General features: G+C 40.3%; 1 pseudogene; it reads left to right on the top strand.

The window, feature by feature from the left end:
- Window positions 1-13,754: 13,754 nt before the first annotated feature.
- Window positions 13,755-14,350, top strand: LOC132217342 (high mobility group protein B3-like; annotated as a pseudogene).
- The last annotated feature ends 129,829 nt before the right edge of the window (window positions 14,351-144,179 follow it).

The following is a 144,179-nucleotide window of genomic DNA, read 5'->3' as shown; positions in this document are numbered from 1 at the left end:
TCGTTTTTCTCCAAATATCCTTGCCTCAGGTGCTATTAATGCGGGGGGGGGGGGGGGGTGTCTTATCCACATCTGTTAGGGTTCAGGAATCTGGAGAAAAGGCTGTGATGCAAATTATTAAAGAGGCTTGAGAAGAAATATGAATTTGGAAGGAATTTTGGGGGAGCCAGAGGAGACTTAGTTCTAGTAACTAAGTTCTTTGAATCTCCAGGCCCAAGGCTTTCTATTCCCACATTTTGTCCTATAGCAAAGCAGATATACATATCAAAGGTAAGGTTTGGTAAACAGTAAGTATTATCAGGCTGGGGGAACTGCCCTCAGCTGGCTGGCAGCAGGCAATAACATGTAGATCTTCAGCCCTGCTTCAGCCCCAAGGTTCATCAACCTTTTGATGAACTTCTTGCATTTATGATCTGCTGGCATTAGCCTCTAGCAAGTAGGTAAAACTTGGACAGTAGGGTCCACACTCAAATGAAAATTAGAGCTCCTAAAATCAGTAAATCATCCAAAAGGATTTTCCAATTTACAAGTAGATGAAGTAAATGAAGAGATGAGTATTGTTCTTGGGGAGAATCTTGGACCATAACACATCCAGCAATGTTCCTGAGCCCTGCATGGTGATCACTGGAGGGCTGTGGCTCCTGTGGAGTAAATCCTCAACTTTCATCTCTTTCTTTATATTCTCCTTCATTTATCCTCTTTATAAATTAAAAAAATAATTATGTTCCTGGGTTGTCAACATTTCTTTAGATCTGGGTATTAATTCTTTATGATACTACATGAAATGAAACTCAAGGATAAACATCAATCTATGGACTTTGCTTGGAAGTCTTCCATGAAGTAAAAAACCACCCCTGCTTTCCTTTAAGTTCGGCCTCATTATGTTCCTGACTGCTAAGAAAGACAAAAGGGAACCACCTCTTCACAAAACAAGCACATGTTAAACAAGGAACTACCACTTCACAAAATAACCACATGCCTACATACAGCACATCTTCTTGCACGCTATTGCAAAGAATGACTTTACGTTCAATTTATTTTTCACCAAGCGTCTCATTTAAGGATGATGTTAACTTAATTATGATCCCTCCTTAGTATTATTTTTTATCCAAGATCAATGAGTAACCTACTGGCACAGCTGTTCATATTTTAAATGTAAGTCAATGGAGAAAGCACTATAATTCTTATATGAGAGGGCCTTATAGACAATCATCTGGTAGAAAGAGGAGGGAAAAGTAGAGGCAGGTCAGTGTTCGGGGTATCACTTAGCATTGTTTTTAGTTAGTTATTCAAATATTATTGAAAATAGATTAATGGTCCATATCAAAGAATAATGGCCTGATGGTGACAAAAGTGGGATGGGAAATGCCTGCCCAATCCCAGTTCAGATGTGACCATTACCAGGCCATACAGCTATATGAGAAGGGAGAATAAAAACATGAGCCATCTTTGCCAAATGATAATCAATGAGTTTTCTTGGACTGATCAAATAACTGAGGTCTCAGGACAAACTGCCACCCTGAAATCTGGAGAAAAACAGATGAATACAGCAAATCACAGCTAAGAACAGCCTGATTAGAACAGAAGCTGTTGGATCCATAAATGGGTAGAAACACTTAAATGGTAATTTTGATGAATTGCTTGAGGCTAAGTGTGGTCTAGCATGAGAGTGAGAAACTTCTAGGGGCAGCAGTTCTAGGTGGGGTGCCACACTTTTGTGGATTTTACTTGAAGGTACTCAGTTATGGATGATGAAGAACTATAAAAAACCATTCATATTTTAAGAAAAAAGTAAAACTTAAAATATGACTAGAGCATTCTCCATGACAAATTCATGCTCCCTAAGGGAAAAGACTACCAGAACCTTATCTGAGGTGAGGGAATAGGCATTATTCAACTTCAGCCTTCTATAAGCCTTTCTATCTCACTTAAGAAGGAAAAAAGCGGGGAAAACACTTGTGAAGGTTACACCCAATCTCTTTAACAAATGCTGAACTTCAAAATATAAGGTAAGTCCTGGGTATAAAAAAAATGCTGCTGAGCAAGTAGATATTCATATGCAAAAAAAAAAAAATGAAGCTGCTAGCCCTAGCAAGTTTGGCTTAGTAGATAGAACTTGGACTTGTAGACTAAAGGGTCCCAGGTTTGATTCCAGTCAAGGGCACATGCCTCAGTTGCAGCCTCGATCCCAGACCCTGGTTGGGGCTTATGTGGGAGGCAATCAATTGATGTGTCTCTCTCACATCGATGTTTCTTTCTCTTTGCCTCTCCCCCTCCCTTCTACTCTCTCTAAAAATCAGTGGAAAAATATTTTCAGGCCCAGCCAGCATGGTTCAGTGGTTGGGCATCAACCTGCGAACTAGGAGGTCATGGTTCAAATCCTGGCCAGGGCACATGGCTAGGTTGCGGTCTTGATCTTCCAGTGTGGGAAGTGCAGGAGGTAGCTGATCAATGATTGTCTCTCATTATTGATGTTTCTATCTCTCTCTCCCTCTCCCTTTCTCCCTGAAATCAATAAAAATATATTTTAAAAGTATATCCTCAGGTGAGGATTAAACAAACAAATAAAAAAGAAGTTGCTAGCTAGAGACCTATGCCTTTCATAAAGTAACTCAACTTGATCATAGATCTAAATGTAAAATGGAATACCACAAAACTTCTAGAATAAATCATAGAAGAAAACCTGCATGAACTTGGGTTTGGCAATGTTTTTAGAAGTGACACCTAAAGCATAATCCATGCAAGAAAAAACACTATAAATTAGACATTATAAAAATTTTAAAAGTTTCACTCTTCAAAAGTCACTGATAAGAGTATCAAAAGTCAAGACACAGACTGGAAAATAATATTTGTAAACCGTATATATGAAAAAGGATTTGTATCAAAGTATATAAAGAATTCTTAAAATACAATAGGAAAACAAAAATTTAAAAATGGGAAAAATAGCTAGACATTTTGGCAAAAATATGCAAATGAAAAACAAGCACATGAAAAGATGTTCAACATCATTTGTCATTAGGGAATTGCAAACTAAACAACAGTGAGACACCATTACACATCTATTAGAATGACTAAAATCCTAAAAAATATATAATAAAACAAAACAGACATTACCAAATGCTGGTAACAATTCAGAGCAATGGGATCTCTCAGCCATTGATAGTAGGGATGCAAAATGTTACAGCTACTTTGAAAGACAGTTTGACAATTTTTTTTTACAAAACTAAACATACTCTTCCTAAGTATGTAATCCAACAATAACACTGCTAGGTATTTATCCAGTTGATCTAAATACTTATGCTCATGCAAAACCCTACATGCAGATACCTATAGCAGCTTTATTAATGTTAGGTTAAAAACTGGAAGCAATTAAGATGTCCTTGAATGGGTGAATGGATAAACAAACTGGTTATGTTCATATAATGGTTATTATTTAGTGATTTTTAAAAGTGAGCTATCAAATCATAGACATGGAAAAACCTTAAATGTATATTGCTAAATGAAAGAACCCAATCTAAAAGGCTACATAATGTGTGATTCCAATTATATAACACTAGAGGCCCGGTGCATGAAATTCGTGCACGGGTAGGGTCCCTAGGCTTGGCCAGCGATCAGGGCTGATCGGGGTCTTCCGGCTGCCGGCCAGGGCCTCCCTTCCCTGGCTGCCGGCCAGGGCCTCCCTTCATTCCACACTGTCCCCTGGTGGTTAGCACATGTCATAGCGAGCAATCAGTCTCCCGGTCGAACTCCCATGGGACAATTTGCATATTAGGCTTCTATATATATAGATTCTGAAAAAAAACAACACCCAAACCTATTTATAAAATGATCAGTGGCTGGTAGAGGTTGGGGGAAGGGAGATGAATGAACAGGTGAGATACAGGGGACTTTTAATGCAATAAAATTATTCTGTTTAGTATTGTAATGGTGGTTACAACACATTATGACCTTTCCAAAATCCATAGAACTTCACAACACAAAAAGTAAAACCTAATGTATGTAGTTAAACAAATTATTTAGGATGTTGAAGGATCCAAGGGAGGATTGCCAACTGAGAAGAGAATCTAACTGTATTACAAATGTATGAAACAGCCTAACGGAAGGAATCAGAGGGAAAGGTGCTGACCTATGTAACTTTGAAATGAGTGGAATCTATAAGATTAAAGGCAAAAGGAACCGAAAACAAGAAACTGTGCTGTAGTTTATAAAGTTGTCTCCTGTAGTGTACAAATTAATAATTCTGATACTGCTATACATATATACTGGAGTTGGGCAATTAAGTAAATGAATAGTGGAAGATGGAAATCAGGTTTCTCACTGTCGGAAAGAGAATTTACAAGTAAGAAAGAGGAGGGGGCTAAAATGATCCTTCCGGTAATAAATTAGAGTTAGAGACATCTCTATGAACTCATGTCTAGCTTAACATTAATAGAGGTAGTTAAACATAGTTTTATGAAGAGGATTTACACATATACATATGGGTGTAACAGTTTAATATATGCACTAATATTTCCTTGCTCTGTCAACCAAGAGAGAATAGAATAAATGATTCTATTATTTCTATTGAGAATAGAAGCAAAAGCACACCTAGCACTCAGATCTTGGTTTCCAATATCAGTTTCCAACAAAAAGAGCGAGGGCTCCTTTGGATAAATAGCTTATTTTAGGACTTGGGCGGCAATATGGAAGGTGAATGGGAGTATGTTGTAATGCTATAAAATGCTCAAACCCCCCAAACACAGTGATGGGGGTAGGTCAAGGTAGACAAGAGCCAACTGAAAGTGTCCCCAATGGCCAAAGCCATGACAACCCAAGCAAGAAAATAAAGCAGCATTGTATTATGACCCAAAGGATAAAATAATAGCCATAAGTCAATATTTATAAAAGTGATGATTGAATAAATAAATGGAGAAGAAAACACAAATCTTCTGTTAAAAAGTGTTCCAAATAATTTATGTAAACATTCTTTCTTCAAGGGGTGTAGCATAACTCCCCACTCCTTAAATGTGGCCCGTGCATAGCGATTTCTTTCCAAAGAGTACAGCAAGAAATAAAGGAAAGGCAATAACTTTCTAGTAGAGAAACCTAACAAATACTGCCTGAGCCAGGTGATCAAGGTTGACAACAGTAATATGCTGCTATGATGTATCCTTGATTTTCATGTGACGAAAAATGGACTTTACCATTGTGATCTTCTTTTAAATAACCATAAATCCAGTCTCATGGTAAGAAAATTATATTACTATAATTTTTTAGACACCGTACAAAGCACCTGTTATCAAGGTCATCAATACAAGGAAAATCCCAGAAACTGCCACAACCACCAGAAGCCTAAAGATACTTGACAACTACGTATATTATGATGTCCCAGATGGGCTCCTGGAACAGAAATAGGACATCAGATAAAACTTAATAAAATCTCAATAAACTATGAATATAGTTGATAATAGTGTACCTGCATTAGTTTATTAATTATAACAAATGTATCACATCAATGTAAATCAGGAGAAACTGATACGAGGCATATGGGGATTCTGAATTATCTTTCCAATTTTTCTGTAATTCTAACACTGTTCTAAAAAAAGTCTATCAAAAATTTTCATGGTGCCCTAACTGGTTTGGCTCAGTGTCGAGGGCATTGGTCTGCAGACTGAAGGGTCCCGGGTTCGATTCCGGTCAAGGACATGTACTTTGGTTGCAGGCACATCCCCATTTGGGGGTGTGCAGGAGGCAGCTGATCAATGGATGTTTCTCTCTCATTGATGTTTCTAACTCTCTATTCCTCTCCCTTCCTCTCTGTAAAATTAATAAAATATATTTAAAAAATTTTTTTCATGGCAATTTACCATATTATTGGACTAAAAAAGAAAAGCATACACTTATCTACAAAAGATGTAGAAAAACAGTTTGACAAAATCCAATAACCTCCCTTGTAAAACCTCTTAGAAAAGTAGAAATATAAGAGGATTTCCTCAACCTAATGAAGAGCAACAAGGAAAATCCTCTTCCTAAACTAATATTTAACACTAAAAAATAAAATATTTTTTCTAAGATCAGAAATAAGGCCATAATGACTATTCTTACCATTTCTGTTCAACACTGTTCTCAAGGTTCTAGATAGTTTATTAAGGCAAGAAAATAAATAAAATACATCTAGATTGGCACAAAACCTGTAGATATGTCTTCATTCATAGACTACCTGATCATCCAAAGAAAAAATCCTAGAGATTTTATAAATATGCTACTATAACTAATACATAAGTTTAGCATGTTTGTAGGATATAAAATTAATATACAGAAACTAATATATTTCTATATACTGGTGATAAACAACTGAAAATTGAAATAAAAAATACAATACTGTTTGTAATAACATATAAGGTATTAAATATTTATGGATAAATTTGGCAAATGATGTGTATACTACAAACTACCAAACATTGTTGAGAGGAATTAATGAAAATAAAAGAATATTCTCTAAATTGATATACCTATTCAATGTAACTGCAAACGAAATCCATCTGGATTTTTTGTAGAAATTGACAAGCAGTTTTCTAAAATTTATATAAAAATGAAATAGATGTAGAATAACCAAAATAACATTGAAAGAGATGACCAAACTTGGAGGACTTGTACTACCTGACTTCAAGACTCATTTTAAAACTACAGTGGTCAAGATAATATGGTATTAGTGTAAAGATAGGTGATAATTCATTGGAATAGAATAGAATGTTCAGATAAAGACATACACATGTGTTCAATTTATTTTTTATAAATTTGCCAAATTTGTAAATCTTTTAAAACAAACTGTTATATAATCTTTTATAACAAAGTGTAACTGAACAAGTGGATATGCATATGCAAAAAAGTCCTTAAATATAATACATAAAATTAACTTGAAGTTGATCATGGTCCTAAGTATAAGAGCCAAAATGTAAAAACTTGAGAAGAAAACATAAGAGAAAACAATCTTACTTACCCATGTTCTTGTCTAAAATTTCTTAAATATTACACAACATTTAATACTATAAATCAGGGGTGTGTTAATTTAATGTTCGACCAAATATAGCAGGCTAATTTTTAAGTTGATAAAACTTTATATGGCCTATGAATGATGTTATAAATATCCAAATGGCCTCTGGCAGAAAAAAGTTCTCCACCCCTCCTTTAAATGGACTTCTAATAACATAGATAAGAAAATGTAAAGCAAACCACGACTGGGAAAACATTTAAAAACACATATCCAAACATCATTTGTATCTAATATATATGAAGACTCTTACCACTCAAAAAGAAGACAATCAAGAAGTGCATTCTATAATGGGCAAAAGATTTGCTCAGACACTTCATCAGAGAGGATATACGGTACAGGTGACAAATAAACATATGGAAGTTGCTGTCAGCATTATCAAGTAGGGAAATACAAGTTAAAACTAAAAGGAGATACCAGTATACTGCTACTAGATTGTTTAAAATTAAAACCATTGACCGACCAGAATAACCACACGTTTCATACCCTAGGAGTATAAACTGATACAAGCATTTTAGAAAAGGTTTTGTTTGTGTGTTTTTTTAAAGTAAATTATATGACCTGGCCATTCTATTTTAGATATTTATCTAAGAGAAATGAAAGCATATTTTCATAGAAAACTTGTTCATAAATGTTCATAGCTTTATTGTAATAGCCCAAACCTGGAAATAACCTAAATTCCCATCAGCAAGTAGATAATTAAATTGAGATATAACTATACAATAATACTGCTTGTCAATAAAAAGAAATGGCCTGGCCCGTGTGGCTCAGCAATTGAGCATCAGCCCAGGAACCAAGACGTTGCAAGTTCGATTTCCAGTCAGGGCACATACCCGGGTTGTGGGCTCCATTCCCAGTAGGGGGTGTGCAGGAGGCAGGCAATCAATGATATTCCCCCCTTATTGATGTTTCTATCTCTCTATCCCTCTCCCTTCCTCTCTCTCTAAAAATCAATTTAAAAACAAGAGGTTAAAAAAATACATGAAGTGGCATGTTACAACATGGGTGAATCTCAAAATAAATACACTGAGTGAAAAATATGAGTGTGCATACTTCATAACTGTTTATATAAAAGTTTGGAAAAATAAAAATAATCCACAGTGGTAGAAATAAGATCACTGGTTGCCAGTGGGGGTCAGGTGGGGTTTGGAAGGGTGAGAAGAAGGGCTTACAAAGAGGCAGGAGGAATATTTTGGGCATGTGGATGTGTCATCTTGATTGTGGTGATAGTTTCAAGGAGATACACATTTGTCCAAACATCAAATTGTACACTTTATATGTGCAGTTTTATGTCAATTAGTCCTTAGCAAAGCTTTAAAGAAAAAAATAGAGATATGTTTTCTTTATCTCTGTATAGACTTGTTATCAATTTGAATTGCTATTACTTATTAGCTCATATTTCCCTTTTATAGACTCTAAGCTCCTGAAGTAAGGAATTCATTCTAGTTTTGTTCCAAGTGTCTAACATTGGGATTATTTAATGTAAATACAACGAACAACATGCAAGAAGAGTATGAATTGATCAATGAGTACGTAATACTGACCATGTGGTATGCACTAGGTAGGGTCTTTAGAAAAGTTATTCAAGTCTTATTTGAGATGGTAATATCTTGGAAATGAAAAGAAAAAAAAGTAGATTTGTTAATAAATCTGGAAATGTACACTAGAGTGGAATTAGCAAAAGGAACCATGCACTAATTTGAAAAACTTGACCATAACAATATTTTAATTCTTAATGTTAGCAAATTTTTTCTTGGCACAGTTGACCCAGCTTGATATGTATGTATCTTAGATTAAGTAAACCAACATGAAATAAGACCCCACTTCTGATGTCACAACTTGAGGGAGGTGGGTGTGGGTGCAAGTTCCTCTGCCTGGGACTTGACCCCTTTGGACCCTGGGAATTGGGAGAACATATGAGTGGCCATAGGTAGGTGGGACATGCTTTATTGTGAACAAAGCAAGCAACAACCTGCTGGTCAGTGGCACCTTATATACTCACTCAAACAAAAGAGGCCTCGTGCCAATTAGTGACATCTGTACTACATTAACATAAGTAGGTTTTATAAGGGTGCATCTGAACAGTAGGTATAGTATAGTGCTACTACTGAGTCATTGCCCTTGTGCATGCATAGGTCAAAGGGGCCTTTAACATAGTAATACTGCTGTGTCATGGCCTGCGTGCATGTGTATAGCAAGTGGGCCTTTAACCTCTGCTGTACTCTGGTCAGGGCCCCCACAGTGGGCTCTTGAGAATCAGGCTGAATGGGGCTGGGCAAGATAAGCGGACTCCTAGGAGATTTCGTCTGGAGTAGGAACATACTCATTTGAGTCTTGGAGTTTTCCTCTTTGTTCAGTGGCTAATGAATAGGCCTTTTCATTGTTTAAGATCCTAGAGTTCAGCATCTGATAAGTTGGTTGATGTGGTTGCATTAAGAAAGCTTCGGATAACCTCCCTTTTGACCCCCACCTCTAACTCTCTCTACATGCACATTAATTTCTTTAGGTACCTGTCAGAAACACAAGCATTGTACTGTGTGCTCTGGGGAATACGTGGAGGTACTGTGCTGAAGGGATTAATAATCTAATTAGAGAGAGAAAATATCACAACATGGTAATAGTAGCCAAACCACCAGGAAGTGGTAGATACCAAAAAAGTAGGAAAGACAAAGTTCATAGGTAGGATTTACTTTTCAGGAAAACTTCAGAAAAAGGGTAGTATTTTAGATCAATAATATAGGATTACAATAGGCTGAGGGGTGAACAAAGAATGCCGAGAGGTGAGGTGACAAGATTTAGAAGGGGAAATAGGATGGAAAAGAAAAGAAAATTAACGAAAGTAAACAATCTAAGGAATAAAATTGAACCTTGCCTTTAGGCAAACATTAAAACAGCATCTAGTAGTTTTAAAAGGAAAGAACAATTTAAAAAACCCAACTCAATTTTTGTTCTTCAAACCAGCTTATATACATATATAGTGATTTTTTTAATTCATAAGTTATATCTTGAATACTGGTGTCACAGTTCTCTAAAATTTAATTGGTGATGCATAATCCTGAGAGTAGAGATGATGATTCTAAAAAACTAAGTTCACTAATTGAATTCAATATGAGAGGGCTTTTAGTGAATCTATTTGGGAAATGGCTTAATCAGGTGATTGAAAATAACAGTTTATACTAAAGTTACATATGTATGTATATACTAGGGATGTGTTTGTCAACTATGCAGACAAAGGGCTATTAATCAGATTGACTAGTTGATATTTGCCTATGCTGCAACTGATCGTATACAATAATCTAATTCAAAGAAGTCTAATGCTAGTATACAATAAATTATAAAAAATTAACCACTTGAGATGTCTGAATCAGCTCAGGGAGTTTAAGCCTATCCAACATGCAGTTCCCAAATCCTCAGCTGAAGGTAGTTGACCATGTGGAATAAACTGACTCCCAAGAAAGGATGGACAGCTCCATAACAATTTTAATATCAAAATTAACATTACCCTTCTGAAATTGTCTTCCTGTAGCTATAACTCCTTGAAATAGAATGCCACTTTTATAATGACAACAAGATTTGAGGGAGGGGGCATTCTGACACTACAGTAACCTAAAAATAGAAACAAAATTGAACACTGGTAAAGGAAACTGTTTGCATTTCACAAGGAATTCTACATTTCCCATGGATCCACTAAGCACAGGAAACATCTTCAGAAAACACCTCTCTTTTTTAGTACAAGGGATGTAAATTATACCAAATCAAATGGAGTGCAAATGACAAAGTCACTTAAAAGTACTTCTGTGATTAAATAGTTTCCATTCAAACTATATTGTGACTGCTTTTAATAACTGACACCTTGAGTGAAAAGTGTTTTATTTTTATAGAACTTTTATGCAAAGAAAGCATGCTTTTGCACCTCACTCTAGAGAATACTAGAATAAGACCACACTTGTATATGAGAGAATTTATATAGTTGTAGAGCAAGAAGTGATCTTAGAGATCATCTAGTTCAAACACCTTGTTTTACAAATGAGGTGACCGGCTTAAAGGTCAGAGTGAGATTGATGTTTAAGGAAGATTAGTCTGGCAGCACTGAGATGACATTGTGGTGGGGTCTCAGAGGCTGGTCTGGGTAGGCCTGGGTCAGCCTGGCTTATTTTATCCCATGGTTGGAAGTACATGACATCAGAAGGATGACTGTGAATTAGAGCTCAAGTTAAGACAAAAAGGGCAGAGTCTGGCATCAATTCCAGAGGAGCAATGGAAAAAGATGCCATTGCTGAGATAAGAACATTCTGGGAAACAGACTTGAAGGCTCAAAAAGGAATTGGATGAAGACCAATACCTACAAAGCAAGAATGCCAAGGACACAATGTTTTATGAGATTTGTCTCTGATGTGGAAGAAAACTTGGCATCCAGCTGGAGGTTCAGGCTTAGACTACAAATAATAATGCAAAAAAATTGAAAAAAATTGAGTAATAATATTGGTTTCTTATAACACCTGATAAACTCTCATTGGATTTTCTTTTTTATTTTGAATTCATAGAAAGCACTCCCTGTTGTTGTTATTTTCCTTCCTGTAGTATTTTTGGTTACCGCTTTCTGAGGCCTTGAAACAAGTGAAAAGGGGGTTTATGGGCTTAGAAGTAGACAAAGTGAGATTTGATTCCTGGCTTTGATGCTGGCCAGGCAAATGACTTTGGACAGATTACAAAGCTTCCTTGAGCTTAAGTTTTTTTCATCTGAAAAATGGAGATGACAGTACCCTCTAATTCAAAGGGATGTTTTGAGAACAATTTATCTAAACTTCCCAGCACAGAATATGCTTTCAATAGTGTTTTCTATAATGCTATATTTGTTTTACAAAATTATATATTTTGAAGAATATTTCCTAGTTTTGCTCTTCCTTAGGATAGCTTTACTTATCCACTAAGTGCTAACCTTATAATTTAATTCTCAGAGAGATACCATTGTCTATAAGTTCTGGGACCTATTATTTTATCCCTCTAAGTACATGGCTGCAAGTTACAGAGTGATCAGTATAACCCGAGGGTTTGAGATATGTATTATTCTTTCATCATCATAGCTCTTAGTTATTTAAATCCAATAACTAATATGTACTTGATAACCAGATGCTCAGAGAATGGAAGAAACAAGCCAAGAAGGAAGATTCAAGGGGCTATCTCCCTATGAAAAGTACTAGAGATTCTTAACTCCCCATGTAATGAAATAGCTAATCCCACAATCAGGGACATTTATTCCTTTCCTAGTAAACCAAAGGTTAAAGGGGATTATGATAGTATCTTCACTGCAGCCCCATAGTATTGTGAAAACAGAGAAAAATTAAGGAGAAGGTTATTATTTTTTATTATCCTAGAAGTTCAATACACCTTTCACTGGATTCACAAACTTTGTTTTGCTGTCTCTTTTTTCTTAAGTTTTCAGACATGCAATCTGAAGGAATATTGACAGTCTAAATGGAAATAACTGTCTTTGTGGAAATAATAAAATAATTGGACTATCTGAACCTAGAGAGATGATTTAAATAACACTAGAGGCCCGGTGCACAAAAATTTGTGCACTGGGGGGATCCCTCAGGCCAATCTGTGCCCTCTTACAGTCCAGGAGTCCTCGGGGGATGTCCACCTGCTGGCTTAGGCCCACTCCCGGGGGGATCAGGCCTAAGCTGGCAGTCAGACATCCCTGTGGCAGCCCGGGAGCCCTCAGGGGAGAGGCTCCCGCCACTGACACTGCACTGGACAGCCATGAGCCGGCGTCTGACTGAGCAGCACTCCCTCTGTGGAAGTGCACTGACCACCAGGGGGAAGCTCCTGCGTTGAGTATTTGGCCCCTGGTGGTCAGTGCGCGTCACAGGACTGGTCATTCCCAGTCCTTTGCCGTTAGGGTCAATTTGCATATTACCCTTTTATTATCTAGGATTTCAATTATAAAATAATTAGGCCTATAAATTGCTCACTATGATAATGTGCAATGATTACTAGACTTCTGGTTTTCATAGGCTAGTCCATTTCTTTAAAATTAGGAGGTTGATATAAGGTTTGTTTGTTTTTGTTATTTGTCTCTTGGACTTATCATCTCTTCATCTAGATGACCACTAATTGTTGGTTTCATGTTTGGGAACTGGTATGGTAGTAACTTAAACTTTGAATTAAGCTTTGGTAATAAATAGAAGTATTTTTAATGCAGCTTGACCCATTTGGGCATCTTTAGACTTTATTCTAGAGTAGGCTGAAACTGAGAGGGGCCACTTTCGGTAGGCTACATTGACTGAGATGACAGTATTCTGGGATCAAAGAAATTCTGGGTTAGAATCAAGCAAGATAATATCTGCATGATTGTTTTTGTATGGTCATGCTTAGAGAATTGAGACCAACTCTGTGGGCTTAGAGAAGTCATATTACCTCTTTGAATCTAATTTTTATCATATAGAATATTTTTAAAAAGTCCTCTCACAGATAAAATTTAAAAAGTGGAAAATACAAAGCTCTGAGGAGTGAACAAAATTTCAGCAGATTCTGAAGAGATGCTGGCATTTGGATGAAGGAAATGACATGGCGTCATGGTATTAGTTTCCCATTTCTTACTGCTTTTAGCTCAAGGGTAGGATACAGTCAGCACACATGGGGCAGCTAAAACTTCCCTAGAAACCTTCCCTATTTTGGCATAAAGAACCAATCACAGAAACTAATGAACAATGCTGTCAGGATGGCTATAGGTGATCTCAAGAAACTAAAGGGCAAGATGTCTGCTTTTGCCTTCTTTGTGCAGATGAACAGAGAGGAACATAAGAAGAAAATAAAAAGATATTCCTGTCAGTTTTGCAGAATTTTCCAAGACATGCTCTGAGGGGTGGAAGACAATGTCTGTGAAAAAGAAGTCTAAATTTGATGAAATGGCAAAGGCAAAGAAAGTATGCTGTGGTGTGGAAATGAAGGATTATGGACCAACAAAGGGAGGCAAGAAGGGCCTAAAGCCGCCCAAAGGCCACCATCTGGATTCTTCCTGTTCTGTTTGGAATGCCGCCTCACGATCAAATCCCCAAACCCTGGCATCTCTATTGGAGATGTGGCAAAGAAGCTGAGAAAGATAAGGAATAATGAATGATAGTGAAAAGCAGCCTTACTTGCAACAATAAAGCTGCAAGGCTAAAGGGGAAGTTTAGAAGGATGTTGCTGACTGTAAGTCCAAAGGAAAGTTTGATGGTACAGTGTCCTGCTAATGTTGCCTGGAAAAAGGTGGAAGAGGAAGACAAGGAGGAGGAGGAGGAGGAGGGAGAAACCTGTTTAATCTGTATCTTGTAATACCTTAGAGTAGGGGAAAGCCATAATTAACAGCTCTTACTTGAAAAGTGTTTGCTGCCCTCATTGGGATTCATTACACAATTGGAACAGGATCATATTTGGCCTCTCACAGTGTTCTAGAAATTGTCAGTTTACATGGATGTCAGGAGCACCCTGAAACTATATCAAAGTTAAACATATTTCCAAACATTTTTTAAATGAAAAGGCTCTCATGTTCTCTTCCCTCTGTACAGTTTTTCTATTATTGTGACAAAGCATTTAAAGATTTTTCTGACATTTTCTTTTTTAATCTGTAAGGTGGTGTTAACTATATGGTTATTGGCTGGAAATCCTGAGTTATCAGCTGTACATATCTATCATTTGTAAAAAGAACGAGACAACCGAGACAAGCTCTTCATGCTCTTTGCTTGGCGTTGAGGCTGTGGGGAAGAGGCCTTTTGGAGGGGCCATTGCTCAGGCATGCACTGTGAGGCTGGACCTGTGAACACTGCTGTGAGCATCCACTGAAGTTTCAGGTTGTCTGGTCTTTGTATATAGTGACATAGCATCCTGCTGCCTTTCTTAGCTTTGGAAAAGGGGAGTCAGCTGGCATGAGAAGTATTTGGATCTCTTTTAGTTAAGCAATAATTTAAATTGTTTTTAAACAAATTGTAGAACTCTTCATTGCCAACAAAGTGAAGAACCATTGCATAAATGAAAGTTCAAGAACCTTCTGTACTAAAATACAATTTGCAATGTTTTGTGGGTTGTTTTTTGTTTTGATATGTTTAGAATGTTGAGATGTTTTGGAAGTTAAATAAACAGTATTACATTTAAAATACAAAGAACAAATCAGTCACTAGAAGGAGGGTAGGAAGATCCCAGAAAAAAAGAGAGCCAGAGATGGCAAGCAGCATGTTCTATGTATATATTCTATGTAAATCTCTAACTGACTCCTGCACCATACATGCACAGGACATACTGCAAGCCCAGCTACCAATCAAATAACTGAATTGGTATTTGACTTGCTGCCCAAGAGGGAGTTTTCAGTTTGAGGCAAGCCAACTTGCCCACTAAAATAACAACAAAACAATCAGTAATCTTTGCAAGAACACAGCATAACCCAGAGTCTCCACAATAGCCTCATAATATACATAATACAATCTATTTAAAAATCTAAACCATTTGATCCATTCTCAAGGAAAAGGAAAACCAGTGGAGAAATACCATGATAACAAATAAATAATCCACATGTTAAAATTCATACCCAAGGATTTTGAAGCAGTTATTATAACTGTGCTCAATGACATAAAAATACATGCGAATGAAGAATGAAGAAATGTAAAATAAAGGTGCTCATTTTTTTTTTTTTTTAGTCTGCAACTATTTATTTAATGCTGCCTATGAAGAGACACAGTTCTTGCCTTCGTAGAGTTTGTAGCCTAATGGTAAAATAATTGATGGGGTACAATGTCACTTTGGCTGTATTGTTTGTTCTAAAAATCTATGATTCCAAAAGTAGGAAATGGAGGAGAATCCCTAATAAATGCCCATGAATCCAGATACCACTAACTTGTACAACAAGGATCCAATTGAACTAAGGCCAGAGATAGTTCATTTGACTTCATAATTTTTTATAGGCAGTGGCCACAAAGGCAACTAAGTCAGGTTCTGATACCTAATGACAAATAATAATAATAATAATAAGCAATAATTATAACAGTAATAGCTTAACAGTTTACAAAATAACCTGCACTTTTGTTATTAAATCAGTTACCCTGTAAAATATGGGGCAAGTATTGACTGAGGGCCCGTTTGCAAATAAAAGCAGGAGGATTATATCCACATGGAATTTTTCTTTTCAAAGACAAAAACTGACTAAATAAAATTCCAGGCATTCACCCAAATCTTTACTTCTAGTAAACTCTCGGTAGCAATCTAAATGTTATAGGAGGAAAGAAGATTTACCTGACATGAAAACAATAAACATTTGGGACTATCAAAGCACGCTGGCAACGAACTGTCTTTCCCAGAAACCTATCTTAAGAATGAGTTGCTAGGTGATAATTAGAGTGTGAAATGCACCCAGCTTCACATTTCAATGCTCCTTCCCAATTATAAGGGCATTAGAGTGAAAGTGTAGCCATATAATTGTATGAAGAATAGATCTAATTTTCTCAATGTCACTGCAATATCACCTTTTGGGACTAACAGCACTGAATGATTACGCATATCATTGGGTAATTGTATCCTTATCCATTCCACACTGGGAGCTGACTTTTAAAAGTGGACATGCAATTAGATTATAAATGAACACACATCAGCCAGCCCTCAGAAGATAGCAGTATGTCAGCATTAACCGAGCTGCATTTTTAACTACTGTCAGTGACAGTGTTTGTGGCTTGTCAACACTCAGCCATGATGAACACAGTCAGGGATTATGAGCTTGGCCTTTAATAATAAAAACAAAAGTGACTGGGAAATGCTCAAATCAGGGAGAGTGGCCTTCCCAAGCTGATTGCTTGGCTGCCTGTTGGATGTAACTATTAGCTAGTTTGTTTAGAGAATCAAGATAGGGCATCAAGAGCAGATGCCCACCACTGCTGCTAGATGCTAGTCTTTGAGAGCTGCATAGAAAATGTGTATTTCTAGAAATGAGCTTATCATTCTATCTCAGAGGCTCAAAAACAGACAATCCCTGGGAAAAAAAGGATATTCGTGGTGCCAATTAATCATAGCATATATTGCTGGAAAGATTTTAGGTCATGAGTGGAAATTTATATAACCATCTGCATTTAAATAACAGTTTCTGAAAATAAAATGTACTGAAGAAGGTGAAGTTGAGGCTCTAAGTTATAGCTTTGAGAGTTCCTGAATACTACTGAACTCTCTAATGCACAATCATAAATTTTAATAAGTACAATTACTTGGTGTGCAGTTGAAGTCTCATTATCATACTAACCAAAAGAAAATTTGTGAATCAGTCTGATCCTTGGATCTGATTGAGAGCAATCTTTGGACATTTAAATGAGAGTATTTTTTTCAGGGAACAAAAATAATTTTGATTTTCCTGTCCTAACAACATGGTAGTTAACCACACTCCCCTTCATTCTGATGGAATGGAAATATCTGTCAATAACTCCATTATGGTTACCACAGTTATTAGTGCACCATTCCTGCCTAAGCCTGTAGTATTTCTTTTAGGTTTTTGTGAAGGCCCACTGTACTTTATTTATTGTTTCAAACATCAACAGGTGGATGGACTGCGGATGGGTGCTTTGAGTCATTGCGTTAGAGTGTCTTTCCCCTCCAAGAGCAGCATGGCCCATGGTCCTGGTTGCAGTCCTAGGGTGTGTAGGACGGTAATCTCCTATTACCCTGGCTGCAGTGGGTTAGGTCACGGAAAGGCATCAGAGGGCAGTATCTGGGGGGAGAATTGCAAATTAACTGCAAAGAGATCATCTACCACAATCACCAGTCTGAAAGTCCTGGTAGAACAGACACATGGAAATATGCAATAATGTATACAAAAGTGGGGAAACCAAATGACTGTCGGAAAATTTGAAGCAGAAGGTAGGAAGCAGAGCCTAAGAAACTCCTGAGGTGGAAAGAATAGGTTAAGCCCTTACTTGACTTCTGAATTTCCCTCCTTGACTTTTTACCCTGATTTAGCATTCAATTACCTGGTTTACAGTTGGTTACATCAATGATGGTCTTATCTAATAGATAATGCATGTCTTGAAAAATATTGTTACTAATATTTCTATAGCCATGGGTTAGGGTCTCCAATATTTGGAAAGTCTTCTTTTTAAGTCAGACAGTGGTTTACTGACTACTGCACCTAAAACGGGACTTAAATCCCTTACCATGGACTATGATATGAGCCATTCCTATTTTTTATTTAATTTTATCTCAACCTGACATCTACCTTGTTTAATATACATTAGTTAAAGGCCTGGCGGGGTGGAGGGGTGGAGTGGGGTGACTGGGGGAAATAGGAGGACATCTGTAATACTTTCAACACTAAAGATAAATTTGAAAAATAAAATAGCTTTTTTTCAGCTTCCTGAATGCCTCAAGTTCTTTGTAAACAGACTTCCTTTTGCCTGGCATCCCTTTCCTTCCTTTCCTCCTATGATCGGGCTTGTCTTGTTTGTTTTGTATGTTTTTTAACCTGTCAGTTCTCAGTTTAAATGATACCTCTTCAGAAAGGTTTCCAGGCTATGCAATGTGCAGTACATCCTCTGTGTTACTCTTTCATAGCACCCAGCTTTTAGCCTTGTAGGATCAATCTTCCCTGTTTGCCCAGGAATCAGAAGTTTCCTGGAATTCAGGTCTTTCAGTACTGAAACCAGGACATTGTTAGGCAAAATCTACTTGACGCACTTACTTAGTTTAAGCTGTATTCTTGTTCATGTACTTGTGGAATAGCCATCTCCCCCATTAAGTATTAAGGTCCATGGAGGCAGAGGCCATGTCCGTTTTGTTCACCCTGGGGAACCCCACACTGTGACACTTAGTAGGCATTCAATAAATATTAAATGAATGAATAAATAAATCAATGAAAAAGAATCTTGATTTCAGGACAAAAAAATACATTTGGAGTCAGCTACACAAAGTTGAGGTTGTGAGGTGTGGAGAATTCTATAAGGCGCTAGACAGCCACAGATGCTTTGTTCTTACATATACGTGGTGGGAAGGGGCTACCTGGCCAGGAGAGAAAGCAGTGAACAGAGGACAGGATCATGTCAGAGAAACCAAAGGAGTTATTCAAGAATGAGGTTGCTTCTAGATTTTTTTTTTTTTTTTTTTGCTTTTATTATCCCAAGGTCTAGGTATCATGCATGTTAAGGTCATTCTTCTGGGCACCGATTGATAGTTTACAAAAAAGCCACACAGGCCAAATAAAATATCTAGATGGAGAAAGTTTTCTTCAGAAAGAAAGATTTAACAATTGTGTCAAATCACGCAGTGATTTATAAAAGAGGCTGAAGACAAATGAGTTAAAGAGGGGAAAACCAGTTTGTTCATCATCCAACAATCTGGCTATAATATAATGCAGCAATTTTCAACCTTTTCTATCTCATAGCACACATAAACTAATTACTAAAATTCTGCAGCACACCAAAAATAATGTTATATGTTTTGTTGATCTAACAAAAAATAATTATTATTTTGATTCATTCACACCTGACAGCTATTGTTGCCTTAGCTATTGTCATATCTTAATTTGACAACCTAAGGGAAAAGAGGTCAGTGCCCCTGACTAAATAGTCAGATATTGCATGTTTTAAAATTTCTTGCAGCACATTGGTTGAAAATTGCTGATATAATATATAAGTGGCAGTAAGGAAAGTCATGAACACCTTGACATTTGCTCCACCAAGAAACATGCCCTGTATGCAAAACTTATGTGGGAGAAAAACTTGGATTAGAATAGGAAGAGAGAGGGCTGGAGATAAAATGCAAGCTCTAAATTTATAGCAACATCAACCCAATCTAATCTATGATTATTTCTTCAGCAGAGAACTAGGCCCTCATCAGAGTAGTTGCTGGCTCTAAGCAACCTTAGACAACCCCTAGACCATTGCTCTCCAAAGCGCAGTCACTGGAAAACCCTTCCACAAAATGTCCTTAAAAAGCATACCATTGTCAAAACCATTTGGACAATGTTGCATAGAATTTAAAGATTCATAGTGCATATGTGATAAAGATGGCATTTTGAGAGATTTAATTTTTTTCTTTTCCTATAGCTTCACATTTGAATCAGGCCTTGAATTCATTAATTCAGGGGTGGTTGTGAGGGTAGAAAGCAAAAAAAAAACCCAGAAAGGGAGGAAGGTTTGGAGTTATTGTCAAAATGCAAAAGGAGACAAATTTCTCTGTGAATTCCCTGGGGCTTGAGGAGGGGGTGAAAGGTGACAGTGTTGGTGAATACAGTTAGAGGGACCTGAAGTCTTGCAAGAAAGAGAACTCTGTCCTAGAGATAAAGTTGTGATGCTTAAGACTCCAGGAGGGGATGGGTAGGCAGGTGGGAATAAACAGTCTTGCCAAGGTTCCTGTGTTACAAGCATGGCACGCACAGAAATATCAAAGAGCTGATCATTTAGATTAGAGAAAGGCAAACTACACAGCCTGCAAGCCAAATACAGTCTATCATCTGTTTTTTATATAATCCACAAGCTAAGATCAGGTTTTACATTTTAAAATGGTTTTAAAGAAGAAATTTTAAAAACATATTATATATTGTGTGTGACTACCTTTGCACTTAAATGCTAAAGCTGAATCATAGCAGAGTTGAGTAGTTACAACAGAGTCTGAATGACCTGCAAAGCCTAAAACATTTTCTCTTTCCTTTTATAGAAAAAGCTTGCTTATCCCTAATATGGACAGTCCCAGAAACAATATTTCCACCTACAAAGATTTCAGAACCAAGACCCCCAACATGACTGTAGAGAAGATTCTCATCAGTTTGGCAGGATGGATTCTAGAAAATAAAATTTTATTGTACAACAGGGTTTGTGACCGATTCATAGCCATTATACATTTAAGATGGTAAAGGCTCTGGGATGTCCTCTTGCCAATAAACATATTTAATGTTTTCCAAAGTTATCCAATTATGAACTTTTTGTTAGACCCATTCGTATCAGATGAAAAAAAGTAGTATTATCCAAAGAACACACCTTGACAAATGCTATTATCGTCTAAACTCATTTTATTAGGGGAAAGGCTTAGAATCAAAGCTGGTAACTTGGACAAGATCACACAACTGGAAAATAGCAGAACTGCAACCCTGTATGTTTAACTCCTCCAGTATAATGTTAAACCTCTACCAACCATTTTTTTAATCAGTAAAAGAAAATATAGTCAAACAAACAGATAGTTGACAGATGCAATAGGGATTTCTGGGCTGATTTGACTGAGTTTTGGACTGGCAAGTCGGTAAAAGCTGTGTGATTTTCATGGGATGCATCAAAACTCACAAGCAGCAGGGTTTAGAGTAATTCCGCATTTTACAATTTTTAAAAAATATTTTGAAAAAATGGATCAACCGATCCAATGTAAAACAATGTTCTGATAAGACACTGGTTTGAATTTTGATGGGATTGACCATCTGTTCAAACTGTCAGGCCCTTTCAGGTTGTATGTAGAGGACAGTCCAAAATAATTTCTAAGAGTCAACACAGAACTTTTTTAAAGTGAAGGAAAAATTAAATTTTCTCCATCAGGCAGGAAAGGTATGGATCTGGTCCATCTCTGCCTTCAAAGCTGTTCCTTTGCTGAAATTGACAAATTGGTTACTTTCATCAGTTTCAGCCTCTGTCAATTTCAGCAGAATGGAATGGCCACACAAACACATCAATTTCAGCTCTAGAAGTCGGTCTATTTTGAAACTGACAGGAGCTAAAATGAAGGACAGCCAAAGTGTCTGGGTCTCTGGAGGCTTTGGGCAGGAGCTGATATTGAGTGACCTCTTCGGCAGGCCTGACTTCCAGGACCCTGACTGATCCTGCTGGCTTGATGTATTGGCTTCATACCAAGTCACTATGCCTAGGATTCTGCAATGAAAGTGTTCCAAAGGGGCCACACATCAGTCAACCATACAGAGTGTGATAGTTTCAGAATTTGGCATGAGTGTTCTGGGGCCACAACTTAAAAGGCAATGAAATCATGTAACTTTCTGAGGTTCTTTTATGATCAGTAAATTTTAGATAGTGTTGTCTGTGCTACTAAATAATAATAATAATGATACCACTAATAATAGCCAACATATAGTGAGCATAGTATTTTCTATGCATTATCCCATTTAATCTTTGATCAACGCTATTTGACAATTTTAGAAGAGAAAACTAATGAACAGAGAAGTGAAGGAACTTAACCAATGTTACATGGTTAATAAATCCTAACTCACAGATACACTATCCTGTAAGGGTTAAATTAACTAATCCTGTTAAATGTTAAATAACATTAAATCATTCTGGAAACTATTAGGTGCTGTACACTTTGGTGTTATTTTCAATGGTCATCATAGTTCCCAAAGGATTTATTGTATCCACTGTTTTCTTTCACATTAAAAATATCACTGCCTTGTAGATCCTGCATAGTAAGTATACTCAGACCTGGTTTAAGGAGGGATGTGAATAAAAGAGTGATCTGATCCAAGTTGAATGTCCCACTCTGTCAAACACAGACCCACAAGATATCCAAGGATAATTTTAAGCTCTCTGGGTATAGCCTCTAAATAGGCAAATTTTTGCTCTGGTCTGGCTGAAATATTCCCATCTCCATTTTGTCTTCATGAAATGAATTTTGAGACCAAGGGTGTGCATACCTCCTTTCAATAAGATACATAATTATCAACATAGATGTATTTTCATCATCCTCCCTCTTTCTCATCATTTTTATTTAGTGTAAAGTTTGTTTGGTCATCTCAATGAATTTAAAGCTTTTATAGAAGCTTCTAAAGAAGACATATGAAATAGAAGGTGCTAAATTTAATTTCTCATCTTTTGGGTCCTCTCTTGGCCTCCTTCCTTCTTTTCATCCCACATTATTTATCTCCCTTCTTTCTCCCTTTTTTTCTTTCCACAAGTATTTACTGAACTCTTACTAGGTGCGTAGTATTTTGCTAAGTGCTAAGGCAAGAAATATCCAGTTCCTTTCCTTGTGTTTTTTAGAACTTAGTGAGGGTTGACAGACATTAAATGAAAATTATTTATAAATGCCAACATGATAAGGATGCAGAAAAAAATACAGAATATTTTGAAATCCACCAACATGTCCCTTACCTAAAGCAGGGCATGAGGAAGAATTGAACTGAATCCTTAAGATAGTTATTGCTCCTTTGTTGTGTATATAATTCCTAAGGTAATAACCTAAGTGTCATCCCACAGTCATTTCCTTCCTTTGATGACCGCAGAACGAGTGGGATAACTAGCTTTGGCTTTCCAATTCAGTCATGAAAATGGATAGGAAAAAACCCCAGTCTATTTCTTAATCTAGTTGTCTTAACAGCCAACGCTAATAAACAATTGGCCAATTCAATTAGTTTATGAGACTAAGATCTGGAAAGAGCTTATCTTATCAATTGTAGAAATGCAATTTTAAGCTTTCTGCTTCTACTTCACTCTCATTTAGAGTTTCACAGGTGGCTGTGTTACTGATTTGGAGCACCAACAAATTCAGGCTTGGAAAGGGAAAGGAAAGGAAAGGAAAAAATAGCAACAAAAAAAATGAAAGGGGAGGGAGTGGGGGAGAAGAGGGAGGAAGGAAAGAGGGAGCCTGACGTAGGACAAAACTGCAGAACATCAGTGTTTTCTGTGCCTAATGTGCTATATCTGCCTAACTGACCCACCGATTCAGATTGCCTCATCATAATTTGGCATTTTTTTATCTGCAAGCAGCAGGGTGAGTGTCCTCTCACAGCCTCCCTGAGACTCATTTGTTTGAGAGCTAATTTGTTACCTTGAGAATTCTCTTCATCAGTGTGCCCTTCCATCCCCCACACTGAGAGCCTGTGGCCCTTGGCCACCTTGATGTATCCAAAGCATCTGTATTCAAATAACTTATTCATGGACTGAAATCACTAATCCCAGTTTGGAGTGAAGAAATGTTAACTTGGGCACTCACACACTGTTAAGCTGAGGCATGGCAGGGAGGGTCACTCCCAGCTGTCCTTCTCCATACAACTTTTGGAATCGTATACTGTAAACCATTTTATCCAAGAGCCACGGGTAGCAGTCTGTGTGGATGTATTGGGAATCAGCTAATGGACAGAAAGTACCTGCTCCGACACATTAATTCCCTTCCCTGTCAGCCTGCATCATTGTAGAGCATGCATGATGGGAAGCGAGGTCCCATCACACCAGGGCACCTGCTGCTTTTCCATCTGCTGAGCGCAGTAGCTCCTTTGATTGACCATTTTTCAGCCTAATGGCTTATTCCTTTTCTCTTTGTAAAGTTTTTACATTTGTTATTGTGATTTTAATAGTCATTTAAAAAATTTTCTCATCTCTGTTTGGCACACCAAGGATGTTGACAAAGGAGTAACATAAATAATATTCTAAACCATACTCAAATTGAGATCACCTCAAGGGCTGCGTTTCAGTGTTTAGTCTGATAAAGTTGTCATGGCAATAATGTCCCCTGAGGATAAAAGTGCCATGTGCATGGGTGATTAAAGGAAATAGCTCAGATGGTACACAAACTGGCAAATATTGAACCTACAAACTATTATACTGGCCATATTTTTATTTTGCCTTTTCTCTCTCTTTTTTTTTTTAAATAGTCTGATGAATCACATTTCTCTCTCCTTCACTGTTTTTCATTTGAGGATTTATATAAAACCTTAAAATAGATATTGGCAGTGCTCCCAAACTGGCCTTTGGATTCTGCCTAAAGCTGTGGATTTGGCTGGCTTAGTCAAAGCAGCAGATCATTATTACATATTGAACATCTGTCAAAAATAGCACTAACAATTATCAGATACATTCTCTCATGAAGATTTGGATGTGAGTAGTTGAGAACTTTCTATAAATCTAAGTCAATAGGGCTTTGTATTTTTACTCAAGACAAGAAACAAAATTAAAACTACCTTTAATAAATCTGAAAATAAAATGATAGGCATGCTATGCTGTATCTGTATTAAAAGTAGGATAGTTTGTGTCTGCGTTGTGTTTTTTTTTTTTGCTTAGTCTTTTCACCTTTTTTACTCAGCCCTCAACAGCCCTCCCCAGACAGCTGTCAATCTGTTCTCTGTATCTATGAGTCTGTTTCTATTTTGTTTAATTTATTTTATTAGATTCCATATATGTGAAATCATATGGCATTTGTCTTACAGAAAACAGTGTGGTGTTTACCAGAGGTAAAGGGAGCACAGGGAGGTAGAAGAGCGTATACGGGGTATAAATGGTGATGGAAGGAGACTTGACTTTGGGTGATGAACACGATATACTGTACAAATAATGTATTAGAATTGTACACTTGAAACCTAGATAATTTTACTAACCAATGTTGCCCCAATAAATTCAATAAAATTTAATAAATGAAAAAAATAAAATTAGGATAGATTGAAATTATTGTTTTCTGAGGGGTCAGAGCCAACCCACCTTCCTAAGTCTCAGGTCAATGGGAGAGAAGAATGGGTGCTTTAGGGTAAAAATGTGAGCCCTGATGTCACCTAGAATCTGGAATTTTTTCTTTTTGATAAATTATCTGCAGGAGGGAATGTTTTATATATGACACTTAATTCTTTGGTGGAGTGAAACACCAGGAAACTGCAATATATGATAGCAAGGTCTCATAGGCTGTGGGATTGGAAGATAAACAGCACACAAACTTTGAGGAGAACAAGTGTGGGAAAGCACTTCAGAAAACACTTATTTGTATAGATATATGTTAAAGATCAAAAAACTCTGAGCTACTAACCACACCCCAGGGGGGGCAATCTACATCTATGAGTCTATCTAAGCCAGCCGTGGGCAAACTACGGCTTGCGGGCCGGATCCAGCCCGTTTAAAATGAATAAAACTATTGAAGAAAAAGACCATACCCTTTTATGTAATGATGTTTATTTTGAATTTATATTAGTTCACACAAACACTCCATCCATGCTTTTGTTCCAGCCCTCCGGTCCAGTTTAAGAACCCATTGTGGCCCTCAAGTCAAAAAGTTTGCCCACCCCTGAAAGCCATGTGGCAACAAAGACCAATAAAGTGTCAGGCATTGTTATCAGGGCTTAGAAGTAAGCTGGACTATAGCACCCATAGAGATGGACAAAGCAGTAGCAATCTGCAGCTACACAGCTCTCTATAGTTCTAGACCTTAAAACTAGAGAATGTCTGAAAGAGGGATGTTAAAATGGTCAAAGAGAAGGAGAAATCTCAGTATGAGCAAGGGGAGAATTCTTCATTTTACAAGTGTTTACTCTTTACCAGCTTAGTTTTTAGACATTGGGCTAGATACTATAGAAGAAGCAGAAAGAAATACGATTTTATACTAATCCTTAAGGGGTTTAAAAAAGCCATGCCCACCAGCCAATCAGAGCGACTATATGCAAATTAACCCAACCAAGATGGCGGCCAGCAGCCACGGAGAAGGAGCAAGCAGGAGGCTTGGTTGCTCAATCTTTCCGCCTGCCCAGGCTGGCTGTGGCCTCCGATAAAGGCAACAAAGTTTCAATTATAGAAGATAAATAAATCCCAGATACCTGCTTCCAGCCAGCCTCCACTGGGAGCTTGGGTGGCTGGGGGCCATGGCCAGCCTGCAAACAGCAGCTGGCCAGGTACCCCAGTGGAAACCCCCACCCTGAAGGGGCTGTGGCCAGCCTACAAATTGCAATCAGCTCCTCACCCAGGCTGGACACACCCTCATAGGGTGAGGGACCCCGCTGGGGGGCTTGGCAGCCTGCAACCAAACAGCCCCTCACCCAGACTAGCCAGGCACCCCAGCAGGACCCCCAACACTAAAGGGGGTGTGGCCAGCCTGCAAACAGCCATAAGCCCCTCACCCAGGCTGGACACACCCTCATGGGGTGAGGGTCCCTGCTGGGGGTCTTGGCCAGCCTGAAAACAGCCATCAGCCCCTCACCCAGGCTGGCCAGGCACCCCAGCAGGACCCCTCTCCCTATAGGGGGTGTGGCCAACCTGAAAACGACCCTCAGCCTCTCATGCAGGCTGGCTGGGCACTCCAGCAGAGACCCCCGCCCTGAAGAGGGTGTGGCCAGTCTTAAAATGGCCCTCAGCCCCTCACCCAGGCTGGCCAGGCACCCCAGCGGGACCCCTACCCTGATCCGGGACACCCTTCAAGGCAAACCAGCCAGCCCCCACCCATGCACCAGGCATATAATAAAAGGGTAGTATGCAAATTGACCCTAACAGCATAACAACTGGGAATGACTGGTCACTATGACACACATTGACCACCAGCAGGCAGACGCTCAATGCAGGAGCTGCCCCTTGGTGGTCAGTGCGCTCCCACAGGGGGAGCTCTGCTCAGCCACAAGCCAGGCTGATGGCTGCCAGCACAGCAGTGATGGCAAAGCCTCTCCCACCTCCTCAGCAGCGCTAAGGATGTCCGACTGCAGCTTAGGCCTGGTCCCCGCTGGCAAGTGGACATCCCCTGAGGGCTCCTGGGCTGCCAGGGGGATGTCTGACTGCCAGCTTAGGCCCGATCTCCCAGGGAGCAGGCCTAAGCCAGCAGGTGGATATCCCCCGAGGGGTCCCAGAGTGCGAGAGGGCACAGGCCAGGCTGAGGGACCCCTCCAAGTGCACAAATTTTTGTGCACCGGATCATATATATATATATATATATATATATATATATATATATATATTCATATATTTCAATAATGCAAGAGAATAAATGAAGAATCAGGCATGTAGAAGTGCTATGTGTGCTGAGTGAACTCCAAGCTTCTGGGAGTGGAGGTGCCAATGTTAAGGAATGATCATGTAGGTGTCCACAATCTAAGCAAAGTCTGCCCTTGACTAGAGGCAGGAAGGTAGGCTCAGTGGTTAAGTAAAAATATTAACAGTGTGGAAGCCCAAGCCCAAGAAAGATATAACCAAAATTCATAAAGACAAATGGAACAGGTTGAGCTCAAACTTTTTCTCAAAAGAAGAAATGGAGAAGTGCTAGAAACAGGGTCTTCTTTGAGCAATACATTAACATTCTCCCTCCAAAATAGAAGGAATGAAGGGGTGGGGGAAAGAAGGTATGATGGGGTAAGGAGAAAGGAAGGAAGGAGAAAAGTTCTGTTTTCCAAAGTAATCTTAAGAAACTGGTTGCTCTAAGTTGGCATGGGTTGATTTTGTTGTACTTCACAATACTATAAAAGTGTTTGCATAAATTCACAGATGGCAGCTCTACATGGATTCCTGAGAGAATCCAAAGGACAGAGAGGCAGGATGTTCTCATGTAAAAAACATCCTGAGTTTTTGTTTCTCACCAATTAATTGTCATCATTTAGGCTAAAATAAACTCATAAAAATAAAAATTCAAATAAATAAATAGATACATAGGTATAGATAGATAAATAAATAACTAGCACTAGATTGTGAGTCAGAAGATTTAGGATGGATTTGCCTTTGTCAGAACTATTTTGTATAACTTTGGACAAGTTTCATTACCTTGGTTTTCTCATTTGCAAAAAAAAGAACATACCAATTTCAGAGGATGGTTAGAGTACAGGAGACAATGGATATGAAAGACTTAATAAACTTCATATTAGTAAACGTACACATTCCTTGAGATGATGTTAGAAAAGAATTTATTTTCCCATTAAACTATTCTCTTTCTCCTACCTCATTAATCTCTCTTAAATTTATAAACAGTGCTTTTGGTGAAAAGTAGAGGGCACACAAAATGGATAATAAAGGTGTTATACCTGATCATAGTGCACTACTGCCCTTCCTCTTAATTGTTATATTTATACATACACACACACACTAGGGGCCCAGTGCACAAGTTTGTGCACCTTGAGAGGAACTGTGGGTTGTGAGGCTGTGGTGGGCACAGGGGAGTGTCTTGGCCCATCCTTTGCACCCCCGCCCAGCCCCTCCTGCCGTGGCCCCCTGGTTCCCTGTCTGCCGCAGCCCAGCTCCCGCTGCCGCTCCCACACGCTGACAGCGTCCGCCCTACTCGCACCCACTGATGGTGTGGAGTGATTGGGGTTGGCACCAGCAGTGGGTGTGAGTGGCGGCTGCTGCCTCAATCACCCCTCAGGAGCAGGGGAGGTGGATAAGCCCTGAGGGGTGATCAGGCCAGTGCCTGCAGCAGGTGCAAGTGCCCAGCAGGACCATGGCACATGAGAGCAAATAATTTTTAGTAACCGCTAGAGGCTTGTCCCAATGATAGCAACGAGCTCCCCACCTTGGTCTGGCACCCCTGCTGACCTGCTCCACCATCCCACTGCAGCCGATACCCACCATGTTCCGTGCACACTCCCTGGTGGTCAGTGCACATCATAGCGATCGGTTGTTTGGTTGTTCTGCCGTTTGATCTATTTGCATATTAGGGTTTTATAGATACATATAATTTATTGGGGTGACATTGGTTAGTAAGATTGTGTATATTTCAAGTGTACATTTCCATGATATGTGATCTATACATTGCATTGTGTGCCCACCACCCAAAGTCAAATAATCTTCCATCACCATATATTTGGTATTCCTCCTTTTGACTCTATGTTTCAGTGAAAGTTCAGGCCATATGCAGTGACTCAATGCCTGGCAGAAGTCAGAGCCCTCAGGCTCAATGCTGTATATGGCAGCAGGCATGCTTGTATGCTACAAGGAGACTTGCATAGATTAGCAAGGCAATACAGAGTATTTTCCTTCTAGTCTTGCTCATATTTAAAAGCAACTTAGACTACATATAACATTTTGACAGGGTTATAGATTATACTAAAATTGGGGAAAAACAAATTAAATTAAAAATTCTAAACTACAGAGACTAGAATTATCTCTAGTTGTGACCCCACTGTAGTACTGTGATGGAGAGCTTCTCCTTTGTCAGCTCCAGGCTGTTTCAGATACAGTGACATGCGTGACAGCAAATGACTCCACAGCTCTGCCTTTCTTGGGTGGCAGAACAGTTCAAGGTTGCTAAGGTGCTTCTTACTGGGCCCAGGGTCATCTACACTGATGCACTTATGCCCCTAACTATTTAAAAGATGATGGCAAAGAACTCACCCTCTCCTTATGGCTACTCTTATATGTTCTTAGACTAAAGGATATGCAAAAGAGGAGAAGGTATATTTTTTCCATAAAGATCTTAATTTCTCTAGGTGTGAAGCTGTGTATGGAAGTGGTTAAGTTGGTCAGGTTTCAGTATTCTGAAATAGGTGACTCAACCATCCAATGTTCCATCAAATCAAAAGTTTTTTCTGGCTGTCTAAAGAGATCTTATACCAGTTCATTGATTTTTCCCTGTTTAAGATGACAGACACTTTGTGTTTTGTTAGCTGAGTATCACTAAAGTCCAGTGCCTGGGAAAGGAGTTGACTATCAGTAATTTAATGTACTACTCAGCCATGGCCAAGACCCTTCAGTCTGAGTGGGTATAACTGAACTCCAAAGTGAGTGGTCAACGTATTTGGGGGAAGTATTTTTGTTCTTTCTTAACAACCTACAGAACAATTAACTCAGGAGATTACCCTAAATATATTTATCCAAATAATAGTCAGGTCCTGCTATCAGCGAGGCAAAATAAAGGAGAGGGAAGGGCAGCTGCTCAGAGCTAACTTTGATAGGTTAAAGTGCTGCTTTCTGCCTTCTGCTGAAGAGGGCAGGTAGTTCAGTTAATAGGCATTTTTGCAAAAGTCTTAATAAGGGTCTCTGTATGCATTCTGAATATAATCCATATTCTCCCACACATTTCCCTTGTTCTACCATCCTTTGAGCTGTTCTCCGGTGGGTCTTCACTCCCTAAACAAGTTAAGGCTATGTCCCCACACTTGTCTTCATTCTGTTTCTAGTAATAGAATAAATAGGGTATAACTGACAATTAAAGGCTAACCTAGAATTCAATTACATCTTGGAGGATGAATCCTCAGAATCTCAAAAATTCCCTTGGTGAATGAAGGAATGCCAATCTATGGCAAGAAAGGTAGGCACCTAAAGGTTGTCTGGACTGGAAATTGTGGGTAGATGGGTGTAATTGAATGCTTACAGGTTGATAGCCAAATTTAGGTACAAAAAGTACTTTGAAAATAGCTTAGAAGCATGTGAAAAGATGCTCCTTCCTCCCTTCCATGTTCTCTAAAAAATTAATGGCAAAAAATATATTTGGGTGAGGATTAATAGCAACAAAAAATTTTAATGATAAAGAAAAAATCTTAAAGGCATCTAGAAAAAAATAAATGTAACTTACAAAGAAATCCTGATCAGGCTATCAGTGTAATAATATAGGCCAGGAGAGAATAGAATGACATATTCAAAGTGTTAAAAGAAAATTTTCAGCCAAAAATACTTTATTTGGCAAAGTTATCCTACATAATAAAAGGCTAATATGCAAATTGACCAAATGACCGGTCACTATGACGTGCACTGACCACCAAGGGGCAGACGCTCAATGCAGGACCTGCCCCCTGGTCATCAGTGTGATCCCAGAGGGGGAGCACCTCTCAGCCAGAAGACAGGCTCATGGCTGGTGAGCACAGTGGCAGGAGCCTTTCCCGCCTCCACGGCAGTACTAAGGATGTCCACCTGCTGACTTAGGGAGCGGGCCTAAGCCATCATTCAGACATCCCCTGAGGGCTCCCAGACTGTGAGAGGGCACAGGCCGGACTGAGGGACACCCCTGAATGCACAAATTTCGTGCACTGGGCCTCCAGTCTTCATATATGAAGTAGAAATAAAGGCTTTCCCAGACAAACAAAAGCTGAGGGATTTCACTACCGCTAGACTTACCTTGCAAGAAATGCTGAAAGGGGTGCTTCAAGCTGAAATGAAAAGATGCTAATCAATGGCATGAAAACATACAAAAGTACACAACACACTGGTAAAGGTAAAAAGTAGTCAGAATTACAATACTGTAACTCTATATTAGGATGGTATGTTAACAAATCAACTATAGTATAAAGGTTAAAGGAAAAGAGCAGTAAAAATAATGACAGCCACTATAAATTGTTAATAAATACACAACATAAAAGAGGTAAATTGTGACGTTGATAATATAAAAGGGAGGAGTGAAAGGGTGAATCTTTTCTAGGTGATCAAAGATAAGTTGCTCTCAGCCTAAAATGGATTGTTTTATCTATAAGATATTTTATGTAAGTCCCATGGTAGCCACAAAGTAAAACCCTAGAGTAGATATATAAAAGAGAAAGGAAGAGGAAACAGAGTATTCCACCATGGAAATAACCAATTTATAAAGGTAGGAAGAAACAGAAAAATACAATGGAAATACAAAACAACCAGAAAGTAATAAGATGGCATACTAAGTCTTTAAATACCAATGGTTACTCTAAATGTAAACTGATCAAATGGCAGAGAGTAACTGTATGGATTAAAACAGACAGGAATTTCAGAGGGAAGGTGGGGTGGGTGAAGAGTAATTAACTGGAGTGGGATTTATATACATACTAGAGGTCCAGTGCATAAAATTTTTGCAATGGGGGGGGGTGGTCCCTCAGCCCAGCCTGCACCCTATCCAATCTGGGACCCCTCAGGGGATGTTCGACTGCCTCTTGCAATCTGAGACTGCTGGCTCCTAACTGTTTGCCTGCCTGCCTGCTTGATCACCCCTAACTCCTCTGTCTGCCTGCCTGCCTGCCTGCCTGATAACCCCTAACTGCATCCCTACCATCCTGATTACCTCTAACTGCTCCCCTGCTGGCCTGATTGCCCCTAACAATCTCTGCCTTGTTTCACACCTGGGACCCAGGATTCCCTCCTCCAGCCGGCCGCAGGCACCCAGGACCCAGGCCAGCTTCATCCAGGCCAGCCACAGGGGACCATGGGTGGGTGGCTTGTCCCTCTCCTGGTATGCGACCTGGCTGGTCCCCATTCCTCTTTCGTGAGCTCATTTGTACCTGACTGGTCCCTAATTTCTCTCTTGCAAGCTCATTTGTGCCTGACTGGTCCCCATTCCTCTCTCCCCAGTGTTGAGTGTCTGAGCAGTTTCAGCATGAGGGCATGAGGGTGTGAGGGTGTGATGACCATTTGCATGTTAGCTCTTTATTATATAGGATATGCATAGCCCATGGACACAGATGATGTGGTGAAGTCCTGAGATGGACAGGGGTGGGGTGGAGTGGGTCAATGGGAAAAAACACACACACAAAAGGGACTTCTGTAATACTTTCAACAATAAAGATAAATTTAAAAACAACAACAACTAAACATGATACAGCTAAATGCTGCCAACAAGAGACCCACTTCAGCTATAAGGGCACACATAGACTCAAAGTGAAGGGATGGAAAAAGACATTCCATCCAAGAAGAAACCAAAAGAAAGTAGGCATAGCTATACTTATATTGGACAAAAAGACTTAAAACCAAGAACATTAACAAGAGACAAGGGAAGTCATTATCCTATTATATAAAAACCCACGGTCCATAATGTCCAACTGAAGGCTCAAACGAACACTGGAAGTCAGTCCTGCAGTCAGTGTTGGGTTGCTGTGGTGATCCAGCACTGACTGCTGCTGCTGCAGGCGCAGCCGTGCCTCTGTTTCTCTCCGGGCCTCCGTGGGCGCTGCTGATAAGCCCTGACTCTCTCTGATCAGGCCCGGAGATAGGCCCAGAGATGCTGACTGGAATAGAAACTGACCAATCAGAACCAAATCTGGGTGAACTGTGAGGACCCAATGGCTGCCTGGGAGGTGGGGCTGTTGACACTGACTGGCATAGAAACCAGCCAATCAGAACGAAATCTGTGTGAACTGTGAGGAGTCAATGGCTGCCTAGGAGTCAGAGCTTTTGACGCTGACTAGCATAGAAACTGACCAATCAGAACCAAATTGGCCAGAAGGAGAGGGTAATTGGGGGTGAGATCAGGCCATCAGGGGAGGGCAGTTAGAGGTGATCAGGCAGGCAGGCAGAGAGGTTAGGGGTGATCAAGCAGGCAGGCAGAGGGGTTAGGGGCAATCAGGTAAGCAGGCAGGTAAGTGGTTAGGAGCCAGCAGTCTCAGATTGTGAGACAGATGTCCGACTGCTGGTTTAGGCCTGATCCAAGGATCAGGGCTAAATTGGCAGTCAGACATCCCCCAAGGGGTCCCCGATTGGAGAGGGTACAGGCTGGGCTGAGGGAATCCCCCCTCCCCCTGTGCACAAATTTCGTGCACCGGGCCACTAGTATAGTGATAAAGGGGTAGATCCATCAAGAAGATATAACAATCATAAATATATACTCACTCAATTTTATAGCACCTAACTATATTAATTGAATACTGACAGATATAAGGAAGAAATAGATTTTACAATAATAGTAGAGGATTTCAATACCCCACTTTCAACAAAAATAGATCATCCAGACAGAAAATCAATGAGTAAATGGTGGATCTGAACCATGCATTAGACCAAATCGACCTAATAGATGTCTATAGAGCATTCCATCGACAGAAGCAAAATACATTTTTCTCAGGTGCACATGGAGCATTCTCAAGGACCGATCATATGATAGGACACAAAACAAGTGTTAGCAAAATTGAGAACATTGAACTCATACTAAGTATGTTTTCCAAGTACAATGGCAAGAAACTAAAAATAATAAAATAACATGAAGAAAGTTTGAAAATCTATGAATATGTGGAATCTGAAAAATGGACTGCTGAACAACTAACATGTGAAGAATAAATAAAAAGGGAAATCAAAGAATATCCCTAAACAATGAAAATAAAAACACAACATATAGAAACCTACGGGGTGCTATAAAAGCAGTTCTGATAGGGGAATTTATAGCAATAAAATACACATATTAAGAAATTAGAAAGATTACATAATAAATTGAACTGTATACCTCAAGGAATTAAACAAATAGCAAATTAAGCTTAGAGTTAGCAGAAGGAAGTAAATAATAAAGATCAGAGTAGAAATAAATGAAATAGAATCCAGGAAAAACAACAGATATAAATAAAACTGAGATGTTTTATAAAAAGATAAAATTGACAAACCTTTAGTGAGACTAGGAAGAAGGAGAGAAGATTTAAATAAAACCAGAAAAGAGAAATGATGGCTGACACTACATAAACACATAGGATCATAAGAAACTACTATGAACAATTATATACCAACACATTAGGAAACCTAGAAGAAAGGGTAATTTCTTAGAACCTACCAAAACTGAATCAGGAACAAATAGAAAGTCTGAACAGACCAATAATAAGTAAGGAGATTGAATCAGTAAACAAATACCTTCCCACATAGTGAACCCCAGAACCTGATGGCTTCACTGGCAAACATTTAAAAAAGCATCAATGCCAATCCTTCTCAAACTCCTCTAAAAAACTGAAGAGGTAGAAATACTTCCAAATGCATTCCATGAGGACAGCATTACCCTTATACTAAGCCAGATAAGAACACTACAAGAAAAGAAAACTATGAACCAATATCCCTGATAACCATATATGCAAAAACCCACAACAAAATACTAGGAAACTTAATTAAAGAACAAATTAGAAAGATTATATACCATTACCAAGTAGAATTTGTCCCTGAGATGCAGGATTGTTCAACATACACAAGTCAATAAATGTGATACACCACAATAGAAGATAAAAATTATATGATCATTTCAAAGATGCAGAAGACGTATTTGGCAAAATATAAATTTTTTTCCACAATAAAAACCCTCAATAGATTGGGTATATAGGAAACATACTTCAACACAAGAAAGACCATATATGACATGTCCACAATTAACATTACCAGTATATTCAATGGAGAAGAAATAAAAGTTTTCCTCTAAGATTAGAAACAAGAGTTGCAACTCTCACCACTCTTACTCAATATAGTACTAGAAGTCCTAGCTAGAACAATAAGGAAAGACAAAGAAATAAAAGACATCCAACCAGAAAGGAAGATGTAAAATTTTCATTAATTGCAGATGACATTACCGTATCTATTGTAAGTCCCAAAGACTCAACTGAAAAACTGTTGGATCTAATCAGTGAATTCAGTAGAGTTGCAGGATATAAAGTCAATACTCAGAACCCAGTTGCATTTCTATGTACTAACAATGAAATAGACATAAAACTATCCCATTCACAATAGCATCAAAACCAATAAAATACGTAGGAATAAATTTAACAAAGAAAATGAAATTTTATACAATGACAACTACAAGCCTTTGTGTCTTCCTCTATTTCAGCAAACAAATGGAAGGACATCTCATGTTCATGGACTGAAAGAGATGATATTATAAAATATCCATGTTATCAAAAGCCATCTATACAGTCAGTGGAATTTATATAAAAATTCCAATAGCATTTTTCACAGAATTAGAAGAAAAATCCTAAATATTGTATGGAACTACAAAAGACCCTGAATAGTCAATGAAATTACTAGAAAGAAGAAAAAACTGAAGGCATCACACTTCCTTATTTCAAACTATACTACAAAGCTATGGGACTTAAAACAGTTTTTTACTGGCATAAAAATGGAACAAAATAGAGAGCCCAGAGTTAAACCCTTGTATAGATGATCAACTAATGTTTGATAAAGGAACAAAGAGTATTCAATGGGAACTGGATAGTTTCTTTAGGCAAATGATGTTAGGAAAATGAAATAAGCACATGCTGAAAAATGAAATTAGACCTTATATATCTCACACAAATTATATAAAAATGAATTAAAGACTTAAACATAAGACCTGATACTATAAAACTTCTAAAAAGAAAAAGCTCCAGCATTTGTTTTGGCAATGGTTTCTTTGGATATGAGACCAAAAAGCACAAATAACAAAATAAAAAAATCAGCAAGTGGGAATACAACAAACTTAAAAGCTTCCACACTGCAAAAGAAACAGCAACATAAAAAGGCAACCTACAGAATGGGAGAAAAACATTTACAAAACATGTATCAGATAAGGGGTTAATATTCAAAATTTATTTTAAAAAATTACATAACTCAATGGCAAAAAAAATAAAAGCAATCCAATTAAAAAATGATCAGAGGAACTAAATAGACATTTTTGCAAATAAGTCATCAAAATGGCCAACAGGTACATAAAAATGTGCTCAGCATCACTAATCATCATGGAAATAAATGCAAATCAAACCCACAATGAGATATCACCTCACTTGTAAGAAAGGCTATCTTCAAGGAGACAAGAGATAAACATTGGAGAGGATGTGGAGAAAAAGGAACAGTTATGCACTGTGGGTGGGGTTGTAAACTGTTTCAGCCACTATGAAAAACAGTGGAAGTTCTTAAAAAAATTAAAATAGAAATACAGAAATAAAAATAGATCCATACTATACAGCAATTCTACTTCTGGGTATATATCCAAACAAAATGAAAACAGGTTATTGAAAAGATGTATGCACTCACATGTTTATTGGAGCATTATTCATAATAGCCTAGATATGAAAAAAAACTTAAGTTCTGATGAATGGATAAAGAAGATGTGATATATACAAAATCACATCATAATGGAGTGGAATATATAAATACATATAATGGAATATCATTCAGCCATGAGAAAAAGAGAAATCATGTAACACAGATAGACCTTGAGAACATATGCTAAGTGAGATAAGTCAGAGAAAGGCAAACATTGTATAATATCCCTTTATATGGAATCTGAAAAAGTAAACTCAAAGAGAGTGGAATGGCCGTTTCCCAGGGTTGGGGGTCTAGGAGAATGGGAGATATGTTTAAAGTATATACGTGCAATTAGTAGATAAAAGTTATGGAGATCTGAAACACAGTAGAGTGGTTTATAGATAATGAAACTATTGTAAACAATAAACTTGCTAAAAGCTAGATCTTAATTGTTCCTGCCACTAGAATAAATAATACTTATGTGATGTGATAGAAGTGTTAGCTAATGGTTCATTGGCAACTCTATTGAAATATAAAGTTATCAAATCAATGCCGCATACCTCAAACATACAAAATTTTATTCTGCCAATTATATCTCAATAAAATACCCTAAAATGGTTTAAAACATAAACACACACACACAGACATATATATGTATACATACATATGTATATATGACTACACACACATATATCTATCTATACTAATAAAAAGGTAATATGAAAATTGTCGTGACACCCTCACGCCGTAATGACTGATCAACAGAAGGCTGCATGTGCAGCGGGTGTGGGTAGGCAGGGTTGCATGCATGGTGAGGCCAGGAAATGTGAGGATGCATTCCCTGCCCAGCACCGGCCGGGGACATGATGCTGTTATTGTTTATTTATTAATAAATTTATATATTGTTTTCATATACATTTTACTAATTTTCTTTTATCTCTGACACTTCTATTATAGAGAAAGGGTAAATAGCAATATTAAAATATTTCCTCTAATTAATTAATTAATTAATTCCCTTTTAAGGTGCACGAATTTCGTGCACCGGGCCACTAATATATAAATAAGCCTAAGTGACTGGCCAACCGGTAGCTATGACACTCAAGATGGTAATGGAAACCACAGGCATGGAAACATGGAACAGACTGATGAATCTCAGAGGGAAGGAAAGAGGGAGGAGGGTGGGAAAAGATTACCCAGCTATCTTATATGCATACTAGAGGCCCAGTTCGTGCACTGTGGGGTCCCTTGGCCTGGCCTGAAGGTATTGGACCAAAACTGGCTCTCTGACATCCCCTGAGAGGTCCTGAATTGCGAGAGGGCACAGACCATTCCAAGGGACCCCACTGGTGCACAAATCCATGCACCGAGCCTCTAGTATATGTATAAACACATATTTTGTATTTATATGCATGTATATTCTTAACTATATACGGTTAAATTTTGCATGAATGATTAGTTTTATTTCCTCTTTTGTTTTTCTTTCTGTACATTTGGTGGTTGTATTTTCCATATCCATTCTTTTAGTAGCTACCCCAGATATTTTAACATGGATACTTAAAAAGTCTAACGTTAGTCCATACCTTTACCTTCTTTTCAACTAAAGATACATCAGAATGCTTCACATCTAATCATTCTTCTCTAAAATTATATGCTACTAGTGGCCCAGTGCACGAATTTGTGCACATTGAAAGGAAATTAATTAGAAGAAATATTTTAATATCACTATTCGCCCTTTCTCTATAATAAAAGTGTCAACCAAATTCACAATCAACAATTACAGATAAAAACACATGTGTGCAATTGGTGCCAGTGAGAACTTTATATGTATCACACATGCGTGAGTAAACTTAGCCCTTTATATCTATCTATCTATCTATCTATCTATCTATCTATCTATCTATCTATCTATCATCTATCTATACCTATATTTATAGATAGATAGATATAGGTAGATATAGATAGATAGATAGATAGATAATAAACTTGCTTAATTAGACCTGCTTTCTGATTTAGCTAAACTTTTTCCAGCCCAGTGAAGCACCCCAACTTCTCTTTCAGGTAATTGTCAGCAACACAGCAGTAAATATCAACACTAAGCAGATTATTATTGTAAATCATGCAGGGAGAACAAAGGGTAAAATATTTAACTGCAGCAGTGTTTGACTATATTCTACACAGTGAGGAAACCTGAAGTCATTTTCAAGGTCCACAGTTTATTACTTCTTTTCAGTTAGGTCAAGTTTCTAAGTCTTCTAAATCTCCGTTTTCTAGCTAAAGAAAAGAAAATAGGATTCCACTGCGTCTCCTATCTACCTACTCCAGGACTTCTGTGAGAATCAAATGAAATAAGGCACGGGAAAACACTTCACAGACATTTGGTTACAGTGTAAAGTGTTTCTATCTGGCTGTAAAGCATGTCGTGTTCCTGGGCTGAAGAAACTGCAAGGAGGCTAGTTGTCGTGAGGGAGAGGAAGCCAGGCGTTGCTACATGACATCATTACCTGGTGCCCACAGCAATCCCTTTTTGACGCTGGGCTGGGCTGTGGGCTGTATTTTACGGCATGGGATCTCAGCAGCGTCAGCTGTAATTTGGTGGGCTGTTGCTCCAGGGTGGTGGGCGGGGCCTGTGTCCCACTTCTGGGAAGCCAAGTGTTGCTTTGTGGGTGCCAGGTTCGAGGTGCCATTTCTCTGTGCATTACAGCAGCTCCTGCATTGAGCGTCTGCCCCCTGGTGGTCAGTGTGCATCATAGTGATCCCTTGAATGGAGGGAAGGACACTTAGCATATAAGCATATACAGATTACTGTCTAGTATTTGTCTTTATCTTTTTTCTTAACTAGACATAATTGATATTTTGTACAGTAATCATTTGTTTAGATTTACCTACATTTTTACAGAAATTTTTCTGCATCTGTGACTTCCCATTTGATATTCTACTTGAAACTCATTATTGAGAATTTTTAATAAGAATTGGTTGGTGGTAAATTCTGGTATCTTGTTTCCTTTTTGCCTAAATATGTTATTTTCCCCCTCCTCTTGTGAAAGACAATTACACCATCATTTCATTGTAAATTAACAGTTATTTTTTTCCTTAGCATTTAAAATTATCATTTGTTGTCTTCTGGTTTTCATTATTGTTATAGAAAAACCAATTAACTAGTGTGTTTATAATGCCTTTGTAGAAACATCTTACTTCCTATGTACTTTACAGATCTTCTCTTTACCTTTAATGTTTTGAATTTTCATTATAAATTATACCTAGGTGGGAATTTATTTTTATTTATACTGCCTGACATTTATTGGACTTGTCAAATAAGAGGATTAGTATGTTGTTGTTTTTTAACATCTGGAAATTTGGGGCCATTATCTCTTGAACTATTGCTTCTAACACATTCCCTTTATTTCCTTCTGAAAACCCAATTAGACATATGTTAGAACTTCTCTATCTTCAGCGTCCCTTATAGCCCCTTCATAGTTTGTCCTTTTAACACTGTACTGCTTTCTGTATAACAGGGGTCCTAAAACTGCGCCCCGCGGGCCACATGCAAATACAAATATTGTATTTGTTCCGTTTTGTTTTTTTATTTCAAAATAAGATATGTGCAGTGTGCATAGGAATTTGTTCATAGTTTTTTTTTAAACTATAGTCTGGCCCTCCAATGGTCTGAGGGACAGTGAACTGGCCCCCAATTTAAAAAGTTTGAGGACCCCTGCTGTATAAGTCTTTTGGATCTACATTCATTTCACTGATATATTTCTCAGTCATATCTAATCAGTAGCCCATCCATTGAATATTTTATTTATGATATATTTAATTTTCAATTTAATATTTTTATTTAATTAACATTTTAAATCAAATTTTTATTTCTGGAAAATCTATTTGGTTCTAATTACATCTGTTGTGTTACTTTCTTTTTTCCTTTTGTATTATTTATTTATTTTATTTTAAAAAATTTATCTTTATTGTTGAAAGTATTACAGATGTCCCATTTCCCTCCCTCCCCCAATTAACCCTCTCCACCCCCCACCCCCAGACCTACAAACTACTGTCTGTGTTGATTTTTATAATTTTTTCCTTGCCCCTATTTTTAAGCCTCTCTTTAATTTCTTTAGCTATGTTAACCATAGCTCTGTCTGATGATATCTGAATTCTTTGCAACATTGATATTGTTGCTAGTTTTTCTGGATGGCAATTCCTCATGGTATTTTTGTTACTTGACTGCATGAGATTATTCCTTGGAACTTTATTTGTTGGTATTATCTGAAGAGTGGTTTGAAGTTGAGTCCCTACAGATAGGAGATGTCTTTGCTCTTGATATTGGTTGAGATCCTAATAATCTGCTATTCAAATAACATTCTTTTTCAGCTTGAGGTTTTTCTGACCATCAACCTGTGGGGAAACTGGTTTGTCGTTATATGTTCTCAAGGGAGATTTATTTACCCTCTACCTTGCGGTTTGTTTGTTCTGCACAGTGAGTTTATTTCTTTTATTTGTACATTGAGAATGTTGGCCTTTGGGCTCCCAGCTTAATGTTGGCATCTCCCATTAGATGTTCGTCCTTATGTGGGCTAGATTTTATTTCCTGTCTCTCATGAAGGGTGACCCTGAGCAACTATTACATCAGAAGCTCAGGCTCCCAGGATTTTGCAAATGCCAGGAAAACAAATGCTGGGCCACACACTGGCTTTCCTGGCAATGACTGATTCACCTATTTTTTGTTATCCAAAATTCTTAAAAACAAAAGAAACCTAGCATTTTTATCATTTTCAGTGGGAAAGTTATTGAGAAAGTCTAATGTGCCATACTGCCAGGATCAAAAGTCAAATCAGAAGTCAGCGTTTCTTATAAATCACCCAATGTTGTATCAAAAGTATTCCACGTAAAATTTGTAAGCATTATTGTAACAGCAAGTGGAGATACTTAACCATTCCCTCAGAGTTAGACGTTAAGGTATCTCCAGCATTTTACTATTATTTTTATAAAGTGCTATTATAACATTTTTAATAACAATGTTTATATGTTTAAAGTTATTTTCATAGGATATATTGCCAGTGTAGCATTGCTGGACTAAAGGGATGCATATTTTTAAGATTGTTGACATACTTCACAAAAATGCTGTTCAAAAGGGTTGTAGCCATTTACATTTTCAGTAACAAAAATTATTTGGTGTTATTGTTAATAGTTTATATTTGCCAATTTTATAAGGCACTTTTCTTCTAAAATAAAAATATGCTTATGGTCTTAAGAGCTATTTGTGATAACTTTTTTTTAATGCTTAAAAACTTGTTTCCTAAGATTGCATATTTATACATATAATTATATTATTGGAAGTAAAGACAGAAAGGATAATCTCCTGATAAAAGTTTTTAACTCTCAACTATTTGGTTCTTATCTCTTTACTTCTTTCCTCACCCCCATCTTCCCTCCCCTCTGGTGTTTAGGGAAATTTTTAAACATATGTCCTATCTCGAGAATGCCTTCTTCTGGAGGTGCCCAGAGCCACCCAGGGTGTCCACACCCAGATCAATCCTGGTGAACTTCTCCCTTTTATCCACTCCACCCTGTAGAAAGAAAACACATATCTTAAAAATGTGAAAATTCTATTTTGATCCTTTTTTTCGTCTCTATGGTCAAATACTTTGTGTATGTAGATGACAGCCTGAGAGAGAGAAGACTGAGAAATCAATATTTTGATTGTTTTTTTCCGACAGTAAGCACACTTTTTCCTACTTAGAATAATTTTCACGCGCAGCCTGTACAACACACCGCCTTGAGGGCATCTTCTGTGGCAGTGGCAGAAGGAGGAGGTGGCCTTAATGCCTTCAGCTCCACCAGCATTTCTACAGCCTCAGCTTCCAGGGGACCTGCTTCCTCTCCACATCACCTGAACTGACCCCCCCCCCCCCACAGCCTCAGGGCTTTGTTTCCAGGTCAGGTGCCTCTCGCCTCCTATCTCCCCAGGCCACTGGAGGCCTCTCCAGCAAAGCCCCATAGGTGCCTGTCTCCTAGAGCTCTCCAGGGAACCCAGGTCTGAAAGCTTTTCAACTTCTTTGTTTCCATGGAGTAGCTGGTTTCCAATCAGCTGCTGCCTGCCTGGGTTTGCCTTCTATGTGTCCCAAGTGGGACCATCAGGCTCATGAATGATTCTTACACAAGGCCACAGGGTCTCTTAGCATCACTCTTTGAAATAATTGTTGTTTTCTATTCAAATTCATTTTAGATTATCCTGGAGGTAGTTCTTTTTAGCCTGTAAAAGACTGACTTAAAATAGTGACAACAATTAGCCAATCATTCTATTTTAAAGGTCAGGTTTGACTGATTTTACCCGGAAGGATATCTGCATCTTCAGAGGGAAATTGTTTGTAGTTTGAGCTGTTTACAAGTGTTCAACTTTTTTTCTGACAGTCAATTGCTCCTTACCCACAGTCACTGGCCATCTCTTTAAGCTCTGTTAGTTCAGGATGAAGGAGATTGTTTCAGTTCACTCCCTCTGAGACTAAGGGAGGTGCTGCCAAGTCTGGGTTCATCTTCAGGTGATGTGATTGGGCATGTGGGTCCCATGCCCACCCTATGACTAGACAATTTAGGAGTGCAGGCATTGGTCTCCAGGCTTCCCAGCTTAACTCCCAACTCTACACTTTCAGCCTTTATATTTCTAATTCATCTCTCCATATTTCTAGCCAATCAGACATCCTATCAGTTTTTTGAAGAGGGGAATAGAAGTTTGTTTTTTAAGAAGGCTTAGAACACAGAAGAAAAAGGTAATTCAAATTCCTGACATGCTTTACAACATGCTTCCTATAGTATAAGGCACAAATACTCAATTTAGCCAGAAACCATTAGTGAAGCCCATTAGTGAGGGGCTTTTAGCTGGACAGAGAGCTGAGCTAAAGTTGCAACTCTGCCACTTCTTTGCTGTATGGCCAGTTCTGTTTCTCCATCTGTAAAATGAAATGGTGACTGCCAGGATCCCTACACTATTCCCATCTACAAAAGTATGGTCACTGTTATATACTAGTATGTTAGCGAATTATTTTCTTAAGGATGTCTAATACCAAAAACACTTTAAGATATTTTTTCTTGTAAAGGTCATTAGAATATTATTTAGCATTCTAAAGGTGCTTCTTATCTTCTTACTCATTGGAGAAATTTTCAGTTAAAATTAACATTGTCCTTTTGGCATTAAGGAAAAGGCCTTAAAGTTATAGTTTCTTTCTATTTTTTCAAGAGCAAGAAAAATTCCAATAGAATATTCTGAAGAAAAGTGATCTAGGTTCAAATTGGGAAATTGAAGAGGGAAAGATAACTTGTTAAAAGGATTTGCCTCTGGGAAGTCAAAGGAAAGCATTTGAGGAATATAAACACAGGGTGGGGAAAAATAGGTTTATAGTTGTTCATATGGAAAATAATACAGAGAGATCCAAGATGGCTGCCAATGGGACAACAGGCTGCAAGATAGTGTATGAATGAGAGAATGAAAGAAGAGTGCATGGACATGCAGGGAATGTCTGTATTTCTGAGTGAGGGACAGTTATATTGCATGGGACTGTTGGGGACTGGAGGACCAGGCTTCCCTGGCCGGGCAGCCTCAACTGCTGCTAAAATTTCTCCCGGAGTGGTTGGCTCTGCCATAGAGACGGCAACATGTTGAAGGAGAGACTGGCTGTGATCAGCAGCCCAACCTTACCTTCAACCGGGGAGACCTTGGATACCTCCTGGGACCCCACAACCACAATGCCCAGGAACCAGCTTCCTCAGCTGCAAAACCATGAAAACTGGGACTCCAGGCTCCCCAACTGCGGGTGCCTAAAAAGTCTGTCAAGGGGGAGACAAAGCAGTGCCAAATACGTGACAGGCCCTGTTCCTTCTCACAGAGCAAATAGAAGTAACAGCTGAATCGAAAAACACTCACCTGGAATAGGCAAATTAAACACAGCTGGTGAGGCAATCCATGGACAGAAAGGTCAGATATTGCCTAGAGAAAGATTCATCTGGGTGTTTTTTGTTTGGGTGCTTGTTGTTTCATTTTTTTTTTTAATTAGTTGTTGTTTGTATTCATCTCTGGGGGTTTGTTATTTGCATTGTTTGGATTAGTTGTTTTATTGGAGTTTTCTCCCCAAATACATATAATTTTCCCTCTTCTTTTTTCTCTTACATTTTTTTTCCTTTTCTCAATATCATTTTTACACTCTTTTCTATTCCCCAATACTATTTTCTCTGGTGGTCACATTTATTTGGAGTTACTAGTATCGTGAATACCTTTGTGTTTGGTGCCCTGTACGTTGTGTCTTGTCATGTTGTATTTTGTGCCTTTAAGTCAACGCAGGAGAAAGAGAGCTACATAACCAGACTGGGAGAGGAGCAAAAATGGAGAGACAAAGAAATAGCCCCTATATCAGTGGTTCTCAACCTGTGGGTTGTGACCCCTTTCACAGGGGTCGCCTAAGACCATTGGAAAACACATATATAATTACATATTATTTTTGTGATTAATCACTATGCTTTAATTATGTTCAATTTGTAACAATGAAATTGGGGGTCACCACAACATGAGGAACTGTATTAAAAGGTCGTGGCATTAGGAAGGTTGAGAACCACTGCCCTATATGAAAGAAAAGGATGAATCACCAGAAAGAAAGTAAACGAAATGAAGGCAAGCAATATGTCAGAGAAAGAATTCAGAACAATGGTCATAAGGATGCTGAAAAGGATGGGAGACAAATTCAACAATATGTGTAAGAACCAATAGGGAATGAAGAAGAACCCCAAAGAAATGAAAAATGACATCGCTGCAACAAAGAACTCAATAGAAAGCATCAATACTAGACTAGAAGAAGTGGAGGACTGCATCAGTGAGCTAGAAGACAAGGTAGGAAAAAATACCAAAGCAGCGAAGCAACTAGAAAAAAACTTAAAAAATAGAAGATCCTAAGGGAACTTTGGGCCAACATGAAATGAAACAACATCCAAATAATAAGGGTGCCAGAAGGAGAGGAAACTGAGCAAGGAATAGAAAACCTGTTTGAAGAAATAATGACAGAAAACTTCCCTGATGTTGGGAAGAGAAAAATCACAAGTCCAAGAAGCTCACAGAGTCCTAAACAAGATAAATCCCAAAAGACCGACACCAAGACACATTATAATTAAATTGGCAAACACCAACAACAAAGTAAGAATCATAAAGGCTGCCAGGAAGAGACAGAAAGTTACCTACAAGGGATTTCCCATCAGACTATCGACTGATTTCTCAACAGAAACACATCAGGCCAGAAGGGAATGGAATGAAATATACAAAGTTATGCAAAGCAAGGGACTGAATCAAAAAAACACACCAAAAAAACAAAAAACAAAAAATCTATACGCAGCAAGGCTATCATGCAAAATTGAAGGTGAAGTCAGGAGCTTCACAGACAAAAAGGGACTAAGGGAGTTTATTACCACCAAACCAGCAATGCAAGAAATGCTAAAGGGACTGCTGTAAAAAGAAGAAATAGGAAGGGAAGAGGGAACACAGGCATAAAAAATAAAAATGGTGACAAACAAGTACCTATCAATAATAACTTTAAATGGAAATGGATTAAATGCCTCAATCAAAATACATAGGGTAGGTTAATGGATAAGAAAACATGACCCATATATCTGCTGTCTACAAGAGACCCACCTCAGAACAAAGGACTCACACAGACTGATGGTGAAGGGATGGAAAAAAATATTTTCAGATGAATGGAAAAGAAAAAAAAGCTGGGGTAGCAATACTTATATCTGACAAATTAGACCTCAAAGTGAAGGACATAACAAGAGATAAGGAATTCTAGTTCATAATACTAAAGGGATAGGTACAACAAGAGGATATAACTCTGGTAAACATATATTCACCCAATACAGGGGCACCCAAATACATAAAAAAAATTTCTGGAAGTTATCAAGGGAGAGATTGACAACAATACAGTCATAGTAGGAGACGTTAATACCCCATTGAAACTACTAGAAAAATCCTCTAAACAAAAAACCAGCAAAGAAAAAGCAATCCTAAATGACTCACTAGATCAGATGGAATAAATTGACATCTTCAGAACATTTCACCCCAAAGCCATAGAATATACATTCTTCTCAAGTGCACATGGGACATTTTCAAAGATAGACCACATATTGGGACACAGCCAAAGTCTTTTCAAATTTAAGAAAATAGAATTCAGATCAAGCATCTTCTCAGATCATAATGGCAGAAAATTAGAAATCAACTACGATAAAAACAATAAAATAAAAGTCAAACACCTGGAGGCTAAATAGCATGCCATTAAAAAAAAATGCTTGGATTACCAAAAAGATTAAAGAAGAAATAAAAAGCATCATGGCAACAAATGACAATGAAAACACAATAATCTAAAATCTATGGGACACAGTGAAAGCATTCTTGAAAGGGAAGTTCATTGCTCTACAGGCCTACCTCAAAAAAAAGAAAGAAAGAAAGAAAGAAAAAATAGTAATAAATTTTCTAACCCTACAATTCAGAAAGTTAGAAAGAGAGCAACAAGAAAAGTCCAGTGGAAGCAGAAAGAAGGAAATAATAAAGATTAGAGCAGAAATAAATGACATAGAGACAAAACAAACAAACAAAAAAACAGTACAAAAGATCAATAAAACCAAAGGCTGGTTCTTTGAAAGGATAAACAAGATTGATGAACCTCTAGCCAGGCTCACCAAGAAGCAAAGAGAGAGGACCCACATAAACAAAATCATAAATGAAAAAGGTGAAGTAACAACCAATCCCACAGAAATACAAAGGATTATGAAAAAATACTATGAACAACTCTATTCCAACAAATTGGACAACCTAGAAGAAATAGACATATTCTTAGAAAAATACAAGCTCCCAAAACTCAATCAGGAAGAATAAAAAAAAACCTGAATAGGCCAATAACTATCAAAGAAATTAAAGCAGTAATCAAAAATCTTCTAGCAAACAAAAGCCCTGGTCTGGACGGTTTTACAGAGGAGTTCTACCAAACATTCAAAGAACCAAAACCTATCTTCCTTAGACTATTCCAAAAAATTCAAGAGGAAGGCACACTTCAAAGCTCTTTCTATGAAGCCAGCATTACCCTAATCCCAAAATCAGATAAAGCACCACAAAGAAAAAGAATTACAGGCCAATATACTTGATGAACATAGAAGATAAAATCTTCAACAAAATTCTAGTAAATCAAATTCAGCATTACATTAGAAAGATCATACACCATGGCCAAGTGGGATTTATTCCAGGGATTCAAGGATGGTACAATATTTGCAAATCAATAAATGTGATACATCACATAAACAAATTGAGGGACAAAAATCACATAATCATATCAATTGATGCAGAAAAAGCATTTGACAAAATCCAACAGCCTTTCTTGATAAAAACACTCAGCAAAGTGGGAATAGAGGGATCATACCTCAACATAATAAAAGTCTTATGTGACAAACCTATAGCCAACATCATACTCAATGGGCAAAACCCTGTAAGAACAGGAACAAGACAGGGATTCCCACTTTCACCACTCCTGTTTGACATAGTACTGGAAGTGCTAGCCATAGCAATCAGACAAGAAGAATAAATAAAAGGCATCCAAATTGCAAAAGAAGTAAAATTGTCATTATTTGCAGATGACATGATATTGTACATAGAAAACCCCAAAGACCCCATCAAAAACTACTAGACTTAATAAATGAATTTGGCAATGTAGCAGGATAGAAAATTAACACCCAGAAATATATGGCTTTTTTATACATGAACTAGAGGCCCGGTGCACAAAATTTGTGCAGGGGAGGGAGGGTCCTCTCAGCCCAGCCTGCACCCTCTCCAATCCGGGACCCCTCAGGGGATGTCCAACTGCTGGTTTAGCCCCAATCCCAGAGATCAGGCCTAAACTGGCAGTCAGACATCCCTCTCATAATCCTGGAACACTGGCTCCTAATCTCTCACCTGCCTGCCTGCCTGATAGCCCCTAACTGCCCTCACCTGCCTGCCTGGTCACCCCACGCAGCCTGCTGTTCAGTCGTCTGGTCTTCCCTTGCTAACACCCCGGCCGGCCTGGTTGCCCCACACAGCCTGTTTGTTCAGTCATTTATTTGTCCCTCATTAACCCCCCTGCTGGCTGGTCACCCCATGCAGCCTGTTTGTTCAGTCATTTGGTCGGCCCTCACTAACATCCCTGCCAGCCTGGTTGTAGGCAGCCATCTTCTGAGGGCATGACAGTCAATTTTCATATTACCTCTTTATTATATAGGATTATTATATAGGATAATGAACTCACAGAAGGAGAAACTAAAATAAACAATCCCATTTACCATTGTACCAAAAAAATTACGATACCTAGGAAGAAACTTAACTAAGAAGATAAAAGACCTGTACTCGGAAAACTACAGGACATTGGAAAAAGAGATAGAGGAAGACATAAACAAATGGAAAAACATACTGTGTTCATGGATTGGTAGAATCAACATCATTAAAATGTCCATAATTTTCAAAGCAATTTATAAATTAATACAATCTGTATTAAACTACCAATGGCATATTTCACAGACCTAGAAGGAACTCTCCAAAAATTCATCTGGAATAAAAAGAGACCTCGAATAGCCACAGCAATCCTGAGAAAGAACAAAGTTGGAGGTATCACAATGCCAGAAATCAATCAATATTATAAAGCCACTGTTCTCAAAACTGTATGGTACTGGCACAAGAACAGACATATAGACCAATGGAATAGAACAGAGAACCCAGAAATTGACCCAAGCCAGTATGTTCAATTAATACAGTGGGGGCTTGACTTACGAGTGTCCTGACTAACGAGTTTTTTGAGATACCAGCTGTCTCTTGGCCGATTTTTTGCATTGAGTTGATAGAGTAATTTGAGTTAACAAGCTCCTTAACGAGCTTGGTCTCGGAACAAATTAAACTCGTAAGTCAAGGCCCCACTGTATTTGACAAAGGAGGCAAGTGCATACAATGGAGTCAAGACAGTCTCTTCAATAAATGGTGCTGGGAAAATGGATCAGATACATGAAAAAAAAAAAAGAAACTACACCATACACATACACAGTTTACAACATACACATAAACTCAAAATGGTTAAAGAACTTAAATGTAAGATGAGAAACCATAAAATTCTTAGAAGAATCCATAGGCAGAAAAATATCAGACATATATCGTAGCAATATCTTTACCGATACAGCTCCTAGGGCAATGGAAACTAAGGACAAAATGAACAAATGGGACTACATAAAGAAAAAAGCTTCTGCACAGCAAAAGTAACCATCAATAAAACAATGAGAAAGCCCACTGAATGGGAGAACATATTTGCCAATGCTATCTCAGATAAGGGTTTAATCTTCAAAATTTACAGGGAACTCATACAACTTAACAAAAGGAAGATAAAAAATCCAATCAAAAAATGTGCAAAGGATCTTAATTGACACTTTTCAAAAGAGAACATACAGAAAGCCCAGAGACATATGAAAACATGTTCAAAGTCACTAATCATCCAAGAGGTGCAAATCAAAACAACAATGAGGTACCATCTCACACATGTCAGAATGGCTATCATCAACAAATCAACAAACGAAAAGTGCTCATGAGGATGTGGAGAAAAAGGAACTCTCTTGCACTGCTGGTGGGAATGCAGCCTGTTGCAGCCACTGTGGAAAACAGTATGGCATTTCCTCAAAAAGTTAAAAATGGAACTCCCATTTGACCCAGTAATCCCACTTCTTGGAATATATACCAAGAAACCAGAAACACCAATCAGAAAGGATATATGCACCCCTATGTTCATAGCTTCACAATTTACAATAGCTAAGATTTGGAAACAGCCTAAGTGCCCATCAGTAGATGAGTGGATTAGAAAACTGTGGTACATCTACACAGTGAAATACTACCCTCCTATAAAAAAGAAGGAACTTTAACCATTTGCAACAGCATGATGGAACGGGATAGCATTATGCTAAGCGAAATAAGCCGGTCAGAGAAAGATAAATATCACATGATCTCACTCATATGTGGAATATAATGAACAACATAAACTGATGAATAAAAATAGAAGCATAGACAAGGTAACACTGAACAGACCGTCCAAACTCAGAGAGAGGGTTGGGGAGGGGTGATTAGAGAGCAACCATAGGACTTGTATGCATGCATATTACCATAACTAATGGACAGACATTGGGTTGGTAGTGGCTTGTCCTGGGGGGCAGGAGTGGCTGGGGGGGGGGTCAATTGGGGAAAATGTAGATATATGTAATACTTTAAACAATAAAAAGGGAAAAAGTAAGGTCATTTTGAAAGGGCGAGGACTACGCCCTCCATCTTACCCTGGGTCCTCCATTTTTGGGCAGAGCCATGTGCTCGGCAAGGCTTCTTCCCAGAAGCCCAAGCCTCTGCTAGCCACACCCAGGATTTCTCTGGACTAACCAATGATAATCAAGGGAAGTGCACGCCATCAATATGACCACATCCTGTGTAACGAGACACCGACTTAAGCCTGGCCAATCGGCGGGGCCCACAGTCCCCTCTCCTGCCCTTACTCCACCCCCCTATAAAACTCCTCTTCACATCGGGCTAGGTCTCTCTCTCTGCCACCTGCGCTGTGTCAGTAAGGAGGGTAGGGGACCCAGACCCAGGTTTGAATAAAAGACTCTGCTTTTGCATCAGACTCGCTGGCTCCCTGGTGGGCTCTTGGGAATCTTGAAATCTGGGCATAACATTTGGTGGCTCACACGGGGTTCCCAAGACCATCGAGGGACCCCAGATCCGAAGAGTCTGACTGACCGCGGTAGTTGTCTGTGTCGTGTGTTCTGTTCTGTGCAAGCTCGTTTCTGGAATCTGTAAGTGCCTGAGGGGTCTAGGTGGACGCACCGCTGAAGGACCACAGGCGGGGGAGAGTTGGAAGACGTTCTGCTCCCCAGGAGGGATGAGTATGCCCCTCCCGAGGGATGAGTATGCCCCTCATGAGGGATGTAGTTTCCCCTCACGGATTTGAGACGAGGCGGGTCGCTCCCACCGGTTTGGCGTAAGGCCATCGTCTAGTTGCTTCCATGAAGTTGGAAGGCTGTATTTTTGGGCCCTGTTTAGTTTTCTGTGTTTATACTGGATGGACGTTATGGGATGGACTCAGACTGCACCTTTGGGTATTGTGATTGATCATTTCAAGGAGATTGGGGGAGGCTTTAGAGCTCCCTCGGGAGTTGGGAAGTTGTTATTGTTTAAACTCTGAATGAATGTCTGGTGAAAGTGTGCAAGTGTGGAGGGAGGGGGACTGCCCTCTCCCCTCCTTTGTGTGGCGGTCGGGCGGCCGTCTGAGTGAAGATCTGTGAAAACAGGTCACCCCCTCCCCAAGTAAATGCGTCTGGGATTTCTGTGCACGTGTAAGGAGAAAAGCTGGCTTAAAACTAATGTGGGCACCATCTGATTTTGGATAGAGTTTTGAGCTGGAATCTACTTACAAATGTGCAGGATGGAGCCCAAGACTGATCATTCACCCAGGGAAAAAAGATGCTAGCTAAATTCTAGCAGCAGGATTGGCATTTCCATAATAAAGAACAGTTTTTCCAAAGGGGGGAAGTAACAAAACAAAACTGGTCCTTTGTTAATTAAGAAAGCTTTTCTTAATGGAGGAAGAGCTAGCCTCCCTTCCCCCAACAAAACAAACAGGTGGGCGGAAATTTCCCGCCAGTGGCAACTTCTGGAGACTGGTTTGCTTCCCAGTTTCTCATCCTTGGGAGAAAGAATGTAACTAATTTGCATTTTAATGGTTACCTGTTTCCAGTCAAAGGCAGCCCAAGGCTTTGGGAGTTTGCTAAATTGAACAAATGCTAAAATGTCTTGCATTTTTGAAGTTTATTCTTAAAAATGTTACTGATTAAGAATAACTAAATGCCTTTGCTTATTGGTCTGATTGAGAAGGGAGGATTGATTTTGTGACCTCAACTGGAGATTTTTGATGCAAGGACCAGTTTAAACAGCAAAGGCCCCTCCCTCTGATTTAGTCAGGGGTGGAGCTTTAAGGCAGAGTTTTGCTGCAGAAATGTGGATTGGGCAGGAAGTGTGCTTGCCTCTCGGATTTATTTTTAAGCTAATCTCTTAAATCTAGAAAACCCTGCTTTCCTTAAACTAAGGACAATTAAAGGTTATGTCAAAGTCTTTAAAAGGGACTGATAGCAGTAATCCAATTTCTAAAGTAAAGTACGATTATTTCAGGTAGAAACTGGTTTCTGTAAATTGATCTGTCTTTATTGCTTAAATATGTATCTTTGTTGTTTAAAATTGTTTAACTGGTGAAATTTCTGTGTCTCTTATATATTGCTAATCACCTAAAAATTAAGGCTAAGAGTTCTAGCTACCTGGAAAGCATGGCCTTGGTGTGATAAGAAGAAAAAGAAATGTTAAATGGATGGTAGACCAATGAGCTAGGACTGGTCACTGATGGTGGATTGTGAGAAAGGCTGGACGTGGCCTAACTTCTCCTTCCCTGGTACCCCTGAAACGTCAGAGGGTACTTCTGGCCTTGGTTTTCCAATGTGTTTAGTCTGTCTATTTTGTTGTTTCGCCAAAATCCTCTTGAAGGACATTGAATGGTTCTTTCCTTCCTCTTTAACTTTTGGGGGATTGTGTGTGAATGGATTATCTCTAAGGGACTTGTCCTGTATCTGGAGGAATGGCTTCTAGATGGTATTCACCATCTCTTAGACTTCCGGAGGGAAGTCAAAACTCGGACTGGCTAAGGGTTCGAATCTAGCCTATCTTTGAAAAAGGTAGAAAAGAAGCATTCCTAGGCAGTTTTCTACTGCCTCTGTTCAGGGACTTGTTCTGTATCTCGACACAACTGAAACTGATTTGTTGGTATTTTGTGGTATAAATGTGGCATGCACCTCAAAGTTCTTAATGGGGAATGTATCTAGTTATCGTGTCTATTTAGTCTTGATTTCCTTGTTCAATATGAGTACCGTTTCTATCTGGATGAGACATAGGTCAAGAATCCTGTCCTGGGATGTAGGAAAGGGAGGCCCCCACATCTGTTGCTGTCAGGCCCCCATCAGGGGACTTAGGCAGTGTTCCTGTTATCTGCTCAAGATCCCAAGACTGTAAAGGTACTTGTTCACTGAAAGGGTGTAAGTGTAAATGTTTATTTGATGTTTGTATGTCTACTTGGGTATAATTATTTGTTCATGTAAGTGTGGAAGTCTGTGGGAAAAACACCACATGCTTGATTTCTTTGAGGCTGAGTGCTCTGACAGAAAGCAAAGCGCCCCGAGCGGCTTTCCCCAAGAGCATTTGCTCTGTCAGAGGTGGAATTGGCCAGCCTAACTAGTAAACATCTCTGTCTGTTTGTCTGCTGGAAACTTTGATTTGCTATGTGATATTCTGTGCTGGGTTGGGATTTTGGAATTCTGGGGTAGATTTAAAAGGTATTTGTGGCTTTTCTAGTCTGATTGGGACATTTAAGGGTGGGGCTCACAGTTCCTCAGGGCAGAGATTTCATGGGCCCTTCCCCCTGCCTGTGCTGAATTAAATAATACAGGCCAGTGTCATTTGGCTTGCTGGTTAAAGGAAGACAATGGGCCTTAGAATCTGTAAAGGTGGGCGGGAATGAAGCGGGTCAAAGGTACTGAAAGGGTTTGGTACCTGTTGCTGCTAACAAAGGAGGGGCTGATACCCTCTTCTAGTGCACTCCCTTGAAAGAGGCCTGGTTGCTGCTCTGCCACAAAGGGAACTGGTAGAAAGGCAAGAAAGCAGAGCGCTGTAACTAATAAACAGGGTTACCTAGAAGCCATCAGGACTTTGAAGTTCTCCAAGAGAGGAGGAATCTGACTCGGAAACTGGCAGGGACTGGGTGGCTCTCCTATCATGTTTGGCAGGCCACCCCCTATAAAACCCTTTTCTTTAATTATCTCTTTCCTTGAGAGGGCTCCAGAGGGCACACGAGGACATTTGGCCGCGCCTCCATGCCATCTATGAGACCGGCCCAACCCCAACTCCTCATTAGCACAGACCAGGAGATTGGGTCTACGTCAGAAGGCACTGCCGGGAGACCCTAGAGCCATGTTGGAAGGGTCCCTACACTGTGGAGCTGACGACCCCCACCGCTCTCAAGGTAGACGGCGTCGCGACCTGGGTCCATCACACTCACGTCTGGTCAACGGACCCATCCATGATCCGGGAAGACTTCGTCACCAAATGGAGCGTCGATTGAGATCAATGCAACCTGCTCAAGCTCAAGCTACGGCGTGCTCGACCTGCTTGATGCTAGTAACGTTGCTCGCGATCACTCCTGCCACCAGGAGCCCCCACAATACTGTGTAATACACTTAGATGATGCCTGCATCTTCATGGACATGGCTCCAAAGAGACAAGGACAATTTATAGGATCACATGTTTAGTAGCAGAAGATTTGGCTGCCTGAAGTGACCATGATGCCAATATTATGTTTCATTGTATTGATATGTTATATTAACCTTTGATTCTTTTGCAGGTTTGAATGTATATTGGCTGTCCTGGAAGGGGACTGTGTGGGGTGACCCCCAAAAGTAAAGGGTGTCTAGCTGCCAAGAGGGCAGGTGCCCAACTGGGCAAGGAAGGGTGCCCATCATGTTTTGGTCACTGTTGAGAGACAGTTGACAGTTGGCAGCCTGTAATACTGTCTTGCAGGCCTGAGTCACCATGCCCATGCCAGGGGTAGTAAAGCTGGAAAAAGCCTGTTTAGAATAGAAGCTCTGAGGCATGGTTATGCATAGAAAGAAGGTTTTATGCCAACAGTTACTGTTTTGTTTTAAATCCATGAAAAGGAATTAGCAAGGAAAGTCAGAAAATCTTAGAGCAGATCAGTATGTTTTTCTCCTTATGTAATTCCTCCGAAATCTGGCAATGCTAAATAAGTCATGGCAATTCATTTCTTTGCATATATTCAATAAGACTGGTTCCTAATAGTGGTTTTATTAACGGAAAACTTTGACTGGAGTATCATGTTTTAAAGAGCCCTGTCTGAGCTCTAAAGACTTGAAGCCAATAAGAATGCCACGAAGAAAGCCTGGTATCCTGCTTGGGAGCCCTGAAGATGGCTGACGCTGGAGCGTCAGGCCCATGCCCTACCATCACTGGCGGTTGGTAAGAGTAGAAGGGGAGCAGTAAAGATGCCTCTACATCCCTGCAGAACCCCCACACACTCTGGGCCGCAATGATTAGGAGGGCTACTGAGATGGGCCTTAAAGCCTGGAGCGTGGGCTCAGGTGGAGTTGCTACAGGTGAGGGATTCACCTAACTCAGCAGATACTTCAGGCAGGCCTGATGGCAGCTGGATGGCTTGGCTTCCTGGCCCTATGGGGCACATTAAGATTCCAGCAAAGGTAGTCAGTTACCATTCTTGTTGTGTTTATGCAAACATCAGGACAGTAGATAAATTAACCTTGATTTGGCTTTTTGATAGCCATGGAGGAATTTTAAGAAGAAAAATCCTATTTCAATAGAAGTTGTTAAAGCTAAAATGGTTTCTTTCCCTTCCACCGGACCATTTGTTAAGCTTATAGGGATAGTTCAGTTGATAGTTCTGTGTGCCCAGTATGGGCCTCTAGCAATGGTGGAATAGAAATGCAGTCCATCTCATGATTGAGCCGGAAGTTCCAAGACAAAGGGGGGAATGAAAGGGCGAGGACTACGCCCTCCATCTTACCCTGGGTCCTCCATTTTTGGGCAGAGCCATGTGCTCGGCAAGGCTTCTTCCCAGAAGCCCAAGCCTCTGCTAGCCACACCCAGGATTTCTCTGGACTAACCAACAATAATCAAGGGAAGTGCACGCCATCAATATGACCACATCCTGTGTAACGAGACACCGACTTAAGCCTGGCCAATCGGCGGGGCCCACAGTCCCCTCTCCTGCCCTTACTCCACCCCCCTATAAAACTCCTCTTCACGTCGGGCTAGGTCTCTCTCTGCCACCTGCTGCTGTGTCAGTAAGGAGGGTAGGGGACCCAGACCCGGGTTTGAATAAAAGACTCTTTGCTTTTGCATCGGACTCGCTGGCTCCCTGGTGGGCTCTTGGGAATCTTGAAATCTGGGCATAACAATTTTACTCCGCTGATTAAAACTCTCCAAGAATTCCTGTCCCACTTCAAGTAAAAGTCAAGGCCTTTACAATGATCTACAAAATCCCATGACCTGGTTGCTACTTAATTCTCTTGCTCATGGCCCTCAGTTTTGCTGCAGGCTACAGGCATTAACTCTCCTTAGGTGCTTTACTTTCCCTGTTCCCTCTGCTTAGATCTATTCCCAGCATTTCCTCGCCCCGATCCCCAGACCCCAGCCCCTACACCTGCATGCTCTCTCCTCTTCATGCATCACCATTAGAGCGAGGCTGCCCCATCATCACACTATTTGAAGTGAAGCCCCTTCTCTTCCAACTCCCTCCTTCCAGGTTCCATTTTTCACCTCCTAATGCACCATATAATTTCATAATTCATTTGTTTTGTGTTTGTCCTTGCATAGAAGCTCCCTGAAGGCAGAGATTTGGTTCATTTGATTAACTAATGACTCCCCCGCTCCTGGAACCATGTCTGGAGCATAGCATAGTAGGAACTCACTGAGTATTTGTTGATTTAATAAGGGAGAAAATTTTAAAGCCCATGATGGATTTTAGAAGATGATTTTTTTAAAAAACCTTGTCAGAGAAACTAATTTCTTTTGTGAAACAAAATAAAACTTCGAAGGGGATTTCACTTAAAATCAAAGGTAAAATAAAAGATGTTGATTAACAGAGATAATATAAGCAACAATAGAAACGGGTGTTTGTAAATAAAGCATTTCTGAAATGATGGAGGCCTAAGATCAGACACCAACTTCATTTTCTCCATGTTTGGAAAGCCCAGGCAGAAAGTTGCCCTTCTCTGGTTTAAATGATGCCCACTCTAGGTCTTGCCCTCTCTCTGAGAGTGAGGGATTGGCCAAGGATCGACAATTGAAATTCTGGTTCCCCTGAAAGAACAGCAAAACCTTCCACATGTCATGAGTACTGTACGATTTCCAATAAATGGAGTTGTACAAAATCACATAGGAGATAAGGAGTACACACCTCTGGGTTTTGCCAACCCTGAATTTCTGCTCTGAAAGCTGTTCAGTCTGCACGCCTTCTCTCTGCCTCCTTCCACATATAAGACCACGTTTCCTACCTCACATCTTGGTTCCCAGGAGAGACTGCATGCTGGGAGCAAAGATCAACAGTAATTAATACAAATTCGAGAAGTCCTGTCAGAAGGCTGAATAGGGCTTTGGTATTCAGAAGGCTGAATATCTTCATGTTATTACCTGTTGCTGACTGAATGGCTGAAGGCAACCCCCCTAAACTGATAATCCTTTTATTGTTTACTAAACATCACCTTTGATATGTCTGTTTGCATTCCTAAAAGGCGATTGTGTATTCTAGTAAATAAAAAGGAGATGGGAGCAGAGATTCAGCAAAGCTTAGTCACTTGAACTAAGTTCACATCTGACTTCCCCCATAATTTCCAAAATTATATTTCTTGTCTTGTGTATTAATTTGCATGTCAGCCCTTACTCCAGGCCTTTGAACCCAGGACACGTGGGTCGTGGCTTCACAACTGCGTGCTCAGTTTGCTGACACAGCTTCCAAGTCCATGTCTCGGTTTCCAGGAAATGCTAAAAACAAAACAAAACACTGCTGCTCCTGGGAGACTTTTTTTTTTTCTTTGAAGATCTCAACTCACGAGATAATTAGCTCCTAAATATGAATCCATGTGCATTTGCAAAAGTGCTGTCAGGTTCAGAGAAATAAAGACTTGATTAGGTCGTTATCACTGAGATAGAACACCAGGGAGCTCTCACCTGCTGGTTGTATTGGTGATAAGGAGACCCAAGACTCCTCAGGTTTGCTCACTAACCTGCTCTGCTTCCTTGATTTTAAAAACATGAAAAACATGTGGAGCTTGCAGAAAACCCTGGAGTCATGGGTTGATTTCCTCTATGTTACTTATTTTACTTTGATTGAGCTTTTGGCATTTCTCCCTTTATTCTGAGTAGCTCTGTGGAGTGTGATCTAACAGCCCACAATCCCTTTGTATACTTTGTGACCAAGGCACTTTGCTTGTAATCTAGGCCACTGCTTTTCACTCTTCAAATTAAAGAGACTCGGTATGGTTCCCAGGCTCTGAGATATAAAAGAGGAACTGAGGAAGCAGAAATAAAGACAAGAAAGAACAAAACTATGTTAATGAAATCCCGTGACAACTTACTTGCATTTAGAGATCATGCACATTTGTTTTCTTGATGAAAGGTTTTTTTTTTTTCAACTGTTCAGAAAATGCTAATAAGACAAGTTTCAAGAAATTGACAGTAATGGAAAATTTGAATGTTACAATGATATCTAAAGGGAAAGAAATGGTTTCAGTCATCTTAATCTTGCTGGAGAGGAGAAAAAATTGTGAGCAGAGAAAGACAGCTGGCAATTGAAGCCTTGGGATTCCTAAACCTTCTCTTTTGTGCTCCCAAATGAACAAGGTTTAAGCTGCCTTCAAGAGAAAGTCAATCTAAAGTCTACGATGACTTTTCAAAATGAAGCCTTAGGGAGCTTTCAAAACTACAAGCTTCAGCTCTGCAAGGTCACTTTCCAAAGTGAAGATTCCTTTTAGGGTAATGATTGTGGGCTAAGAAAAGGAAGGAGGGTGGTGGCATGGCTAGGTTGGAGTTCTAAAGGTATCATGGAATCTGCAGCTGTACAAACGCTACTGTCCGCCCTCCACAGACCACAGGGAGGCACTCTGCCCAGCCAGGGGCCAAGCCCTCTGCAGGCTTGTTTTGCAGAACCACCTGCTAAAAGCATAACACTTGTTCATTGGTAGTTAGTTGGCTGATCTTCATTGAAAGTTAAAGCTGGCCACCGGGGAGATTGCATAGCCTTCGGACATTGTCAGCCAGAGCAAAGCTCAACGGTCCCAGCACTCTTAGAAAATATCCCACATTTATTCTGAATTCCATTGAATTTTCTACCTCTTGGTTTAGTTTTGATACATGCTCTTTGCTTACAGGCTGTCTTGCTATTGTTACCAGTTTCACAAATGTATTTTGAATTCCTGGTTACACTGTGAGATTCTGAGGGGAAGCTTTCAGACTCCAGGTTCTCTGCATCTGCCCTGGCATTTGAGAGGGGAGTGTGAGAGAGGAGCAGTGACCAGGGACTGCACTGGAGCCTGAGTGGGCAGGATGAGCATGGGTATCTATCTGCAAGCTGGGAAGTGAGTGGAGGACAAACTGGGCTAGCAATTCTGAGGACCAGGTTGGCAGGGAAGGTGACATAGGAAGCCCGAGCAAGTCCAAGTTCAGAAGCAAATTTAAAGTTGCAATAGAAACAAGGGAAGGTGACAGAGGGACATACAGAATCATGCCAGATGTGTGTCACAGCTGCCTATATCTTAGTCCTCTCCAAGGAGAATGTCCACATGTTACTGAAAAGGGTGGGGGTATAGGGGGCAGCAAAGAGGCATTGAGAGGCTCTTTCTATTAGCATCCATCTCTGTGCTCCTGTTGGTATCAATGTCCCAGAATGCTGGCTCCATTACTTACTTACAGAGTGACCTTGGCACATTCCTTAACCTCTTCCTTTTTATTTCTAAAAATTAAACAATGAAACACGAATCAAAATAAGGATAAAATGATGTCATTAAGTTAATGTTGTAAGGGCTTATTTCTTTCCTCCTCCATTTTACATGCTCAGAATAATTAGTAAATACGTGTTTAGAAACAGTAAGTTGATTTTGAGAGTAGAGTTTGGTAGCCTTGGAGCCAGAATGCCTGGCCTCAAACATTCTTAATAACTAGCTTTAGACAAGATAGAGTCTCTGCGATTTATTTTTTTCAGGATGAAAAAAATAATAGTATATCCTTGATAAAGTTATGGTAAAGATGAAATTATATAATTATCTGAAAATGTTAAAGATGGTGATGATAATGATGGTGATGATGAAGATGGTAGTTTTCCCCACCCTCAGGCTTGCTGAGTATCTTATATAATAAAGAGCTAATATGCAAATGGTCATCACGCCCTCATGCCATCACACCATAACAGCTCAGACACTCAACACTGGGGAGAGAGGAATGGGGACCAGCCAGGCACAAATGAGCTTGTGAGAGAGGAATGGGGACCAGTCAGGCTGCGGTCTGGGAGAGGGACAAGCGGCCCGCCCTGCGGTCCCGGATGCCTGCAGCTGCTGCAGGCCTGGGTGAAACTGGCCTGGGTCCTGGATGCCTGTGGCTGGCCAGAGGATGGGAAGCCCAGGTCCCAGGTGCCTGTGACTGGCCAGAGGAGAGAATCCTGGATCCTGGGTGCAGGGTAAGGCAGAGGCAGTTAGGGGTGATCAGGCAGGCAGGCAAGTGAGCAGTTAGCGATCCTGGATTGCGAAAGGCAGTTGGAAATCCCCCAAGGGGTCCTGGATTGGAGAGGGTAGAGGCTGGGCTGAGGGACCCCTCCCCCTGTGCATGAATTTTGTGCACTGAATCTCTAATATATATCTCCTATATAATAAAAGCCTGATATGCTAAGTGTCAATCGTTTGACCAATCGCTATGATGCACACTGACCACCAGGGGTCAGATGCTCCAACTGGTAGGTTATCTTGCTGCTGGGGTTCAGCCGATTGGGACTGGGCAAGACAGACCAACACACCCTGGAGCCCTCCCGTGGTCCCTCCCTAGCCCTGACCATGCACCAGTGGGGTTCCTTGGCCTGGCCTGTGTCATCTCACAATCCGGGACCCCTCAGGGGATGTTGGAGAGCTGGTTTTGGCCCAATCTCTGCAGGCCAGGCCTAGGGACCCCATAGGTACATGAATCCATGCATTGGGCCTCTAGTATATATAGAATCTCTCTCTCTCCTTCCATACACATTTGTATTGCTCAAGTCCAGATATTATACATCCCTTTTCCAAACTATGAAATGCACTCTATTTTTATGGGGGAAAAAGTGAGAATAAGAAAGGAAGTTTAAAACAAATGTCATTCGATTTTACAGATGATGTGTTGGTAATGTTACCTGGGGGGATGTTGCCAAGGTAGGAAGCCCACACTGTGGAGTGTAGTAATTCCTCCATAATGGCTTTATGGCGGAACTGTATGCTGATGGATTCTGTAAAATCCACACAATTTGCATTCCATAAAATCTACATAAGCACAAAGAACATGCAATCTACTAGTAAAATCCCATGGGATGGAAGTTAAGATCTCAGAATCCCTACTAGTACTCTGGCTTGGACCCCCACAGGCACCTTCCAGAAGCCTCCAGGATCCTCTAGGCTAGGGCACTGATCTCAGGTCTGCAGTCTTGCCCATCTGCCTTCTAACGCATCTTCTTTGTGGAAGAACATTCTGGAGGAGTGTTTGCAGACTGAAAAGTGCTGTCTGCGATGATGGCCATTTTGAGCAACAGTGTACATTTATTCCATGTGTAGCTCTTTCTGCAGCAGGGTCTCCCTGCCGGTTATGGCAGCGCATTAAATCTCCTTTCTGAGAGCTCAGCTGCCAGCTCTGGAGGAGGCTCTTTCATTTCTGAAGTTGGAGGACATTCATCCAAACAATAGTCACTTTTAAGGTCTGGGCAGAGGGACATTATAAACACTCATGCTATTCTCAGCAAGGACATACCTGGCCCGGGTGGTAGAAGGGAAGCCTGGAGGGCTGGTCAGACAGAGTGGAACTCTGATCTCTACCTGTAACATTTTCCAACAGGTGGTCATGTAGAATTAGGATAAAAAGGAGGGTGAGTAAAGATAAGGAACAGGAAATTTTATATTGTGTATGTCTCTTGAAATGTATCTACAGTGTTGGGGGGAAATGTATCACACATTCTAAGAATGCTAAATGTGGACTATTGTTTTCCTCCAAAATGGGAGTTTTAAATGTGTCATCCACAGACCTTTAGGAAAACTATGACATTTGAGGGGAAGCTGTCTCTGTTTACTTAGGGAGGAGGATGTGGTTTAGAACACAGACTTCAGAAACAGATGCCTGGGTTGGAATCCCAGCTTTTTTATTTGCTGGACAAATTACCCAACTTTTCTGAGGCTCACTTTTCCCATCTGTAAAGTGGAGATAACAGTAGTACCTACCTAATGGAATTACCAGAACTAATGATATAATACCTGTGGAATTTTTATAACAGTGCTTGCCCATACAGTTAGCATTAATACTAGTAAGTAGTAGCTGTCATAATTCTTATTTTTCTTTTTATTATTATTTTTAGTTATATTTATAGCCACATAAAGTTCAGACTCGCTGCTCTAGTGCTTGATGGAAAAAAAAGTTAATGATGAATTTCTGTAACATCATCAATTAGCAGTTTAACAAACTAGCATGGTAGTGATGGATGAGGCAAAAACAGCATACATTTACACAGTCATTTAGAGTTTGCAAAGTCCTTTTGTATATATTTTCCTTAAATTGATTATCACTGTCACTGGGAGATGGAGAGTATTACCCACATTTTATGGATGAGATTATTTGGTTCTGGGAGGGGTAAGTGACTTGCCCAAGGTTGCATAGGGAGTGAACTGCAAAGGGCCTAGGTCTGTTCAATTCCTACGCTGATGTGCTTTCCTTTATATTATGCTGCCTTCTGCATGCAAGAGATAAACATTCTGATAATTAGACTATAGGCTGCATATTATAAGTAGTGTAACAAATTTATCAGGGAAAAGCTGAGGGATTTAAAAACAACACTTCGGTCCCTGAAGCAGTATCAAGTGAACCTGCACGTGACCACCAGTCAATCACTGCTCACGTTCCCTCTCCAATCCCTCATTAGCTGTAGATTCCAGAGAATGCTCTGTGCTGAGCCAACTGAACATGGATTGCTATCTGGAGAGCTTTTAGAAATGTATGGTTAGAGATAGCATTCAAAAATTCATCAAAAATAGGGAACAAGATGACAGACAGAAAATTCAAAGGGTTTATTTATGTCTTTATAACCTAAGTATTCAGCATTATTAGGCCTCAAACAGATTGCATGGCCCAGCCCCCAACTTGACCTTCAAGGTAGTTATAGGACCTGATACTGCCTGAGGGATTTACTCATTATTCTCCCAAGCCCCACCATATTTCCTCTTTGCTATTTTGCTTATAGTGAGCTGTCCAGGATATGTATGCTCCAGGCCACTGACTGTTTAAATGCTAACCATCTTTCAGATTCACCTCAAATTTTATCTCCCCAGATAGAGCCCACATTTACTTATAATAGCTGACTTGAACTCCTAGAGAAATTATTTTTAAAAGTTTTATTGATTTATTTAGAGAGAGAGAGGAAGGGGGAAAGAGAGAGAAACAGTTATTTGTTATTGCACTTAACTAATGCATTCATTGGTTGCTTCTTGTATGTGCCCTGAATGGGGATTGAACCAGCAACCTTGGCTCATCCTGATGATGCTCTAACCAACTGAGCTACCTGACCAGAGCCAAAAATTTATTTTTAAAATTACTTAATTTGCCTTTAGCTTTAAGTGCCACATATTTTCTCTTTTCTTCCTTCCTTTCTTTCTTTTTTTTTTACATATACATATACCCTAAACTTCTCAAAGAACCATTTTTTAATTTTCTTGAGGGCCAGGAACACACTCATCATTCCTTTGTATTCCTTACAGAATCTAAATTATGCCCTACAGCTTCAAGGAGCACTGCAGACACTCAATTATCAATTGATTACATTAAAAGATCAATTTATGCATGCGTATCAGGAATGTGCCTGATTAAAATTGGAAAAACAAAACCAGAGAATACATAAGTCAGCAAATTTTTAAAAATAAAAACAAGTTTTAAAAAAGTTCCTATAATGGGCTATCCTATATAATAAAAACCTAAAATGCTAAGTGTCCGGTCATCTGGTTGTCCGTTCAACCAATTAAAACATAATATGCTAATGATATGCTAAGGTTGTTCAACTGCTTGCTATGACATGAACTGACCACCAGGGGGCAGACAGTCAACCAGTTGCTATGTTGTGCACTGACCACCAGGGTGGCAGACACTCCGACTGGTTGGTTAGCTTTCTGCTGGGGTCCAGCCGATTGGGACTGAGCAGACATGCTGGACATGCCCTGGAGCCCTCCCGCAGTCCCTCCCCAGCCCTGATCGTGCACCTTTGGGATCCCTTGGTCTGGTCTGCACCTTCTCGCAATCCGGGACCCCTTGGGGGATGTCGGAGAGCCAGTTTGGCCCAAGCAGCCCCCTGGTGGTCAGTGTACTCCCACAGGGGGAGCGCTGCTCAACCAGAAGCTGGGCTCACAGCTGGCAAGCACAGCAGCGGTAGTGGAAGCCTCTCTCACCTCCACAGACATGCTAAGGATGTCCAGCTGATGGCTTAGGCCTGTTCCCTGTGGGGAGAGGGCCTGAGCCATCAGTTGGACATCCCCTGAGAGCTCCCAGACTATGAGAGGGTGCAGGCCGGGCTGAGGGACCTCCCCCGACCCCAAGTGCACAAATATCTTGCACTAGGCCTCTAGTCTATATATAAAAGCCTAAGTAACCACTGTGACTGAACAACCGGAATGGCCAGAACAACCAGAATGACCAATCAACCACTTGCTATGATGTGCACTGACTACCAAGGGGCAGATGCTTAATGCAGGAGCTACCCCCTGGTGGTCAGTGAGCTCCCACAGCCAACCTCCCACGGCTGGCCAACCTCCCATGGTCCCTCCCCTGGCCAGTCCCTCCCCCTGGCTGACCAGCCAACTTCCCATGGCCAACCAACCTCCCATGGTCCCTCCCCTTCCCTCCCCCAGCTGGCTAACCAACCTCCCACAGTCCCTCCCCCCAGCTGGCCAACCTCCCACAATCCCTCCCTCTATCTTCCGCTGGCTGGCAGGCCTCCATTGGCCTGGCCCAGATTGGGACTGGGCGAGATGGGCCTGATTGGCCCTGATCACTGGCCAGGCCTAGAAACCCCACCTGTGCCTGAATTCATGCACGGGGCCTCTAGTATATAAGGCCCGGTGCATGAAATTTATGCATGAGTATGATCCATAGCAGCTGCTGGCTGCTAGCCAGGTACTCCCTCCCTTCCCTTGGCTGCCTGCTGCTGTTGCTGCCGCTGCCACTGCCGCTGCTAGCGGGGACCTCTCTCCCTTTCCCCTGGTCGAGGGGACAATTTGCATACTACACTTTTATTATATAAGATATACATTTTTTTACCCTCTCAAAGTTTTACAACTTCTGCTGGCACCAAAGATCTGAATTCTGGCTCTTTTTTGAGGACCTATAGGTTCCCAGGATATAAAAGGGGTATATGAGATCTTGTTTGGTGCTGTTATCTGATAGAATAACACCAACAAAAAAAATAAACTCATCTGTAACCCCTATATCATGGCTATCTTAAAAAATGAAGCTAAAGGAAAGGGCCAAAAAAGAAATGTGCTTGTCACTCTTACAACTCTTTCAAATTCCTCTTCTGAAAAATAATTTCTGATGGATAGGTTATGGTGAGAAAGGACAGTAGGGAAGTTGCTAATTGTGGGGAGGGAAAATCCCATCCATCACAGCTTTACCTAGTCAGTGAGGGAAAGAGGTATCCTGTGGAGACCCCTTGGCCCCTCCTAGAGAGGAACTGATAGAAGATGAGTTTTCCTATGCTGGGGGGGGAGGGGATGGAGGTGAGATTATGCATTAATGGATTCTTAATAGTGAAGAAAACTGGACCTAAGCAATGACTCCTTTGGGCTGGGTGAGAGAAACTTTGCTTATGTAGGTCATTGGAACCCTGACCAGACATCTCCGACATCAGCACAAGTCATACCCCCAGAACTGGATCTAGGGTTTCAAGTTATCTGAAGTTAGTTTATCCTTTTTCTTCCATTAGATTGTATCCACTTCATAGACAGGGTTTCTATTTTCTATGCTTCAGTTTGCCTTGCCTCCTGGACCACTGAGTGTGTGTGTGTGTGTGTGTGTGTGTGTAAACACATAATACCATTATTTTAATTAGCATATATGTACTAGTATAATCCCTTACAAGTTTATTGCTGAAAGCTAGTTCTGTGGTTGAGAATGAATGTGAATGTTGTTGTGTAGTGGTAGTGGTGATGGAGGAGTTTGGTGTTTAAAATGCAATGCCTTGAGTGGTAAGGAAAAGAACATATTATTTCAGAGTTAGATGCTTATGTTGAAACTGCAAAGCCAAAAAAACAGCAACATGACTACTGTGCCCCGGCAGTCCTTGTGCCCTACACAAGTCTTTTACACACTGTGAGTCGCAACTCATGAAATCAATTTAGAGGGCTACATCAGGGTTCGAAAGAATAAATATAATAGCATATTCATTTAAAAGGTATATTTAAAATGAAATAGAACATACAATATCAGAATATATTGTATACTTAAAGAGTTCTATTCTATAAAATTTTGTTTATATAAAAGTATGTTCTTATTCATGATAAAAAATGCATTTCTTAATGTGAATCATGATCCAAGTGTTTAAACCCACTTAAAGTGTTGTGAGGCATTTCTTAATTTAATTGGATAAAAGAAGACAAGGAATATGCATTAACGGATTATGAATGCCTACTTTTTGCCTGATATAAAAATATTTTTCAAAGACACAAAACTAGGTGAAAGAGGAGGAGTTGTCTTCTGAGAAAAAAGGTGGACATGCAATCACTGCCCTGGAGAAGCTGTAGGCCAATAGGGGAAACAGATAAATAAATAAGCACTAACCCTACGGGGTATAGCCATTACTGGGTTGCTTATCAGAGTAAAGTATTGAAAACAACTTGAATGACCCACAAATAGAAGCTTAGATAAATAAATTAGAGTACGTATTTACGAACACATCCAACCCATTGCCTATGAAGGTATGGCTCTCCATTTACTGGCTTGAAAAGATGGGTGTGACATATTACTGATTTTTAAAAATGTAGGTCACAAAAATAGTATAGGGGCGAGTGATCCTATTTATATAAAATTGTGATTATATATATCTGTGTGTTTGTGAAGAAACAGATGACTGTCTGGTAGGGTATTTGCCAAAATATTAAAGATATCTCTACAAGTGGAGTTTCAGTGCATTTTTTGTTCTTCATTTCTTTTATTTAAATTTAAGACCTTATCAATTTTATAATTATGCATACATATGTGTTTTAAAAACAAAAGAATATTATAATGAAATATACACAAACACACACACACAGAGAAATATATTATGAAATGAGTTTTGAAGGAGAAGATATGTTAGGCCCTAATGAGGAAGGGTACCAGGTTGGAGCAACTGCACAAACAAGTGAGTGGGGCTGTGAGAGAGTGGGACAAAGTCTGCATATCGTTGGCTGGGATTCAGTGGTAAGAGATAATAGTCCAAGGATAGATTGAGAAAAGAGTTTGTAAGCTAAAAGGAGGTTGAATAAATCAGAGCTTGGTGGAAAACCACCAAAGGATTTTAAGCAGAGGAGTTTCAGCAGATGCTGTTTATGTCCTGCCCCTTTCCTACTGCTTCTCCCTTCCCTACGTGCTGATGTCTTCCTTTGAAAGCATCTGCAATCAGCCAAGAGCCGCCTTGGGCTGCAAGAGCATGCCTGACCCACATACTGAGCAGGTAAAAAGTACCGGGAAAGTAACCTCCAGGAAGCAGCCCTCAGCCAAAGATGCCCGAATGAACTGGTGGATAAGTGACCCAGCTTTCTTGCCCTTTGAGCAGTGGTTCTCAACCTCCCTAATGCCGCGACCCTTTAATACAGTTCCTCATGTTGTGGTGACCCCAACCATAAAATTATTTTCGTTGCTACTTCATAACTGTAATTTTGCTACTGTTATGAATCGTCATGTAAATATCTGATATGCAGGATATATTTTCATTGTTACAAATTGAATGTAATTAAAGCATAGTGATTAATCACAAAAACAATATGTAATTATATATGTGTTTTCCGATGGTCTTAAGTGACCCCTGTGAAAGAGTCGTTCGACCCCCAAAGGGGTCGCGACCCACAGGTTGAGAACTGCTGCCCTTGAGAGAAACAACTGAAATGTGTTCTAATACAGTCTCCCACGTATCTCCGGTGGAACTGAGCCCCAATGCCCATGACAGTAATTTGCTACCAATGCACCCCCCTTTGGTTTTCTTTATTTCCCTGGCTCACATTCCTACTCTTATGTTGGTACTTTCTGGAATTACCTCCCAAATGAAATATTCCTACTCAAATCCTTTTCTCAGAGGCAGCTTCTGGGGGAATACCAACCTGAAGGACCGGCTTGTGGTATATAAACATCAAAACAGTGAGTAGTTGCCTCTGTGTGGTGGAATTTTAAGTGGTTTTTCTGTTTCACTTTTAATCTTTGCTTTCTAAAAAGTCAACAATTTGTTTCCATTACTCTTGTAATGAGGGCAAAGCCAATAGTTATTTTTAAACAAAAAAAAATTTTGTTTTACATCATAGAGCCCACTGAATGAGATATAATGAAAATAAAAACTTACACCATAGCAGTAGGAACAAAGACGGAGACTTAGATTTGAGAATTCTAGAGAGAGAAGGGGGAAAGAAGAGCCAAAAGAGGTCAAGAACCCACATGCTTTGGGGATCCTTCAGCAAATACTAATGACATAAAAGAAGAAACATGTTACTGGGACTTCAGTTTGGACACATTGAGTTCAAGTTCTTTTAAGTGATTGAGGGGGAATGTTTAGTATAAATTAGAAATATGAGTCTGGATAGAAAGTTGAGTGAGAGATGTAGAATTGGATGTTACAGGTATGCATGTGATAAAATAATCATTGAGGTGTTTAAGATCGCCATGGGAAGTCTACAGAGCGAGAAAGAAGCAACATGAGACATCTATGTCTGTGTTCTGAGAAAAAGATGAAGAATCGTTACTGAAGGCTGGGAAGAAATGGTCAGAGCTGTGGGAAAAGAAGCAGGAGTCAGAGGAGGCATGAAAGTTACCGGTGAAGTGGAAGCATTCTTGTCTGTCAGATGGTTTAGCAAAGGCAAGTGCAGGTGGACTGACCTGCCCCAAACTGCCTCGCTGTCTTCACTTCCCCGTCATCGCTGGTCCTGCTCCACATAGGCTTGGTGCCTCTTGACTTACCTTGGGTGGGTAATTCCAAGAGCAGAGCAAGGGATTTGTATCGGTCTATTTTCATGCTACCATTTAAAAAAGATTTTTTGGTTGAATTACTAAAAAGTAAGAACAACAAGCATCCTGAGACTCAGATCGTCTCTAAGTCATGTTCAAGCAATGGAGCCATGAGGCCAGTGGGCTGAGGAGACTCTGTTGCCTTTGTTGTGTCAGCGCACGTAAGAACATCCAAACCCAAACAGCCAATGAGGCTTTCCAAAATGAGGCAACTGCTTACGCTATAGCCAACCAAGTGATGGCCTTGCGTTGGCTCCAGGTCTTCTCTATTAAAAACCTCTGCCTTACTCCCCAGCCTCTGTCAGTGGAGCACTCCTACCGCTTTCAGTTTGGAGCTGCTTGATTCCAGTGGAGGAACATTATAATGTGCCTCAGTTTATCTTTAACTGAGGAAGGAATAATACTTCTGCTAAAAAAACGAATATTTAAGAAGCTGTATTTTAAAAAATCTCGCATCACAATGTTTCTACATCAAAACAGTTAAATCCAAAAGGGCTTCATCTACATGAAAGGAACCCTTCCAAACTTCGAATCTTCCGCCCCCAGAGAGCCTCAGGGCTCTCTCTCTGCAGATGGTCTCAGTCTATAACCACCAGGAGAGCTCACCCCAGGAGCTCCGGATCCTGTGCTCCTTTTATGGGAAATCCTAACTTGAGCCTTGCCTGGCTCACAAATGGGACTGAGTCACAGCTCATGTTGGGAATAATGGCAGCCTCTGGGTCTCCGTGGGGAAGTCTGAGAGGTGAAGATCTGGATCCGGGCTCTCCCCTGACTGGAAGTAGACATTGCTCTGAATATTTGAGACTTGCCAGTTCTTGGAGGTGTATGTTTACTCCAATAGAGTTTTAAAACTATGAAACCAGAGGAAACATTTCTGAATTTGTATAACTCGAGTGAGCACAGAAAATGATTTTACTTAGGCCCCTGAGAAAAATAAATCATTGCAAAAATTGGAAGGAACCAGGGCTTTTCAAAATTTGAAGTTGCCTCTAATGACTTAACTCAGCGGGAGGGAAAATGAAGTCTTTCTGTCACCTACAGGTTGTTCAGCCAGGGCAGGTAGAAAAGCCCACACAGGGAAAACAAAGTCTGAAGTTCATGGAAAGTGATGGTTTTTTCCTTAAATGAAGCTGCCGCTGAAATTAGGAGGTCCACTGGAGGCAATGATGGCAAGAGTTTTTGAAGAAGGCATCAGAGAAGAGTGATAGAGAAGCAGATTGCAGCTGTCTGTAGGGCACCAACCTAACAGACCTGGCGTGAAGAGAAGCTAATTCCCCAAGACTTCAGTGCCTGTCCATTTGGAAGTTAAACAAACAAACAAACAAACAAAAAGGCAGGGAAAATAGAGACAGTCCAATATGGTGTATAGCTTGAGCTCTGGCCAGAGGACGTTTAGCCAACTCCAACTTCCTTGTTAAAACCCAGAGAAGTTTCTCCCTTGCACCTCACATCCACCTGCACTTTCTTGCCCAGGTAAGGTTGAGTCTTCAGTGTCTGCCTGCCACCCCCTGGTTTGTGAAGTAGGGTGTTTTCTAAGGAAATCCTTTTAGGAGTAAACAGTGTGGGGAGTAGATAAAAATGCACCACTTTCCCTCTCATTCTTTCTTCCTATGTTTAAAATAACCACACTGCTCTTTTTCTTTTTAAGGATTTACTGTGAAGCACTATAGAAAAAACAGCTAGGGAGTAACAAAAATAACTACACCGGTAAAGTTAATCTTCAAGAAATATTCAAATCCTTATTGCCTTCATCCTTGGTCTGAAATGAAAAGCAGAGGGAGCTAGCTAGCTCTGAGCCACCAGATACATGCTAAACGTTACTTTAAGAATTAGTTTAATTAAACCCTACCTGCTAGAAAGATGGTTCCCATCCAGTGTTCTGCACCATCGCATCCAATGATTATTGACCTCATGTCCACAAATAAAGTGGCCTTAGCTGATGTTTGTTAGCTGCTTGGGACCTTATGCTTTGCCAGGGTTGCAAGGCAAGGATCCAGGCATGTTCTGGGGTAAAGCTGAAGTTTAGAACACTGTCTAGAATAGTGGTTCTCAACCTTCCTAATGCCGCGACCCTTTAATACAGTTCCTCATGTTGTGGTGACCCCAACCATAAAATTATTTTCGTTGCTACTTCATAACTGTAATTTTGCTACTGTTATGAATCGTAATGTAAATATCTGATATGCAGGATGTATTTTCATCGTTCCAAATTGAACATAATTAAAGCATAGTGATTAATCACAAAAACAATATGTAATTATAATTGTGTTTTCTGATGGTCTTAGGCAACCCCTGTGAAAGGGTTGTTTGACCCCCCCAAAAGGGTCGCGACCCACAGGTTGAGAACCGCTGGTCTAGAATGTGAAGATGGGCCAGGGGAGGAGGCAGGAAGCAAATCTGTTCACCTATAGAAACAGGGAGTCTACGTGTGTAATACATATTCTGTGAGTGTGTGTGTGTGTGTGTGTGTGTGTGTGTGTGTGTGTGTGTGTGTGAGAACAGAAAAGAAAGGAAACTGCAGTTTTTCCATTTCCCTTTCCCTGGACTTTCTCTTAGCCTGAGATCACTTGTGGGGCCACCTGCAACTGTCTGTGACTATCTCATCCAATGTTCCACAAACTCTGACCTATGCATGTGTCCAACTGCTATACCCTTTGGATTCTCAAAAATATCATAACCCTACATTCCTGTTTTAGTACACATGAAGTGACTTGCTGGTGCTGTGACTTTTGATCTTCCCTGCTGTGAGGAAAGTTCTGTAGATTCACAAGTGATAAGTCATTAGCAATAACTAGCACTTACCAAATACCACACATTCTGTTAAGAGTTTTGTCTTTAAACAGAGGCCTGATGCACGAAATTCGTGCAAGGGTAGACCCTCACAGCCCTGGCTTCATCTGAAAGGTTGTCCGGAAGGTCATCAGATGATCATTCTGCTGTTTGGCCATTTGGTCGATTTGCATATCATGCTTTTATTATAATCCAATGAGGTAGGTTTTGTCATTATCTCCATAAGATTAAGTGCCAGGAGGCACCTAATAATTGGCCAAAATAAGATTTATATATAGGAAGCCTGAACCCACAGCTGTGTTCTTCAACACAACACTACATGCATGCCTTTTCCATGTGACTCCCAGAGTTTTTTCTCCTGAGTTTTAGTTTGCTCCAAAATGTCTAGAACTTCCCTACCCCTTCCACTCAGGACCTTCTGACTCCATCCCTGGCTCTGTTTGCTGCATTCTTCTTAATTTTCTTGTAACGTATTCACTGCATGGCTATTTTTCTTGGCTTCATCTTATATTGTTCTAAGTCAATATCTCAGTCAAATACAATATATTGCAACATTAAAAAGTGCCTTCACAGCCATTATGTCATTTTTTCCATCTGTAAAATGGGATATAGATACTATGAGGATTAAAAGATGAAATATATGTAATAGCACAGTGCCTAGCACAATATGAGTGCTAATTTTGTTATTTGCTTACTAGAATAGCCCACAGGTAATATTATACTTGTGTGGATGTGAAAAATGGAGCATAAGTGGCTAAGTAACTTGGCATAAGGAAATACTAATGGTATGTGGGAGCTGGTAGAGCTTGTACCTTAATCTTTATCCTCCACTCCCTCCAGGTGAGCTCCTTGCAGACCTCCATCAATTTCCCATGTTGTGGGCTGTCCCACTGCCTTTCTGTTTATGGTCTGGGATTCTCAGAAATCCCAGTATATTCTCATTTACTTTGAAGTGCATATATGATTTGTATTCCATTTCAGATGGTCAAAGTCTCAGGTTTACCCTGAGATCATTCAGGGCTGTCAGACTTGGGAGTGGGGTAGCAGAGAGAGAAGATGTTACTGATCTAAGTCCATGTGCTCAATGCTTGGAAAGACCCAAACTCAAAATGTCAGAATTTGGAGTAAGGAAAGGTTTATTGATTGAGAAGGTGCCAAATGAGAAGCTAGAATCCCTAATTCATTTTAAGTAGGTACAGAAAGTACAGAGTTCAGGATTCTTTTATGTCAAGGGAAGGGACAATGGGAGGCGCCATTTAAAAAACACACACACACACACACACACACACACACACCTCAAGCCCCCAAGTAGAATTCCTCTTAATTATTAGCATGACTAAAGCTTGAAGAACATGGGGACAATGCAGACTTGACCAAGATGAAGTCAGAGAGACCCAGCATTTCACTGTTGTAGAGATGGTGTTCCTGGGATGGTATGTCAGTGTCAAAGGACGTCAGAAGAGGGCGACAAAGATCCTAAACGCAGAGAACACTTGAGGTTGTTCAATTGATCGTGTGGTTCACTTGGTTGATAGAGGAAGCCAGACACCTGGGAGCGGGGGAATCCTGTTGCATAGGAAGTAAAAATGTAACAGGGTAAGTGAAAAGGTTATAGCAGCTCTGTGCCATGATCAGATTGGCTTGGCAGCTTAGCCAGGATCAGATTTAGCCATGTAGGGCATAAGCAGACACCCCATTCTAGCATCAGGGACAAGCTGTAATGAACAAGAATTGTAGGGTAGAAGCATCGTGGACAAGAGCAGAACAGAGCCCTGCTTCCATCCTCTGGAGTATACCCTTGGAGATCTAATTGATCTTATCCACATTTTGCTTCCCATGGTTTTAGTTATCTATGGTCAACTGCACTACAAAAGTATTAAATGGAAAACTACAGAAATAAACAATTTATAAGTTATAAATTGCATGCTGTTCTGAGTAGCATGATGAAATCTCATGGCATCCCACTCCATCCTGTCTAGGATGTGAATCATCCCTGTGTCCAATGGATCCACACTTTACATGCTACCTGCCCTTTAGTCACTTAGCAGCCGTCTTGGTTAGCAGATTGACTGTAATGGTACTGCAGTGCTTGAGTTCAAGTGACCCATATTTTACTTAATAATAGCCCCAAAGCGTAAGAGTAGTGATGCTGGAAATTCAGATATGCCAAAGAGACGTAGTAAATTGCTTCCTGTAAGTGAAAAGGTATGCATGTATAAGAAAAAACCCCAGCATATACAGGGTTTGGTACTGTCTGCAATTTCGGGCATCCACTAGGGGTCTTGGAATATATCTCTTGCAGATAAGAGGGGACTACTGTGATGCTTGTTTCTAGAAAGGGCTTGGAATAGTTGTGTTTGTCCTCAGAGAGCCTTTGTTTTTAACCTTAAAAATAACTGGCAACATTTCCATGCATGGAAGAAAAAGTGATGTTGCCTTAGATTCTCTAAGGTTTAGAGATTATCTTTTAAAAAAGATGAAGCGAAGCAAATTGCTTTCTTATTTACATTAATGCTGCCACCCATACACCCAACAGTATCTTAAATGTAAGGGGAACTCAGAATAATAGAGTAAAACTCTGATGCAATGCCTGATTAAAAATGCAAATTCAAATTTGCCAGTGATTTTCGTCTAGCTAAGCAGCATAAACACAGGGAAGGCAAAAAAGGCCACTTGAGGTTGGATAGATAATTGAAATGATCATGTGTGCTGCACAAGGCGAGAAACGTGGAGTCTGGCCTCTAAAGAATAAGGAGAGATGGGTAAGCCCTGGTGGGTCAGAGAAAGGATGCCTAGCAGGGCTAGGCTATGTTCCTCCAGATTGAGTCAGGGATGCTTGGAGGAAATGCAATCAGCACATTCTAATTCAACACTCACTACGTGCAAGGTGTCATGCTATGAATTTCCAGGGCAATAAAGGAGAGGAGATAACCTTGCGATGTAACAATCAAACATGCAAAAAGTTAAGCTAGAAAACACACACACCTGGGAGAAAAGAAAATGGCGGCATGTTAAACGCAAAAAAAAGGTACACAAGAGAAGCGTCAGGAGACTTCCCATGGATGTGGGGTGGTCAGGAAAGTCTTTGGGGGAAGGGTAGTGTTTATATTGAGTAGAACAGAAATGAAGGGTGGGAAAGACCATGGCTGAGGTGAGAAAAAAATCTCTTTTATAGAATAAAAACAGTATAGGGGCAGCATTCATGGAGACAACAGTATCAAAGAGCACGGTTGTGTCACTTGTTGGCTTAACTCCATTTGTCTGCCCCACTCCGAGCCTTCACCTCTGGCCTGTCCAGGGAGCAGGGGGCACTGGCTGAGGGTCACAGGTGTGCTTGCCGCTTCGAGTGTATGAAGCTGGAGGGGGCTTCCCTGAGTTGGTCCGAGACTGTACTCCTGGGGTGGAGGGGCGGTGCCTAGTGAGGAGGAGCCATTTATCTTCTCTGTGGGTTACCACTGAAGATCCAGTGCAAAATACCTAATGAGCTGAAGGGCTGAGCAAATACAGAGATACTGGGTGGGGCCTGAGGATGAGGTCCAGGAACTGGTCTATGGGGGCCTGCTGGGGACAGCTTCTTAAGAGAGATTCAAAAATTACCTACAACATACAAATATGTCACTTAATATTTTCCATAATGTGACCCAGTGTTTAGTTCCCAACACTTTTGCATCTTACTGTCTAACCAAGGAACTCGTAATATTCATTGGAGTCACCAGGGAAGGTTATTAAAAGTGTAAATAACTAGTCCTACCTTCAGAGATTCTTATTTAGATGGGACCCAGGGAACATTTTTCCAGCTAGGATTGGGAGCCACTGGTTTAGCCAAAATGGGATTCTCTTTCTCCTTTAAATTTGCTCCAAAGTTTCCCTCCTCTGTTCTGTTCTTTTGCTTTTCATTACGTTAGCAATGAACTTCTGTTACGGGTGTTCTCCTTCAATATTTCTGTTGAAATCCCTATTAAAAATAACAATAAAGGTAGTAAATGCCCCGTTCATCTTACTGGTCTGATCTACTTCCTTGGGCTCTTGGATCATTCAGGCAGGGTCTATGATGATCTGGAATTGGTTTTGATGCTCCAAGGGTTGATGTGAGCACGGTGCGAAAGGACGCCAGGAGAGGGCAGCAGAGAGCTGGGAAGCCCTTTGATAACAGGGCAAAGGGAGCCGGCTGAATGGGAGAATCCAAAGCAGGTGGAGAAGGAGGAAAAATTTGGTCCTTTATGAGGTGCAAGGCATGCCAGTCTGCGCTCCATAAATAAACCAAAGACCAGAGTCATTACTCTGACCAGAAACTGAAATCAATAGGCGGTGTAATAGGGAGTGGCAGTTTTAAAACAGGAAGAGATGAAATAGGCTCTGAGATATTGTAGGGAGCCTACAAAGGCAAGCCAGCTTGCAGAGTGATGGTGGACCCATGACTGCTTGTGAGACCCACGGCCCTAGTGAGTGTAGGCACTTGTACCAGTAAACTCAGATCAAGAGAAAGAGCCTTTAGTTAAGGGCTGAGCAAGTCAACCTAGGGATGCATATGAACAGTTCTAGAGAAGAAAATTTTAGGCTAAGGTTCCAGGGAAATGGTGAAGTCCTGACATGTCGGAAGGGCATGAGAAATCCCTGCCAGGTCAGTGCCTGTGCCACAAGGAAGACTCTTTAGAAGGCTAGGACAGGTCCTAGAGGTGTTATGTGGAGAGAGGCACACAGGAAGTACTTCCTACACCAGGACTAGGGAGGATGAGCTGGGGCACCTTTTCTACAGAGGGTATTTCAAAGTAGGTTCTGGAAGGGTTTCAGAATTTCCAGAGGTTTGGGTATTGGTAGTGCCAATTAGAATCTACCTCAGGCCCCGATGTGCAGGATGCTCTTCAGCACCTTATTACTTACAGTGTGGTCGGCATACCGGCAGCATTGCCATCACTTGGGAGCTTATTAGAATTTAGAATTCCAGGTCCCACCTCAGACCTTCAGAATCAGAATTTTAATTTTAATAAGATCCCCAGGTGATTCCTATGCATATTACAGTTTGAGAAATACCAGTCTCGCAGCAGGTCCAGATATGGCTGGGTGGCATTGATGTCTAGAGAAGATTAATAAGGGCATCCTGAAATAAGAAAGCCAGGGAGATTAGCTGCATTTGAATAATAATAATAATAATAATAATAATGATAAGAAGAAGAAGAAGAAGAAGAAGAAGAAGAAGAAGAAGAAGAAGAAGAAGAATAGGTGCACCTGTTACCCATATGGAAACTTGGTACTTTCTATTGGCTTATTGTTGTTAAAGCCTATTAGATTACTTGTAGTTACATGCAATATCAACAAACCGATATCTTTTTCAGAGGCATGGTAGTAGGGAAAACTGTGTCCTATTGCAGTCTCAAAGAGGGTGTGAATCAAAGTTGGAGGTACTGCGTGAGATGAGCAGGGGTATCTTGGAAGGTTTTCATATGTATGGCCCAGGGTGTGCATGTTCAGAAACAACATTTTTATTCTTTAGGCTGGCTAAAAATAGACTCTTAGGCAAGGAACCATTAATACTAATAATACAAGGGAGTTTTTATTAGCTTCTTACTGCGGCTATAACAAATTACCACAAATTTAGTGGCCTAAAATAACACAAATGTATTCTCTTACAGTTCTGGAGACCAGAGGTCCAAAATCAGTTTCACTGGGCCAACGTCAAGGTTTTGGCTGGACTTCTTTCTGGATGATCCAGGGGAGAATCCTTCCTCATCTCTCCAGCTTCCAGAGGCTGCTGTGGGCATTTACCTCCCTCAGGGCCTTTGCCTCCATCTTTGAAGCCAGCAGCACAGCGTCTTGCTTCCGTCATCACACTGCCTCCCTCTCTAAGTACACCTGTGATTACAGTTAGGTCCCACCTGGATAATGAAAGCTAATCTCCACATCACAATGTCCTTAGCTTACTCACATCTGCAAAGCACTCTTCATGTAAGGTAACATTCACAGGTTCTAGGGATCAGGGCCAGATATTTTGGGGGGCCATTATTCAGCCTGCCACAGTGTTAAATCAGAATGTACACTAATTGAGAAAGAACATAAAATATGCTTTTCCATTGAGTAGAGCAGCCTGACCTCTTTCTTGGCACGGGAAAGTGAAATCAGTGTCAGAAAGTGACGTGGAGAAGAGAAGGGGTGCACAAAGAGGTGGTTATGTTGTCCAAGGCAGAGTGAGCCTGTGGAAACATCTCGGGCCCGCGGCCCTCCTTTTATAACCGGGCTGTTCACAGGAACCAGAGCCCCAGCCCCCTCCGCTCTGGCATATCTTACACGGTCATCATTGGCTCGTAGACTTCCCTGTTCTGCACTGCTCCCCTCCTTCAGTTGGTTAATTCTTCCTTCGACTGTACATATTATAGATGAAGCTTCAGGTTTGGGGGCTCATGGGCCATTTAAGAGTAACCTCCTCACTCTTTCAAGGAAGATGGCAGCTTGGGCAGAAAAACAGGTAAAATGTGGATGGCATAACCTTAGAAGGTTTTGGAGCTTGAAGATAACTTAGAAGTGACCTAGCCCAATCCTTCCCTCACTGATGTCAGTAAGTCCCAGAAAGAGAGCGACATGTCCAGGGCCACACTTTATGTGGTCAGTGGAGATTCATAGAGCAGCCTCCACGTTGGAAGGGTTACAAAGAGGAACTGGATGTGAAAGAAGGAAAGAAAGGATGGTGACCATGGATCTAACTGGCAAGAGGTCCTAATATGTCCACTGGAAATAAGACATTGGGAACTTATGAATTCAAACTCTAATGCTCTGTAGGTTATGGATGAGTCTGGTGCTATTACTCTGTCATCAATCATGTAGAAATAATAGCATTTGTTTCCCAGTACAAATCAAAAAAACAAAACCCGGCTCTCCTTTTTGAAAACTAGAATAAAGTTGCTTACCTCCCCAGAGGCAAGCTCTCTCATGGTTAGATAGCAACCTGCTGTCAGCCCAGCCCTCTGGGAAGCAGCAGAGTAGCCATAAGCCCCCCCCCCCCCCCACTCTCATGGGCATCCTACAGGGACAGGTATTGGATCAGATGGGTGTGATTGCCACAGCATTGAGGATCAGGGTGGAGGAAGCTCTTCCTTCACAGGAAGCACCGTGTGGCTGAGCTGGAAGGAGAACTGAATTGAGTGTCCCCAACGGGGGTTGGGCCTGAACAAATAATGCCATTGACTCTCTCCATATGCACCCATACATATCTTTTACTGTACACCTGTCAGCCCGGAGTTTGTTGCTCTATGTCAAACACATTCAAAATCTTTTCTGCAGCTCTGAGAATAATATGCTTGGGTACAGTATGATCAGGGTGGCAGAAAGCTGTGAAGCTCTGAGTCATCTTTCTCATGTTAATTAAAGTCATAATTGAGTGATCTTAGGCTTAAATGAGGAGCATACATATATTTCAAGATACGCTTGATATAAAGGGACTCCTTAGAATTTCTTTTTTTCTGAGGAACTCAAAAGAGATTAAAGTCTCCTTAGAGTAACAACAAGGACATCTAGGTAGACTAATAAAAAGTACATCTAAATATGAAAATGAAAATTCTTCATCCATTTTAGAAAATGAAAATGCAGGCTTTCCATGTTTCCTTTTGGGGACACTGTTGGCTAGCTAGCCTGCTTTGTATTTCTACTGTGACTGGAAGGGTCTCTCTCAAGTGTTACAAGATTGGCAACAGGTCTCCTCAGCACAGATGACAAAGGTGACGATGGCTCCGGAGGCTTGCACACCTGGATCAGCCTCTCAGAGGCGCTGGGGCAGAATGGCTCTCTGTAGCCCCTTGATCCTCACGTGACGGCCCTGCACACAGTCCCTCCAGTCTGGTTCTATGCTCACCACCCTACCTCATGCCTGGCTTGTGCCAACTCATGGTGGCCCCATCCTAGGTAACCCTGTCTCCTGAGTGGTGAACAGCTCAGATCTCCTCTCCTCAATCTATTATCGTGTCACACACTCTGTGACTGGCTCCTCTCAGGCTCTTCTGCTTTCACCTTAACTGCCTGTTTTATAGGTCAGGCTGAGTAAAGTTTGCTAATCTATCATATCTCTGCCTTCCAGCTATCAGAACCCCAATTGTCCTCAAGGTCATGTGGTTTTCTCTAAGAGAAGGCTCAAGAGTAAAACAGCACAGACGAAGAAAGCTCAGGATATTATCAATGAGCATAAAGGCAAAGAAGTTAGCTGGAGGATCATACATCAAAATATGAATAGCAGTTATTGCTGAGTTTTGATTTTTTTCTGTGATTCTGTATATTTTTCAAATTTATTTTTATCGCAAACAATGACTCAGAAAAAAAATGATACTTGTTGTGAGTGAGAATAATTGTGCTTCTCCTTTTAACTAGGAGAGAGAGTGTGAAGAGACAAACCACGGGACCTCTTGGACATTGCAATGGGCCAGAGTCAGGTTTGGCAAACAACGAAAATAAATTGCTCAGATGCCATTTTGAATAAAACATAAAATCAAACTAAATTTGATATGGTAAATAAGATGCCCTAAGGCCAGCCCTACTTAGGTTTCTTTACATGACTTCACATAGCCATGGCTAAATGGACCCTCCATCACCCTCCAGACAAATTACTAGTACATTTGATTAAGGGCTTCCTTAAAAGCTCTTCTTTTACAGTGAGTTGGAAATGACCACTAACCTCCATTGACTGATGCTGTGGGGTCACCCATGAATTGATTAGGTGGTACTGCATTATGCCTTTGGGATGCTAGGTCTGTGGGGCCCCTGGAGCCCTGGATCCATAAATCAATGGGCAGAGGTTGTGATTACAATATTCTGTTACTATTTCTGTGCTATAGCCCCTTTATGTGATGTAGTCACCATGTTATCTCATTCCAAATTGGCATATTCTCTGCTCTTCTGTTTTTTTCTTTGCACTTTTGAAAGGCATCTTGCTCATGGTTGTTTGCTCAAGCTGAGGCCATTATCCCCCCTGTGTTTCATGTCAGCGGGTTTTATTATAGTTTTATGCCTATAGAATAAGATGGCAGGAGTGGGTGTGCAATGGCCAAAAGGCCGATGGGTTGAACCATTAGAAATGTCAATTAAAAAGAGGGAACTAAATGCCAAGTGAAGTCTGTGACTGATGCCCAGAATTTGTTTTTGAACAATATTGAAAACATACTATGTATTATAAACGGAATGGTGTTGATTTCAGAATAATTTTTTTTTCAGCAATGAGTAATATGCACATATATTATATATTAAATTATAATACGAATATTTTGATGAATATATATAATATTGAATACACACACATATGTATGTGTATTTATTAGTATATATTTATATACTAATAAAAGGATAATTAGATGGGTCGATGGCCATTTTCTGGACGCCCAACTTCCTTCCAGACAAAGCCATGGTGGTGGTGGCCGAGGCAGAGGCAGTTGGGGGCAACCAGGCTGGCAGGGGATGGCTGCTGGGGATGACCAGGCTGGCAGGGGAGGGCAGTTGGGGGCATTAGGCAGGCAGGCAGGTGAGTGGCTAGGAGCCAGTGGTCCTGGATTGCAAGAGGGATGTCCGACTGCTGGTTTAGGCCTGATCCCTGTGGGTGCAGGCCAGGCTGAGGGACCCCCCCTCCCCCATGCACAACTTTTGTGCACTGGGCCTCTAATATATATATATATATATATATATATATATATATATATATATATATTCAACCTAACAGGCTTTAGAATAAAGATGATAACTCTTTTGGTATGTATATTTTAGTTCAGATTTAGCCTTCCCTCTCCCCTAGGTCTCTCACTCTAGCTAGTATCACACACAGCCCAGGAAGAGAGACTAGGAAATGAGGAAAGAAACTGAGGGTCCCACCAGTAAAGCTCATAGAAACAGAAGTTCCAACTAAGTAATCCCAAAGGAAGATGGTTAAAGGAAAGACTAACCACCCAATAAATGTGGTCTTCTGGGAAGAGGATGGAATTTAATTTTACTTCATTAGAAGATAGTTCTCTTGGTGGGCATAGTGGTTAAATACGCAGGCTCCGCAGCCTCGTGCCTGTGCTTGGATCTCGGCTCCCCTACAACTAGCGTATGACCTTGGACAAGTTACTCAAACACTCTACTTAACATCAGTAAACTGGGTTGGTTAAAGTAGTACTTGACTCATATTATTAGAAGTCGATAATATAATAAATGCTAAGAACAGTGCCTGGTTCCTAGTAAGTATTAAATAAATACTCGATTTTATTATTTTTGTGCCCTTTATCTTTAACTGACATTTTGCCAAAACTTTCTTAAGGAAGGTTAGGTATTGGTATTAGAAATTTTGTCTGAAGATTGATGTTTTTTTTTTTTCTCATTTGTCCTAGCTTTGTATCTGGTATCCAGATGCTGCACTGCATTTTCAGGTTTCTTTTAAGAATTAAGGTATTCTGGCTGGCTAGCATCTTTTCCAAACACCCAGCCCTTGCTATTAGAATAACAACAGCCATAGCAAGTATTCAGAGCACATTTTATGTGCTAGGCAGGGTTCTAAGTGCTTTACATAGATTGATGTATTTGTTCCTCATAACAACCCTATAGCATTACCCCATTTGACTGGCAAAGGACTTGAAGTTCACGAAGGCTGACGTATTTTGTGAGAAACCATCCAACCAGGAAATGGCAGATTCAGTGATGGCGCCTGGCAGGTGGCAGGAGTGAAGCCCAAACTCCTCATCCTGACATTCAAGGCCTCCAGGTTGTCCCCAGCCTCCTTTCCCAAGCGTATCTTTAATCCTCTCCCTCAGGTTAGACAAAGAAACCAAACCTAGTCTTCACTTACAGCTCAAACATTTCCAGTTGCTTCTGTGCCCACGCTCTTTGTTTTTTTTTGTGTTTTTTTCTTAATGTATTTGTTCTCCATTTGTGAATGTCAACATTACACAGCTCCTTTCCCACGTTTTGACTTCTCTGGAAAGTGATCAACCTTTCTATGATATTTCTTGGGGAAATTATATTTTTGGAATTATTTTATGGTCCTGGGTGGACCTCACTTCAGCTTCTAGCTGTGCTACCTAGTAATTATTTGACCTGAGACAAGTTATTTAACTTTTTTAGGATTGTTTCCATATCTCTCAAGTGAGGCTGATACAACCCATCTCAGGATTGTTACAAAGAATAGATAAGGTAAGGTATGAAGTTCTGACACTTTTTATATTAAAAATCTTGAGGCTCTGATTCAGTAATTGAGAAAGAGGAAAGAAGGTGAGGAACCTCTCTTATGTTAAGAGTTATAGAGTTAGAGTCATGATCAGCCAGTGGCTCAGTTTGTTAGAGCAACGTCCCATGCACAAAAAAGGTTGTGGGTTCAATTCCAGTCAGGGCCCATGCCTAGGTTGCAGGTTCAGGCGGCTATGGGAAGCAACCAAGCTGTTTTCCTCTCACACTGGTGTTTATCTCTCTGTGATATCAATAATAATGATACCACTTTATGACAAATAAAAACAGACTGGAAAGGATAGTACATATTCTGAAACCTATTTAGTCTTCACAGGATGCATTAAAGAGTGTGGAGATTTCCTCCTTTTCTCTCTCTTCCTTCATAGAATTTGAGGGACCAGAGAGGCGTTCAGCTTCTTCGGCAAAGGGCCCTTGGAGGAACTTATTAGGAGCTGAGAGGACACAGAGGAAGTAAGTCCAAGTGCCAGAATGTCAGAGACTGTGGCTTCATGGGCAAAGTCCATTGTTGTATTTAAAATATTTCTTTAATATTACAAATTATAATATATATACTATACACACACACACACACACACACACACACACACATATATATATATCTACACTAATAAAAGAGAAAAATGGTAATTGGCGTACGACGATACCCTTTTCATTGGCTAATCAAGGCTATATGCAAATTAACTGCCAACTAAGATTGGCAGTTAACTGCCAACAAGATGGCGGTTAATTTGCATATGTAGGCACAATGCAGGGAGGCGAAAGGGAAAGCAGGAAGAAGCCCCCTGCCACTGACAGTGATCGGAAACCCAGGGGGGAGCTAAGATCATGGCCCCCCAGCCATGATCAGAGAATCAGGCGCCTTTGCCGCCCTGGCCAGTGATAGCAGGAAGTAGGGGTGGAGCCAGCGATGGGAGCTGGGCACGGTCGAAGCTGGCAGTCCCAGGAGCTAGGGGTCCCTTGCCTGGGCCTAAAGCGGAGCCCACGATCGCAGGGCTGCTGCAGCTGCGGGTCCCCGCTGCCCGGGCCGGACGCCTAGGCCAGAGGTGTTAGGCCTGGGCAGGGGTGGAGCCTGCAACCGCGGGGAGCTGGGGTTCCCCTGCCCAGGCCTGACACCTCTGCCGGAGGCCTCAGGCCTGGTCAAGAGGCCAATCCGGTGATTGGTGATCGGATGGTGATGAGGGTCAACTCCTCTGGCCGAGGCATCAGGCCTGGGTGGGGGCCAGAGCCAGTGATCGGGGGGAGATGGGGGTCCCCTGTCCAAGCCTGACACCTCTGGCGGAGGCGTCAGGCCTGGGCAAGGGGCCGATCAGGTGATCAGAGGGTGATGGGGGTCTACGCCTCTGGCCAAGGCGTCAGGCCTGGGCAAGGGGCCGATCCTGCGATTGGAGGGTGATGGGGGTCAACGCCTGAGGGCTCCCAGTATGTGAGAGGGGGCAGGCTGGGTTGAGGGACACTCCCCCCACACACACACCCAGTGCACGAACTTCGTGCACCGGGCCCCTAGTATATATATATAATCAGTGATTATAAGAATTGCATATATGCATACTTACATGTATGTTAATTTTAGTTTTATAATAGTGCCTCGAGTATGCTAATTTATTAATGTCAGCTTAAATACTTAAAGTGAGTCTGCAAGGTAGATCTTATTTTAGTTTGTGATCTAGAAACTATAGCTGAGGGTGTTTAAGCGACTTAATCAAGCTGGCTTAAGTGGCAGAGTCCTAAGGCAAACACACTCTTCTGCGATCTCTCTGATTAAAACAAACACACCAACCAAAAAACCACAACCGTGCACTGTGCACAACACTGAGCCATCCAAAAAGGTTTAAGTGGTGCGAGCACACTTTATAAATGCCATGTGTACCAGGCAATTTTGTGAGTCTTATTACTCAATATTTTAGGTTTAACGATATTCATGTGGATCAGAATATTATCAGTTTGTAAATTGTCTAAATTTTGTGTGCTGACTGAACTCTTCGCTTTAATTTGTGTTTTCCTGGGAACCTAGTTCCCGCCCATGCTGAAGTCTCCAGGCTGCTCTTTTTCTGTTACTGAAGCACCGGGTCTTAAGAGCACCTCGTGATGGCAACACCCAAGGTCAGGTGCTGTTTTCAGTTGGGCTTTTGAAACTTTGGAAAACAGTAAGCACAACCATGGCCAAAACAATAATAAATGATGCACTAGTCGGCCCTTGTGGCAGGCAGTGCTGAATCTTAAGGACTGAGATTGAGGGCCCGGGAGTCCTGCCCCGGAGATGGGCGTTGTGCTAGCTCAGCAGTCTCAGGCTGGCGCTGGAAGAAAATGTCCATAAATCTGGAGCCAGTCGTGGTGAAAGGGCCCCAGAGGGGAGGGCCAGCATCAGGGAAAAAAGCTGAATGAAGTGAAGAAGCTAGAGGAAAGCAAAGTCTCCGGGGAGAGTAAGAAACGGTGTGGGGCCAAGAGGTTATACAGCTACGTCTGCAAACAGCCACGGACACACCACAGCTCCTTCGTGTCCTCAGATTGGCAGGACAATAACATGCACCTCTGCGTGAACTGTAGGTTTTCCTGGCTTGATTTTCCACATCTTAGTCAAATAATGTTGTAAGGAGATACACCCCCTTTATACATGTGCCTCTGATACGAATATATGCTATATATTCTTAATTGAATAATGCATCCTTTTTAGAATTTGTATTATTAATTTTAATGTTTTTCTTTGATTAAAAAAAAATCCTTCATCTTCATTATACTGAATGCAATCTCTCTCAAAAACATGTATCCATTTATGCTTTCAATTTACTTTGTGCTATTTTTCAAAAAGTCAGGTCAAGACCCAGTTTCTAAAGCAATCGCCATAGTGCTTTATTGTTCACCAGTAACTTATATGGTTAAGGAATCCAACAGGAATTTTTTTGTTGTTCTTTCTATAGCATCTTCTTTGCCAATATCTCATTCTCTGTGGTGTACAGTTCACACATCTTGAATAAAATTTCATACAAGAAACTGATGTTATACTTTAGAAAATGGCAGCTCCATTTCAACAACCACATAATTTCTTAGAATTTGTGCTTTCTTATTGTGAACTTCAATCATCTAAACATAAAAAGCTATTCAAACACTTAAATATAGCATCTACCTGAGATTAATAAGGCACCATGATTTCCTTTCAAACTTCTTTTAAAAAATCCAAATAATTCCTCAAAAAATAAAAGGACTGAAAAGTTGATACTGAAATTAACAGGTTACGGAACAAGCCACTTTGGTGGGAACATTATGGAAGTTACCAAGATAAGATAAGAGAAAAGAAGACAAAGATTGTGACACAGCCATCGATCCCATTGACTGTTAGAATGCCAATAAAGAGCAATTCAGTTCCAAGCACATGAAGTAAAAATCTTTTTAAATCTTCAATTTACTGTTTGCCCACATGCCTTGCAGCAGATTTAGGAAGGAAAATAAGCACTTAGAGGGGAAGGAAATGGACAATGAAAATGGACTTCTTATTAAGTTAAGTGGCATTCATTTAGCATGAATGCTAATGGCTCTAGGACATGTGGAATCAGGAAAGACTATGATCTCTCACTTGTTAAATCTTACGTGCTAAAGTAATACTGATTTGGAAAACATGAGAATATTCCCACAGTGGAAAAGGCAAGTGCCATGATGTGTGGACTGAAATTAAGTATAAGACTCAAGTACATATTAATGTTTTCTTCAATTTCAGACATTGTCTTAAGCCATCTATATATATCAAACCCTAATATGCAAATAGACCAAACAGCAGAACAACTGAACAACCAAATAACCAGTTGCAATGACGTGTGCTGACCACCAGGGGCATGTGCCAAACATGGCAGGTGTCGGCACTAGGTGGCAGAGTGCGGAACATGGCAGGCATTGGCCGCGGTGGGATGGTGGAGCAGGTGAGCAGGGGTGCCAGACCAAGATGGGGTGCTGGTCGTTGTCATTGGGCAAGCCTCTGATGGTACTGAAAATTCTTTGCTCCCACGTGCTGCAATCCCACTGGGCACTCACACCTGCTGCTGGTGCTGGCCCTGCTTGCACCCACTACCAGTACACACTGCCAGCATCTGGCGCCCGCCTCAATCGCTCAGTGCTGGCAGCAGATGTGAGCGGCGGCTGCCAGCCCCAATCACCCCTGAGGGCTTCTCTACCTCCCCCTGCTCCTGAGGGGTGATTGGGGCAGCAGCTGCCGCTTGCACCTGCGGATGGCACTGTCCCCAATTGCTCCATGCCATCAGCAGGTATGAGCCGGTCTGGTGCCATCAGTGCATGGGAATGGCAGTGGCAGGAGTGGGTCTCCCGGAAGACAGGGGACCGGGGCCTGTGCGGGAGAGGCCAGGTGGGGGCATGGAGGCTGGGCTGAGACCTACCCCTGTGCCCACTGCAGTCTCGTGGCCCACAGTTCCTTTCAAGGTGCACGAATTCATGCACTGGGCCCCTAGTACTATATAATAAACTCAAACGTCTAAAAATTGAAATATATTAAAATTTATGCAAACTAGGTAACAGTTATAGAGCCATAAATTGTTAGTGCTTAGAATTGCCCTTTGTGAAGATAATTTATTAGTTGGAGTAATTCTATTATGTTCCTATGGGGAAAAAAACACACGGACTGTTGACATAGGAAAAGGTTAAGTATTAAACATGTACATACCATTGAATGTAACTTTTAATCCTGGCTTCAGAATGTATTGTTCTAAGTGAAATAGATTAGATAAAGTGGTCTTAAATGATAACATCCTTTATTAATCATGAATGAAGTGAGCAGATATATATTTAATATTAATAACTATAAATCCAATCATGTATAGAATATTCAATTGGGAAAATGTCTATTAAATTTATTTGCTTTTCATTCATTTATTCATGAATTAATTTCTTTCCTTTTCAATTTTTTAAAATAAATATTTCTAGTAGCTTATAAGACTATCGTATATAATAAAAGGCTAATATGCAAATCGACCAAAACATGGAACAACCAGTCACTATGATGCACAATGACCACTAGGGAGCAGAGGTTCAACGCAGAAGCTGCCCCCTGGTGGTCAGTGCACTCCCAAAAGGGGAGCACCGCTCAGCCAGAAGCCGGACTCACAACTGGCGAGTGCAGTGGCAGTGGTGGGAGCCTCTCCTGCCTCTGCGTCAGCTCTAAGGATGTCCTACTGCAGGCTTAGGCCCAGAAAGCGAGCTTAAGCCTTCAGTTGGACATCTCCCAAGGGCTCCTGGACTGCAAAAAAGCACAGGCCAGGCTGAGGAACCCCTCCCCATGTGCACAAATTTTGTGCACAGGGCCTCTAGAATATCATAAATTAGAAAAACATAATTAATTGCCCATTAAAAGACCAGGAAAATATGGAACAGGGAGAAAAATGTTTCTAAAAATAAATTTTAAAAAGTGACTTAGAGCTTCCAAGTGGCAGAGTAAAAGGAATGGAAATTTGTTTGATTATATAATTTTTATTTTTAAGGAAATACGTTATATGAGTTTCTAAGGAAAAACATATTTTTCCTTGTACTTTGCTCTAAATTGTATTTCTCAAGTGCATCTTCTCAAATGGTCATTGAGTCATGTATGGTTAAATATCATTAGGAATATAAACATGGCAATTCAATACCAACTTAGATAGCATCCAGTGATTTGATTTCTGTGTTTTATACATATCACTGTGGCCACTCCTCCCTAGTGACACTCATCACTTGTCCTATTTCTCCCACTTTTAGAGGATGATGTCAAGTACTCTCCCACTTTCTCTCTCTCCTCTAACGTTTCCCTAAAAATGTGTTTTTTCCCGAAAGGTTATATCACAAAACATAAAATGCACACTAACTTTTCAAATGACATCAGAGTTGTGATATCACTTCCTGGCTGTAAAAAGGTGCTTTTACAATAAAATTAATAAATTTTCACACTATTAATAGCAGGTTCCTAGATGGAGAGGGAAGCTTTAGGTCAGCTGGTTGGCAGTTAGAAAGGAAAGCTGGATGTGAAGTGGAGGAAACAAAGAGAAACAAGAGTCCATGACGACAAACTGGAACGCACATCTGCCTCTCTTCATTTCTAGCCTCAGTGATGCTGGTGACGTACAGAAGAAGCCAGTGTCTTGTAGCACAGTGTGACACGTGTCTGGACCAGGACTTGGAAAAGCTAAGGGAGAAGATCTGGAGAGATTAAAGTGTTGTGGGTGCTGTCCTCATCAACAAATGAGCCAGTAGACAAATGAAAGTTGTGCATGAGTGGCCATAATGCCTAGAGTTCTGCACTAGCCCTCAGAACAGAAAAATTATTGTTTCTTCACTTCTCCTTTCCAAATCTTGTAAAGATTATACCAGGTAAAAGTCAATCCTTGTGTAAATTTTTTTAATGCAAGTAAGTGGCCAATCCTAACCCAGAAATAGACAAGGAAGAAAAGTCTGAAACCTTAGTTCCAGCTCAGTAAATTGATATAGCACAAAGCCATCACTGTCCACTCCTTGTCATTATGGCATCCAGATGCACCTCTTTTATTCATACTTAACTTCCTTACTAGTCTTTGTATAAAATCCTATATAATAAAAGCCTAGGTGGCTTCATGCCCTGGTGTGACATCCTGGCGCAACATCATCGCAAGATGGCTGCCACAAGATGGCCACATGCACAGCGGAAGAGAGGGCCAACGGCCGCTCACGCAGTGAGGCCTGGGGGTCCTGTGGTCTGTGCAGCGCAGAGGAGGCCAGGCCCGGTCTCCGCTGCCTCACACAGAAGAGGTGGGTCCCGGCAGAGGAAGCGGGTATGGCAGGGGAGGGCTGTGGGGGACAATCAGGCCAGCAGGAGAGGGCAGTTGAGGATGATCAGGCCAGCAAGGGAGGGAAGTTGGGGCCAATCAGGCCTGCAGGGGAGGGAAATTGGGGGCAATTGGGCCAGCAGGGGAGGGCAGTTGGGGGCGATCAGGCCAGCAGGGGAGCAGTTAGGCGTCAATCAGGCCAGCAGGGGAATGGGTGATCAGGCTGGCAGGCACAAGTGGTTAGGGGCAATCAGGCAGGCAGGCAGGCGAGTGGTTAGGAGCCAGTGGTCCCGAATTTTGAGAGGGATCCTAGTTGGAGAGGGTGCAGGCGGGTTGAGGGACACCCCCCAACCCCTCACCAGGCATCTAGTAATATATAAAGTCCCTCTATATTTGGGGGATGTTCATTCCTCTTCTAGCTGAGCATGCTTGCATTCAATTACTGAGATCTAAGGTTAACTATTCTTAACATATCTTAAGGGAAATGGAAAAAGGGAAGATAATGAATATATCTGCATTTATTTATATCAAAATAAAGAAAGCATTAATAACAATTACAGTTCTTATTTCTATCACTGATCACATGTCATAGTTGGTATTTAAAGCTGTCTTCTTCCACTATCTATTTTTTACTTCTTTTTGTTTCAGCAAGCACCTCTGCTGATACTGGTTCTTTGTCTGATAAGATGTCCCAAAACTTAATTCCAAAGTGGTATGAGCCAGTCATAGTCCAACTTTCATTAGATTGTAGTTTTACATTAACTTTTGTCATAGGACATGGAATTATTAATATGTTTCTTGGGGTATTGCCTGTATTCCAATATTCATTCATATTCCATTGTGGGACAGCAACTCATTTTGTCCCATTGGAACCTAAGATCAATCATTACAGGTGAAAGATAACTCCCTCCTTTGCCAGTTGATTCATGGGCCTGAGGAGACCGAGCTGACTTGGCGGCAGTGTCAACTTCTAGTTTTAATAAAACCATGGCTGTGCCCCCTGGCAGAAGCATTCTTCCTTTAGGAAATAAATCCTATGGACTAGCAGACCCCAAATTGTGAATTTTTGGTGAAATTATTTTTGCTAGCTCAATACTAGGAAAAATGAGTACAACTTCATTTTTATCCTTGATTTTGAGAGATATATAATAAGATAGATTTCTATATGTTAATCTGTAAGATGTATTTTTATTTATGCATGTAATTGATAGAGGTACAATTTATATAGTATAATAAAATGCATAGCCGAAACCGGTTTGGCTCAGTGGATAGAGCGTCGGCCTGCGGACTGAAAGGTCCCAGGTTCGATACTGGTCAAGGGCATGTACCTGGGTTGCGGGCACATCCCTGGTAGGAGATGTGCAGGAGGCAGCTGATCGATGTTTCTCTCTCATCAATGTTTCTAGTTCTCTATCTCTCTCCCTTCCTCTCTGTAAAAAATCAATAAAATTTAAAAAATTAAAAAAATAAATAAAATAAAATAAAATGCATAGATCTAACCTGAACATTTTGATGAGTTTTCACAAATTCATGCACTGTGTATCAACTCCTACAGTCAAGATATAGAATATTTTTCCATCACTTTCCCTCAATCTCTGGCCCCAGAAAACTGCAGACTTATTTTATATCAAGATAGATTATTTTTGTATTTTCTATACTTTCATAAAAAATGGATCATGAAATTTTTCACATAGGAATATTTTTTTCTTTTAAAAGATTCATTTATCCATCCTGTTTTATGTATTAGGAGTTCATTTTTCTTTTGACTATTATTCTGTTGTATACATATATCACATTTTGTTTATCAATCCCTCAGTTTAATGACATTTATTTAGTTTCTTGGTTTTGGCTATTATAAAAAAGTTGCTAGGAATATGCTTATAACTTTATTTGAGCAGACATGTTTTTATTTCTCTTCAGTAAATATCCAGGAGTAGATTTTCTGGGTAATATAGTTAGTGAACATTTAACTTTATAAGAAATTGCCAGTTTCTTTATAAGAAACTTAAAAAAAATAGTTTATTATTTTACATATCTATCAAAGTTGTATGAGTATTCTAGTTGCTCCCTATCTTTACTAACACTTAGTATTATCACTCTTTTTAGTTTTATCCATTTTATTATGTTGACTGTGGTCTTTCATTGTGGTTTAAATTTGCATTTCTCTTATCACTAATGAGGTTGAACATTTTTTTGTGCTTATTGTCCATTTGAATATCTTGTGAACTGTCTGTTCAAATATTTTTACCTATAGTTAATTTTTATTTTCTTATTGAGTTGAAAAAACTCATTATATATTTTGGATACCAGTCTATTAGTATATATATTAATATTTATATAACTACATAAATGCTTTCATAAATTTACAAATGGACATAAAATAAATTTATATGTTTATATAGCTATAACTATAATATACATATTTATTTGTTTTATATGTCATTATCATTATATAAATGAACCAATATGTGCATTGATTCATTTTTCTATATTTGGCTTGCCTTTCAATTTTTTAACCATGATATTTAAAGAGCAAAATTTTTAAAATTTTGATGAAGTTAAATTTACCAAGTTTTTGTTAATGATATTTTGGATTTAATTGAAATAATCTGCTTATAGTAGAATTCATTCACAAATTTGACACTGTAATCTCTTCTAGAAAGGTTAGTTTTGGTATTTATTTATTTATTTAATTTTATTGATTGATTTTAGAGAGAGAGAGAAACATGGACTTGCTGTTACACTTATTTATGTATTTGTTGGTTGATTCTTGTATGTGTCCTGACTGAGATAAAACCTGCAACCTTGGTGTATTGGACAGTGCTCTAACCAACTTAGCTACCTGTCCAAGGACAACAAATATTAGTTTTATGTTTAATTCTATTTTCAGATAATTTGTTTATGGTATGAGGTAAGGATTGATGTTATTTTTTTCCTCATAAAGATATCCAGTTGCTTCAACACCATTTATTAAAAAGATTCTCCTCTTTTTATTCTGTCTAATATTAATGTTTGCCACTTCAATATTCTTATTTTGGCTATAGACACTTGTTTTTATCCTTTTATCTTCAACTTGTGTTTTAGCATTTAAAATATATTTACTATAGACAGAATGTAGTTGGTCTTGCTCTTTGAGTTAGTCTGATAATATCTACCTTTTAACTGAAATATTTAGTCCAACAAAATTTTTAAAATAACATCTATAATTGCATCAATAATATAAAATACTTGGAATAAATTTAACAAAATACAACAAAAACTATAAAACCATTAAGAGAAAAATGAAAATACTGAAATAAATGGAAAGATGTACCATACACATATACATGACATGTTCAACTGAAAGTAAACAATTTCAAAAAGAAAGATTCTTAACTGTATAAGCTGATTTTTCACTGTCATGCACAACAACAAAACAGTAGATTTGAAATCTAAATCTAGGTATGTCAGACTGCCATGCCTATATCATTTCCAGTACATGGTGTTACCTATTTTTGCCTACTTATCATGATTAAGTATTGCCTAATTTTCCAAGAACTTCTGGCTTGTTGAGCTGAGAGAGAATCATTCATTAGTCATATAACTTGAATCAGTTAGTGCTGGTCCAATTCATTGACCTTAGCCTGGTGGCTTCCTAATAATATGAGCTCCTAGCCAAATAGGAGATGGGAAATGATCATCCCAAATCTACCTTGTCTCCACTTTAAACTGCTTATATCAGATTTCAGAAAGAGTTCAGGAAGTCTTCTTTGAATCATGTAATAAGAAAATTAAGAAATATAAACTAGTGTACATGAGAGCTTTGGAAACTTGAGGGATATCTGTTAACTTCATCACATTCGTTAAATCCATCACTCGCAGTCTATTTCCACATAGAGTTACCGTATAGATTTCCCCTGAGACATTCCAGCAGGCTTGTTTAATGAATCAAGATGGCAGAGGAGCTGAGAAAATGATCTCCCACTGTGAAGCTAATCTTGGAGGGAAATAACCTAACAACAGTACAAACAACAGCTTTAAAAAGCAGAAGAAAACTAGCTTCAGGAAAAAAGAAGAAAGGGATACAAGGTGTGCCAAAATGGGAGTGAGGAGACACTTCCGTTTTGGCAAGTCTCTTATCTAAAGGCAATTTATGATTACTTGGCAGCTTTAAGAAACTTCAGACTGATGAAAGTGTAGTAGGATTGCACATTCTTCAGGCTAACCCCTATCATGAAACGATGGGAGTAAAATGAATGGTCAAGTGAAAAGAGTATGATCATATTTTTTATGGAAATAAAGATTATTTATGTTTTTATTTATTAATTCTATGAATACTATTTGACAGCCTACTAAAAACTATCTTGGCAAAATATTGAGGGTAAATAATGATTCAAAGAATGTTCTGTTTACGGAAAGAAAGAAATAAGTTATTTATAAAGTAAAGACTATGTCATGTTATGCCAAGTTCTACAGTGGTAAACAACAACCCTCAAGTCTATTTGGCTTTTTACAGGACATTCTAATTACTTGCACACATTGCCTGCTGTAGGTCTGAGGGCCTCCAGAAGGCAACTATCCTCCATATGTTGGTTCATTGTTCCAGCTAATTCAATCTATGACAGTGTCACATCAAACAGGTGATTTCAGGATCATCATGCAAGAGGAAAAGAGACCCAGAGATTAGAGCTTCATAATTAAATATTGGGTATTAGTGAAAAGTGCTGGCTCCTACAGTGTGCTATATGATAGAGGTTTAGTCAAAGGACTCTGAGTCACTAGTTAGTAACAAAGGATAAAGTGGCTGCTGCTTGTATTTTCCTTTATTTGTGGAATGGAAAAATACAGTGGTAAATCCTGACATATACAGGGTAGGGGGAAATTAGGTTTACAGTTATTCGTAGGAAAGTAACACAAAAATTAATAAATAATAGTGTAAGAATAAACTGTTTCGTGTACTCACAACTGTAAAACTACTTCTGCCCACGCTGCATTGTAAAGGGAAAATATAGGGTTCATTAACTAAGGGTCTTTCTGTGCACTTTAATCTCTAATCCAGACAATAAAAATATGAAATTTTATAAAGTCCCCTGTTAAATGCAAAATAAATAGAAGATATGATTCTGGCTCTTAATATTACAATATAATGGGGATGGGATTTAAGCCAAAAGAATTGCAGTAAAAGCTGATCAATCTGATAACCTATGAACTGGAATCTTTATTACTTCCCTACACATATAGAACAATGAAAATGATAACCTTGAGACTCTGCAAAACCCTAAAGTGTTTTCAGAATCGTTAAAGGAAGATTAAAGTATTTTTAGTATAGTTTAGGTTTGAGGCTATTACTAAATTTTATTATGACACAATTGTCTTCATGCACAATATATATGACACATCTCTAGTTACTTGAGCCTGTGATGAGCTAGAGTACCCCATTCTCTGATCATTAATAAACAAAATTAGAGAAACAGATAAACATTTGCTTCTAGCATCATCTGTACAGACTGATATATGCATACTGAGCAATCATGGTGATTTGTAATGGGAGTGAGATGGAAGTGGGTTAAGTAGGGCATTTATATAAAAAGGCTATCTGAAGAAGAAAAGTATATTTGCAGGAGAGGCTAGAGGAATTTTGTTGCATAGGGAGATAAATGCAGGAGGGAGCACCTCAGGAAAAAAATGAGGTAGTTTAGAAACAGATGTGAAGCTTGGTCACATTAATTGTGTCTGCGTGGCTAGAGAGAAGTATATAATAGAAAGTATCAGGGAGGAAGTTTTTGTAATAATCCGTAGTCTTAAAGCTTACAACCAGGAGATGTGTAAGCTTGTGTGTGCGCGCGTGCGCATGACTCAAAGTGAAAATTCAAATCCATTTGTGTTCTCAGAAGGCAGGTTTGGAGATACAACTCCTGGACTTGTTAGGATAAGGAGAAGCTGCCAAGATAGTTGGTGCCGGAGTACAGACATGGATGCCCATGAACTGTGAGAATAGAAAGTGAACCCTAAATACTACAGGAAGAATTAGTAGATTGGGTGGGTATTCCCTAGGACTTTACATAAATGGGTGTGAATTTCTGTCTGAATTTCTCTTTGTTCTCTATTTTGGTGATCATATTCATTGCAATAATGTCAATTAGAAACCATCTTCATCCTTATAATTCTTATCTAGAAATAGAAAAGCATCACATAGTGATAAAGTGTATGTACTCAATAAATGTTAGCTGTTATTGGATGTCTGCTAATATCTCTTGTTATGAGCCAACGTTTGTATATACATCTGTATTTTGGCATTTTTATTTGCGTGCCCCAAAGAAAACTCCAGCTCAATAGGTCCAGGAGTATCCTTTCCCTACCCTGGCCCACTCCTGTACTGTGTTCCCTTCTAATTCAGCCTACTGGAAGTATCTCCATCATGTTCATAATGTCTCTCAACATTTTTTGCCACATAGTACATGACTGAGTCACATATCAGTATGTGACTATTTCATATGAGTAGAGACTAGATAGGAGCAAATTTTGAAGAAAAAAAAAACTATTTCAAAAAGTTAAAAAAAAAAACAACTTCAAATAAAAGTCCAGCTGGTTAAACTAAAGCCATTGAAGAGAAGCTTAATTGAGGAATATTTTGAGTAGGACTCCAAGGACCTGAGTTTTGAGTATGACTCCAAGGTCATACACATAGGGAGAAGTATTATTAGGAATTGTAGGGAAAAGAATGTGAGCATGAGGACCAGGTCTAAATTGTTGACATTACTTGATAGCTGTTTTACCTGGTAAATGGTTTTTATTAACAAAGCACAAATCATCAAGAAGACTGTAGAAAAGGCATTTTTTTTCAACAATCAGTTCTTCATTGCTTCTGCGCTTTTCTACACTTCATCAATTTTGTCCTCTTTCTCAAAAAAAAATAAAAAATTAAAAAAAATAACACAACACTGTGGCAAAAAAGATAAAACTTTGCATCATGGAAACTCAGTGTCCTCTCAACTTATATTACTCTTAAAAATAAGGTGTAATGTCCTCTAGAAATATTCCTGAAGGATACATGTTAGCATCATTTTATAGGAGAAAAGAAGGGCACACTTTGATAGATGGATAATAAAAGCATAGGGAGAGAAGATATTTCAGATAAAAGAAATGACAGATAAAGAGGATTAGTGAAGGGTCAAAACAATATATGAAGACATCAACATTTCTTGCACCATCATTCAAAAAAAAATGTCAACAAGCAAAAGACTCACTGGCAATAATACAACAAAAATGGGTAATTTCAGTGAAGAAAGTAGTTTAACTGAGCTCAACATGGCTATTAACACTTATTTACTGGTCTCAGTGGAATAAAATACGCAAGACAAGAGCTTGAAGTGAATAAAATTGTATCCAATTTACAATCAAATGAAAAGATAGTGAGATCAGAGCCAAAAATATTTCTCAATTAAGCTTCTCTTCAATGGCTTTAGTTTAACCAGCTGGAATTTTATTTAAGGTTTTTTTTGTTTTGTTTTGTTTTTTTTAAACTACTCTTATTGAACCTTTTGAAAAGCAGGATTTCCTTTTAAATGGGTAATCTATTTCTTTTTATAAAGGAAAGTCAGCAATAACTGGAATTCTGCACACATGGAAACACAATAAAATTGACACAAAGACATGGAAGACACAGTTTCTATTCTCAGCGACATGACTTTCTATGAAGAAGAAATATATGGCAAATGGGATATAGGGACATATAGTCCATGAACATGCTGCTCCCTGGAGTTGGCTGAGTTTTTAATTCAAATGAACATTATTATTTGCTGGTCAACTTAGATGATAAGTACTAATTAAGGTTCTATGCTCAATATAACATCATGATTTTGAGGATGATTCCTTAAAAAAAAGTGCAACTTAAGGTCAAAATGTTTCAATTAAGTAATTATATTGCACCTACTAATATGTACAGTGTAATTTAGTAAAATTTCCATTCCTAAATATATAAAAATCATTTAAATTTCTGGAACTTGAAGAGGTAATCTTTTATCATCTGGAAAATTCTCTTTCATTATGACACTGAATTAATTGAATGTTACTATACTTGGAAACATTTCATCTTTCATTTTGCTTTCAAGATAAAATCACAATATAAATATATATGATGTTGCTGTGTTAGAACATTCAATATGAGGGGACAGTTTAATAGATTAAATGTCTGATTTTTTACAACTAATCAAATGTAATGTTTTATTTTTACACGTGCAAATGAAGCTGAAAAACTGTGAAATATGCAGCTAGTCCAACCCAATCAACAGCTATGTGAATCCCAACCACTAGCAAGTTTAAATGTTTTAAATGTCATAGACTAGAGAGATTTATAGTCTCTGATCTCACTGAGATGGTCCTAGAAGGAGAGAAAATGAGATAAACTCAGATATCTAACACAAGCCAGAGTAAACTAGGCAGCGAAGCAGGGGGAGAGTTTCATTTAATTGGAGAAAATGAGCACTGGCTCCATAGAGAATATGATATTTAAGAAGGCCCCCCCCCCAAAAAAAATAGAATCAATTTATAAAGGTATAAGGTAGTGGGGACATTTTAGGGACCACAAAAGCACAAGCATATGGTAAAGAGTGAGATGGATTTTGGGAAAAGGCTGAGTAATACAGTCCTAAACAAAGGATACTGAATAGCGAAACTGGCAGGTAAGCTTGCATTAGATTGACCTAAGGATCTGAAAGCTGGACTAAGGCTTTTGTACACCTTTCATGTAAAACATGCTTTTTTTTGCCAATGCCACCTGCTCTAAACCAGGGGCTATCTCAAAGTCACTTTTGAGTACGAATGGCCTGGATCTTAGAGATTCAGCAAATGCATGGGGATCTGTCTGACTAGGTTTTCTTGAGTACCTCGTCTTCTTAAATGCATGTGAGTAAATTATTTCTTTCCTTGATGATTTATGTGCTCGAGTGTCACTCTTTACAACTGTGTATGAATGCAAATGTTTTACAACAGCTTACTGAAATATAACTCACTTACCATAAAATTCACCCTTTTAAATTGTACAAGTTAGTGGTTCTTAGTAGATTTATAGAACTGTGCTACAGTCACAACTATCTAATTTTAGAACATTTTTTTTCACCACCCCCAATAAACCCCATACCCATTAGCTACCACTTCCCTATTCTTTCTACCTCCAGCCCCTGAAAATTACTAATCTAATATCCTATCTTTATGGCTTTGCCAATTCTGGAAATTTCATATAAATAGAATTATACAATATATGGCTGCATTGGTTAGGGTTCTCCAGAAAAACAGAACCAATAGGATGTATACACTGAGTGGCCAGATTATCATGACCACCTGACGTTTGTAGGCAAATTAGCCGTACACTGCATCGTATGGGATATGGAAGCCGAAGGCCTGTTCAAACACCTTTGCTGTCTGCAGTTACCAAGATAAAACGTCTCCAATTCGCACAGGAACACAAGGATTGGACAGTCGAGCGTTGGAAAAAAAGTCATGTGTCTGATGAGTCACGTTTCCAGTTGCATCATGCAGATGGCAGAGTGAGAATTTGGCGGCAACAGTATGAAAGTATGCACCCCACATGCATGAGTACAACCCTTCAAGCTGGTGGGGGCAGTGTTATGGTTTGGGGCATGTTTTCCTGGCATGATTTGGGCCCTTTAATTCATGTGGAACAAAGTCTGAATAGCACAATATACCTAAGTATCATTGCTGATCAACTTTATCTTATCATGTTGATGGCGTATCCCAATGGAAATGGCTTCTTCCAACAAGACAATGTGCCATGCCATGGTGCTTGTCTTGTGCAGGAGTGGTTTCAAGAACATGAGGGAGACTTTACCTTGCTTAGGTGGCCCCCACAATCACCAGATCTCAATCCAATTGAGCATTTGTGGGACTAAGTTAAAAGAGCCATTAGGCAGCTGGTTCCACAAGCATCAGATCTCACAGAACTGGACAGTGCTATTCATCAGGCATGGTGTCAGATTCCTCGCATCACCTTTCATCATCTCGTGGAGTCAATGCCCAGAAGAATCGCTGCAGTATTGAAGGCAAAATGTAGCCCAATGAAGTACTGATGGGGTGGTCATAATAATCTGGCCACTCAGTGTATATAGTTATATATAAGATAAAATTTATTATAGGAATTGACTCACCTAGTTATAAAAGAAAAAATATCCCACAGTCTGACATCTGCAAGAAAGCCAGTAGCATAATTCAGTCCAGGACTAAAGGCCTGAGATCTGGGGGGTGGCGGGGCGTGGAGCCAATGGTGTTATTCCCAGAGTTTGCCCAAGAACCAAGAGCACCAGTGTCTAAGGGCAGGATAATATATCACAGCTCACAAAGAAAGAAATTTCCCTCCTTTTCTTTTTGTTTTATTAGAGTTCCCAATGGACTGGATGATGCCCACCCATATTGGTGAGGGCATATCTCTTCATTTAGTCTACTGAATCAAATACTAATCTGTTCCATAAACACCCTCACTGACACACACAGACAATGTTTTTACCAGATATCTGGGCATCCCTTACGTCATTCACGTTGACAGATAAAAATTAACCATCACAGTTAATTTTGTGTCTGCCTTCTTCACAATATAATGTTTTTAACATTCATCCATGTTGTAACATTTACCAGTACTTCAGCCCTCTTCACATTGAATAATATCTCATTGACTAGATATACCATATTTTGTATATCCATCCATCAGGTGATGGACATTTGAATTGTTTTCACCTTTTACCTGTCATGAATAATGCTGTTGAGACTATTTAGTCACACATTTTTGTTTGGATGTGTTTCATTTCTTTTGGGTTTATATCTAGGAATTGCTGTGTCATGGTGACTCTATCTTAGCATATTGAAGAACTTTCCACTGTTTTTGAAAGTCCCACCAATAATGTATACCTGAGGATTTAATTTTCTTCATATCTTTATCAACATTTGTTATTGTTGGTTGTTTTTTATTTTATCCTAGTGCACATAAAGTGATGCTTATTGTAGTTGATTTGCATTTCTCCAATGACTAATGATACTGAGTATTATTTCATGTACTTATTTTTGCCATTTTTTATATTCTTTTGGTAAACGTCTTTTCAAATTACTTGCTTATTAAAAAAAAACTTGGTTATTTGTCATTTTTATAAGGACATTTATTTGTTTTGGTTGTTTTAATTTTTCAATTACAGTTTACATTCAATATTGTTCTGTATTAGTTTCATATGTACAGCCTATGAAGTACAATTATGTACTTTACAGGGTGGAATCACTCCCCGGTATTTCATGTACCTACCTGGCCCCATTCATAGTTACTATTATATTATTGACTATACTAGAGGCCCAATGCACAAAATTCATGCAAGAGTAGGCCTTCCTTCCCCCAGCTGCTTGTTCCGACTTCCCTCTGGCACCTGGGACCCAGGCTTCCCTTGCAGCCCTGGCTTTGTCCAGAAGGATGTCTGCTCTAATAAGCATATTACGCTTTTATTATTATAGATTTCCTATGCTGTAATTTATATCTCTGTGACTATTCTGTAACTAACAATTTATGCCTCTTAATCCCTTCATCTTTTTCACCCAACACCCCTCTCCTCTGTCACTGTCATCTGTACTCTATATCTATGAGTCTATTTCTATTTTGTTTGCTTGTTTATTTTGTTCTTTAGATTCCATATATAAATGAAAGTATCTGGTATTTGTCTTTCTCTATTTGATTTATTTCACCTAGGTCCATCCATGCTCACAAAAGGTAAGATTTATCTTTTTATTTTTTAATTGTATGAGTCTTTTATATGTCCTAAATATAAGACTCTTATCAGATATATATTTGCAAATATTTCTCCTAATTCTGTGCATTATATTTTCACTTTCTCTGTGGTGTCCTTTGAAACAAAAGTTTTACATTTTGATGAAATCCAACTTTGTTTTTCATTAGTCACTTAGGATTTGATATCATAGCTAAGAAATCATTGCCTAAACTAAGGTAACAAAGATTTAGGTTTTCTTCTGAGAGTTTTATAGTTTTAATTTTTATAATTAGTTCTATGATCCACTTTTACTTAAGTTTTATATATAGAGGTGGGATCCAAGTTCATTCTTTTACATGTTGATATCTAGTTTACCCAGAACCATTTGTTGAATATTCTTTTCTCATTGACTTGTCTTGGCACCACAAATACAAATGTGCTGCCTACCATATATGTTTGAATACATAATTACCCTGTACTTTCATAAAGTATTAAATATACTATTTTCCAAGTGGATGTTTAAGGAAACATGGATGGATTAATTTCTTAGATGCAAATTTGGCAGCCTCAGTAACATAAGAAATTGACATAAAAATTTGGCCTTGTCACAAATTAAGAGGATCCCAGTTGAAATCCTGCCTGCTGATTTCAGAAACTGCTTCTTAGAGAATCTAACTAAAAATCTCCAATAAGGAGAGATGGCCCCTCAGTAAGGAGTCTAACCCGAGGTAGAGCACAACTGGGAGCCTATGCTCTTCGTGGACAGTATGACTCAGAAGACAGAGAAGAGAAAGGGGCCTTCCAAACTCACTAATGAGAGTGGAGTGAATGAGGGGATATAGGGAGACCAGGATTGTGATGCTAACACACAGTAATATCTATTACAAAACAAACAAACAAACAAAAATAATAAGAGGTGAGAAATAAACTTTTTTCTCCAAGCCATGTACTAAATACAGGCTATGGTGCAGGTCTTAATTCTTTCCTGCCCAGTTCTCCACCTCACCTTCCCCAGTTACTCAGTGAGGAGAATTTAATACTCATCTTATTGACTTATGACTTTAAGATGAGGGTTTACCACATACACACTATAACCGCGTCTTTGTTGTGATGCCTTTCATACAGTCAGTCATCACAGGTGATGAATTTTTCATTTCTACCCAAAGACCAACTGACTCAAGCAAAGAATAGCTTTATTAGGAAACTTTCTTTTCTTTTTTCTCCACCCTGTAGACAAAAAGACTATTATTGGTGTCTTTTTAGTCTAAATATAAATTTTGAATAGAAATTGATGGCAATTCTATTTTGGACCAATAAATTCATTTCTAGGTCCTACAAAATGTCCCAATGACATTTTTGGCTCTACTTTAATATGAATCCAAAGGGTATTGATCATGAACATTTTCAAGCTGTTTCTTTATATGGTCTGATGAAAATGACTTGGGAGCCAGAAAATATTAATTGAATTTCCATTTCTATAATCAACTCCATGTTTGATCTTGGATGAAACTCTTAATTTCCCTGAACCTATTTTCTCCATCTGTAGAATGGGAATAACAATCATAGTGGATATTTACTTCATTACTTAGTTTCCCATATATAATTTTTAAAAAGTTTCTCTCACTAATGAGGATACAATTAAATGTCTTGTATGGATAAGAGTTGGCAAATAAAAGTTTCATAGCAATGCAAGTGTCAATGGCATGGCTCACTTTTAGGACCATGAACATTTCTGAAAATTTGGTATAAAGTATAATACATCATATTCTTTTTCATTTTCAAAATGACAATTTCCACATTAAAAACTGTTGACTTTAGCACACAATAGCACTCGTTAAATTATGTTACAGTAACATGGTTTTTTCATAAACCATATGTGTCTTTTTTAAATTTTCAGTTTAACCAGTTTTCTAATAATTTCTAGGTCACAGCAGACTTTTGTTGCATGTGGTTTGGTGTTTCAGAGGACAGAGGACTACTCAAGCCCTCATAATAACAAGCTCATTATTATACATTTCTACACTATAAGACCCAGATAAAACAGACACATTCAGAAGTGGTTTTAGAAACTCTAAATACTTTTTTGTGCAAAAATATTCATTTCATGTTTTCTTTAAGTAGCAAGCTCATCATTTCAACTACTTTAAAAATCCCAAGTTTTCACAACTTTTAAAGAACACATCTGTTACAAGAACAAGGCGCATCCTGCTCTCATGTCACAAAAGGAAAACAGTGTTTCAGATTTCTGCTGGGTCCTGGGAGCAGGAGGGTTGCTTTAGATGTAATATGTGGCTTTACTCATCTCAAGGAAATGTTCATTATAAAGATACCCAGTCTGTAAAAGAAAGGCTCTTGGTTATTGCCTAGATCATACTGCAGCATTTACCTATTGAATCCAAAGAGGTTTATTTCAGCTTCACTTTCATTTTATGATATTCAGGGACTGGGCATATAATTGAGTTCGACCATTCTGCGTATTACTTCAATTGCGTTAGTAGATAGATGTTTAGGTTAACCTTGGCTTTGCTGAAAAATAAAATGGCCACTCTAAGGGACTGCCTCCTCTCACAAAATGGTTCACACTGTAGGTGAAGGTCAAGTGAAGGCTAGGTTGCCCATTCAGTAGTCATCCTACCTAATAAAAGACAAAAAGGGTAATTAACCATACCTCCGCTACACTTCCCATTGGCTAATCAGTGAGATATGCAAATTAACTGCCAACAAAGATGGCGTCCGGCAGCCACACAGCTGAAGCGAACATGAGGCTTGCTTGCTCCAGTGATGGAGGAAGCCAAGGTTCCCCGCCTGCCACAGCCCAACTCTGAGCTCTGGAAGCAACAAATTTTCAATTATAGAAGCTAAACAAACCCCAGATACCTGCTTTCAGCCAGCCTCGGCCTCAGAGCTGGGAGTGCCAGTGATGGCAACAGAGTTTCAATTATAGAAGGTAAATAAATCCCAGAATAAGAAAAAAAGAAGAAAAGGAGAGGTTGGGAGCTTCAGTTGCAGGCCAGCCTGAAAACAGCCCTCAGCCCCTAACCCAGACTGGCCAGGCACCCCAGTGGGGACTCCCACCCTGAAGGGGGTATGGCCAGCCTGAAAATAGCCATCAGCCCCTCATCCAGGCTGGCCAGGCACACAAGTAGGACCCCCACACTGATCCAGGACACCCTTCAGGGCAAACCAGCTGGCCCCCACCCATGCACCAGGCCTCTATCCTATATAGTAAAAGGGTAATATGCAAACTGACCCTAACAGCAGAAGGACTGGGAATGACTGGTCACTATGACACACACTGACCACCAGGGGGCAGACGCTCAATGCAAGAGCTGCCCTCTGGTGGTCAGTGCACTCCCACAGGGGGAGCTCTGCTCAGCCACAAGCCAGGCTGATGGCTGCCAGTACAGCGGTGGTGGTGGGAGCCTCTCCTGCCTCCTCAGCAGCGCTAAGGATGTCCGACTGCAGCTTAGGTCTGCTTCCCACTGGCAAGTGGACATCCCCCGAGGGCTGCTGGGCTGCCAGAGAGATGTCTGATTGCCAGCTTAGGCCCAATCCCCCGGGGAGCAGGCCTAAGCCAGCAGGTGGTCATCTCCCGAGGGGTCCCAGACTGCGAGAGGGCACAGGCCGGGCTGAGGGACCCATCCCCAAGTGCACAATTTTTTGTGCACCGGGCCTCTAGTTATCAAATATAAAGACAGACTCATGGGTGCTCTCCTTAGATATTTTTATTTATCTGCTTGGGGACATGACTGAGGAATTTCAATTTAAAAAGGAAAAATAAAACTTTGTAGGTCATTCTAACGTCTCTAGCCATGCATGAGAATTACTACCTTACAGATTCCCAAAGGCCTCTATGAATTCAGGGTTAATATTACTTATATGATTGTCACCCATAATTCAGTGATGGCAAACCTATGACATGTGTGTCAGAGGTGACACGCGAACTCATTTTTTTGGTTGATTTTTCTTTGTTAAATGGCATTTAAATATATAAAATAAATATCAAAAATATAAGTCTTTGTTTTACTATGGTTGCAAATATCAAAAAATTTCTATATGTGACACAGCACCAGAGTTAAGTTAGGCTTTTTCAAAATGCTGACACGCTGAGCTCAAAAGGTTAGCCATCACTGCTATAGTTCCAGCACAAATTTTTGAATCCTTAGTCCAGACTTTATGTGGGCTCATTTCTTATTCATGGCACTTGGATGCAGCTGGGGGTTTTGTGCTATAAACACCCAATTCTTTATATCCCCCATTTACACCCTAACATGGAATAATTTGAGAATTGGGCCTGTTTCTCAAAGTGCTTAGGTCATTTATTCATTTACTCCTTCAAAATCTGTTGAGTATATAGTATGTACCCAGCAGGCACATTTTTTATAGACATGATTGCACAAAGGGTAGGACCCCAACCATAGCAAATCTCCCTGAGGAGGGGGCATCAAATGGAGATTCTAAAGTGGGTGAGGGGGAACAGGCAAAATAAAACAAAAAACACTGTGTAGGAAAAGATGAAGTTTTATTGACTCTTCATCCTCTTTAACCTGTCACAGTTTTGCACCACTTTAGTTTGTCCAAATTTAAAAATTAGTATTGTGTCTCTTATTTTTTAAAATATAGAATATTACTCTGATTATTGGGGATTACTATAAATTCCTAATTTAAAGCTCTTAGGAAATGTGAATATTAAGCAGGCATTTGAAAGGCTGCTCTTAAAAACCCCACCAGATTGAAAAGCTCTGACTCTACTGTTATGCTCTGCTGTGTCCTGTACATAGTAATAATATAGGGCATTCATTGAAGATTATTTTCAACCTGGGCCATATAAAATATATTTTGTTGATTTCAGAAAGGAAGAGAGAGGGAGAGAGAGATAGAAACATCAATGTTGAGTGAGAATCACTGATAGGCTGCCTCCTGCATGCCCCTCACTGAGGATCGAGCCCACAATCCAGTCATGTGCCCGGACCGGGAATCGAACTGTGATCTCCTGGTTGATGCTCAACCACTGAGCCACAATAGCTGGACCATTCTTTGATAAGTTCAAATAGCATGCTCTCATAATAATCTTATTCTATAATATTGTCTCTGTCATAATGGGACATTGTTCCCATTAACCATGTCACTGGCTGTAATGGCAATGGCAGTGATTGAGATCTGTGAATCTGCTGACCTCTGACCTGGAATGGGATTCTTGTTAGGTTAAATTAACTAATGCATCGACAAAGCTACCCATGATCCAGACTTCTTGGTAGCTTTTTCAACATCAACATCGGAGCTGAAGCTGCACTGCCCTGGCAGCAGGTGGCCCTGAGGAAGGTCTCAGATCCTTGCCTTCCGGTAGCTGTGCCCTTGCGGAATTGAATGGCACTGCCATTATTCTGTGGATAATGAGATGAGATGTGCTTATCACAGCAATTTACTGAAAACAAAAAAGCCACACATTAGCAAACTAAATTTATAATCAAAGGAAAAAAGAGAAGAAAGCATTTGCATAAAGAGCACCAAAATCTCGAGGGACCAATCCTTAGAGGACAGAGGCATCAGGATTCAAACATGATGAGTAATTTTCCTAGGCCACACAGCACCAAATATATCATCTGACACAGATCTTCTTTTGATTTCCACTTAGGTTTAATGGTTGAATAATCATGGCTCATAAGTTTATCTTTAATAAGTCACAGCAGACAGTTTATTAGCAGATTCTTCAGGCGGCAGGGTTGTCATTTGTTGTTATAGTGATTGTCTCTTTTAAATATCACAGCTGTTGGTATTTTTATTTATTTATTCATGATTTGACTCCTGCCTCTCCCAAATCTCTGACGCTCAAAGGCAGGCTATTCTCCGTTTCTCTTTGAATTGTGAAAGGCGGCTGTGACAGCCTCTCGCCCGGGCCCTGGAGTGTCACACCGGGTCCTGTGGAGCTGAACAAAAAGCCACGTCTTCCTGAATCTGGCAGAGCCCTTTATGAGAGCCGAGCCTTCTGGAGGGGGGCTTTCTCTGCCAGTGCGTGGCGGGCATGAAGGGAATCCTATGAGGGGCTCAGGGCCAGTCAAGACCCTTCTTCATGTGTCTCTTGGCCAGGAGAGTGGAACCACTAGGAGAAATGCAAATGCCCAGGCCTCCACTGTCCTGTGCAAAATTGGCTGCCAGTGTGAATAAACATAGGAGGCACTGTGAGCTGCAGTTCACATATGCAGCGGAAGAGAAAGCTTGCTCATAACACATAGCATCTTTCATTGGGTTGTGGACTTGGACTGAACAGAAGACATTATTTCATTTGTCTGCAGAAAGGCCCTGTGAGGCAGAGTGTATAGATAAAGAGACACGATTTAGTAAAGATAAAAACTGGGGCCTCACATTTTCAGCATGACCTGGAATTAGGCGTGAAACTAGAGGAGGCTGCCGCTGCTAGAAAGCTGGTTTGGGGAATGTCAACGTGCTCCAAATACCAAAATGCTCCCCTCTCCCCCGAGAAAATATGCCATGGTCCCCATGTCCCCTGAGTAAATAAAACAATGTCCCCACCTGATGGATAGGAGGTGAAAAAAGTCTGATATGCTACAATGTAAGCCCATAATGTGTATGACCTGAACAGAGGGCACAGGAAGTATATATATAATCTTGGTTAATTTCCCATGAGCAGGCTTGGATCCCTGGGAGGCCTGTGAAAGCAGAGAGAAGAAAAATGTAAGAAGAATGAGGAAGGGAAATAGAAGGATCATCTCACTCATTTCTTGATTATTGGAAGCACAGGTTTTGTGCTATTGTTTCTTGCCCAGTTCAGCAAAAAGGAGACTCAAAAGACCTCTGTGCCCCTGTGGCTTTGGGAAAGGGGGTACCACAATCTGCATAGGCATCCACCTCCTTTTACTACTAGCAGCAGATTTACTTAGTTTTGGGCTTCCCTGCCTTCCCTGCTTTTGTGAAGTAACAGTAAAAGCAAACATGCAATAATATCTCAAAGAAGTTAATGGTACGTACTGAGGATTATGAAGCACTTTAATTTTTATTGTTGCTTTGCTAATATCTTTATCAATATAATGAGAACCAGAGAAACTGGTATCCACTAGAAAGCAGAGACAGAGCCAGGACTCAGCACTGGGAGCCTTTACACCTGCCAGGCTCCTAATGTGCTCCCAATGTCAGGTTGAAACCTGATAAAGACGTTCCTTAAAATAGGTGAGAAGCCCCTCATTGTATGGTGAAAAGGCAATTGCTGTATCAGCATTATCAAGCCTCACATTTGTGTGGCTTAGTAGTTCTCCAACTCTGTCCTTAAGGAACCCTGGGAGTCTGCAACCTGGGTGCCAATGCTCCAACAATTAATCATTATCAACATAATAGAAATGTAATGGACATAATGCTAATGTGGCAGATATGATTTTGTTTTATTTCAAGATTCTTTACCCATGTTTATCAAGCCTTTGACACTGATGGTGTTTGCTTAATAATGAATGTTGGCCAATATCCATTTAAAATATTTGTTTAATCTATCATAAAATCCCATTGACTCTACTTTGATATATCCAGCATTTGACTAATATTCATCATGAACATACCCACTATTTTGATCTGAGCCACCAAAGATTATGGCAATCACCTCCTAACAGGTCTTTCTGCTTCTGCCTTTGTCATTACATAGTCTATTCTCCACACAGCGGCCAGGGTGAGCCTTTGAAAATGTAGGCCAGGCGATGTGACTCTTGCTCAAAAGTCAGCAGTGGCTCCCCATTTCACTACAGAGCAAAGCACCAATCTGCACAATGCCTTGCAAGCCCTACAGGGCCTGGCCAGCCCTGACTTAGCCTACCCCTCTTCTCATTCACACTGTTCCAGGCACATTGGCCTCCTGGTTGCTCTTTTTCTTTTTAGATTTTATTTTATTGTTTAAAGTATTACAAATAGTAGTGCATATGTCTTTTTTTTTATCCCCATTGACCTTCCCCCGGCTCCCCCTAACCCCCCCCCCCCCCGCACATGCCCTCACCCTCCACCCCAGTGTCTTGCGTCCATTGGTTATGCTTATATGCATGCATACAAGTCCTTCAGTTGATCTCTTACCCCCCCACCCTCCAACGCTCCCCAGCCTTCCCGCTGTAGTTTGACAGTCTGTTTGATGCTTCTCGGCCTCTATATCTATTTTTTGTTCGTCAGTTTATAATATTCTTTATATTCCACAAATGAGTGAGATCATGTGGTATTTTTTTTTTTTTTCACTGACTGGCTTATTTCACTTAGCACAATGCCAGGCAAACTTGCATCTTAGGTCCAGTGCCCTATTTTTCTGCTTTGAATGCTTTGCCCCTAAGTTATCTGCTTGTCTGAAATCATTACTTTCAACTTTTTGCTCAAATCTCACTTTTTCAGTGCAACCACCCTGCCCAGTACGACAACCTGTTTACCTTTCCAACTCCCATTCCCTCTTACCCCGCTCTTTTTGCCATGACATCTATTACCTTCTAGCAGTTTAACCCATTAGAATTAGAATGTCAGTAACATGAGAACAGGAACCGTGGTCTTTTATTGTATTTCATGACTTCTATTAAGTGTTCTGAAAATGGTTGTTAAATAAATAAATGTACATTATGTGCCAACTTACTATATTCTGAAGATACAAGAATTAAGACATACGGGCTTTCTAATAGGTCAGTGGGGAAGACATGCAGTTAATAAGTAGATACAGGAAATAGAAGAGAACAAAACAGCAAGGGAGGAATAATGGCAAAACGTATCAAGGAATGATTGCCCTGAGTTGAACAGCTTCGTGTATGTGCGTGTTTGTGTGTTGCATGTACTTATAGTGTGTCTCGCTTTGCCTTACATTGTTATATTTTCTTCAATGAAAATGGTTCCTCTAATGCCATCCAACACATCAGTGTTCACTGTGATCTCCAAGAAGCACTATCACTGTCAGGTGCTCCAACACGTGAGGCCATTTAGGATCCGCTATTTGACTGTGTAGTGATTTTCAAAGGGTGCTCACATACATTTTTCTCAGATAATCCTCAGAACAATTTTCAAAATGCAGGTCTTATGTGTCATCTTCTTCAATATGTTCTCCCTGTGTTGCCTTTCAAGCTTTAAGCAATGTATTTTAAGGTAATTTTGCAAAATAAGATGCCTACAGATTCTGAGATTCCTATATGTTGCTGTTACCCTGTGTTCATTTTTTCACTCTTTTTTTTTCCAGTTGCAGTTCACCATTATGGGTCTTTCTCTCAGAGTAAGATTAAATTATACAGTAATTGCTAGGAATGAAAAAAAATACATCTTATCAGAAACTTCTGTTTTCTTACTGTGCAGTCAGCTGGACCATTGGATCATCGTCACTTTCAATTCTGTGGACATTTATCCTGTAGTAATTACTGGTATGTATAAGGCATGGCATAAGAAGTTACAGGAGATACAAAGATGGATAAACCAATATCCTTATTTAATAGTTGAATATAGTTGAAGAGGGGTGTCAATGGTCTCAGCACTAATGGAATATACCATTCTATTATGCCTGCAAGTTTCCTGTATGTGTATGTATATAATTTCTAAATAAACTTTCCATTTTAGAATAGATTTACAGAAAAGTAGTGAAAACAGTAAAAGACTTTTGATACACCCCACACCCACTTTTTCCCATACCACATTATATTTAGCCATCATGATTCTTTAGGCTCCTCTTAGTTTTTTCAGTTTCTCAGACATCCTTGTTTTTGATGACTTTGACAGTTTTGAGGCGTTCTAGTCAGGTATTTTGAAGAATTTCCCTCAACTGGGATTTGTATAATGTTTTCCTCTTGATTAGGCTGAGGCTATGGGTTTTGAGAAAGAAGACCAAAGAGGTAAAGTCATCATATTATATCAAGAGTATGTGCTATCAATGTCACTTATCACTGTTGATTCTGATCTTGATCACCTGACCGAAGTAGTATTTGTCATGTTTCTTCACTGTAATCCCTGTGATTTTTATGTACCCTTTAGCTTGACCAGCTCAGGATTGTGCAGAATTTCCCTTGGACTTTCTGTTTTAGGTCTAGCCTCTCAACCCTTGAACCAGCTCGACTTTCTCACATTTCCAATATTTTCTATACATCTTTTGTATTTTTTAAAATACATTTTTATTGATTTCAGAGATGAAGGGAGAGGCAGAGAGAGATATAAACATCAATGATGAGAGAGAATCATTGATCAGATGCCTGCATGTCCCACACTAGGGACCAAGCCTGCACCCCGGATATGTGCCAGGCATGTGCCCTGACCGAGAATCGAACCATGACCTCCTGGTGCAGAGGTTGACACTCAACCACTGAGCAACACCAGCTGGGCTCTTTTTAATTTTTCTTTGTGGGCCACATATTTGTTCAATGTCACCAACTCTGGGTCTGAAGGGTGCTTTTGTTTATTGTTTTTAATTAGGAACTTATGTTCGTTATAAAATTCAATACCGTAGTTTAATAGCAACCAGGTTAAGGAATACAAAAAAAGGTAAAGATTAACTTTATGGATTTACAAATTTTAGAATAAGAGTAGCTTGATTTTAAGTTAAAGATGTAATACATATGTATTGTTTAAAAATTTGGAAAACAGAACTTTAGAAAAAAAAAGAAACAAAAACCACCTGTAATTATCAATAATCACTGCTATTGACTTATTTACCTGAATCATTTTTCTATATTTCTGTATGTTTATCCATTTATCTATATATCTGCACTATCATTTTATTTTTTGGAATGATCTTATATAAGTACTAGTGGCCCAGTGCACGAAATTTATGCCCATTAAAAGGGGATTAATTAGAGGAAATATTTTAATATTGCTATTTGCCCTTTTTCTATAATAGAAGTGTCAGAGATGGAAGAAAATTAGCAAAATGTATATGAAAATCTTCCTCCTGTCAGAGTCTGGGGCACACCACAGGACCCAGAGTCAAATCCCGCCCACCCATGTATGCCTCAAAATCACGCAAGACCCAGACCTGGCCGGCCTCCCCCATTGGGCTAGATCCAGACCCGGCCAGTCCCACCCTTGTCAAGTAGTTTTTTGATGGAGTCTTTGGGGTTTTCTATGTATAGTATCATGTCATCTGTGAATAAGGACAGTTTTACTCCTTATTTTCTAATTTGGATGCCTTTTATTTTTTCTTCTTGTCTGATTGCTATGGCTAGTACTTCCAGTACTATATCAAACAGGAGTGGTGAAAGTGGGCAGCACTGTCTTGTTCCCATTCTTAGGGGAAATGAGTTTATTTTTTTCCCATTGAGTATGATGTTGGCTGTAAATTTGTCATAGAAGGCTTTTATTATGTTGAGATATGATCCCTCTATTCCCACTTTGCTGAGAGTTTTTATCAAGAGAGGGTGTTGGATTTTGTCAAATGCTTTTATTGCATCAATTAATATGATTATGTGATTTTTGTCTATCAATTATTTTATGTGATGTATCACATTTATTGATTTGTGGATATTGTACCATCCTTGCATTCATGGAATAAATCTCACTTGGTCATGGTGTATGATCTTTCCAATGTAATACTGCATCCTGTTTGATATTATTTTTGAGGATTATAGCATCTATGTTCATCAAGGATATTGGCCTGTATTTCTCTTTTTTTGTGGTGTCTTTATCTGGTTTTGAAATTAGGGAAATGCTGGCTTCATAGAAAGAGCTTGGAAGTGTGCCTTCCTCTTGCATTTTTTTGGAATAGTCTGAGGAGGATAGGTATTAGTTCTTCTTTGAATGCTTGCTAGAACTCCCCTGTAAAGCCATCCAGACCAGGGCTATTTTTTTTTTTTTCTGTAAGATTTTTGATCACTGCTTCAATTTCTTTGGTAGTTATCAGACTATTCAGGTTTTTTGACTCTTCCTGATTGAGTTTTGGGAGCTTGTATTTTCTAAGAATATATCCATTTCGTCTAGGTTGTCCAATTTGTTGGAATAGAGTTGTTGATAGTATTTTTTCATAATTGTTTGTATTTCTGTGGGATTGGTTGTTATTTCACCTCTTTCATTTCTGAATTTGTTTATTTGGGTCCTCTCTCTTTGCTTCTTGGTGAGATTGGCTAGAGGTTCATCAATCTCGTTTATTCTTTCAAAGAACCAGCTCTTGGTTTGGTTGATCTTTTGTGTTTTTTGTTTTGTTTTGTTTTGTTTTGTTTTGTTTTGTTTTTGTCTCAATGTCATTTGTTTCCACTCTTATCTTTATTATTTCCTTCCTTCTGCTTATGCTGGGCATTTCTTGTTGCTCTCTTTCTAACTCTTTGAGTTGTACAGTTAGATAATTTATTACCATTTTTTTTGTTTTGTTTTCTGAGGTAGGCCTGAAGAGCTATGAACTTCCCTCTCAAGACTGCTTTCACTGTGTCCCATAGATTTTGGGGTTGTTTTGTTTTCATTGTTGTTTTTTGCCATGATGCTTTTTATTTCTTCTTTGATCACATTGGTAACACAATCATTGTTTAATAGCATGCTATTTATTCTCCAGTTGCTTGATTTTTTTCATTGGTTTTATTGTAGTTGATTTCTAATGTTATACAGTTGTGATGTGAGAAGATGCTTGATATGATTTCTATCTTTTTGAATTTGTAGAGACTTTGCCTGTATACCAATATGTGGTCTATCTTTGAAAATACCCATGTGCACTTGAGAAGAATGTATATTCTGTGGTTTTGGAGTGAAGATGTTCTGAAGATGTCAATTAATTCCATCTTATCTAGTGAGTCATTTAGGACTGATGTTTCTTTGCTGATTTTTTTGTTAAGATGATTTATCCAGTGGTGTTAGTGGGGTATTAAAGTCCCCTGCTAGGGCTATATTGCTGTCAATCTCTCCCTTGATAATCTCCAGAAGTTGTTTTTTTTTTTTTTAATGTATTTGGCTGCTCCTGTATTGGGTGCATGTATGTTACCAGAGTTATATCTTTTTGAATTGCTCACTTTAGTATTATGAAGTGGCCTTCTGTTATCTCTTGTTATGACCTTCTCTTTGAGATCTAATTTGTCAGACATAAGTATTGCTACCCCAGTTTTTTTTTTTCCATTTCCATTAGCCGGAAAAACCTTTTTCCATCTCTTGACCATCAGTCTGTGTGAGTCCTTTGTTATGAGGTGGGACTCTTGTAGACAGCAGATATATGGGTCAAGTTTTCTTATCCACTCAACTACCCTATGTCTTTTGATTGAGGCATTTAATCTATTTACATTTAAAGTTATTATTGATAGGTACTTGTTTGTTGCCATTTTTATTCTTTATTACTGTGTTCCTTCTTCGCTTCCTATTTCTTCTTTTTGCAGCGGACCCTTTAGCATTTCTTGCATTGCTCTTTCTGAGTCCTTTTTTATCTGTGAAGCTCCTGATTTCACCCTCAATTTTGATTGACAGCCTTCTGGGGTACAGTATTCTTGGATTTAGACCCTTGCTCTGCATGACTTTGTATATTTCATTCCAGTCCCTTCTGGCCTGATGTGTTTCTGTTGAGAAATCAGTTGATAGTCTGATAGGATATCCTTTGTAGTTAACTTTCTGTCTCTCTCTCTGTCAGCCTTTATGATTCTTACTTTGTCATTGGTGTTTGCCAATTTAATTATAATGTGTCTTGGTGTTGGTATTTTGGGGTTCATCTTGTTTGGAACTCTGTGAGCTTCTTGGACCTGTGTGAGTTTTTTCTTCCCAATATCAGGAAAGTTTTCTGTCATTATTTCTTCAAACAGATTTTCTATTCCTTGCACAGTATCCTCTCCTTCTGGCACCTGTATTATGCGGATGTTGTTTTGTTTCATGTTGTTCCAAAGTTCCATTAGGCTCTCCTCCTGTTTTTTAAGTTTTTTTTCCATTTGCTGCTCTGCTTGGGTATTTTTTCCTACATTGTCTTCTTGGTCACTGATGAGGTCCTCCGCTTCTTCTAGTCTACTGTTGATTCTTTCCATTGAGTTCTTTATTGTAGCAATGTCATTTTTCCTTTCTTTGGGGTTCTTCATTTCATCTTCATTCTTACACATATTGTTGAATTTGTCTTCCATCCTTTTCAGTGCCCTAATGACAATTGCTCTGAATTCTTTCTCTGACAGGTTGCTTGCCTCCATTGCCTCCATTTCATTTACTTCCTTTTCCAGTGATTCCTTCTTTTCTTTCATATGGGGGCTATTTCTTTGTCTCCCCAAGTTCGTGCCTCTCAGGGTGGTTATGTAGCTCTCTCTCTCCTGCATTGACTCTCTCTATGTGATCTTTGACCTTTCCATCCACAGATTGCCTCACCAGCTGTGTTTACCAGGTGTTCCCCGGTTAATAGTGTGGATGTTGTTATCAAAGAAAACACTATAATTTCAAAAGAAACATCAAAAGTGCTTTATTCAAAGTAATGTCCATGGCTAGCTACACGCTTCCCCATCTTTCAGGTAATTTGTGGATACCATCCCAATAGAACTTTTCTTGTTTTGAGGCAAATCATTCAGAGGCCCAATTTTCCACTTCTTTGTAAGTTTTGAAGTGTTGCTCAGAAAGTGCGTGTGCCATCAATCAGAACAAGTGGTAATCTGAAGGAACAAGGTCTGGTGTATATGGTGGTTGGGTTAATACTTCCCAGACAAGATATTTTAACGTGTCTTTAATTGGTTTTGATGTGATGGTGCATCATCATGAAGCAAAATTACTTTACCGGGTCTTCTGGAACATTCTGGTCAGTTCATGATCAAAGCGTGGTTCAGATTGATTATTTACTATTGGTAGTGATCAGTCTTAATAGTTTCACCTGGTTTTAGAAGCTCATAGTACACCATACCTTCCTGATTCCACCAAATGCAGAGCATTGTCTTCTTTCTGAAGCAATTGGCCTTGCAGTCAATGTTGATGGTTGACCTGGATCAACCCATGATTTTGTGCATTTGGTATTCTCAAAATAAATCCACTTTTTATCACCAGTCACAATTCAATGCAAAAAAGACTTTCTTTCATACCATTGAAGCAACATTTTCCTGATGACTTTTCGGTTTTCCATTTGTCTTTCGTTCCATTGATGTGGCATCCACTTTCCTTCCTTTTTAATCTTTCCCACTGCTTGTAAATGATCGGAAATTGTTTAATCTTTCTGCAAGTTGTTTTTGAGTTTGACACACATCTTCATCCAATAATGCTCATAATTGTTGGTCTTCAAACTTTTTCAGTTGACCTGGATCTTCTTTGTCTTTCACATTGAAATTATCACTTTTAAAACATTTAAGCCAGTGTTCACTAGTATCTTGAGATGGAGCATGTTCACCATAATCTTCCCGAAGTATACGATAACTTTTTCTTCAAAATAACGGATTAAAACTTCCTGCAACTGCTCTTTTTTTGGCACCAAATTCGACATTTTTAAGTGTAAAAATATCTATGATGTTAACATCTTCAGCAAATTTGACATATGAAGCTTACAAAGCTTGTTGTCAATACAACAAAATAGCATACATACAAAATTGCATATATCTTAACATATGTGTAACTCCATCTAGTGAAAAAAATCCGCATTATTAATTGGTACACCTAGTAATTTGCCAATTCTGGGTGGATGTTATTTGATTCAGCTATTCCTTCTATCTGCTCTGTGAGAAAACGTAGGACCTGTCCGCGTAATTGGCACTCCTTTGTCTCCCCCTGGACAAACTTTTTAGGTGCTCATGTCTGGGGAGGCTGGAGTCTCGGTGTTCACACGTTCACAGCTGAGGCAGCTAGTCCCTGGGCTTTGTGGTGGTAGGGTCCCAGGAGTTTCTGAGGCCTCCCTGGTTAGAGGTAAGGCTGGGCTTCTGATAACAGCCGCTCTCCCCTTCAAGATGGTGTGGTCCCTGCGGTAGAGTGGGCTTCTCCAGGAGAGATTTCAGTAGTAGTAGAGGCTGCGGGGTCAGGGGAACCTGGTCTCCAGTCCCTAATAGTCCTGTGGAGTATAGCTGCCTCTCACTCACAAATACAGACACTCCTCTCTTGTCCACACACTCTCCTTTCGCTCTCTCACTCACACACTATCTTGTAGCCTGCCATCCCTTCAGCTGCCATCTTGGATCCTCAGACACATTCTTGACACCAAAGCGCACATTGTCCCCAGGAAGTACTTCAATTAAAGTTTTATGGTATATTTCAACAGGCTACTTCATTTGTAGCATTGACTGGAAAAAAGGTGACCATATGCTGTGTTTGAGAATACCAATCTCTAGTAGGCCCACAGGGACATTACCAATATCACCAGTTTTGTAGACATCCTAGAAGAAGAAACCTAAGCAGTTGTCAGTTGGATGAGCTGGTGGCAGGATGTAATCCAGATCCTTAAGCAGCATGGTTCCAATGGCATTACTGCTATTACAGGTGACTTTCCACACTTGAACCCGGGTATGCCTGTACTTGGCTCTAACATGTTTTCACTGTTCTATGCAAAAATTAGCACAAATGCTACTGTAGTCAATTTGTCAATTTTCTTTTTTTAAAAAATATATTTTTATTGATTTTTTACAGAGAGGAAGGGAGAGAGATAGAGAGTCAGAAACATCGATGAGAGAGAAACATGGATCAGCCGCCTCCCGCACATCCCCCACCGGGGATGTGCCCACAACCCAGGCACATGCCCCTGACCAGAATCAAACCCGGGACCCTTCAGTCCGCAGGCCGACGCTCTATCCACTGAGCCAAACCGGTTTTGGCGTCAATTTCTTAATGTAGGTGCTGACTTCTTCAATGATTTCCTCATTCTCTCTCTAGTTGAAGGGTGGCCCAGGGAATCCATTTTGTTAAGTGCAAGAATTAGTTGTTTCACAACCAGTGTGTAAGGCAGAAGGGCATGCTCACAGGTCTGCCCATTCTTGGAGATACCTGCCTCAAATTCCCCAACACCAGCAGGAACAAACAGGGCAGCAGAGTCAGCCTGAGACGTGCTTATAATCATCCTACATAATATAAGGGTAATATGCAAATTGAGTCTAACAGCAGAATGACTGGTTGCTATGACATGCACTGACCACCAGGGGGAAGACGCTCAACTCAGGAGCTGCCCCTGGTGGTCAGTGTGCTCCCACAGGGGGAGCTCCACTCAGCCACAAGCTGGGCTGATGGCTGCAAGCACAGTGGTGGTGGCAGTGCTAAGGATGTTTGACTGCAGCTTAGGCCCGCTCCCCTTGGGGAGCAGGTCTAAGTTGTCAGTCAGACATTTCCTGAGTGCTCCTGGGCTGCCAGAGGGATGTTTGACTGCTAGTTTAGGCCTGGTCCCCTGGGGAGTTGGCCTAATCTTGCAGGTGGACATTCCCCGAGGGCTCCTGGACTGTGAGAGGGCACAGGCCGGGCTGAGGGAAACCCCCAAGTGCACAAATTTTCATGCACCAGGCCTCTAGCGTTTTTTATAATGTCCGAGTGTCCTGGGGCACCAGTTGTTAGGATTTTTAGCTGGTGATGCCATGGCTGTGGGCTGTGAAAAAATTTACAACTGAGAGTAGAGATGCAGAGAGGAAGTTTATTTTACTTTTCCTAAAGGGAAAGGGCAGGTGCATTGGTAATCAATACAAAGGAAAGAAACAAAAAGCAGCTCCTCCTTTTAAAGCCTTGGCTGTTGTTGCTAGGTGACAAGGAAGAGAGGAGGATTGGGGGGCTGAAATTGAGTAGTCATCAGGGGATTGTCTTTGTTAGTTCTTCCAGAGACTGTCCAGGCAGGAGCAGATGTCCTAGGGAGGTGTCTTATCAGTATTTTTCCAAAGCTTGTGAAACATTCTTAGGGTAAAAGTTATGAAGAGTACAAAAGAGGCTTATTTGAAGGGGAGAGGGAAGGAAACTTTCTACTAATATCCCTGAGTTGTAAAACCAGCAGGGAGGAGAGGTATGTATGCAAGAATGTATCCTTGAGAGTAACTTATCTTGCTTTGCAGTTTGAACACAGGGGCTGTTTGAAACAGGGGAGCTGACAATCTTGGGGTTTAATTACTAGGTGCTTCTCATAAATTGTGGAAAGCTACAGTAAAGGTAAAAAAAAGGCCTTTTTCTATCCTAATATCAGAGATGGTCCCATAATACTTACTGGTCTCAAATTTCCATAAGGAGATAACAATAGTTATATCGCATTCATGTTTAGCTTTTAGTATATCCAAGACTCAGGCATGCATGAAGAAACTCTCTCTCATCTCAGAAGCATCCTATAAATATTTTGATGGTCCTTTTGTTAATATCACCACATTTGTAGATCAGATAGCCAGTAATGGTGGATTTACCTAAATATACATATCCAGTGATGTAGATGTTAATATGAATCTTCCCCCTTCCCCCTCCCCACACACACATTTTGGCTTAAATTTAGCAATCTTTTTCATAGGCATCTATGTTCTGGAGGTAAACCCAGTGCAAAAAACGACACTAAAATTATTTATGGAGGATTTCCCCCTATTGATTGTGTTTAACAACATGGATAACTCCAGAATAAACATTTAATCATAGTCTTATTTTGGGTAATTTTAGTTAGGGAATTTGTAATTATTTCTGCTGTCATCAATTCTGTGTTAAATATTTTTGATGCATCTTTGAATAATCTTTGCTTGCATTTTTAAATTATTTCCCTATTATAGTATCTATGTGAAGTTAATTGCAATCCACATTCTTGGAGGTGGGCTGTATTGTATACCCAAGATCACAGAATTTACTTTTTTCCTTTCTTGAAAAACCAAAGTAAATATGCTGGTGCCCCTGAAGGAATAGAATTCCTCATAATATTCTTTCACTTTTAAGATTCCATTATTCTATGATTATTGGCTAGTCTTAGAACTTTTAAAAAATGGCATATACATATACATATATATATATATATACATATATATATATGGAATATGCAAATATATCTACACTATAATGTGATATTACAACTTAGGCTAGGATCCTACAGAAAATAATTAAAATTTAAATGTCCTTGAAAATTGGATACATTATTAAGCTTGATATTTTAATTGATATCTTTAGTATAATTCACTCAAGAAGAATAAGAAAAAAACAGTTTTGGGAAGAGTAAGGAGAACTTGAATATGAGCTGATATAATTATTTCAGTCAGATTTTATAAATGTAATTGAATTAGGCCTGCATTATAAGGTAACAAAGTCAATAACATGTGTTCATCATTTCAAATCAAGCTGTAAAAGACAATATGAAGTGATTTTCCCAGTATAGTTCATTTGGTTCCAGTCTCAACTGCTATGGTGGTGAGATTCATTTAAATCTTATTATTGATCTAAAAAGGGCAGAATTTGGATAGGTTCCAGAGGAAATGAAAATTTTCAAAATATGATTAGATCGTTGACTGGGGAACACTGAACTCATTGAGGTTATTGCATTTTGAGCAGACTAAGGGGCGACTTAATGTCAGTTTCTGACTGTATAGGTGAGACTATGGTATAATTAACTGTGTGTAACTGATGTCAGCTTCCATGAAGGAAAAGGCACAGTTACACTAGTATAGATTTGCTCTGGTCATTGAGAAGATATAATAGGTTAGGAGACAGTTGCAATCTTTTATATACTCTAGGATGCTCTATCGTTGGGAGAAAGAAGGCTCATAGTTTACTAGGAGAGGCCCCATGAAATGGATGAAATTTCAGAACAGAACAGTGTAGAGAGAGGAGGGGAAAATTGTCTCCTGGTCATACAAGTTTTAGTTGGTATCACAAATAATGTTGAGGAAACCATTCCCCCATGAAAAGCAAAACTCCAAATACTGAGTCCTACCCCATCCAGTTCGTCCTTTATAATTGGTTTGTGGGCCTTTAAATATGGGCCATTGTCTTCTCTGCTATTCTATACTTATTGCACATCAACAGGAATTGAATGGCACCAATTCTCTTTGTTTATGTAGATAGCATCTGTCAACTGCAGCATGACACTTTACTATGAATGCAAATACTTATGTGTGAAAGTCACACTGATTTAGAAGGAAGGTCTACTTTCCTCCAGTGTAACACATTACTCCTTTGGCGTATGTTAAGCACTTTTGAGAACTTCTTTTGGTCATTAGATCAGTAATACACTATTTGGAATCTCTGAAGAGCAGATAGGAAAGCTACACAATATATAGTAAATTAGAACAGTGATATTATTGGGTTAAATATAACTTAATTATTCAGTTACTTGAGGCTACATAGTAATTGAACCATATCTTTTGATAATGTTCTTATAGACTCTGGGAATAACCAAATTTAGAATGATGTGCTGTCATGCCACTTCTTAGAAACATGTTCTTTGTTGTCCTTGGTGACTGGTTAGCCATGCCTCAGAGAATTTTGTTTGTGTAAATTTTATTAATTATTTTACTTTAAACATGATAAAAGTGCTTTTTAAAAATTCAGATTAAGCCTAAAACAAAGCCAGACATAATATGAGATTCAGAGCCACAAAGGGTTTGTTTCAAGAGCAAAACTATTTCTGTGAAGTTAAAACGCATATCTGAAGTTTATAACTTAGTTAAATGATCAAGTATTTGTAAAGTAACTATGGTGCAAATGTGATTAAACATTTTTGTAGAGATTCTCAGACATTTTGTGTCAGAGAAAGTTAGGTTTAAAGATAGTCACATGTTGAAAATGGAGTGCTTGTCTTTCCATAGCTGCCATTCCAAGTCTCACTGCATAATCATACTCTAGTATAATTATGTTCCCTAGAGGACTTGGTTTAACAATGTCTGTCTCACATCTAGATTTATTTCCCACAGTCTTGTGAGCCCTGGGGACCTTAGGTAATCACCGATTTAATATTATGCCAGACATCCCACCATAGCATTTGTGTTATATTACTAAAGACAACTGATATTTCCCCAGAGTTTGGGGTTTTCCAAGCAAATAAACATAATTTTTTAATCTCTCTTTCCAGGAACTATTTCTTCAATTAGATACATTGTCAACAGGTGCATAGTGATATCTGTATAATAAATTCCTGGTCCAAATTAACAAATATGGTTATAGTCATGGTTAACATGAACTAGCGTTAGAGCTACCACATCTCATTTGCAAGTTAATAAATACAGTAAAAAAAATTCATCTTAAGAAAACAAATTATAACCATGAGCCAAAATATAATGAACAGTGATAGTGTTTTAAGGACAAGACTTGAAAAAATATAATTGTGTAGTTTCTTATTAATCATCACATTAATAATTACTGCTAAAAATAATTCTGGTTTTACCTCCGAGGTTGGGTGAGATAATTAACCCTCAGAATTTTATTAGTGTGAGAAAGCCATTAGTGTGAAGACAGTGTTCTGATACTCTGGCGCTTTGCGTGGTTTCCTTGCTCCTTTAAATCATCTCGTTAAGCAAATTGGTACTCAATATTCTCATGTTCTTGCTTTTCAGGGGGGAAAATCCGTGTAGGCTTCCCAATTTATATCCTCTTATTATGGCAAAGTATGAAATGAGAGGGAACCTTAAGGTATGCTTTCCAAACAGGGAATCATCAGTTCCATGTCATTCATCCAGTCCCTGTTCCTCATTCTTAAGAATCAATATTGGAAGAACCTAGAGCGTACAATGCTAAGTGAAATATGCTAAGTGAAATAACTCAGGCAGAGGAAGTCAAATAGGTATGGTTTCACTTACATGTAGAATTTAAAAATGAAACAAAACAAACAAATAAACAATGCAAAAACAGACTCATAGAAACAAAGACCAGAAGAGAGGGGATAGGGGATGAATAAAAAGGGGAAGGAAAATATAGTCCACAATATTGTGTAAGTTTGCATGGTGATAAATGATTACTAGAATTAATGGGGTGATCACATTAAAAGGTATAAAAATGTCAAATCACTATATTGTACACCTGAAAGTAATACAACCAATATAAATTGTATACCAACTATACTTAAATAAAAAATAAATTAAAAAATACTGGCACAGAATTAAATATAACATTTTTTATAGATTAAATTAATTATGCTTAAAATTAATTAATATTGTTGTGAATAAGGTATTTAAGAGTCCAAATTCATACCTTTAATATTAGTATTAGATTTAATTTTCCATTTCTAGCCAAAGATTGTAGGAAGGGATATTTCCTTCTCTTCTTCATAGTACATTTTTATCAAGAAATGAAATGTGTATTCCACTTTCCAGTCATATTTTAGGGCCTACTTCAAGTTCTATTTCTTGAAGAGTTCCTTGATAACTCTAGCATGGTATATTCCCTGTTCTGAAATGTAATTCTTTTATTACTGCCATTATGCATTTGGGATGCTGACTACCAGCAGTTCTCTACCCTCTTTTTGAATCCTTAAATATGCATATGAAAGTTAAATATTGAAAGGTGACTTTTATGTTGAAAGGATGATGCGCTTTTGTTCCCAGTGTGTTAAATACATTATAAAATCTCGTTACACCTTACATTTTAGCTATAACATCCATTGATACTTACTCAGACTTCCTTGTTCTTTTAAATTTCATTCTTTGTAGGTACATTTGAACATATAATTGATAAGGTAAGGTCCAATAAGTGTCTAATTGAGCTTTGGTATACTTATTGTCACTCTTATTATTTCAATTGTATTAAAATTATAAAATGACTGGAAACAGTATTTTCACTTCAGTTGAAAAAGTAGTTTTACACCATCTTACTAGATAACTAAGATGCAATTATTTATTCTTGACTTATTAAAGCTCTAATACAAATTACTGCTTTTATTCCAGACACGATGTTACTTGAACTTCAGGACCTTTAAACACTATGTATTTCTTCTTGCTTTTTGAGCAATTTTTGTTCAGTATTTCAATTACATATGTTATAACTTAAAATGCATTAATTACAATTTTTTATAGTCAATAGTTCCTAAAATGACCCAATAACATTTTAAAAAATATATATATTTTTTGATTTTTTACAGAGAGGAAGGGAAAAAAATAGAGAGTTAGAAACATTGATGAGAGAGGGAACTTCAATCGGCTGCCTCCTGCACCCCCCCCAAGGGGGATGTGCCTGAAACCAAGGTACATGCCCTTGACCGGAATCGAACCTGGAACCCTTGAGTCCGCAGGCCGATGCTCTATCCACTGAGCCAAAGAGGTCAGGGCAACATTTTTATTTCTCTCCTGTCTTGTCAAGTTTTCAACTGGAAAGGATTTCAATTTGGGTGAAGAATTCCCTTTAGTTTTTCTTTAATGTCGATCTACCAAAAATTCTCTCAAATTTTTACCTGAAAATGGCTTTATTTTACCTTTATTTCAAAATAAATTTTATTGTATATAAAATTTTAAGTTGTCAGTTATATTTTTTAGCAGTTAAAACGTTATTATTTTGTCCTGGCTTGTGTCAGTTCTTTTGAGAATTCAGGTGCCTGTTTTACTTCTTTAAAGGTAATCTCATTTTTATCCTTGTCACTCCTTAGGTTTTCTTTTTCTCCGTGATATTCAGCATTGTTGCTGTGATGTGCCTACATGTGGTTTTCTTTGTGTTTTTCTTCCTTCGAATTGAGCTTCTCCTCATTGGAATTCTTTGGGTTGATGTCTTTTATCAGTTTTAGAAAATATTCCACCACTATCTCATCAAATATTTTTTTCTGCCCCATTCTCTTTCTTCTCTGCTTAATGGACTCCAACTATATGTGTCTTTGGTATATTCCCCTGTATCTATCTCACTTGTCCAATGTTTTCCATTTCACTAATCACATGTCTGCAATCTGCTTTATCCCCATTTTATATGATCCATATATATATATTCACTAGAGGCCCAATGCACAAAATTCTTGCAAGAGTAGGCCTTCCATCCCCCAGCTGCAGGCGCCAGCTTCCCACCAGCACCTGGGACCTGGGCTTCCCTTGCAGCCCGGCTTCATTCAGAAGGTCATCCGGAAGAATGTCTGGTCTAATTAGCATATTATGCTTTTATTATTATAGATTTTTGAGTTTCAGACTATCCATTTGATATTTATTTATTTTATTTTTTAATTTTTAATCCTCACCCAAAGACATGTTTAGACAAGAAGAGAGAGAGAGAGAGAGAGAGAGAGAGAGAGGGAGAGAGAGAGAGAGAGAGAGAGAGAGAGAGAGAGAGAGAGAAGTTGCCTTTGTTACCCAGGTATGTGTCCTGACCTAGAATCAAACCAGTAACCCCTCCATGCACAGGACTACTCTCAACCAACTAAATTACTCCTGTGAGGCTAATTATTTTTATAGGTGCCAATTTATGATTTTTATTTATTTTGTGCGCATTGTCTTTTTTTTTTGAACATATGAATCACAGTTATTTTAAAATTCATTGTGTGTTAACTCCAACACTAGATCATATGGAGGTCTTTCTATATTGTTATTAATGTTGTTTCTGTTCTTTTTAATGAAATGTCCTTGTCTCTTCTCATTTCTAATTTTAAAAAAATTTGTAGTGGGCATTGTGTACTAAAAAGCCTCAGAGAATCTCAGTGAGTTATGTTCCACCAGTGATTTTCCCCTTTCCTCTATTAAACACACAGGATAAGGAGTGTATCACCTCAATTCAATAAGAATTCAAAATTGACCTAGGTCAAAGCATGATTGCAGGTTTAGAAAGACTCAGTCTAACTCTTGTTCACTAACTCTGTTCATTCTCTTCTTTAGGTATGCCCTCTTTATAAATATATGTATTTATAAAGAGCCTTTCAAATGCATGTCTTGTTAGTCCAGAATGCCAGTCTGCTCTTCAGAAACTCTCAGTCAAGCTTTTCACTAGTAGCTTCCTGCCCAATATGCCTTCAAATGTGGTAAATTTCTTTAGAGATGGATCAGTGAGATTTTTCAGGAAAGTGAAGAACTAGGTCAGGGGTCCTCAAACTTTTTAAACAGGGGGCCAGTTCACTATCCCTCAGACAGTTGGAGGGCAGGACTATAGTTTTAAAAAATATGAACAAATTTCTATGACCACTGCACATATCTTATTTTGAAGTAAAAAAAAACACAAAATGGGAACAAATACAGTATTTGTATTTGCATGTGGCCCACGGGCCGTAGTTTGAGGACCCCTGAACTAGGTGATTGCAGCAGATTTCACTCTCCCTTTTAGAAAATCTGGCCCAGTAAACCAGACTTCCACTCAAGCACTGGAATTCAGCAAATGCCCTCATGGGCAAACTGGATGCCTTGCAAGGTTTTAGTTTGTTCTTCAAGTTACAGAAATATTCAGAATGTTTGATCAAATATCTGGGCACTCTGTGGCCTACTGAATCTGATACATATGATTAACTATCATACTATTATTAAATATATGACAAGATATAGTATTATTGCTGAAACCGGTTTGGCTCAGTGGATAGAGCGTCGGCCTGCGGACTGAAGGGTCCCAGGTTCGATTCCAGTCAAGGGCATGTACCTGGGTTGCGGGCACATCCCTAGTGGGAGATGTGCAGGAGGCAGCTGATCGATGTTTCTCTCTCATCGATGTTTCTAACTCTCTATCTCTCTCCCTTCCTCTCTGTAAAAAATCAATAAAATATATTTAAAAAAGATACAGTATTATTAATGGTAATACATAAATATATATATATATATATATATATATATATATATATATATATATATATTAGAGGCCTATTGCACGAAGAGATTCCCAATAGGCCTTCCCTTCTCCTGGCTGTGGGCACCAGTTTTCCTCTGGCACCCGGGACCCAGGCCTTTGCTCTGGCCGAAGCCGCCTTCCGTCTTTCGTCCTCGCTGCTCTGGCTCGCCTTCAGTCTTCACTCTGCCGCTTGGAGCCTACATATGCAAATTAACTACCATCTTTGTTGGGGGTTAATTTGCATATCGTGCTGATTAGCCAATGGGAAGCAGAGCGAAGGTACAGTCAATTAGCCTGTTTGTCTATTATTATATATACTAGAGGCCCGGTGCACAAAAATTTGTGCACTCGGGTAGAAGAAGGGGGTCCCTCAGCCCGGCCTGTGCCCTCTCGCAGTCTGGGACCCCTCAGGAGATAACGACCTGCTGGCTTAGGACTGCTCCAGGGTGGCAGAGGGCAGGCCCAATCCCTAGGTGAAACCCCTGGTCGAGCTCAGAGCAGGGCCGATTGGGAAGTTGGGGCGCCGCCCCCTGTCATGCACAGAACAGGGTGGATCGGGAGGTTGTGATGCCAACCTCAGTCACTCTCAGGGTAGGGCTGCTTGGGGGGTTGCAGCGCCACCCCCTGTCATGCCCAGAGCAGAGCCAAAAAGGGGGTTGGGGCACTGCCCCCTGTCACTCACAGAGCAGGGCCCATCAGGGGGGTTGGGGCTCCGTACCCTGTCACACTCAGGGCAGGGCCAATGGGGAGGTTATGGCTCTACCCCGTCACACACAGAGCAGGGCCTGTGGGGGGGTGCCGCCCTCTATCACCCACAGAGCAGGGCCGATCAGGGGGTTGGGGCGCCGCCACTGTCACACTCAGGGCCCATGGGGGGGGATTGGGGTGCCACACCCTGTCACACACAGAGCCGCAGGGCAATCAGGGGGTTGGGGAGCTCCCCCCTATCAGGCACAGAGCAGGGCTGATCAGGGGGTTGGGGCGCCTTCCCCTGTCTCGAACAGAGCAGGGTGGATAGGGAGGTTGTGGTCCCGCCCCCTGTCACACACAAAGCCACAGGGCGATCAGGGGTTTGGGCGCTGCCCCTGTCACACTGATCCCAGTGCTGGAAGGCATATTACCCTTTTACTATATAGGATAGAGGCCTGGTGCATGGGTGGGGGCCGGCTGGTTTGCCCTGAAGGGTGTCCTGGATCCGGGTGGGGGTCCCGCTTGGGTGCTGGCCAGCCTGGGTGAGGGGCTGATGGCTGTTTGCAGCTGGTCACACCCCCTTCAGGTTGGGTTCCCCACTGGTGTGCCTGGCCAGTCTGGGTGAGGGGCTGAGGGCTGTTTTCAGGCTGGCGGGTGACTGAAGCTCCCAACTGCTCCTGTTTTTCTTTTTTTTTTATTCTGGGCCAGCTTTTGCTCTGAGGCTTGGCTCCAACTCTGAGGCCTCAGCTGCTAAAAGCAGGTATCTGGTTTGTTTGGGTTCTATAATCGAAACACTGTTTCAACTCCAGCTCTGAGATCCCAGCTGGCTGAAGGCAGGTTTCTGGGGTTTTGTTTAGCTTCTATATTTGTAACAATGTTTCAAACTGCAAGCTCAGAGGCCGGCAGCGGCAGGCGGGGAAAGTTGGCTTCCTCCGTCACTGAAGCAAGCAAGCCTCATGTTCACTTCAAGCTGCCTGGATGCCGGCCGCCATCTTGGCTGGCAGTTAATTTGCATATCGCCTTGATTAGCCAATGCTAAGTGTAGCAGAGATATGACTAATTACCATGTTTCTCTTTTATTAGATAGGATAAAGCCAGTGACCGTAATGCTGTAACGACCGTAATGACTAGTTGCTATGACTCCCATTGTGGCCAGCGAACCCCCCGATCAGGTACATGTGTCTCCTTTTTTCCCCATTGACCCAAGAGCTCTCTGTGTAGTTAGTTGAGGCTGATCCCTGGCCAGCATTGCAGCTTTACTTATTCCTCTACTCAAACCTGCTTTTCCCATTCTTCCCAGTTACTGTTCTCAAAAGTATCCTTTAATAAGTACTGCCCACTACCAGATGCTCCCACCCAGATCAAGGGCAAGGCCGGCAGGCCAAATGCCCCACCCCCTTCCCCCTGGCCAGCCCGCCCCCGATCAGCCCACCCCCCCACGATAGGCCTTCAGCCCCTCCCTCTGGCTAGCCCTGCCCCTGACCAACCCCCACCCCAATAGGGGGCGGGGCCAGCTGGCCCACCTCCTTCAACCCCTCCCCTGACCAGCTCCTCCCCTGATCGACCCCCCACCCCAATAGAGGGCAGGGCCGGCCTCCCAACCTCCTGTAGCCCCTTCCCTCAACCCTGATCAAGGGCCAGGCCGCTGGCCAACCTCCCACTATCTCCTCCTCCCAACAGGCTCAAAACTGATCTTCCCCAATTGGGGCTGGGCTGGCTGGACTCCACCCATGTACGAACTCATGTACTGGGCTTCTAGTATGGAACATAATTTATTAAACATTATCCTATGTAACAATAGACAAACATGGTAATTGACCGTACCTTCACTATGCTTCCCATTGGGTAATCAGGGCAATATGCAAATTAACTGCCAACAAATATGGCAGTTAACCGCCAACAAAGATGGTGGTTAATTGGCATATGTAGGTGCAATGCTGTGAGGTGAAAGGGGAAGGACGGGAGAAGCTGCCTGCTACTGACAATGATCTGAAACTCAGGCGGCAGGCAAGAACCAGTGGCAGGGCCCATGATCAGAGAACCCGGGCCGCCATTGCCCAGCTGGTGATCGGAGAAGCTGGGTGGGGCAGGGAAGAGGTGGAAGCCAGCAGCCACGTCTTCCCTGCCCCCCGTCCCTCCCGCTGGTGATCAGAAACCCAGGTGGCAAGCAAGAGCCTTATGGCAGGGCAAAGGCAGAGAACCGGGGCTGCCTTTGCCCTGCACGAACTATGCAGCTGGGAGAGGGGCATCGGGCCGCTGTGAGCGGGTCTGGAACTTCCCAAGGTTTCCATCCAGCAGCCGGGAGTGGGGTGCCTACTATGCAGCCAGGAGAGGAGCTCCAGGCTGCTGGGAACAGGAACTATGCAGCTGGGAGAGGGGCGCTGGGCTGTTGGGAGCAGGGTGGGAACTTCCCTGGCTTTGCATCCGGCAGCCAGGAGAGGGGCTGGAACTTCTGCCATGTTGCCATGGCAAAGCGGCAGAGGTTCCTGCCCCATAGCTGCTTGCTCATTCACTTACTCACTCATTATTCACTCACTCACTCAGCAAACCTTTTCAGGTCCATGGCACCAGGCCAGGCACTGAAGGTGAAGCAGGATAAGACAGAGCTATGTTCTCAATATGTTAGTAATTCAGTAGGGCGAAGCAGGCACATGAACGAGGCAGTTGCATGCACAGATGCAGTGTACTGGGTTCTGTGAGGGCTGTAACTAACGCCGTCTTTGTTCTCTTGATAAAATGGGGCCTCGGGAGCCAGGCCGCCCCAAGCCTGTAGGCCTGTGCCTAGGCCAGGAGCGGCCAGGGTCCCAGAACATGACAGAGGGTGTAGGTAGGGCTGAGGGGTCTGGCCCCACCCTTCACCCCCTCACCTCCCGACTCCAGAGTGCACAAATTTTTGTGCACTGGGCTACTAGTCCTATCTAATAAAAGAGAAAAATGGTAATTGGCGTACGACGATACCCTTTTCATTGGCTAATCAGGGCTATATGCAAATTAACTGCCAACTGAGATTGGCAGTTAACTGCCAACTAAGATTGGCAGTTAACTGCCAACAAGATGGCGGTTAATTTGCATATGTAGGCACAATGCAGGGAGGCAAAAGGGAAAGCAGGAAGAAGCCCCCTGCCACTGACAGTGATCAGAAACCCAGGGGGGAGCTAAGAGCTGGGGTGCCGCCTTTGCCCTGCCCCCCAGCCATGATCGGAGAATCAGGTGCCTTTGCCGCCCTGGCCAGTGATAGCAGGAAGTAGGGGTGGAGCCAGCAATGGGAGCTGGGCACGGTCGAAGCTGGCAGTCCCGGGAGCTAGGGGTCCCTTGCCTGGGCCTAAAACGAAGCCCACGATCGCGGGGCCGCTGCAGCTGCGGGTCCCCGCTGCCTGGGCCGGACGCCTCAGCCAGAGGCGTTAGGCCTGGGCAGGGGTGGAGCCTGCAACCGCGGGGAGCTGGGGGTCCCCTGCCCAGGCCTGACACCTCTGCCGGAGGCCTCAGGCCTGGTCAAGGGGCCGATCCGGTGATTGGTGATCGGAGGGTGATGAGGGTCAACTCCTCTGGCCGAGGCATCAGGCCTGGGCGGGGGGCTGAGCCGGGGATTGGGGGGATATGATGGTCCCTTTGCCCAGGCCTGAAGCCTGGGTCAGAGGCGTCAGGCTTGGGCGGGGGGGTGGAGGAAGCGATCAGAGGGAGATGGGGGTCCCCTGCCCAGGCATGATTCCTGGGCCAGAGGCCTCAGGCCTGGGCGGGGGCCAGAGCCAGTGATCAGGGGGAGATGGGGGTCCCCTGTCCAAGCCTGACACCTCTGGCGGAGGCGTCATGCCTGGGCAAGGGGCCGATCAGGCGATCGGAGGGTGATGGGGGCCTATGCCTCTAGCCGAGGCATCAGACCTGGGCTGGGGGCAGAACCAGTGATGGGGGAAAATGAGGGTCCCCTGAGCGTCAGGTCTGGGCAAGGGGCTGATCCTGCGATTGGAGGGTGATGGGGGTCAACGCCTGAGGGCTCCCAGTATGTGAGAAGGGGCAGGCTGGGCTGAAGGACACTCCCCCCCCACACACACACCCAGTGCACGAATTTCGTGCACCAGGCCCCTAGTATTATATAATATGTTATTATGTGAACTACTTGGCATCCAAGACTACCTAATATATTATATGTGTTCAATTCATATTTGTTAATTACAAAAAACTAGAGGCCTGGTGCACGAATTCATGCATGGGTGGGGTCCCTCGGGGTGGTCTGTGGAGATCAGGCCTCAGCTTGCGGCCCCAGCCTCACAGTCCCACAGCCCCACCTGGCACCCAGCCTTGGCCTGGTGCTGCCCCCTCAACTGCTCCACCATCCGATCTGCAGGGTGATCAACTGGGGCTGCCCCCCCACCCACCCAGCTCCCTCAGCTCTTGGGAGCTGGGTGACAGCCCTTCCCCCCCACTGCCACCACTGGTCACCATCTGCAGGGCGATTGGTGGGGTGATTAGCCCCCCGCTTGCACCCTCCTTGGCCTGGTGCTGCCCACTCACCTGCTCCACTATCCCATTGTGGTCCCACTTTTGTCAGGGCCCATCAGGGCCGGCAGTGCCTCCACTGCCGCCCACTGCCAGCGCTGCATTGCCAACACCTGCCATGTTCTGTGTCACCCCCTGGTGGTCAAGTGCACATCATAGTGAGTAGTCAAACTCCCAGTCGAATGGCCATCCAAGAGGACAATTTGCATGTTAGGCTTTTATTATATAGATGTCCAATTCAAATACCAACTCTTTTATGTAGAAATATAGTTAAGCACCCATATCTTAGAATTATTATGCCTCTATTAAAATCCTTCCTCTATCTCTACTAGCTGTGTACTTTGGGGTATTGCCTTACTAGTATATATAAAATGATAAAGAGAATACCTATCACTTTAGGTTGCTGTGAAGATTAAATAACAACTAACTAGAGATTGGCACCTGATAGTCTTTCAATAGTACATGTAAAATATAATTAGCATCATCATTATCTTTGTAATTCTTTTTAATTTTGAGTCTTATTTGCCATTTTAATCATATGTGCTCTGGTACTATCAAACTTTCTTAACTTGTACATTTTTTCTAATGGCTTTAACATAATCTAAAAATTTAGTCTTTGGATTCATTGATGAACATTTAACTTTAATATAATTTAACATTTTTTTTATCAGGGATTGCACAAGTATTCATCATCATCATTATCATCATCATAATTTTAGCATCATCATTTGTAGGAGCTAATACATAGAAAACACTAGTTCTTGAATGAATAAATGAATGAATAAATGAAATAGTGAGGAGTAAAATATTTTTATATCTACTTAGCAAAATTATAAAACATACTACAAAGTATATTCAACATCTGAGTTTACCTTTGTTTTAGTTTTATTCAGCTTGATATTGCTACATTAATTATCCAGAACCAATAAGTGAGAAGAAAGGTTGACTTAATTCTTAAATGATGTATCAAAGCAAATGAAAGTCAAATGCCTTCATGGCTAATAGGAAGGTCAGTTTAGCATTAGTCAAATAAAGAAGAGTGATGGAGAATTGAATCACAATGCACACAATAGTTTAGGCATGACAAACTCAACAGAATCTCTGTCATAGTAGTAATACCATATCTGGGTTTTCAGTGGAAATTTATTTTCAACAAAACAGTATCATCTATCATATTACATATTGTTAATTTGGATTTCATTGGTCCATTGTATTTGTTTTATAAGCTTTTGTTTCTAAAATTATATAAGAATTAATAAATCTAAGAATTTATAAGTTCCTAACATTCACATATAAAAATATTTAAGTAATATAGTACAATAATTGTAGACTTGGAGTTTATAAGATTTGTTTTCCTTTAAAAGGAGACTATACCTTCCTTACTCAAATTTGTGTAAGTGCTATATGATCCAAGTACTTATTCAGTAGAACTTCATCTGAACACAGCTTGTTAGCCTATAGATTTAGATATATGTGACCCCTGAAACGTTACAGCAGCATGCCGAAGTCCACTATATCAGAGTTAGTCTGTGATGCTGGCATCAGTCCAGCTGGTACATTCTACTGCTGTGAGTACTTCACTCTATTTTTAGTAGTAATTTATTTGGCATTCAGATTGAGATCTTTCATAGGAATAACAAAATAGATTCAAGTCTTAAGCCACCCAATTCTCCTCCTAGGAGCCACCATGCAAAGATGCACACATACTCTTGGGCCTGAGATGGTTGTAATTGCTGGTTCCTCTCCTCTCTGTTATGTTTGTATAACTTCTCTTGGACAAATAATGAGTAATTTTTTTTTCTCCAACAACCAAGTCTCATAATTAGAATTTGCTACTTCTTTTAATACATTCAATTATCTGCTGATTCAAACATCTTCAGGTCAAATGCATTAGAAAACAGCTAATTATGCCCTTTCCCATGGGTAAGAAAATCTTTAAATTTAATTAAAATACCTTAACTCAACTGCACATTGGGTCTACTTCCCAATGGATTTTCTACAGGGTGACTTAAAGAACCAAGCTCAATATTGAAATTAGCAGCAACTATTAGTTGTCATTTCTTCTTCTTTAAAATAAATTTATTTTTATTTGAAGGATACTTTGATCATTAATTTAATTCTCTCAATTATGCTCTGCATTCACTCTTAAAAGCACAGGTTAATTAAGAAAGCTTGATTACCAGTTTTAAAGTTGTTTACTTTTTTTTTTTTTTTACCAGTAAAGCACATTAAATGCACACTAACATTTCTCAGTCTCAATATTCTCTTTGACATACTAATCAACACATAAGCAAAGGTGGCAGAAAAAAATCTTAAAAGATGAGAGAAAAATGCTAAGCATCACATCTGAGCCATGTATGGTTCAAATATACACCTTTTTTTCACATTTATGTGAGAAAGTCACAAAAATATTTTTCTATTTCCCTTTCTAAATTGGAATAGAGAGAGCTGTCTTGGCTTAATATTTTCCAGGAGAGCATGAAAATCAAAGCAAATCATGTGTTCTTTCTTTAGTTTTATGAACTTTGTTGTTTTTTGTGTGTGTTTTACTTAGAACCCACTTTTTTTAAAAAAAAAAAAATTGGCCTTACATGAATAGAGGCATCCAGATGTTGAAAAAAGAAAAAAATCTGGAAAGAAGCAATTATGTGTCCTTCCTCTCATTCACTCCTTCTTTGCCCCTTCTTCTTTCCATCCCCCTCCCTTTCTTTCCCTCTCTTCCCTCCTTCTCTTTCTTCTGCCTTCCATACTCTTTCCTCCTCCTCCTCCTCCTCCTCCTCCTCCTCCTCCTCCTCCTCCTCCTCCTCCTCCTCCTCCTCCTCTCTCCTCCTCCTCCCCCTCCCTCTTCTTCGTGACTTCTTTGAGATGGTTAGTTATGTAAGCGATATATTGATAACAGAAGGTGCCTGTGTGGGCCAAACCTGCCACTCCCATTTTTGCTTGTTTGAATCAGAGTGGTAGGAGAGTAATTAATGATACTAATTGTTCTTACTGATTCAATAAGCAGGGATTGGAGAGTCATTGGAGATCTTTGAATAGAAAAATTACATCAAGGAAGTAATCTTTTAGGCAGACTTACCTCTCAATGATGGGCAGGAAGAAGTAGAATTGCAGGGTGTAGACTGGGTAAAAGGATTTATGATTATCAGGCAAAAGGTGTCAAGGGTTTTGAAAAGTCCAGGACAGTGAAAATGAAAAGAAAGGACTTCATATTGAGAGACATTTGGGAAGAAGAATTAGCCAGCAATAGATTGGATAAAGAAAACAATAGAGGAAAACCAAATATTGTTTTCAACTTTCAAGCCTGAATGACCAAGGAAAATGAAAGTATTATAAATGGGAGCTGATCAGATTTGGTAAAGAGGGTAAATAGGCATATTTATGCAATGTTATAAAGCTACTTCTATGTAAAAATGGCAAAATCAATTGGGGAAAATCAGAGAAATTGAGGAAAACAAACAAACAAAAAGACACACCTTATGGGCTTGTTGACAAAAACTCCCTGAACTGCTTGGTGCCTCACCCATTAGTTTATCTGCATGTGTACTGTAATCTCTAGTCTGCATTTGTGTTCTTGGAAAACAATAATTTTAATGCAATAATGTGCTATTTATAATCCCTTATCTGTTTTCTAAGGGTGGTATATCCTAGTACCTAGAAAATCTTTTACAAATTTAAAGATTTTTATTAAAAGAGGGCTTGGCCCTATCTGGTTTAACTTTGTGGATAGAGCATTGTCCTGTGGACTGAAGAGTCCTGGGTTCAAATTCTGTCAAGGGCGTGTACCTTGGTTGCAGGCTTATTCCCAATAAGGGTGTGCAGAATGCAGCTGATCAATGTTTCTAACTCTCTATCTCTCTCCCTTCCTCTCTGTAAAAATCAATAAAAAATGTATTAAGAAAAGAGGACTTGGGGTGCATTTTTGGAGGAGGGGAATGGGTAAGAAATGGCGGGGTGTTTAGAGAGGCTAGGGAGGAAGAAGGTGCATAGGCCAGTGGGCAGGGAAGCCATGGAAGCTATTGTAAGGAGACGGAGCAAGTACTGGTAGCGAGTGGCAGATGAGAGACCTTGGGGTTAGACATCACATCTAGTGATTAATTTGGGGGTGAAATACATGTGTTGTAATACAACTGTTCCATATATACCATCATAACTCCTATAGATTTTGAATATGTGTTTCTTGTTACTCCAAGTGGCGTAAACTTTGTGTGTAAATAAAAAGTTTTATGAATCTTGCTCTATAGTTATAATAGAAGGGAACAAACATATGCTATAAGGGTTCAATCACATGTGTTGATGTTTGTGTGTGTGTGTGTGTGTGTGTGTGAGAGAGAGAGAGAGAGAGAGAGAGAGAGAGAGAATAAGAAAATGAGTGTCCAGAGGAGTGATTTACTGAGGAGAATGTGGGGTTGTTGTCCATGTTGTCTGTTCAACAGAGAAGTTGGAAATCCTAAATGGGGAGTGAAGGAGGCGGTACAGACCTCAGGGGCAATGATGACTATAAGCCTTGCAGGGTGGGCTAGGCTTGCTGAAGAAGAGCTTAAGCAATTAAACACATGTACCTCCATGATCACAGGCAAATTCTATGATCAGAAATTGGTGAAAGCTCTACCATATTGCCCAGCCTTCAAAGAAAACAATCCTGTATAATAAAAGCCCAGCAATCAAAATGGCAGAATGACCAGATACCAGAATGACTGCTGCCCCTCGCCCTGGCCGGCCCCACCCCCCAGCAGGGACTCCCACCTTGATCGGGGGCATGGCCAGCCTGAAAACCACCCATGGCCTCTCACCCTAGCCAGCTCCACCCCTTAGAGGGGACCCCCCACCCCAGTAGAGGGTGTGGCCAGTTGCAAACCCTTTACTCTGGCTGGCCTTGTTCCCCCGCAGGGAACAAATCGCCCACAGCCCCTTGCCCCAGATGGCCTGACCCCAGCCTACAAACCACTCATGGTCTCTGGCCCCAGCCAGTCCCTCCCCCTAGTGGGGACCCCAACCCAATCAGGGGCCCTTATCAGAGTAGGATAGCTGGCTCCCACCTGTGCACTGAGCCTCTATCCTATATAATAAAAGGGTAATATGCAAATTGACCCTAATGGCAGAATAACCAGAATGGCTGCTTGACCAGTCACTATGAGGCACACTGACCACCTCTCAGTCCCTTTCCCCAGCCAGCAGGCTCTGATTGCCTGATGGTGAACAGGGAACCAGGGAAGGGTGGTAGGGGATGTGGGTGGCACCATGCCAAGGCCCCTGCCCCACCAGTCGCCCCCACACAGAGGGCAACCTGTACACCAGTGGCGGGGGGCAGGGCTGGTGAGCAGGCAGAAGGGCCAACCTCTTGGTTCCTCCCCCTGGCCAGCAGGCTCCAATAACCTGATGGCAAATGGGGAACTGGGGGTGGGTGGTACTGAGGGGTGGGGCCAGCTGCAGGCAAGTGGGGAAGATGGCCTTGATCACAGGCCAGGTCTAGGGACCATACCTGTTCACAAATTTTATGCACTGGGCCTCTACTGACTATTTATAATACCTAATATGCAAGGCAGAGAACATTAGTGTTAACAACGGTATGAGGTCAGTGCCTTTATCTCTATTTCACTAATGAAAAAGAACCTGCCAAAAGTTACACAATTGTCATTGGCAATGTCAGTATTTTAATCTAAAGCTCTCTGATTTCAACTCCTCGTCTTTAACCATTATGTTTTAGAAAACTATTTCTCAAAGCTGTTGTTGACTCTATGAAGTGAATAATTGCTCAAACTAATCATACTGGTTGTGACCAGTTTGGGCATCTGCTCCCCTGGCTAACACTGCGGGAAACATACTGCACAATCTGGTTGGGTGTTAGGACAGGCTAGAGTTAGGGAGCAAATAGTGATGGTTTTATTGTCTCACCAGACATTTAACACATTTTTTTCATTCCCTTAAAGAATTCCAAATGTTTCACCCTATATTTAAGCTACACTTCAAGTAAGTTTAGCATCAAAGGGCTTTTGTAATTTGATTTGACCTTATTAATTCAAATTTATTCAATTATTTAAAAATTCCTGTACATTTTTATAGAGAGTTAGGCATAGGTCAGGCACTACAGTGGAAAGAAGAAACAAAGATGAAATAAACACATTTCTCCAGGGTCCCATTGTTGTTTGCTTTTAAAAGTAATATTCTAGGTCGTGGTTCTCAACCTTTTTTTGGCCATGCCCCACCTAAGCATCTCTAAAATCTTGATGATCTCCCCGCCCCCCATGGCATGTACTTCTTATTATTTAAAAAGTGAACTCCTATTCACATGAAGGAAGACTAAAAGGCCATTAACTTGGTCTAAACAAGCTTCCAAAGAACATGGCACCCATGAAAGAGAAAAATAAAAGAACGAAAGGACAGTTGAAGTACTGAGAAAGAAATCACTAAGAAATTATTAAAAAAATAATAATATGAAGTGATATGAAAAATAGCAAAAATAAAGTTTCAAAACATATAATAGAGAACTGAAATGCATAAATGTCACAATAAATATTTATATACTGTATATGAGGCCACTAGAACCATAAGAAATGAAAAAAATTCACTGTTAATAATTCATTCTCAAATTGCTCCCTTTAAAAATCAAATTGCCCCCTGTTGGGTATGTGCCCCACATTGGGAACCAGTGTTCTAGTTGCTATATAGAGGGTATATTTCAAGTATCATCAAAACAGAGAAAAAATGATAAATTGCATGAAAATGTAGGATAAGGTATCACAGAATATGAAATTGGAGTTGGGTATTGAAATATGAGAAGTTTATCAGTCAGAGATGGGTAGATGAGCATTTCAAGGATCAGCAGAGCAAAAATTAGAGTGTGAAATCATACAGTATGTTCAAATAATGGCAAGGAGCTCAATAAAGGATCAATCATGTGCATGGAGGAAGGCGGTAGAAGAGAAGGCTAGAAACACAGTCTGGGGTCAGGTTTTGAAGGTCCTCGCATTCTTAAATAATAAGAAGTATATAATTTTATCTCCCAGGTTTTCTAGGAGAAAACAAATATATTAAACCATGAGTTTTAAGAAGGGGAATTTTATTTTGAAAAAGCTCACTCTGGCAGGGAATGTAAAGATGAATTGAAGAGACGGGACCTTTCTCCTTCCTTATATATTTTTAAATCCAGCCATCATTTGTGGTTTGTTGTACTTCAGTACACCAGTTCCTGACACCAGCCTGGCAGTTTTCTCATGTTGTTCATTCTGCCTTCTTAGGGATAGAGCATTTCTCCCTCTTCCAAATCCAATAGTCTCTCTCTTTAAGGCAGAAGCAAAGATACCCCTCAATAGCATGTATTAGATCAGATTCTTCAGAAGCAATCCCTGTGACAAGGATTCCTGAGCAAGGGATTTATTAAGAAGTGTTTTCAGGGGAAAATGGCAAGAAGAGGGAAGAGAAAAAAGCCTAACAAGGGTTCATGCCCCAGATTGAGCCTCTAGGGAGATCTGGAGTGCAGACTACATCACAAGTGTCCTGCCTCCACGTAAGGGGACTGGGCGTTGATACTCCCACACCAGTCAATCATTGGCTGTGGGCTTCTCCCAGGAGGGAGGTGTGGGCGGTATACACTACCAGGCACTTGTGATTCTCTGCACTTGCAGGCAAAGCTGCTCCCCTGGCCCAGGGCCGGTCCTCTGAAGACAGTTCCAGATGGAAACCATTCGAAGTAAAGCACAGAAACTGGGTCAGATGCACAGAATGGGTAGAAGGGATTCTTTGGGATCTGGATGGAAGAGCGGCAGGTTCTAGTAGAATAAGGAAGCATTGCTCCCCTGCTCCAGCCAATTCTCTAAAATTCTCTGGGAGTTATTTTGTCTGCCTCTCAGAGAGGGGACCTGTGCTTCTTTTGGGTGTTCCTTGGTACCTAGTCCACTACTTTGCACATAAAATGAAAGCATTTTTTCCCCCAAGTAATGCTGAATCTAGATCACCTCTTTGAGATTCCTTGGTGATCAAAGAAATGACCAAAGTTCAAGGAATACACTTACAGCATGAGTATTTGCTAAGTGGGCTCATGGGCCCATTTCACTTCTAATGTGAAACCCATGCCATTCCTCAGAGTCTATAATAACTCCTAGAGTTCAAGAGTGTGAGGTAATGCATCCATCAATCCCCGTGTAGAACAATAGCAATGGAGACTAATTTAGTCAGCTGACAGCCACGCATCAAGGGACCCTTGGTGATTCCAAAATGCAGTTTGCCAGCATGGAACCCTTTCGAATGTAATAGCTCTCCCAAGTTAATGCACTGGAAACAGGCTCAATCAGAACACTTTAAAATGAAAAGTATAGTAGAAATTGACTGTCAGTTATGCGAGAAGAGACAGTAGGCCCTTTCCTTCTTTTACTTCTCTGTTTTTCATAGCAATCTAAGACATTTACATATAGAAAAAAGCCTTGGAAATTGTTTAACTAAAGCACCTTTCTGCCTAGGCTGGTAGGAACAAAGTGATGCCTTTTGATTTTTTTAAGTTTAAGTTTATTGGGGTGACATTGGGCAACATGATCATGTAGGTTTAGGTCTGGGTCTGTATGTTACAACATCTGTATAGCGCACTGCGCGCCCACCACCCAAAGTCAAATCTCCTGCCACCATATATCAGGACCCATTCTTTTCCCCACTCCCACTGAACGAAAACAACAGACAGAAACACAAAGGAAAAGAACGAATGGAGGCACAGAGCTAGTCGTGATTTTTTAAAAAACCCAAATACAAAATGAGTGCATTATATTTACACATGTATTTCCTCTCATATCACTTTACTCTTTATGAGGGAAAAGAAAAAAGCTTGAAGAAAAGTGTTGCATATATATATATATATATATATATATATATATATATATATATATATAGTCTCCTCCCCCCCAGTTTTTTTTTTTTTGCTTTCAAGATTAAAATAATAGAAACTCTCTTTTTGTAAAATAAAAAAGCCAATCAATAGCCATCAGGGCACATGTTATTGGCTACAATGCCAAAGGGTAGATCAGCATATACCCTGTAGTCTAACATCATTTCATATTCCTTTATAACCTTTGCTTCTTACCTTGACCTTTTTACGTCTAGAGATCTGAGAGGTACGCTTTTTAATACTTGTCCAAACTTTTCTGTTTGGAACATTGAGTGAGGGCTTCAGGAGCTATTAAATACCTTGGATTAAATCTGCTTAATTTTCAGTCATTAAACCTAAAACACACACACACACACACACACACACACACACACACACGGAAATACTGCATGCAAATATCAACTTTTCCTAACCAAAGCTGATCTCTCTACTTCCTTCTCCTTATCTACACTAATAAAAGACAAAGATGCTAACTGACCATACCTTCGCTACGCCACCCAGCCAATCAGAGTGACTATATGCAAATTAACCCAACCAAGATGGCAGTTAATTTGCATATACCATCTGGGAGCGAAGCAAGCCAGGCGGCCGAAAACAAGCCGGGTGGCGGAGGCGGGAGTGAAACAAGCTGGGCAGCGGAGGGAGGCGGGGGCGAAACAAGTCGGGCTGGGTGGTGGAGGGAAGCGGGGGTGAAACAAGTCGGGTGGCGGAGACAGGAGCAAAGCCCGCCTCAGCGGGTTTCGCTCCCTTCTCTGCTTCGCTCCAGCCATAGAAAGCCTTATTCTTGCAGGAATCTTCCTTCAATGGGCCTCTAGTCCTATATAATAAAAGCCTAGGCAGTGTCACGTGTGATGTCATCACAAGATGGCCACCACAAGATGGCCAGCCGGGGAGGGCAGTTGTGGGTGATCAGGCTGGCAGGGGAGGGCAGTTGGAGGAAAACAGGCCTACAGGGGAGGGCAGTTGGAGGCGACCAGGCTGGCAGGGAAGGGAAGTTGGGGGCAACCAGGCTGGCAGGGGAGCAGGTAAGTGTCATTCAGGCCAGCAGGGGAGCGGTTACGGGGTGATCAGGCTGGCAGGAAGAAGCAGTTAGGGGCAATCAGGCAGGCAGGCAGGCGAGCGGTAGGAGCCAGTAGTCCCGGATTGTGAGAGGGATTTCTGACTGCTGATTTAGGCCCGATCTCTGTGGGATTGGGCCTAAACTGGCAGTTGAACATTCCCCAAGGGGTCCCAGATTGGAGAGGGTGCAGGCCGGGCTGAGGGACACCACCCTCTGTGCACAAATTTCATGCCCCGGGCCTCTAGTACTATCATAAATTTCCATCATCCCTCAATCCTCTGTCTTTTAGTTGTTTTACCTCTCTGGAAATATCAGAAGCAAGGTTGAAGTATTCAGGGTTTTAGATTACAGCTAAATTTTGCACAGAATGCTATACAATTTGAGGTGAGTCACTGCTCTTTAGATGATGGGGGCTAGAGTATGAATAATTAGTAAAAATGACCAAGTTTGGCAGCAGAAAATGTCAGGGAGCAGAGAGCATAACAAAGGTATTTATGACAAACATCTTAGCACAAAGCAGAAAGAAAACAAAAAACAATTTGAGACCCAGTTTACTTTTCTTAATACAAGTCTAACATGAAATGATTATCTAAGATAAAGTGGTATTTCCAGTCATTTGTGCAAGGGATTACTATTATGT

The sequence above is a fragment of the Myotis daubentonii genome, chromosome 1, assembly GCF_963259705.1.
Source record: "Myotis daubentonii chromosome 1, mMyoDau2.1, whole genome shotgun sequence".
In the NCBI taxonomy this organism is placed as follows: domain Eukaryota; kingdom Metazoa; phylum Chordata; class Mammalia; order Chiroptera; family Vespertilionidae; genus Myotis; species Myotis daubentonii.
The sequence above is the reverse complement of the archived record's forward strand: the minus strand, read 5'-3'. Positions and strand labels throughout refer to the sequence as shown.